Below are 144,179 nucleotides of genomic sequence, written 5' to 3'. Positions count from 1 at the left end.
TATAGGTAGCCATATGTCCAAGGTTAGTTTAGAGTGGATTTTTTTTTATGTAAGTAGCCATGTATCTAAAATTAGAACCTTTTTTGTAAGAGTGAAATTAACAAATTTCACTTTTTTTCAAGGTGGATAGACACTTGTTTGAAGAAGAAAGCTTCTATTTGAGAATAGGGAATACCCATTTCTTAATAATGTTTCTTAAAAAAATAGAATGCCATGTGTGTGAAAGATAAACTCTCTAATCTTAGGACTTCCCTTTAATTCATAGAATGGGACCTTGTACTAATTATAGAGCAATTACACTTATATATCATTTTGTGTTTGAGATTTATTATTTATATGGTACATTTAATTTGAGTTCTTATCTAAAAAAGTAAATGAGCTTTTAATTCGTAATTGATAATTCATTTCATCTAAAAGAATGGGACACACCAATGAAAATCTTTGTAATGAATCTTTTATTTGAATTAGAAAATTGAATCAAACACATTAGTATAGGTCCCACATCATTTTAGAGTAGGAGCAATCCGTTTCTAAGATGTTTCTTGAGAAAATAAAATGCCACTTGTGTGAAGGAAAAGTTCTCTAGTGTAAAGTACATAAAGATACCCCTACGTTGGGGGGTAGTCTCACTTTAGGGCTTGAACTTTCAAATGTGTCACTTTAGTATTCGAATTTTCAGAAATATACGTATAATTCCAACTCCATTAAACTAACATTACAATCATAGGTAAAATTACAAAAACACCCATGTCCTAACTCTCATTTTTTTACTGTTCATCTTTCCCCCACCTTTGCACTTCAGATGCAAACCGGCAACGGCAAAATAACTTCACCCTAATCTGTTCATAAGGGGTAGTCTCACATTTTTAGATGCTTACTTTGCCATTGTTAGTTTGTGTCTGAAGTGCCAAAGTTAGAAGAAAGATGAACTGTGGAAAAAGAGAGTCATAATATGGGCACTTTTTGTAATTTTACCCCTCAGTAACATTTGTTTAATGGCATTGTGCTTAAATGCATATTTATGTAAATTCAAATACGAAAGTGCTACATTTGAAGGTTCAAGCTCGAAAGTGAGACCACCTTCAAAGTATAGGGTGCCAATCTACAATTTACCCATTTATCATTTTGTATGTGTTTGAGATTTACTATTTATATGATATTTAATTTTAGTTTCTTAGTTAGACTTAAATAGAAAAAGTAAATAAATTATGTTTAATGTGTATCTGACTATGTTTTATCTGAAAGAATAGGACACACCATTGAAAGTTTTATATGAAACTTTTATTTGAATTAGGAAATTGAATCAAAACACATTATTAATATGGCCCCATGTCTTTTGAAGTGGGTATGTTGTTTTGATAGGTAGTCACGTATTTGAAAAAGTTAATACTACTCTCTTTTTTTTTTCTGAGAATGGGTATACATATGTTTTAAGTAAAAAACTTTAATTTAGAATTGAAATATTTTTGAGAAAAGTATTGATCCGATGAAATATTATTGAGAATCGAATGTATATACTTTGAACAATTTTTATTCAACCGTTCATCAATTTGACGCATTCAACTAGTTACTGTTTTTTTTTTAACACCGATTCAATTTTGTCAGCGTTTGGAAAGAGAGTGTAATTATGATCGACGTAAAACTCCACTTCGGTTTAATTTTGCGTATGTTTGGATGAAGTGGGGTTTACGTTGATAGTCAATGTAAAACCTAAACGTAAAGTTTTACATCTGATGGAGGGTGATTTGGCCCAACCTCGTAATAAGGGGACATGTGTACGTGACTCCACATGGGCGACAACTCAGCATAGCCAGCTCGCTTCAAGGTAGTATTTCACTACCCCGAGCTAGGGATCCTTCGAACTGAAATCATCCCGAGCTAAGAGCACTCATCCCAAGCTAAGGGCACCTCGGCACCAAGTCGCGGCATGAGTTTATAATTCAGTTCGGGGTATATGACTCTTAGCTCGAGAACATCAATTCGAGGTAGAGACCAGCTCATGTACACCGATCTACCCTCAACATAAACCCGATAATCACTCTAACGGTCCCTGAATTCTACGGGATCGTGTATCGTGACAACTAAGCACTATCTCCCTGTCCGATTCGGGCGGAAGTGATTAGCCTTATCAACTTAATAACGTTATTTCCAGATAACGCAGAAACGAACTCTATCATGGCAAAGATCACGGAACTACTCCGAAGAGCCCGTGAGGACTCCATTATATAAAGGCCTCCCTCTTGGGGCCGAAAGGTCCATGTAATCTTTGCCTTCTAGCTTTCACATTCTGAATTTCTATCAGCTCGCTAAGTACTGACTTAAGCATCGGAGCGACCTCGTCAGGTTAATACCCCTGGGTTCTTTGATTTTCCTTGCAGATCAACTGCCTCCACCGTCAACTAGAATCCACTTCATTGCCAGTTAGGAGCAGCCAAATTGCACAGGATCAATTGGCGTCGTCTGTGGGAAGCGCTACAAAAAGCCTCTTTCCACCAAGCATTCTTACCCAAGTTTCTATGACTTCCTCCAGCAACGCCAGACGCAACGCTGATATGAACACCTCCGGGGGCCAACCTCAAGTCCCAACGGTATGTATCGGTCAGTTCACCATACCTCTCTCTGTGGATGGGGTCCCTACTCTGAACGTGCCCCAGATCACGGCACCAGTGAACACACCACTCCCCTCCACAGTAAGTGCAACCTTTGCCGAGCCGTCTGTTCACCCGGTGGCCGGACATAACTAACTTGAAGATCTGGTACACTGCATGCGAGCTATGCAAGCTCAAATGCAGCAGGTCCAACAATTCCAATTGTATCAGCAACAAGTATTGCACCATGTTTATCAACAGCAGTACCAGCAGCAGTTTCCTCCACTGCCACAGAATCAACAGCCTGTTCCACCTCGACATCTGGCTATGCAGCAAACCAAGCCTCGCCGCCGCAATGAACGCCCTCCTCGCCGGGGAGAGACCTCCCAAATACAGAACCTTTAGGGGAGTCAAGCCTCATCTCACGGCAGGAGGGAGAGACAGATAACTCCTCCCACCTTGCAGCAAGTAAACAGTTTAGGAGGCACTCAGCCCGCTAGGCCCGTTTCACCTCGGCCTTCACAATTCGAAGTTCCACTCGTAGAAAATCGGTTTGGCACTCTGGTCGTGGACTCCAGACAAGACCCCTCAGTCCGCAGCAGCCGTCGTCAGTAGTCCGAGCAGCTGCCAGTGAGAATGATGCTTGATAATACTGAGACTAGCAGCACCAACACAGAGCCGGTAAGGAAGCAGCAAAGGCGACGCCATAGAGCTCGTCGAGCAGTAGTCTAGAACTCCATCGAACTGCCAAAGGGGAATGAAAAGGCGAGCTCGGGGACCGTGAAGACCACTCCGCTCCTTACTGTGTCGTCTCCTCTATCTCTCGAACTCCTGGCCACTCCAATGCCAAAGGATTTCAAGGTACCTCCCTTAGACAAATATGATGGGTCGTTCGATCCAAACAACCATGTAGACTCATTTCAGTCTCAAATGCACTTGGTCAGAGCAGATGAATCCTGCAAGTGTGTTGCTTTCTCCACAACTTTTAAGGGAGTAGCTCGCACATGGTATAGGAACCTTGCGCCCGAGACAATCAAGAGTTGGGCGCAGTTCATGCAAATCTTTACCTCACATTTCATTACTAGTAAGAGATGGCTGAGGTCCTAGGAAAGCCTCCTCGGCATAGTCCAAAGATAAAGAGAATCTATCCGCAGCTACATCAAGAGGTTCAATGATGCATGCCTGCAGATACTTGACCTAAAAATCGCAGTGAGGCTCACAACAGTTAAAAGAGGCATCACACACAAAGAATTCAAGTGGCACGTGGTTGCCAGCATGCCTAAAGATGTAACTGAATTCCTCAAGCTCGCGGACCAGTTCATCGGAACAGAGGAAGAGATGAACTAGAAGAGTGAGATTCCACCAGAGAAGAAGAAAAGAGAAGGTGAGACCTCAACTAATGGGGACAACAAGAGGAAAAAGGAAGAGCCAACTCAAGGAGGAAAGGTAGATCAGCTTTCCTGAGCTCCCCAAGCTGAAAGAAATTACACTCCCCTGAACGCGAAGCGAGCAGAAATCCTCTTGGCAATCAAAGATGCTTCTTACATGAAGTGGCCACCTCAGATGAGAGGAGGCCCGAAGACCAGAAATAGAAATGTATATTGCCATTTTCATTGAGATCACAGTCATAGCACCAAAAATTGTAAAAACCTCCGCGACGAGATAGAAGAGCTCACCCGTCGCGGATATTCAAAGAATTTTGTATTAAATGATAATAAAAATTAGACAAGTCGATAGGGGAGCAAAATAGAGACGCTCCCGAACCCAGCAACAGGCAAAACGAGCAGCCGCAGAGATAGCTACCTGAAGAGAGGCCAGTTCGTGGGATAATACATATGATCACTAGCGGATCAATTGTCGCGGGCTGCACTTCAGTCGCGGTTATAAGAACAGAATCCTCCAAAGCGGCTGAGGTTATAAGAACCCATTTTCTTCACTGAAGACAACATGCACGGAGTCCAGTACCCCCACGATGACGTGCTCACCATAAAGATGAGAATAAATGACTTCGAGGTGAAGCGCATCCTAGTCGACTCCGGCAGCTTGGCGGACATTCTATTCAAAGATGCATTCGACAAGTTGCAACTCCAGGAGAGCGACATCAAGCCCACGAACATTCCCTTGGTAGGCTTCAGTGAGAGGAAGTCCGACCCCTGGGAAGAGTTACAGTACCTGTGGGTACCTGGCCTAGCATAGTGAGACTTGATTACACTTTCTTAGTGGTCACAACTCTCTCCTCATACAATGCCATAATAGGTCGGCTTATCACCCACGCTCTATGCACAGTGGTGTCCACCTATTACTTGGCAATGTAGTTCCCACGGACTTTGGAGTTGGGGTAGCGCGAGGTGGCCAGCTCGAATCTCGCAAATGCTACGTCGCTGCCCTCATCGACCGTTTGGTGGACGCAACCTCAGGGCACGAGTTGCTGAGCTTCCTAGATGCTTATTCGGGCTACAACCAGATCAGAATGGACCCTGTCGATGAGAAAAAAATGGCCTTTATAACCGAGTTTGGCTTGTACTGTTACAAGGTCATGCCCTTCGGACTGAAAAAATGCTGGGGCAACTTTTCAGAGACTTGTAAACCGATTGTTTGAGCCGTTGATCGGCAAAAAAATAGAGTGCTATGTAGACAACATGGTCGTCAAATCTCAATTTTCAAATGATTTAATAAAAGATATGCATTCTATTTTTGAAAATTTGCGCAAGTTTAATATAAAATTAAACCCCAATAAGTGCGTCTTTGGTGTAACCTCGGGTAAGTTCTTGGGATACATCGTTAATCGACGTGGTATCGAGGCCAACCCCGATAAAATTAAGGCAATCCTAGAAGGCTTCATGTCTAAATCAGCATATCGTTGCCTGCCTTTCTTCAACGCAATTAAAAGAAGCAAAGGCTTCGAATGGACCGAAGAGTGCCAGCTCGCTTTTGATGAGCTCAAAAGGTACCTCACCAGTATCCCGGTTTTGACCCGACCCGAGGAGGGAGATATTTTGAAGTTGTAGATCGGGTTCAACGGCACATCTACTATGTTAGCAAAGTGTTGCAGGAGCCAGAAACATGGTATCCAGAGATTGAAAAGCTGGCGTACGCGCTAGTTGTTGCAGCTCGGAAACTTTGACCGTACTTTCATGCTCATACGATCGTCGTTCTCACCAATAAGCCTCTGAGGCAAGTCTTGCTCAAACCCGAGGTCTCTGGTAGATTGATAAAGTGGACCATCGAACTCAGTGAGTACGACATCCAATACAAACCGTGAACTACTATCAAGGCCCAAGCTTTAGCTGACTTTGTCACGGAATGCACTTTTAGCACCGAGTTAGTCGAGCCCGAGCATAGTGAGGAAGCTTCAACCAACGCGGCACCTCTCCCGATTAGACCAAAGCCGACCTAGGATGAGGAGCACTAGATCCTCTATGTGGAAGACTCGTCAAATCCGCAAGGTAGCGGAGCTGGAATCATTCTGTACGGGCCAAGCGGGGTGAAACTGGAGTATGCGCTTCGGTTTGAGTTCGTCGCATCCAACAATGAAGCAGAGTATGAAGCGTTTATAGCTGGGCTCACCTTAGCAAGCGAAGTATGAGTTAAGCACCTCATTATCTGTAGTGATTCCCAACTCGTGGTCAATCAGGTCACTACGAAGCCCGTGAACCGACCATGGTCGTTTACTTAGCCAAAGTCAGAGAAGCTCTGCGCGACTTCCAATCCTACTTCATCAAGAAAGTCCCGAGGTCCGAGAATGCTGAGGTCGATGCTTATCCCGATTGGTCAGCACAAGCGACAACGCCATGAGAACCGGGTATATAGAGAACTTGCCTCGGCCTAGCATTCTCGGGGGAGCAGAAGAGGTCGCTCATGTTGCGTAAGTAGAGCCGAGGCTGGATTGATCCACTCGCAAGCTATCTGCTCCACGGGACCCTCCCTGCAGATAGACAGACGGCTATATCGAAGATCCTACACGTTCCCTCATCTGCGCTACTCACAACCTTTCAAGGTCGAGCTTGTACTCCACAACAGTCATTAGGGTTTGTGCGGTGAACACCTGTGGGGCAGGGCTCTAACCCAAAAAGTGCTATGGCAGGGCTACTATTGGCCAACGATGAAGGCAGATGCGATTGAGTTCGTCAAAAATGCGACAAATGTCAAAGGCATGCCAACATCCACCACCAACCCGTTGCCGACCTAAAGTACCTCACCAGCCCATGGCTCTTCGCACAGTGGGGAATTGACATACTTGGGCCATTCCCGCCAGCGATAGGACAGAGGAGGTTCCTAGTGGTAACAGTGGACTACTTCATGAAGTGGGTAGAGGTCGAACCTCTTGCAACGATAAGGCCATCCTCCATGGACTGAAGGCACGATTAGCCCGAGATAAAGGAGTATGGGTTGACGAGCTACCTAGCATACTTTGGGCTTATCGGACCACTGTAAAGAATGCCATGGGTGAGACTCCCTTCAACCTCATTTACGGCACCGAGGCAGTGATCCTAGCCGAGATTGAGGTGCCTACGCTATGCCTGGAGGCACACGACGAAGAAGCGAATGAGAGCGAACTACACACCAACCTCGACCTACTTGAAGAGGTTTGAGACCTCACATACATTAGGACCGCGTCCTACCAACAGAGAGTCGCTCGGTACTATAACACCAGAGTCAAGAAGCAGAATCTCCGCGTTGGAGACCTGGTTCTTCGCAAAGTTATGGTGCCTGAGCTCGGCAATGGTAAGCTCGGACCAAATTGGGAAGGACCCTACCGGGTAAAGCAGCAGCTCGGGGAAGGTATGTACGAGCTTGAGACCTTAGAAGGGAAACAGGTACCTCAAGCATGAAATATCATCAACCTAAGGTAATACTATCTATATTTTTCGAACTCCAAAGGAGAGTGGACTATGAGTCGCTCCCCCAGCCTAGGGGCCAAAGCGCCGAGCTAACAAAAAGACCTCGGCAACATAAGACCCAGTTGCCTCCTTGGCATGGGCGAACTCCAAAGGAGAGTGGACTATGAGTCGCTCCCTCAGCCTAAGGGCTAAAAGCACCGAGATCATGAAAGACCTCGGCACCATATAAGACCTAGTTGCCTCATCGGCATAGGCAAGAAACTTTCAAGTAGCCCGTGTGCAGACAGGTCGGGCATATACCCTACTATGTCGTTCACCTTGGCGTACACCATAAAATTGCCTCGAGTATTGGGCAATAGTTCGGAGCAACGACAAAGTGAGGAACCCCCCATTTCGGTTATCTAGCTTGATAGCTCAATAGTTTGGGAAAAAATCACTACAGTCAGGAGATTAATTGCACAACACTTAGCAAAAAAGTGTATTTCATTACAAAGAGTTCGTTACAAAAGGAAGGAAAAAGGAATAGATGCCGAACTCGCAGGCTCATAGTACAAAGGATTACTTGGGGCACTCGTCACTCTTGCCCGAAGCCTCGGCGGAGGAGCCAGCCTTGTCATCGGCATTGGTCTCTGCAATGTCATCATCGTCGCTCTCCACTTCCGAGTTCAAGTCTTCAGTAGCTTCAAGGGCTACCTCCTTTGTGATTAGCGAGGTAGTGATAGCACTCACATTGAGCTGCGGGAACTCACGCTTGATCAGCCACCTACTAAGCTTGAAGCCTTTGCGGTAGCCCTTCGCCCCAGCCACGACCAACTCTCCCTCGAACTCCTCCGAGCTCTTATAATCCTGGACAGCCTTGACCTTTGCCTCCTCCATAGCCTTGAGAAAGATTTATGTCCGCTCCTTGACATCCGCCTCGAGGTTCTCCACCTTGCGCTCCAAATCCGCCTTCTCTGACATCAGTGATTCGATAAGCTCTTTCTGAGCTTGCGTAGTGTTTTCCAGCTGATTGATCTTGCCGCGAGCTAAATTCAGCTCCATATGAGCCTCGCAGGACGAACTCTCAGTAGCTAGAACTTGCTTTAAGTGCTGCTCAGACTGGTAGGCCAAGGCGTGCACAGCGGAGTTCACCTGCCAAGAATATAAGTTAGTATTGCCAAGGCTACAGATACAAAAAGTTGAAGTAGAACAAGACTTACCACCATGCAGTGGGTAGCCGCCCGAGCTCCGAGCTAAGCAGGCGTTAGTTCAGCCCAACTTGCGACCTCCTCAGAGTACAAAGCTTCTTTGCTCTTTTGAAGGCTGTATTGCGGAGTTAGGATACTCTGAACTGTCTCTTCACTCCCCGAGGAAGCAACAATTGTCGCAGGGATGGGCCCCGAGGGCGTCTCGGGCGCACAAGGTGGGACCTTCTTCGTCTCCAAGTCAACCACTGGAGGCACACGAGAAGACTATTCGGGCTCAGGGATGACAGGCTCTAGAGACTCAACATGAGCTCTTTTAGTAGCTCGCTTCTTCTTCTTTCCCTTCATCCGCCCAAGAAGCTTGTCCGCGCTGAGATGCATGGGAGCTTCAACAAAACCTGGCATTAGCAACGTCAACAAGAATAAAATACCAGCTGTCAAAAATAACTCTAAAACCAAAGACGACCTACCAGGACTCAAGCCGGCCTGCCCGAGCTTATCTTCGGCAATGTAGTCCTTACAGTGGAAGCCAAGCTCCACCCACGAATGGAGTGTTTCCCTTGTCTTCAGATCTAGTCTAACACCAGAATCCTGAATGGTAGCCCTTCAATGGGTAGGAAAAGGCCACCCTGTGGGATTGCAAACTACGAAATAACTCCATTTCTAGGCCAGGATCCTATTGGGTAGTTCATGTAAAAGTTTAAAGCTCGGGAGAGGTGACAGGTAATAGGTTCGCCTATGCTCGGGAAGGATGCAGGAAGAATTCTTCTTGATCGACAAAATAGAAGAAAAAATTTCAAGGTCGAGAGGTAGACAATACTCGTAAAAAAGAGAGATCATCCCTACTACATTTCGAATTGAGTTCGGGTGTAATTGGTCTATAGTGATGTTGAAGAACTTCAAGACCTCGATGATCAAGGGATGCAAAGGTAAGCGAAGACCAGCCACGAGCTGCTCTTCAAAGATTACGATCTCTTTATGATCGTGCTCCCAAGGGAAGTTAGCTATGGGGAGACTATAGGTGTACTCTTCCCGGAGGTGGTATCAACCTATCAAAGCCCTAAGTTTGTCCATAGTCAGTGTCGAGGGACCGAACCTGTCTGGCGCCTGACCTTGATGAGAAGTGGACGCCGGATTATCTGTGGCCTCTCGTGCCTCCTAGGATGACTCCACTTCAAGAGGACCAACCTGAGCTGAGGTACCTTCCTCGGGCTCATCCAAAAGACTATCAAAACTAAACTGTGGCATAACTACGAACTGAACTAAATTGAAAAAGAAAAGCTAGGGAAGACTCACCTAGAAAAACAACCAAGCTGAGAAAACAACAAACTGGGAAACCCGAGCTAAGGAGTCTAAAACGCAACCTCTGAGCAAAGGCTAGTGAACTTATGGCGAAGAAAAATGTCTCGGGTCCCCCCTATATATAGATGCTATGTCCGAGAATCAACGGTCAAGATCGAGGCAATCCAACGACTCTCAAGAAAACCGGTTGCATGACCCCCGAGGTTGAAATCAATTTAGCACATTTTTTGGCGTCTGCAGAGTCTATAGATTGCGTGACGTCCATGCGTAAACCATACGCGACCCGGGTTACCCTTGATCGAGCCAAGCAGCAAACTGGTCCGACCGATGAAATATCTAACTAGACGGCTTAGACTTCAAACCAAATCCACCTGTCATGTCATGAACTCCCCACACCAGGTTGAGATTCCTGACTTGGGAAGTGGGGGGCAATTGATGGAGGGTGATTTTCCCAACCTCGTAATAAGGGGACACGTCTACATGACTCCACATGGGCGACAACTTAGCATAGCCAGCTTGCTTCAAGGTAGTACTTCACTACCCTGAGCTAGGGATCCTTTGAGCTGAAATCATCTCGAGCTAAGAGCACCTCGGTACTCATCCCAAGCTAAGGGCACCTCGGCACCAGGTCGCGGCATGAGTTTATAATTTAGTTCGGGGTCTCTTAGCTCGAGAACATCAGTTCGAGGTAGACACCATCTCGTGTACACCGATCTACACTCAACATAATCCCGATAATCACTCTAACGGTCCCCGAATTCTACAAGATCACGTCTCGTGACAACTAAGCACTATCTCCTCGTCCAATTCAGGCAGAAGTGATTAGCCTTATCAACTTGATAACGTTATCTCCAGATAACACGGAAACGAACTCTATCATGGCAAAGATCACGGAACTACTCCATAGAGCCCACAAGGACTCCATTATATAAAGCCTCCCTTCCGGGGCCCAAAGGTACACGTAATCTCTGCCTTCAGGCTTTCACATTCTGAATTTCTATCAGCTCGCTAAGTACTAACTTAAGCATCGGAGCGACCTCATCGGGTAAATACCCTCGGGTTCTTTGATTTTCCTTGCAGATCAGCCGCCTCCACGGTCAACTAGAAGCCACTTCATTGCCAGCTAGGAGCAGCTAGATTGCGCAGGATCAACATCGATTATCAATGTAAATACTATATCAATTTTATCGATTTAAAACTTTACATTATTCACCCATCGCATTTTTCAAAAAGCAACGGTCACTTTCACATAAAACGTCATTGATGTACACCTTGAATTTGTTATTTTGTTTGTATTTATACTATATATATTTTCATTTGTACTTCTTCCAAACTTAGCCCAAAAAACAAATTGTTCAATGTTTGTTTCAAACATTGGTGTTTACAAGTTAGAATGGTCTAACCGGCCAGACGTAGTGTGCATTTTCTTCCTTTTATTTTTGGTTGAATGTGAGTGTGACAACATTGGTTATCAATTGTTGAACTTAGTAGTGAATTTGAGCTCAAAAAATCAATGTCTCCACAAAGGGAAATGTGCATGGCATATGAGCATGTCAACCACTAGGCGCATGTCTCATGTACAACAACGACTGTGTGGGTCCGACCTCATCAAACATTGACTAGCCCAAATATGGTTATCAACAAGTACTTTATGTGTAATGTCAGTTTCCTATTAATATTCTTTGCCGCAATAACAATAAGTATTGATGAGCTTTTTCACCCTAAAACAACATTTTTTTTATTTGGCATTTTAATCTTTTTAGCTTTTATTTTAAAAATCATTTTTAATCTTTTTTTTTCAACTCCATATAAAGAACATGTTTGCATTCGGTGTGGATAATCACAACCCCAAATGGTGGGCTTTTTCTTTTGGGAGGGGGGGTGGGGGGCAGGGAATTCTCGATTAATATCATATACTTTGGGCTTAGTATTACTTCGGTCCCTAAACTTTAAAATGCAACAATTTAGTATTTGAACTTTCAAAACATGTCAATCTGGTATTTATCGTTAACCAGTTGTTAAGTGGCATTTGAAAAAGACACAAATGCCCTTTGAGTGTCATCTAATTTTCTTTATCAACCATTCGAATATTGACAAAAAATTAACAATCTCAAATCCTTGCTTCTTCTATTCAAGAAATTGTGGTTATGTCTCAGTGGGCATTCTGGAACCCAACTTTCTTGAATAAAAGAGGCAAGGATTTAGGACTGCTAAATTTTTGTCAATGTTTGGATGATTGATAAAGAAAATTAGATGACATTCGAAGGGCATTTGTGTATTTTTTTCAAATGCCACTATATCACTGGTTAACAGTTGGTTAACGATAGGTACTGGATTGCCATGTTTTGAAAGTTCGAGTATTGAATTGTCACATTTTAAAGTTCGGGGACCAAAGTGGCACTAGGCCCAAAGTACAAGGTACTAATCAGGAATTTCTCCTTTTTTTTGTTGTTTTCCTTTTATTTACATTATATTCAACTAACAGTTAGTAGAAGAGACGAGTTATTTTCAAGGATTATGAAGCTAACTTAACTTCAACTTGAGGCCATTAATCTAACCAACCCCAGATATTTATTTTTGCACATATAAATCTATTATATTTATTCTAAAATGCAGTTATCCACGTCAGACTCATCATATTGCTTCCTAATCCTATTAGAATTTTGTGGTTTTTTTCAATAAAAAAGATAAATATAGGGTTATTTAAATTCACCCACAACCAATTCAGTTAAGAAGCTGAATATCACATGGGCATCCTTTTAATACCAGGCCATGCATCGTATGGGCCTCTTCTAGTATTATACAAAAGAAAAAATCTATGCTGCTAGGAAGACATAATATTAAAAGAACTTTGGCCAATCAAAACCCCCTATGAATTTGATAAATAACCTCTTGATTGGCTTCCACTTTACAATATAAACTCAAAAATTGACTGTAACATTGTATATCATGAATAAAATGAATTGAAAATAACTTGTGTGAAACTTAAACTAGTGACTCTTTAGGAAAACACAACATTCAAACAAATTTTACTAATATATATAAATTTTAAGTGAGTTCTACCATGATATGGAAAAGATATGATATCCAAAAAACAACTGACCAATAAACCAGAATCATAAATGTGGTAGGGAACATGTTGTTATTTATCAAAATTCATGGGTGGGTTTTGATTGGTCAAAACTCTTTCCGTACCTTACCTTTTCTGCATCATAGATTTTTTCATTTTAAGTATATATAAGCATACATATTTAAAACAAACCAGATTACCTTTTCTGCATCATAGATTTTTTCATTTTAAGTATATATAAGCATACATATTTAAAACAAACCAGATTAAATCATATCATAAGGGATAAAGGTGGATCTCTATTTAATTATTCAATTATAAAGGGATTGAATTCAGATATAAATTTGGATAAAAAGAATACTGTTAAAGCCGGTTAATTCTAATTGACTACTAGGTTAGTCTCAAGTAACAAGATTTAAAAAAATAATAATAACAAAAAAAGGTAAACAAATTAAGCCAACCTAGGACTTACCCAAGTAAATTAGTGTTTCTTAGGAAATACGTACCTAGAAAATACTTACTTGGTTAAGTGCATTTACCCATGTTCTTTCATTTCCTATATAAATAAGACAATGACCATTTTAGTCACTAAAAACCATTATTAATTAGAAGGGGCAATATCATCTACCATATGTTGGCAACTTTCCCCCTAAGTGGGCAAGTTATTTACCCACTTGGAAGATGGACACGACTTACCTAATACCTAGGGAAAATGATTTTTCCATGGGCCCTATGTGAATCTGAAAAAGAAACATAAATATTTTGGTAAATTAAAACCAAAATCCCATTAATCAACTTCCCTCCTTCAAAATCCAGAAAATGAATAGGGCCTCAATGATATGGTGGGGCGGGCCCCATTTCGGTATGAATGTTTTGTCTTTCTTCTTTCTGTAAAACACCATGCCAACAAAAAGAAGAAGATAAAGGTTTTATTTTTGTAAAGAACGAAGTTAATCACTATCGGAAAAGTCAAAATAAAGAGTATTAGAGTTTGGGTAATAAGAGTTAGCCAGCACACTAGACAACCACCTTGACATCAACTCAAACCAAACACCCAACTTCTCTGGCTAGCAAGAAAGTGAGCTTTTGTGTTTTGAAACTAATTAACATAATTCCAAACTACACTATCTAAACAACTCACTTCAAACTTAATCTTCTGAAAAGAAAACCAGATATCATTGTCAACACATCCCTGATCCTCTTTCAAGCTCTGAATGAGGGAAAGATCGAGTTACTGTTTATGTAAACTGAGGCAATCCCCTTGGCTCTAGTAGCCCAAAGACCCATCAACAACACTGTGAAAGCTTAAGAGAAAGCAGCTTATTAGAGATATGGCTCAAGATACGCCCAAGTTGGCAACCATGCATACTGAGGAAAGTGTTTCGTCCATATTTTTTACTGAACCAGGAAAACTGAGAAAACTAATCTCAATCAATTCACTATCTTTCCTCAGAAGTCCATTGCTAATTCTAGGTAATAGTTGTTTTCTCTTTTTGTATATTTATTGTACAAATATTTCTTTCTATTCTTGTTATGCAACTTACTACCTTGGTAATTTTTTTATTCTTTATATAAAGCTTACACACAGGGGTGATAAAAAAAAATCAAAAAACCAAACCAATCAAAACCAAACCAAAAATTCGGTTAACCGAATCGGTCAATTTGGTTTTAGTTCGGTGTTTTTAAAAAATCAAATGTATCGGTTCGGTTTTGGTTAACCAATATAAAAAACTGGCAGTTAACCGAACTGACCGGTATACATATATTTTTATATATATTTATGTATATTATATTATATTATATTATATTATATATATTATATTTTTATATTATAAATTAATAAATATGTATTATATATAGAAATATATATATAATATAACATATTATTTATTATTTAAAATATAATATTTTTATTATATATTTATATCTTTTTATAATATATATATATATATATATAAAAAATAAAAAACTGAAAAACTGACGGTTAACCAAACCAACCAACCGGTTAACTGACTGACTTCGATTCGGTTCCGATTACCGATTTTCCAAAAATTGATAGTATCAATTCGATTCCAAAAAATACCCCACGGTTAGATTAACCGAACCTTGAGCACCTTACACACCTAGACCAATTTGCCTAGATTGAATTCTTACCTTAATTCAATGTTTTATGGTACCAGAGCCAAAGCCAAAGGTAAGAGAATAACCTTTTTTTCAAAACTGTCGACCTCTTCCTCTTGGATGTTATTTACCATTATCTTCAAATAAGGAACTTGCTACCTTTTGATAATAGTAATACTATTTATGAGTCACCTTTACAACTTGTGTTTTAAGATATTTGGGGACCAACCCAGGTCAATGGGTTTTGTTGTTATATATTTTTTGTTGATGCATTCTCCAAATTTAAGTGGATCTACCCTGAAGTCGGAGGCACTCACTATTTTTGTCAAATTTAAAAATTATGCTGAAAATGCCTTTGATTGCAAGATTAAGACATTTCAATCTGATGGTGGGAAGAGTATACCACATGTTCAAAATTTCTTGAACAGCATGGTATTTATCATGGTTTTAAAAAATGACTTGAAAACGGAACCGTTATGGCCACCGGTTTGCAGGTCGATAGTTTGATCGTCTAGTTCAAACAGATAGCCCATTCTAACAATAAAAGCTAAAAAAAATAATAATTAAAAACAAAAAACATCCAAAACCGTTGAATGAGTCGACGAGTCGGCAGTGGACTAGATTTGGGGTAAAACGGAACCAGTTGCCTAGATGGTTCCTAGGCCGAACGGTCTAACCGTCTGAATCTACAGTAGTTCGAAAACCATGATATTCACCACACACTCTCCTATCCCCACACTAATGAGCAAAATAGTTTATTTGAATGGGGCCACAAGCAGATTGTTGAAACTGGTCTCAACTTTATTGGCAACCTACATACCGATGGGAAGCCTTTCACACAGTTGTGTTTCCTTCCAACAAACTTCCATCACCTTCTCTTGGTATCAGATCTCCATGGGAAATTCTCTACAAAACAATATAGCATGTTGATTTCTTTTTTTTTTTTGTGTGTGTGTGTGTGTCAGTTATTCATTACTGTGGCTAGTCAACCAGTGCATTTTTATTGGTTATCATGATAATCTCAAAGGCTATAGAAGTTTGGATTATGACTCATTGTTACGGTCTAACACAGGCTTAGCCTTGCCTACGCTTGGCAGGACGCCGCACAGGTTTCTTCCGCTATAGAACTACCCCCGTGACATCATGGCATAATTATATCTCCCGTCATGTTCAGTTCGATCAACATAATGATTTTCCTGTCTCAAATGCCTAGTACACCTTCCACCACTTCTTCAGACCCAACTGCTCTAAGACCACCTCTGGTGTCTTTCCTGTTAGTTTCTACTTTTACTTCATAACCCTCTCCACCATATTCACCTCTTCAAGCTGGCACCCCCTCTTCCCTATTACCTCTCCTTCCATCACTTCTTCATCCTCACAACCACATGCTACATCACCTCCAATGTTGCCACCTTCATCACCACCACCTGTATTATCAGTTATCACTAGAATGAGCATGGGTCAATTTGGTTTGGTTTTATGACAGAACCTGAAATTTACCCTGTAGGGGTTAGTTCTAGGTTTTTGAAACCGGAATCTGCCCTGTAAAGTTTGGGTTTGGCCTTCGTGGTTTCGGGGTTGGTTTCAGGGTCCACCCGTGGAACCTGTTCTTTCTTTGCTCTCATCCTTCAAGAAAAAAATAAACATGTCCTTCAAAAACTTAATTTTCAATAGTGATAATATATAGTTTAAAACTTATATTATCTTTATTGATTAAATTGAGTAATTTAGTATGTAGATTATCATAATATATTAATATATGGTTGAACTTTTGTCATTATAATTCAAATTTTGTAAATATTACCTTTTACATTATTTATTATACACATGCAAATATTAAAATGAAAACAAATGATCAAATCACTTTAAGTAAATCAATGGTTAAGTGAAACCATGGCTCTTGTAACCATGAGTGATTGGGATCACATCTTCACATCCTTAATAATATTTTGGGGTTTATTTTAAGGCAAGTTCGGTTCCAAGGCCAGTTCCAACAAGGCCAACCAAAGCCGGTTCATTGGGTCAGTTCGGATAGGGTAAACCCCTAAACCCTGGAACTGACCTAGGTGGGGATCGGTTCTAAGAATTTGAAACCAGACACTAAGAGTCAGTTCAAGGCTGATTCCAGGTAAAACCTACCCATTTGCTCACCCTTAATTATCACCACCACCTCCCCGCCACCAACCAATACCCATCCTTATTTTTGTTGAGATATCATCGGTTCTTGGATTTCAATCATTAATCAAGACCAAAGGATCATAAAGGAGCAAGTTTGGGTTTAAATGGCCATAATATCAAAAATGCTCTTAAGCGCTATTCAAAATAGGGACATCAGTCAACTGGGTTAATTGGTAAACCCATATTGATGACCCAACACTAGGTTAGGGTTTGTCGGTTTTAATTGGGTAACAAGTTGGATTGGGGGCAGCCTGTGTTGAACCTGACCTATTGACACTATAGAATTGAAACTCTTGTACATAAAACCTGAAATTAGGAGTACGCATGGGTTGGTTCAATTCGGTTTCATGGCAGGTTTTTGGAACCAGAACCTATCTTGTGAATGTTGGTTCTGGCATTAGCAATTTTGAGGTTGATTCTAGGGTTTACTTGTGGCACTTGTTCTTTCTTTACTCTCCCCCTTCAAAGAAATGAAACATGTTATTTAAAAACTTGATTTTCAATAAATATAATACATGGTTTAAAATTTATATTATCTTTACTGATTAAATTGAATAATTTAATATGTAGATTATCATGATATATTAATATATGGTTCAAAACTAACCATTATAATTTAAAATTTATAAGTATTACCTTTTACATTACTTATTATACACATTCAAATATTAAAGTGAAAATAAATGTTCAAATCACGTAACTCAATGGTCAAGTGAGACCATGGCTTTTATAACCATGAGTGCTTGGGTTCAAATCTTCACATCCCCCAATACTTTTGGGGTTTATTTCAAGGCAAGTGCTTGGGTTCAAACCTTTATAAGTTCATCGGTCCATTCCAAGAACTTGGAAGCAAACTCTACCCTATAACAGATTTGACAGGATTAGTTAGTTCAAGTCTGGTTCAAGGTCAATTCCATTCGGTTCTGGGTGTAACCTATCCATTTGCTCACCCTTACCTTGAATGAGCATAAACATACTTTGGGTAGGATGAATCAGATTTGGGTCAGATTTGAATTGAACAGAACCCGTCTCCTAAGAAACCCATGTCATTGAAATAATACAAAAAGAAAAAGAAAAAAAAATCATTTCTGATTTCAGTTTTGAAAAAAAAAAAAAACTGCATAACCAAGAACAAGTTTTATACATTTTTGTTTTTTAACAAAATAATGTTGGTCCATGTTTCAAGCAATTTGTAACAATGTTTTCAAAACCAGACCGGACAGGATGGTCGGACTGGAAAGGCTAGAAACAATTCACTTAACCGGTTCCATTTTACCCCAAAACCAGTATTTGGCCAAAAATCGATGATTTGGTCAACAAACCACTGACCCAGGTGATCGAACTGTTGAACCATTTGACCCAAGAATGGTTTTTGGCTGTTTTTTGGGTTTCTTTAATTTTATTTTATTTTTTTTGTCATAATGGGCTGTCCATTCCAACCAGATAGTTGAACCGTTCGACCTAGAAACCAGACTCAAAATGGTTCCTGTTCAATCCAGTTTTAAAAACCTTGATTTATAATATAAAATCATATTGGAAATTTTGGGAGGGATCATTTAACCCCATACCCAAATATCACTCTAAAGTACATGTTTCTAACTTTCCAAGCATGCATGGTTCAAAGGATTGAGTTCCTTTAACCATAGATTAATTTAACATTAGTTTAGATTTATTATTATTTAAAATTGAGAATGGTCTTTCGATAACAACATAAAAAAAAAACAACATGTACTATACTTCTATAAAGGCCTTGGCAAATGGAATTTGCTATAGTTAATCCAAGGTACGTCTAACTGTCTAATTAATGTATTTAGTCAAGGTGTAGGGCTTCTATAATTAATGGACTCAATGGTTAAAATAGTTCCCCTACCCAATAACAAGACAAGAATGGAGTGGTTGTCAAAAACAAAGGAGACAGCTGAGGTTGACAAAATAGGCCGTCCGCGTTACTGTGCACTGCAATCAAGAAGAGAGTTCAATTGAAAATTATTTCCGAGCAAATTTATTCTGGCTCTGAATTAAATATAGATTGGTTTAAATAATTGAAAATCTAGCTTTATTTTTTTTGCTTACAATGGTGATAATATATTCTAAGGATGCATTTGGATCTTAGGAGTGGAAAGGATATGTGCAAATGAAATTTCGAATTCTAATAGAATGTTATATTCAGGGGTTTTTTTTTCTAGGTTTCCTGAATTTCATGATATCAAGCATCCAAGAAATAGAATCTAGAAAATTTAATTTGTAGAATTGATCAATTCAATTTTTCCCAAGCCAAGTTGATTTATAAAAGTCCATGAACACAATTAACTTGACATGAACCCAAGCCAAGTTGGGCCAACCCCATGCAAAGGCCAGTCATTTGCTAGTTATATAACAACTAGCCACTTATGCTAACTTCTAAGGAATTTTATTTTTCTTTTTCCTTCTTTAATTAATGAACTTCTAGAACCTTTAGAGCTCAGTTTGGGTTTGATTCACGAGTTAACTAGGTCTATTACTTTTTGTATGTTTATCCCCTTACATTTCTTTTAGAAAAATTTGGGCACATGTATAATATTATATATTCATCATATTAAATATAAATAAGTATGATAGATAAGAAATATTTTTATTAATTATGTAAATGGAATACAAATTTATAGTGACCATTTTACTACTAGAGTGACTGATCAATGGGTCAATCCACGAGATCATATTTAAATAGTAAAATTTAAAAATAGAAAAATAGAAAGTATAAAAGAAAAATAGAAGAATTTGGCACATCTACAATATAATATATTAATTGTATTAAATGAAAAAAGTGGGATAAACAAGACTTATTTTTATTAATTATATGAATGAAATACAAATTTAAAACCAATGTGAAATTGAAAGTTTGAAATCACCTTCTTGTCTACATGTAGGGGTGCAACTCGGGCCGGTTGGGTTGGGTTGATGGTCAATAAGGGCCCAACCTTAGGTTTCCTTGGGCTTGAACCTAGCCTAACTTGAGGTCAAGCTCAAGTTTGCCAACACGGGCCACACCCGAGGTTAATACAACACAACTTAGGTTGGGCTTGACCTCAGGTTAGGTTAGAACATGCTTAGTTAGTCTTGGATGAGTTGACTGGGTTTGAAAGAATTTATTATGTACAATCATATTTTATTGGGCTTTATATAGGAATAGCAATAGGGTTGGTTTCGGGTGGGAACCATACTCCCAATTCCCACCCCTGATTTCTAAGCAGCTACCCATCCTTGTTAGGGGAAAAAAAATGAACCTCCATCCTCGACCCCTAATGGAGATAGGTTCTCTCAATAAGGGACTTGAATCCCCAATTCTTTTTTTTTAATTAAAATCTTGCTTTGGAAAAAAGGTTTACTTAAAAAAACAATCATTACTCTAAATTGGGTAGCACTTAACTAACATCTTTACCCACCCCTCTAGAGCAGTCTTCATTCCTTGACTTTATAGCTCAATTTAAAAGTATAATGGATTGAAAATATGTATAAATTTCATTAACAAATGTGTATACATACATATTTATACATACTAGTAATTAAGCACGTGCGTTGCACGTATGAATTTTTTTTTCATATTAATTACTTGAATTTTAGATATATCATGGTTAAAATAAAATTTGAAAATTAGTAAAAGTAGCAGTAAGGTTAAAATAAACCTAAATACTTATAGTAAATGTGCACCTGCAAAAATTTTCAATTACAATAACAATTATTATTATTATTGTTATTACTACTACTACTAAATTTTGTATTCCATTTCTTTCTTAAATAAAAATAATTTTTATTTAATATGATGATTATATAACATTAGAAAAGTTTCAAAATATCTTTGACAAAACTCTATACTTTTTTATCTTTTGTGTTCTATCTTTTCTTAAATATTTATTATTCAATTATGACATTGTGAATTTCTTTGAAAAGTTAAATCATTGACACACCATTTAAATAAGAAAATAGCTTTTCTTTTAGATCAATTTTAAATTATATATTTAATCTACATTATATACATAATTTTTACTTTTCAAACTTAATTTTTGTTTGACACAATTAATATATAATGTTTTATATATTCTTTTGATCACTTATACTTTTTTATTATTTTTAAATATTTATTATTTAACTATTATATCATCAATTAATCTATTTGACCCAAACCACTAACCCATGACCCAAAAAGAAAAATAGTTTGATTTTTAGGCTGACATTAACTTTTGTATTACATTTCCATTATTAATAATATTATATCTTATGTATAATATTTATTTTTGTTCAATATAATGAATGTATAATATTATATATGTGTCCAATATTTTATTTTTTATCAATATATAACATTATATCTTATGTATAATATTTATTTTTGTGATTCTTTGTATTTTCTATTTTTTTAAATTTTATTATTTGACTATGACATCATTTCAAAATTTGGCATTCCATTTTCATCATTTTCAAAAATACTTCTTACATTTCATACTTATTTTTGTTTAGTATAATGAATATACAATATTAATGGAATGCCCAGTTCTTTTTATTTTTTGTATTAAATATTTTATTTATTTTAATTTTTTATTATTTAATTATGGCGTTATTATTAACGAATTTGACCCCAAATGGTTGAAATGCTTACCCACTATCGAGAGCGAAGAAAATGATTTTGTTTTCAAATTATTTTTCAAAATATTTATTTTTATATTATTAAAATTAATGTTATGGATTTAATTACTACAATTTAATGTTGAGAAAAATATATCTTAAATATAGGATTTAATAAGAGAATATACCTTAGAATGAGATTTAATGAGAAATAATAGGAAAATGGTTTTACTTTCAATTGGTTTTAAATTTTACATTTCATTTTCATCATTAATAAAAATATTTCTTATTTATCATCAATGTTTTCAACTTGTTGTTGACCTGACCGATTGAACCGTTCGAACTGTCACTTGGCTTTGATTCTAAGTCTGGTTTTGTTGAAACTCCCCCTTTTGGTTAAAAACCATCTAACTTGGGTGGGTCAACCATTGACCCATTTGACCCAGTAACCAAGTCGCATGTTGTGCACTTAATTATGTGTAAACTTTTGGAAGCCATAACTTTGCATTCCAATGTCCAATTGAGGTTATCTTTTTTTTTTTGAGTAATTTTTCAAAATCTATACATCCCAAGGGCATTATGTGCCTTGACTTGCTATTTTTGCGAAAAAAAAAACTTTTTTGGCCCCAAATTGCAAAATTTAAGGTTTTTTTATAAATAAAAATTTTAAAATGGAATTCAAAACATAAATAAATGTAACATAATGCATATATTATATGTAATATATGTAAAGCATAATTATACTATTTATTGATAAAATATGTATTTTTACACATACACACACACACACACACACACACACACACACACACACACACACACGCATAGTGTTGACACAGAGTGGTTTGACCTTGACAGTCGAATTGGTGACCTGTGTTTTGAAGGCAAAAGCAGGTCGGCCTCTGGGTCAATTTTTGAAACATTGTTTATCATGCTTATTATTGTTTAATATGTCAAATATATAATGTTAAAAACATTCCTATTTTTTTAACTTCTATATTTTTTCATTTTATTGTTTAATTGTGGCAACATGGATTGTCCCATTGACCCAAATGGTTTAATTTTTACCACCACCTAGATGAAAACAGTATTTTTTTTTCAGGTAGATTTTAAAAGTATAATTTTTTATGTTATTGAAATTATTAACTTGTTATGTATGTATTTAATTATAGAATTTAATGATGAGAAGAAACAAAGAAGCCTTAAATATATGATTCAATGAAGGTGAATACAAATTAATAACTTAATTATTGGATTTAATGAGAGATAATTGAATGCATTGAATATCTTAAAACTAACTCTTTTCAACTCATTTAATATCAATAAATTTAAATATAGATGGGTAAATTTTGTCTTCACAAAATTCCAGAAATATTCTTGAGGCCATTTGTACTTTTTAAAATAGTATAGATATACATGTCTATATATAAGCACAAAATGCTTTTTTTTTTGTATATAAAATGCACATGTATGCATATATGTATGTATTTGTTTGAGTTAGCATAGGTAGGGTTCGGTTGAGCTTGGGCTAGTTAAGGCCTCAACCCAAATAGAGGCTAAGCCCTAGTTTTTTGGCTCAAACCCAATCTGAAGCTAGAAAACTAAGGCCCAACCCATCAAATGGGTCAATGCATGATGTCATAATTAAATAATAAATATTAAAAAGATGAAACAAAAAATATAAAAAAATACATAAATTTTATATAAAAATATAAACAAAAATAAGCATGAAAAATAAGATCTATTTTTACTAATGATGAAAACATAATACAAAATTTAAAATCAAGCCAAAAGCAAAATGTTTTTTTCCATCTAGGTGGTGGGTCAACAATTTAGTTATCAAGGTCAAATGGGTCAACCCATGATATCATAATTAAATAATAATAATTTAAAATAAATATAAATACAATGAGTTGTAAAAAACATAGGAATTTTGTAGAAAAATATGGACACATATACAATGTTATATATTTTTCATATAAAAATATATGTAATAAATAAAATTTAATTAATAATGGAAGTGGATTACAAAAATTAGTAAAAAAAGAAGAATTAATGTCGAACCCACTCCACTAACCAGCTTAAATGGTTTAATGGTTCATTTAGCTAGAACACAATATTGTTGACCTAAGTCAATGGTTTTATTACAAGTACGTAGTTTGGTGGTAATTGGACCCAAAAACCTGGTCGAGTGAAGGGTCAACCGGTCTAACCAATCGATTTTGCCATAGGATAAAAACCAACAATAAATAATAAAATAAATATATAAAAATATTATAAATTTTATTGACAATTCGGGCATATCTTTAATATTATATATTTATCATATTAAACAAATTTGTGAAAAAAGAGAGTTATTTTTAATTATGAAAATGACTAAAATATGAAAAAAAAAACAAAATTAATGCCTTACCCATTGCCCATTGACTTGGTCAAATAGGTTAGTAATTTAACTGATAATGTCATTTGGTTTATTGGCCAAATCAACATTTATTTTTGCTTTTATTTTTGCAAAACTACAAGAAGATTTGAAGTTAGGTCATGAGGTTGAAAGGTAATAAATCCACCAATACACTATCCTTTCATTACTTGTCTTTGTTATATGGGTTTTGATAAGAATAGTGAATTATTATTATCATTATTGTAAGTACTATTATTAAAAGTGTTGGGATTCAGATTTTTGGGTTTCTTCTTAAGTAAAACGCCCCTATTTATTAATGAGAGCAACATAATTGGGAATGCCACTTTTGAGTTCATCTTATTTCCTCTCATTAAGATCTTACTCGCATTCTCTCTCATTGAATTCTATATTTAAAGAATTTTTATTTTTCACTATTAAATTCCACCAATTTCTAGTAAAAGTTTACTAATTAAATCCATAATCCATAAATTAAATGGTACAAAAACCTATGTTTCAAAACCGACCTAAAGATGAAACAAATTTCCCATTTAGGTAGCAAGTTTTGGGTTAAACTATATGAGTCAAATAGGTCAATCCACGAAGTCATAATTAAATTAAAAAAATTAAAATAGATAGAAATATCAAAAATACAAGAAAATGTAGAAAAATTATAAAAAAAATTGGGTACACCTCTAATATTATATATTCAAAATATTGAGCAAACATCAGTATGATAAAAAAGAAGTATATTTATTAATGATAGAAATGCAATATAATATTTAAAAACTAGTTAGGAAATAAACATGTTTTTCAATTGAATTGTGAGTCAATGCATGTTTCAACTATATAGGTCAAATGGGTCAATCCATTAAGTAAGAATTAAATAACAAAAATTTCAAATAGCAAACAATAATATTTGTTTAATATAGAGCACATATCTAATATAAGATATCATCATAATAAACCAAAATAAGTTTGATAAATGACAATTATTTTATTAATGATAAAAATAGAATACAAAATTTAAAACTAACTGGAAATAAAATTATTTTTTGTTTTGTCTGGGTGGTGGACTACTGATTCAACTATTTAAGTTAAATAGGACAAGCCATTATTTCATAATTAAATAATAAAAATTCAAAAAAATAGAAATACAAAAAATATAAAATTTTTGAAAAAAAATCAGGCACATCTCTAAATCATATATTCATTATTTTAGACAAATTAAGGATAATTATATATATATATATATATATATATATATATATATATATATATATATATATATATATATATATATATATATATATATATATATATATATATATACTGGATTATCTTTGACCTAGTTAAGGCAAGAAAATCTTAGCCAAACCTGACCTTATTACTACCATAAAGCAGAGGTTGACTCAAGGCCCTTTGACCTCGAGCTGAACTCAACACATTTGTACTCATCCATTAAACCGGTATTCTCGATCAGGTATTTAGGTTGATTATACACATAGATTCGAGCCACGATTGACCTTAATTGGACCAAACCTGGCCCAAGTTGAAACTCTCTTTGTGAGCGGAAAAGGTGGAAGGCGAGAGGGAGACCGGAGACTGATCGTTTTAGGCTTTGGGCTCATCCTGGGCTTGAAAAACTTATGTTCTTGACCTTGTTGTGCTTGGGTTGAGGCCTCAAATAGATTCAGTCCAGTCCAGCCCAACTCAACCTAAAGTTGTCCAACCTTCTATTGTCTAGAATGGGAAACATTTGCTTGACTCGATCCTATAGGGTCAGAATTATTTATGTGTTGAATTGAATCAGGTTGGGATCCTGTTTGGGTGTAGGTTTGGGTCGGGTTTGGATTTCACTATTCCAACTTGTAATGTCATGATACCTCTTAGAGGGTGTTCTTGTAATTGGCATGACTTTTAATCCCATAATTCTAAATTTCTGGGATTTTTTTCCTATTTGTTTTGGTTTTCCTTTCCCTCTCAAGGAAGTGGCACCTTGTAACCCAACCAAACTACAACTTAGATTAATGGTTTATGTGTTTTCAAAATGTGTTAAAAAATAATAATTGGAATGTTATGGGTTGAACCGGGTTGGTATTGGGTTAAACTCTGTAGGGGCAGATTCAAAATTAAACTACATCACATTAAGTTAGGATAGGTTTAAGAAGTTTGGGTTGGCTCCCCACAGCCATCTCACGCATGCATTGGAAACATCTCCCTTATCCCTCCAATGTTACCACCTGAACCCAAATTTGCCTTGGCTATAGACAGGGTGTGCCCCATATGCATCCCACAGCCATCCCGCCATGCATTGACAACATCTCCCCATGACAAGCCCAGGAAATGATCCCAATATATAGGTGGAACATTGGAAGGTTGGGTTAGGGTGAAGGCAAACCTGTATTGAACCCAAACCATTGTCGTCATATTATCGTAGGATTCAAGCAAACTTATCTAAGCTAAGGTTGTTAGATAACATTTGGATCAGTGTTGTTAGAGATATTACCGTACCATTCACCACCAAGCGGCGCAGTGTCTTGGATAAGGATTGATTCCATCCAACATATCAGATCCTTACTCTCTTAGGTTTAGGATTGGCTCTTCTAACCACATTCTTCTGCCCTTCCTACTAACTCAATGTCCCATCTTCGTCTGACTTCTTATTACGTGCAACAATTTCCACGTGAGGATCCACTTTTATCGCCTTCCACCTTGAGACGAGAACACAATGGCGGTTATCAGAGCTCATTTCCCTCCAGAGTCCCTTCCTTCTCTCGTCCCCTCTATTGTTCTCTCTCTCCCTCTTCCCTCTCGTTCTTCTTTTTTCTTTCTCTTTAGCTATTGTTCATTGTCTTCTCAACGAGAACAGAGAACTCACAGCAATCGAATTCTCTCAGCATGCTTACTTATTTTTGGCATACATCTTGCCATTTTTTTATCCTTGTGCCTTTTCTCATAGTTGTTACTTTTTTCTTCATTATTTTCAAGTTCCCACAGTTATCCTCCAATGCTTTGCCACCCAATTTCTTCTACTGGTTGAGCAGCAGCACTGGGAATAGCTTTTCCCGACTAAAATCACACTCCACTCAACCTTGAACGACGAATATTATCATCCCATCAATCTCTCCATTGCAAGGTGGTATGTATCCCGCATTGGAATGAGCAGTTTGGACAATAGTGAAGTCCCCTCTATTGCAGCATCTAACATCGGGCAGAGCATAACTCAAGTAAATCCCGACCCAACTTGCGACTTTTTTTTTGGCTTCTTTTTCACATATCTTCTCTCGTTTCTTTACATCTCTTTTGTCATTATCCTCTGCATTTCTCTGGTATGGCATGCGGGTTGTGAAGAAAGAAGACTAAAAAGGGTCGACTTCATCATCTATACAGCAAGTTCTAAATATTCTCCTCTGCCTTCCCAAACCTCTGAACTTTCAATTTTAACGTTCTCAGATGTGTCACGAATCACAGTCTGGATCTCCTACGCCGAGAGAATACCATTGACGTGAGTTCTCTATTCTCGTAGATAAGATGATGAACTGTAGTTAAAGAGAAAGGAAAATGAAGAATGGGAGGGAAGAGGGAGAGAGAACGATAGAAGGGAGGGACTCTGGAGGGAGACATTCCCGATGCAAGGGTGAAAAAGGCCGTTAGAACGGTGTGGGCACTAGGGGTGCAAGTCGGGCGGGTTGGGCTGGGTTTATGGTCAACCCAAGCCCAGTCCTAAAATTTGGGCTTAAGGTCTGAGTCAGGCCCAATCTTGATTTTCCCAATCCAAGCCTAGCCCACCCTAAAATTTGTATATATAACTTTTGTATAGATATTTTGTATACATACGTATAAATGTATATAATTGGGTCAGGCTTGAGTCGGGTTTTGGCTACCTAAGGGCTAGGCCCAAGCTTGACCTGAAAAATAAAAAAAACCTCACTTCTTGGACCCGCCCAAGTTGCACCCCTAGTGGGCACAACTTTGCCCTGATAAAAGCGGATCTCATTTTAATGTGGCTATTGCATGATGTATACCTTCCTTAAGTTAAATAATAAGTTGCAACCATTTAGAAAAAAAAAAAATGTAAAGAGAGAGAGAGAGTAGTAATGGATAAACCTCAACAAGGGCAAAATCTATGATGCTAGAGAGATATGAATAGCAGAAGCATGGACAAGAAGAGTGGTGCAACACACCATATATAGGTATTCACGGTTTGGTTAAGCAAATCATGGCCCTTTTTTGTAAAACGACCAGTGGTACTGGTTTGTCCATTTCGTCAAACCGAAACCGAACTAGTACCACCAGTTAACCAGTCTGCCGGTTTTGGTTTTTGATCGGTTCAATTCTTCGGTTTTTGGTTTTTTATATTTATAATATATATTATATAAATATATGTATAATATTATATTATAAATAATAAATGATATATAATATATTATAAATATTTTAAAAATAAATAATATATATAATATATTTATAAATAGATCATTATAAATATAATATATTTATATATATGTAATGAATATATATTTATATATAATACATAGGAAATATGTGACATGTATTAAAAATATATATAAAATATACATATAAATATATATACCAGTCGGTTTGGTTAATAGTTAGTTTTTTTGTAAGTTAACTGAAAACCGAAACAGTCCTTCGGTTTTTCAAAAATTTTGAACCAAAACCGAATCGATCAGTTTAGTTAACTGCATTTTATAGTTTAGTTTTCTTGGTTCGGTTCAGTTTTTCGGTTTTTCATGGACACCCTTAACCATGATGACGCACTTGTAATAAAGCTAAGAATCAACGACTTCAAGGTCAGGCGCGTACTCGTCGACTCAGGCAGCTCAGCCAACATTCTCTTCAAAGCTGCGTTTGACCAGCTTAAGCTACAAAGAAGCGACCTGAGGCCTACAAACACTCCTTTGGTAGGCTTCAACGGAGAAGTCCGACCCCTTGGGAAAATAACAGTACCTGTGGAAGTCGGCACATGGCCTTGTGTGGTCAGATTCAAACATGACTTCCTGGTGGTCGCGACCCCCTCCCCCTACAATGCCATAATAGGTCGACCGATCACCCATGTCCTGCGACCAGCTTGAGTCCCGCAAGTGCTATGTTGTCGCCCTTAAGGGTAAAACCAATGTAATCGACGACCTCGAACTGGAGCAACCTACGGAGCAAGGCGAAGAATGAGCCGCACCCACAGAAGAAACTGTCGCAGTCCCGACCTCAGCGGTAAACCAAGCTCGGATGCTTCAAATCGGCGCTTCCGTCCAGGAACCTTTACGATCCGAACTGGTAAGCTTCTTACTTCAAAATTTAGATATTTTTGCATGGTCCGCGGCTAAGATTCCCGGTATAGACCCCGAACTCATTACTCACAGGCCCGTTAAACAAAAGAAATGCAACCTAGCCCCGGAGCGGTGGAAAGCGGTCGACGAGGAGGTCGAGAAGCTCCTCATAGTTGACTTCATAAGAGAAGTCTATTACCCGAGCTGGGTAGCCCACCCCATTCTGGTAAAGAAGGCTAACGGCAAGTGGCGCATGTGCGTTGACCACACCGACCTAAACCGAGCCTACCCGAAAGGCTGCTTTTCGCTCCCCAGAATTGACCGTTTGGTGGATGCGACCTCAGGGCATGAGTTGTTGAGTTTCTTAGATTCCTATTCGGGCTATAACCAAATCAAGATGGACCCGACGGATGAAGAAAAGACTGCCTTCATCACAGAGTTCGGTCTGTATTGTTACAAGGTTATGCCCTTCGGGTTGAAAAACGCATGGGCAACCTTTCAAAGACTTGTAAATAAGTTGTTTGCGCCATTAATTGGCAGAAAAGTAGAATGCTATGTAGACGACATGATCGTCAAAACTCAATTCTCACATGAATTAATACAAGATTTGCATTTTGTTTTTGAAATTTTGCGTAAGTTTAATATGAGACTAAACCCAAACAAGTGTGTGTTCGGTGTGACCTCAGGCAAGTTCCTAAGATACATTGTTAACCGGCACAGAATCAAGGCAAACGCGGATAAGATTAAGGTCATTTTAGATATGAGACCACCCCAGAAGTTGAAGGAGGTTCAGAGGTTGAATGGCCACGTAGCCGCCCTAAGCCGCTTCATGTCTAAATCGGCGGACCGTTGTCTGCCATTCTTTAAGGCAATTAAGAGCAAAGGGTTCGAATGGACCCAAGACTGCCAACTCGCATTCGACGAGCTCAAGAAATACCTCGCTAGTGTGCCAACCTTAACCCGGCCTGAGGAGGGTGATGTTTTAGAACTGTACCTCTCGGCGAGCGACGAAGTGGTCAGTTCGGTGCTAATAAATGAAGTAGATCGGGTCCAACGACCCATCTATTATGTTAGTAAAGTATTGCAAGGAGTAGAGACGAGATACCCGAAGATCGAAAAGCTAGCATGCGCACTAGTAATTGTAGCTCGGAAGCTCCGCCCATACATCCAAGCTCATACTGTTATCGTCCTTGAAGGGTTGAGGGATCCATCACATGGACGCCCAAAGATTGCGGAATAAGGGGCGAATTTCAAAAATTTTTCTCTCCCTTCAACTGGGAATCACATTCCCTATTTAGAAAATCACATTTTCAAGGATAAATCTTGAACCTTAAACTGAACCAGATCTGAACCAAAAGGAATGGGAGAGAATGATACCTGATACGGAGAAGCAATATCTCCCAACGAAGGTGTTCACGCCCAAGGAATGATCCAAAGACTGCTCCCACTGAAGATGGCGTAGTGCAGGATGGAGCAGAATCAGCAGTGTTCTTCCCCAAGAACTCTGTCCTTCGCAAGAAACAACAGGATGGAACGTGAGCACAGCTTCCTTTTCAATCCTTTCTCAAAGAATTGATGTCAAGATCCAACTTGACTTCTCCCACAGTTGGAGATCGAACTGGCAAACAGGGCGGCAAGAGCAGGGAGGCGGCAAGAGAGTATTCGCAGGGTGCAGAATTCTCTCTTCTTGATTTCAGCACTAAAGAGGATCTGATGTGCTTCTTGGTCTCTCTCAAGGCTGCCACCCCCTTCCTTCTTTTGTTAACTTGAAAAGATCAGCTCCTAATCCCATTAGGAGGTGCTTATGCAAATCATATTTTGGATCAGCCTTCTCTTCTAATGATAAGGATAAACCCTTATCTTATCTGCAGATTAGATTAGCTTTATCCTAATCTCATTAGGAGGTTTCTAGATCTGAATCACATTCAGATCTTGACTCTCTGAGTGGATAGGATTAAGACCCTATCCTAAATGCTAATCCATCTCAGAATTCGCCCCTTTAATTAACTAAATTAATAGCCCAGTTCGAAATGGGCTTTAGGCCCATTAAGCTTATGTGCTCACTTAACCTTCCTAACTGGTGCCCAGTTGGGCTTCCTTGTATGGCGTGGGACCCAAACATTGATCTACACATCAGCCACATGGGTTCGGCCCAGCCTTTGTTACAAGGCCTGGTCGAATACACTATTAAAGACAGTGCACCCCCTGAAACCCATCAAATGGGCTCTATGGGCCCAACACTTACCCTAAGTGGTCCCTGGGCCAAGCCACCTTGTAACACCCAGGGACTGTGGGCAGATGCAAGATTATCCCATCAGGTATTATCCTCAATGGTCTTACACTTAACCTCTCAGCCCATAATGATCATACACTGCCCGACAAGAGAGGACCTCTCCCTCGGCTGCAAGGACCAGTGTTGCACTCTCCACTTATATGGATCCCGGGAATTAAAACCTTTTGCAAACATTTTAGAAACCATAATGTATATACTTTTATATCTCATATAAAATATATTTCGCAAAAACAAATTTCAACGGTTGAAATCGGTTGCCGGCAGTCTTGGTTTCCAACAGTGAGCGTGCATCCTCGATCATTACCTTTGTCCGACAAAGGGGTTGATCATGTCACTATGATCACCCACTCAGATGAATTCTCGGATTGTCCCAACATACCCAGGTTTTGACCCCCCGCTAAGGATCTCACTGATTGGTACATCAAAGACAGCCCGATCTGGCACCTAGTGCAGTATCATAATCGAGTCTAGGGGTCGGGTGTAACTTTCCAGTTTTGCCCATCAATCTCCAAGGTCCAGGGCAATACTGAAAATCTGGTCCAGTTCAAAGATTCAACTAATCCCACACTATATGTGCCTAGGGTCTCACCCCAGTAGCTGAGACAAGCCACCCCAACCGACTTGGTGGCACCACAGTATCAGCCTTGTCAGGATAAGTCTCCCCAGACCGACCCACTGGCTGTGAACATTCAAAACTAACACGAGTCTCAATAAGTGTCCAGTTTAAGGGTAATACACAGAAACATACCAAGGGAACATGAATCAAATATGCACTTTTATTCATTTACAATAAACTCATAAAGTACATCAATTTTGATTGAAGCTAAGGGCATACAAAACTGTCTAACAGTCCTCACCGACAAACCTCTGAGGCAAGTATTACTTAAGCCCGAGGTCTCTGGTCGGTTGACAAAGTGGGCCGTTGAGCTCAGCGAGTATGACTTCCAATACAAGCTGCGAACTGCCATCAAGGCCCAAGCCTTGGCAGATTTCATAGCTGAGTGCACATTCAGCTCCGAAGTCTCCAAGCCGGTTGAGCACAAGGCTCCCAACTCGGGCGAGCCCGAAGTTCCCAGGCTGGTCGAGTCTGAACCCCGTAAGGTAGCAGCCAATGTGGCATCTCTCCTAGCTCGACCAACCGCGAGTTGGGATGAGGAGCCCTGAATCCTTCACGTAGATGGCTTTTCGAACCAACAGGGCAGCGGAGCCGGAATAGTTCTACACGGCCCAAGCGGCATAAAGCTGGAGTATGCACTATACTTCGAGTTTGCGGCGTCTAACCATGAAGCAGAGCACGAGGCATTGATAGTTGGACTAGCCCTAGCCAGAGAAGTAAAAGCAAAGCACATTGTTATTTGCAGCGACTCCCAGCTCGTGGTCAACTAGGTCACCGGCGAGTATAAAGCTCGCGAGCCAACCATGATTCCCTACTTGACCAAAGTTAGAGAGGCCCTGCTCAACTTCCAGTCACACTTCATCAGGCAAATACCAAAGTCAGAGAACGTTGAGGCCGACGCCCTATCCAGACTAGCCAGCGCTAGCAACATCACCATGAGGACTGTGTACATAGAGGACTTGCTTCGGTCTAGCATTCTCGGGGGGGCAGAGGAGGTCGCTCCCGTCGTTCAAGCAGAGCCGAGCTGGATTGACCCACTCATGAGCTTTCTACTACACGGGACCCTCCCTGTAGATCATAATGCAGCCAGAAGGGTGCAGCGCCAGGCAATCAAATAGGTCATGATAGACGAATGGTTGTGCAGGAGATCCTACACGCAATTCATGAGGGATTATGCGGCGGACACTTGGGGGGTAGGGCCCTCACCCAGAAGGCACTTCGACAGGGGTATTATTGGCCAACAATGAAAGTAGTCTCTATTGAGTTCGTCAGAAAATGTGATAAATGCCAGAGACATGCCAATATTCACCATCAACCTGCTGCCGACCTCAAGTATCTCAACAGCCCGTGGCCCTTTGCACAATGGGGCATCGATCTACTCAGGTCATTCCCACCAGGAACGGGTGGAAGGAAGTTCTTAGTAGTGGCAGTGGACTACTTTGCCAAGTGGGTAGAGGCCAAACCCCTTATAACGATCACAGCCCGAAATGTCCAAAACTTCTTTTGGAAGAACATCGTGTGCCGCTTTGGATTACCTCGGGTATTGATTCCTGACAATGGCAAGCAATTCGAAGATATCAAATTCCAAGACTGGTGCCAGGAGATGGGAATTTGACAGAAATTTTCTTCAGTTGCACACCCTCAAGCAAATGGCCAGACAAAAGTTACGAACAGAGCCATCCTCCGTTGACTAAAAGCATGACTGGACCGAGCTAAAAGATTATGGGCAGATGAACTACCTAGTATTCTATGGGCCTACCAGACCACGGAGAAGACCACCACGGGAGAAACACCCTTCAATCTCACCTACAACACTGAAGCAGTGATCCCCGCAGAGATCAAAGTACCTACGCTACGATTAGAAGCATACAGTGATCAGACAAACGAAGATGAGCTACGTACCAACCTCGATCTACCCAATGAAGTAAGGGACCTCGCGTACATCAGGACCGCAGCCTACCAGCAAAGAGTAGCCCGGTACTATAACGCTAGGGTCAAGAGGAAAAACTTCAATGTTGGCGACCTAGTCCTTCGTAAAGTTATGGTACCTGAGCCCGACGCTGGCAAGCTCGGGTCCAATTGGGAAGGTCCTTACCGAGTGAAGTGAGTGCTCGGGGAAGGAACTTACAAGCTCGAGACCCTCGAAGGGAAACAAGTACCGCGGGCATGGAATATTGTCAACCTAAGACAATACTATCTGTAAGAATTAAGTAGGCCACGAGCCACTCCTAAAGCTTAAGGGCCAGAATACCAAACTAATATGACCTGAACACAACAGGACCCAGTCGCCTCTATGGCATGGGCAGACTCTGAGAGCTGGCCACGAGCCACTCCTCCAGCCTAAGGGCTGAAACGTCGAGCTAATGAAGGGACATCGGCAGCATACCTCGGGTGCAGACAGGTCGGGCATGAGCCCTACTATGCCCCTCACCCGGGCATACACAAGGCTACCCCTACTAAACAGTTCGGAGCCGCGATGGCCGTTAAGGAACTCCCACCTTGGAAGTTCAATTCGATAAATTAACAGTTTGGGGTGAATGACCACTCCGACGAGATAGGATGCACAAATTCTTGGAAAAAAGAAAGAAAAAATATCTTCATTACGGGAAGTTTGGTACACAAATTTCATTAAGAACGTCTTGATTACAAGGGAGATTAAGTTTACAAATACAAGGTGCAAACTACTTCGGAAGCTCGTTGCCTCTGTTAGGGACCTCCTCGGGGGCAGTAACTAGGCCAACATCCTCTACTTCATCTTCAGCACCCTCGTCTTCAGAATCTGGATCATCTTTTGACTGACGCACGATGTCATCTGTGATCTGTGAAGTGGTGATGGTGCTTGTATCCAGGTCGGGGTAGAGGTGCCTGATCAGCCACCGACTAAGCTTAAAGCCCTTACGGTAGGCCTCCATCATCACGTCGTTGAACCTTGAAGAGTTGACGTAGTCAATGGCGGCTTGAGTCTTGGCCTCCTCAAGAGCACACTCGAAGATTGTAGTCTTCTCTCTTATGTCTTCCTGGAGATACCCCACTTCATGCTCTAGCTTCCCCTTTGCCTCCTTGAGGCGTTGCACCTCGAGCTTCAAGGCATCCCGCTGAGCCTTGAGGTTTTTCACCTCGAGCCCTAAGGCCTCTTGGCCGACCTTGAGGTTGTTCACCTCGGCCCTCAGCTTATCTTTGTCTCGAGCCAGCTCCCCCTTCTCTGCCATTAACACCTCGATGAAGCTCTTTTGAGCCGAGGCGTCACTCTCCAGGCGATGGACCTGATAGCGAGCTGCCCTCAACTCAATATGTGCTGCGCGAGATGACTTCTCAGCCTCCAAAGCCCGCCTCAGGTGCCGATCTGATTGAAGGGTCAAGGAGCGAATGGCAGTGTTCACCTGCAAAAGGGAAACCGGTCAAGAGGGAAATCAAAAAAAAAAAAAAAAGAAGAAGAAGAAGAGAAAATGGAAGAAAGACTCACCACCATAGTATGTGTGGCAACTCGGGCGCCGAGCTGACCAGAAGTGAGTTTGGCCCAATCGCTGACCTCCCCTAGGTATGCAGCCAACTTGCTCTTCTTTAGGCTGCACTAGGGGTTCAGGATGACTTGTCTCCCCTGACCCTCCGAGCTGGAGGCCGTCATCTCCACATCACGAGTGGAACTCTCAGAGGCCTCGACGATAGCTTTAGCAGGATGAGCCCCGGCAGCAGCAGCAGCAGCATCGGCCTCGGCAATGCTCCCACCAGTAGGTCTGGTGGGCTTGGCAGCAGGCTCGGTGAGCCTAACAGCAGGTTCCACCATCACCTTGGGCCCCTTAGGCATGGCCCCTTCTTCCAAGTCGACGACAGGCGCGGCTACCACCTCCAGCCCCGAGGCAGAAGTCTGTGGAGGTTGGGGCTCGGTTAAAGCTCGCAGGGACTCAACGTGCGCCTTCTTGGCTACACGTTTCTTTCTCTTCATCTGGTGGAAGAGCTTTTGGTTGTCTATTCTCTCCGCCTCCATGGGACCTGCAGTGAAACATGACATTAGCAACCCAAAGTAAACATATGAACAGAAAGTCGAAGTGGAGGAAAACCTACCCGAGTTCAAGCTCGCCTTGACAAGCTTCTCCTCAGAAGTGAAGTCTTTATAATTCAACCCATGTTGAGCCAGTGATTGGAGCACCTTCTTGGTCTTCCCATCTAGGATGACACCAGGGTCTTGAATGGCTATCCTCCGATCGGTGGGGAAGGGCCACTTCATACTGCTCCGGACTACGAAGTAGTCCCGCTTCCAAGCTGGGACTTTGCTCGGGAGCTTATGCATGAGTTTGAAACCCGGGCGGGGGACAAGTAGTAGGATCACCTGTGCCCGGGGAGAGCGCCCGAAGCGCTCTTCTTTATAGCCAAAATTGTACTAAGAACATCTAAATCTATGGAGAGGAAACGATCAAAGCAAAGAGAGATGGATCCCACCACATTTCGTATGGAGTTTGGGTGGAGTTGGTCCAGGGTGATGTTAAAGTGCACCAACACCTCAATGATCAGAGGGTGAAGAGGAAGTCGGAGCCCGGCTATTAGTTGCTCCCTGAAGATCATGATCTCGTCAGAACCGTGCTCCCATGGGAAGTTGCCGGTGGGAAGGCTATACGAATATTCCTTAGGGAGGCGGAACCTCTGTATGAGGTCCTGAAGCCTCTCCGAAGTCATTATGGAGAGCCCGAACTAATCTGGATCCCAACCTCGGTGGGAGGTAGATGCCAGATGACCCAAAGCCACCTATACTTCGGATGGCTGGGTAGTAGAGACCTTGGGCTCGTCGATAAGGTTGTCTACACTAGACGACATAGCAAACTAAAAGGAAGAAGCAAATTGAAAAGGGGAAGGAAGCTCGGGGAGACTCATCAAAAGAAACACGACTGGACTGGGAGAACAAGACGAACCGGAAGACCCGAGCTAAGAGACCTCTAACGCGAGCTCAAACGATAATGACGGGAGCTTTGTGGTGAAGAAAATGGCCAAGGGTCCCCCTATTTATAGCCAAAGTTGCGGGTTCCTCGAGGCAAAAATGGATGAGCGCGTTTTTGACGTTCGTGAAGTCCAAATCACGTGAGATCCGCGCATAATCCAGACTCGACTTGAGTCTTTTTGGTTAAACCGGACGCTAGACCAGTCCAGTTGGATGGACTGCGCGACAAAGCGGCATGAATACCAATATCAAATCCACCCGGCACGTCATGACCTCCCCGCGCTAGGTCATCGCCGCCAGTGTAGGGAGTAGGGGCAATTGATGGAGGGTGATTTGGCCCGACCTCGCAGCACAGGTACCCGTGGGCATGACCTTGCTCAAACAGTGACTCAACATGACAGCGCAACGAGTGTGAGCACAACTCAAAGGGAAAGTCCCACCGAGTTCAGCTCGGCAACTCGGTAGGTAAACTACTCGCTGGAAGCCGCCTTACCCGCACCTCCTCCCCGGGGTTAAGGCACTTCGGGGCGCCCTGACCTCTCTTAAGGCCCGAGCTCCTCCCAATGGACCTCGGGCCACTCCCAGGCAAGAGCGCACCGATCCATCTTTGGACACCCCGAGGCATAGACACCTCGGGTCAGCTAGCTCGGCATAATTGGCTACAGGCAGCCCGTCACTCAAAGGACTGCCCGGCTCAGGGTAATTCGCGGGAGGATTGTTCGGTATACCACAGGAGGGCTTCCTGCTCGATCGTCGTACCCGACAAATCTGTGGATAGCAGACATGTCCCTCGTCAAAAAGCACCACATCTGCCACCTTTAGAAAGGTGTCCCGCACCTGACAGGCACGTACTCTACGATAATGTCCCCGTGCGTGCCACCTCAGCCTTGCCTGTAACGGCTATGGCAGACTGACAATGGCGGTTATACCTGCCTGTCAGAAGTCAAAGGGCCTAAAGCAACGGAATTCAGTTATAAGGGGCTTATTCTCAAGGAACAAGGTATCTTCGAATCACCTACGCAACCTACACTCTTAGCCTTCATTTTCCTTTTGCTTCTTGCACACAATACTAACTTAAGCATCGGAGCGTTCCCGCCGGGAAGCCCGTAGGAGTTCTTCCTCTTTCCTCTCGCCTCAGGTACCTCTTAGGAGCCATGCAAGTGCTAGGTAGGAGTGATCGGATCGCGTTACATCAATTGTAAACCAAACGGACCCTTAAAATAAATAGTCTGGAGGAATGTAGTAATTATGAACTAATTTATACATGTATATGGATGTTTAGGATGCTCCTCCCAATTTGTGGGAAAATACTTGGTTGTCCATCTTTTGACAACCTGTGTTGTTCATTGGGCTTTCCTTGCATTCCATGACAAGTCAATCCCTATGAACTCCATGTAATAGTTAGGGTTGTTCATAAGAAGGCCCAACCCGACCAAACCGACCAACTCGAACCGACCTAACCCGAGTCGACCGGGTTATTTTTAGCATCGGTTGGTTTCGAGTTGTAAAAATCATAAACCGATGGTTTGGTTCGGTTTTAGTTTTCTTGTGTGAAAACCAAAACCGACCCGAATTGAACCGACTTAGTAGTTAATAGTTAGTTCCTATTTCCTAGTTAGTAGTTGCAACCTACTTAGTTCCTACTTAACTAAGTTGTTTCTATCCTAATTACAACCTAACTTAATTTCTAGTCTTCTAGTTAGGAATAACATTAATGACAAGTATTGTAAGACAAATAGACAAGGAATTTTTTTGGAAAAGTTTAAAGAAAAGAATCAAAAGATCCTAGTTTCTATGGTCTTTTACACCAAATAGGCAACCAATTACATATAGAATTAGGTGTCATTTTTTACTTAGATTAGACGGTTTTTGAAATATACAAATTCCAATCTTCTTTCTCTAATTCAGTTTGACTTTCTATTTTCTTGATAACTTATATTCTAAGTTTTTAACTTGGTCCGCCCCCATTATTGCAGTTGAGTTTCTGTTAAGCATGGTTGAACTTAAAGTCGGAAATGACCCAAAACGACCAGGTCGGTTTTACTTAACACTGAATCAGTTTCGGTTTCTAGTTCAAGTAACCTAACTAGATCGGGTCAGTTGGAAAAACCTCAGAAAACTGACCCAACCCGACCCGTAAAGAGCCCTACTAATATTATAGCATTGAAGTCCTGTCTTTATGAACTATCCTGTAGCCAGCAGAAGCTGTCAAATGTGGACGCCCATTTGAGAGGGCTGAAGCACAGTGGATTCTGTCTTTCCAAAATGGGCTCCACCCCACATGGACAGCCTGTAGCCCATATTTGGTGAATAATCCAGATAGACCAAATCCGCTGTCGATCAAAATCAATGATTTCAAAGAGCCGTCCGCTTCAAAACCCCTTTGAAAACATATCCAGAGATCACTTCAATGCAGTTGAACCAGTTTAGCTGGATCTTCAACTCAGTCCTCACAAACGGGCCCTCAGTCCCGCCCGCTGTATACGCCTCGGACTTTAACCTTGGATTGGGCCAAACCTAGCCTAAATCTGGCAAAATTTTCAGTTTATACCGACAAGCCTAATGGGTCCAAAATTAAAAGCCCATTCACTTATACCATCACTATTAACAACTGCTGGGTGTTAGCATTGCATTGGTGCGTGCATACGTGTCTACTGGCTGCTGCGTCTTATCTTTTTCTTGATTTTATTTTTTATTTAAAAATAAACAAATTAGGAGAATAAAGATAAAAGAATAAGGGTATTTTAGTAAACACGCTAGACAGGTACGACATAGTCGACTATAAATGCGAGTGAGCGATGGCGTGACAACGTTACTTTTGGTCAACGTAATGCTTTCGACACATTCCGCGTTAGAAACCGCGTAGCGTAAGAGCGAGAGAGAGAGAAGAGAGAAAACTGAAAAGGTCGTCAGAGGACGACAAAGAAAAGGATAATTCCTAACCACTAAAATCCGAGAAAAGATCTCGAGACCACCGCTTCCCAAGATGCGATCATCCGGAGTGAGTGGGATTCTCATCATGTTCCGCCACGTTTCATCTGTGGCCAACTTTAGATCAGCATCAACAGTCGGTTCTTTGACCGTTTGATGTGGATGTTTGTTTCATCTCCTCTTTCTGGGCCCACTTTGCCACATTCTGGCATTCGACACGTGGAACTTCGGCAGTGGTTGTTGCAGGCCCCCGCGTCTGAACCGTGTTTGTTCCGTGTATACGGATGGATCCGACTTTACTTTAATGAGGAATACAGTATGATTATGATGTTTTCCCGACGTCAGATACAAATATACCCCACCTTCTATGGATCTAACGGTACATATTCACGGATTACTGTAGGCCGATATTTGGCACAGGGGAAAAGAAAAAGGCATTTCCACGAGGGAACGAAGCATCTCAATCAGTTTTAATTTTTAAAGCGGCGAATATTTTAGGCTACAAGTCCCCACTATCTCTTTTTCATTCTCTCTCTCTTTTGCCACTTTATTTATTTACTTTTAATTTACACATTTGCCCTTCTCACTTTAATGTATTTTTGTAATTCTCTTTTTTTTTTTCTCATTATTTTAATACCCCCCGCATGCATCAAATAACCAAATTTACCCCTCTCCAGATTCTTTGCGGAGAGTTTGCTACTTTTCACTCGCTTGTACTGTGATTTATATGGTGGGCCCCACACATGAGATACTAAGTCTCCTTCATGGCTTCATCGAATTCCATTTAGGAGGATATTTTTTGGTAAAAATTTAAGAGGATATTTGATGCATTAGGATATGTTTGGTTTGAAATAAGAAAGATTAAAAAAAAAATCGAGAGATCTTTTTTAACAAATTTTGTGAAATTTTCAAAAAATAATTCCCCCCCCCCTCCCTCGTTTTTCTCATATTTTATATAAACTAGAAAGAAATGTGGGGTGGGTGGATTGGATAGAGATGTGGATGTGGAGTTTATGATGCTGAAGGCAGCATCAAAACTTTTGTCAAATATTTTTCAGGGAATCTAGGTATGATATCAATGATGTAACAATTTTATACAAATAAAAAATTGACTTGAAAGTGTGGGTCATTATCTATGATTTTGTTTTCCCCAACAAAAATCAATTTCTATATCAGCAAAAACAATATCTCAAATTTTCTTATAGAAAATGTAGTTTTGTCTTACAACCATTTGATATTTGTGATCTGAATGCGAAGTATTACAGAGAGAGAGAGAGAATTTGATTATCATTGTGGTTGGAAAAGAAAATCCAATGTTAAACTAAACATGATGTGTTACATAATGAAATAAAGGATAATCTAGATATAAAATAAAATAGATTAATCATTATTAAAGTTTTTTCAAATTTCTTAAAGCTAGAGTAAATCAGTAGAAAATATAGATATTGATAAGGCCCCATTCGTTTTTCAGGAAGTTATTTACCCCGGTAACTATACTTATTGAGGGTGAGTATTTTTTAGGAAATAAACCTGGGTAAGTGCAGTTACCCATATTTTTTTATTTTTCAGGTAAATAAGAAAATGTCTATTTTGTCCATAAAAATCTATTATTAAAAGAAAAAATTTTGTCCCATCTAAGTGTTGGCAACTTTCCCCTCCAGGTGGAAAGTACAATTGCATCACAAAATTCCCAATTCGTACCATGTACTTTGGGCCTAATGCCACTTTGGTCTCTTAACTTTAAATGTGACAATTCAATATCCAAACATTCGAAACGTGTCAATGTAAATGTATAAATGTATTTATAGATATATAAATGTGTGTGTATTTATATAAATTTGATGCACTCGGTGAAATTATAGATATATATGTGTGTGTATAAATGTATTTATAGATATATATACGTGTCAATTCAATATCGCCCTGAAATTTGATGCACTCGGATTGGTCAATAAACCCACTCTAAAATTATAGATGTATAAATGTATTTATATAAATATATATACATATGTATGTGTGTATATATATGAGTATAAATGTAAATGTATTTATACACATACACACATATATATATATGTATTTATACAAATATATATAGATATATTTATGCATGTATGTATGTGAGTATAAATGTATTTAACTGGACCGAACTCGGGTCAGGTTTGATCTACCTAACTAGGCCCGAGCCTGACCCGAAAAATAAAAAACCCCTCAAACCCAACCCAAAGACAAAAAATCGAAACCCAAACTGTATAAAATTCCGGATTGGGCCCGGGCTCAGGCTAAGCTCGCCCAAGTTGCACCCCTACTCTTAAATGGCCTTTCTTTTGTGATTTGAACTTCAAATTGGTGGTAGCATTTGGTGCCAATTGTTGCGTATTTGACCAATATGTCAGAAATCTTAATATTATTGGAATATGTCAAATCATCAGAACTATACTAAGTCAGCATATATAAGAAACAAAAGTAGGAAATTGTCTCTTGTAAATCCTTGATCATATGCATATCTTCATCTCAACAAGGATGCATATACAACCCAAACTAAACTTTATGGATTGGAATAGGGAAAAATTGAATTGACCAATTCTACAAATTAAATTTTCTAGATTCTATTTCTTGGATGCTTGATATCATGAAATTCAGGAAACCTAGGAAAAAAACCCATGAATATAACATTCTATTAGAATTCAAAATTTCATTTGCACATATCCTTTCCACTCCCGAGATCCAAATGCATCCTTAGAATATATTATCACCATTGTAAGCACAAAAAATAAAGCTAGATTTTCAATTATTTATAATCAATTTATATTTAATTCAGGGTCAGAATAAATTTGCTCGGAAATAATTTTCAATTGAACTCTCTTCTTGATTGCAGCGCACAGTAACGTGGACGGCCTATTTTGTCAACCTCAGCTGTCATTGTTTTTGTTTTTGACAACCACTCATTTCTTGTCTTCTTATCGGGTAGGCGAACTATTTTAACCATTGAGTCCATTAATTATAGAAGCGATACATTAATTAGACAGTTAGACGTGCCTTGAATCAACTATAGCAAATTCCATTTGCCAAGGCCTTTACCATGTTTATACTTAACAGTGGATCACTCGTACTTTGAAACAAGGTTCGAAGTATAGTACATATTGTTTTTTTTATTTTTTTGTTATCGAAAGGCCATTCTCAATTTTAAATAATAATAAATCTAAACTAATGTTAAATTAATCCATGGTTAAAGCAACTCAATCCTTTCAACCATGCATGCTTAGAAAGCTAGAAACATGTACTTTAGAATGATATTTGGGTATGAGGTTAAATGAATCCTCCCAAAATTTCCAATATGATTTATATTATACCAATGTTTGTGTCTTTTTCAAATGTCACTTAACGGCTGGTTAACGATATATACCAAATTGATATGTTTTGAAAGTTTAAATATTAAATTATTGTATTTTAAAGTTCGAGGACCAAAGTGGCACTAAGCCCAAAATATAGGGTATTAATCGGGAATTCCCCGCGCCCCCCCTCCAAAAATAAAAAACCCTACCATTTGGGGTTGTGATTATCCACACCGAATGCAAACATGTTCTTTCTATGGAGTTGAAAAAAAAAAGATTAAAAATGATTTTTAAAATAAAAGCTAAAAAGATTAAAATGCCAAATAAAAAAAAATGGTTGTTTTAGGGTGAAAAAGCTCATCAATACTTATTGTAATTGCGACAAAGAATATTACTAGAAAACTGACATTACACAAAGTACTTATTGATAATCAAATTTGGGCTAGTCAATGTTTGATGAGGTCGGACCCACACAGTCGTTGTTGTACATGAGACATGCGCCTAGTGGTTGAGATGCTCATATGGCATGCACATTTCCCTTTGTGGAGACATTGATTTTTTTAGCTCAACTTCACTACTAAGTTCAAGAATTGATAACCAATGTTGTCACACTCTCACTCACACTCAACCAAACATAAAAGAAAGAAAAAAAAAAAAAAGAAAGAAAATGCACACTAGGTCTGACCGGTTAGACCATTCTAACTTGTAAAAACCAATGTTTGAAACAAACGTTGAAAATTTTGTTTTTTGGGCTAAGTTTGGAAAAAGTACAAATGAAAATATATATAGTATAAATACAAACAAAATAACAAATTCAAGGTGTAAAAGTACAACGATGATGTTTTATGTGAAAGTGACCGTTGCTTTTTGAAAAATGCGATGGGTGAATAATGTAAAGTTTTATATCGATAAAATTGATATAGTATTTACATTGATAATCGATGTAAAACTTCACGTTTGATAGGTTTTACATCGACTATCGACGTAAAACTCCACTTCATCCAAACATACGCAAAATTGAACCGAATTGGAGTTTTACGTCGATAATGATTACATTTTCTTTCCAAATGCTGACAAAATTGAACCGGTGTAAAACTTTACACCATTCTTGATTTACACCGATTCCAAACACAGCCTTAGGGATTAATAGGTCAGCGGTTCAACCATGGAAGTTGATGAATCAACCTATGGCATTGTCTTAAAAAAAAAAGCGTCAAATTGATGAACGGTTGAATAAAAATTGTTCAAAGTATATACATTCGATTCTCAATAATGTTTCATCGGATCAATACTTTTCTCAAAACTATTTCAATTCTAAATTGAAGTTGTTTACTTAAAACATATGTATACCCATTCTCAGAAAAAAAAAAAAAAAGAGAGTAGTGTTAACTTTTTCAAATACGTGACTACCTATCAAAACAACATACCCACTTCAAAAGACATGGGGCCATATTAATAAGGTGTTTTGATTCAATTTCCTAATTCAAATAAAAGTTTCATATAAAACTTTCAATGGTGTGTCCTATTCTTTTAGATGAAATAGATAGTCAGATACACATTAAACATAATTTATTTACTTTTTCTATTTAAGTCTAACTAAGAAACTAAAATTAAATATCATATAAATAGTAAATCTCAAACACATACAAAATGATAAATGGGTAAATTGTAGATTGGCACCCTATACTTTGAAGGTGGTCTCACTTTCGAGCTTGAACCTTCAAATGTAGCACTTTCGTATTTGAATTTACATAAATATGCATTTAAGCACAATGCCATTAAACAAATGTTACTGAGGGGTAAAATTACAAAAAGTGCCCATATTATGACTCTCTTTTTCCACAGTTCATCTTTCTTCTAACTTTGGCACTTCAGACACAAACTAACAATGGCAAAGTAAGCATCTAAAAATGTGAGACTACCCCTTATGAACAGATTAGGGTGAAGTTATTTTGCCGTTGCCGGTTTGCATCTGAAGTGCAAAGGTGGGGGAAAGATGAACAGTAAAAAAATGAGAGTTAGGACATGGGTGTTTTTGTAATTTTACCTATGATTGTAATGTTAGTTTAATGGAGTTGGAATTATACGTATATTTCTGAAAATTGGAATACTAAAGTGACACATTTGAAAGTTCAAGCCCTAAAGTGAGACTACCCCCCAACGTAGGGGTATCTTTATGTACTTTACACTAGAGAACTTTTCCTTCACACAAGTGGCATTTTATTTTCTCAAGAAACATCTTAGAAACGGATTGCTCCTACTCTAAAATGATGTGGGACCTATACTAATGTGTTTGATTCAATTTTCTAATTCAAATAAAAGATTCATTACAAAGATTTTCATTGGTGTGTCCCATTCTTTTAGATGAAATGAATTATCAATTACGAATTAAAAGCTCATTTACTTTTTTAGATAAGAACTCAAATTAAATGTACCATATAAATAATAAATCTCAAACACAAAATGATATATAAGTGTAATTGCTCTATAATTAGTACAAGGTCCCATTCTATGAATTAAAGGGAAGTCCTAAGATTAGAGAGTTTATCTTTCACACACATGGCATTCTATTTTTTTAAGAAACATTATTAAGAAATGGGTATTCTCTATTCTCAAATAGAAGCTTTCTTCTTCAAACAAGTGTCTATCCACCTTGAAAAAAAGTGAAATTTGTTAATTTCACTCTTACAAAAAAGGTTCTAATTTTAGATACATGGCTACTTACATAAAAAAAAATCCACTCTAAACTAACCTTGGGCATATGGCTACCTATAAAAAGTGCAAAACCCATATCAATCTTTGCAATTTAATTTCCTAATTAAAATAAAAGACATTTAAATTACAAATTAAACCTGATTTAACTACTTTAATTTAATAATAAATTCAAATTAGATATAATTACCAAATAAATAGTGAATTTCAAACAAAATAATATTATTACAAAAAATAAAAACATAAACAAGCAAAATGATATATATGTGTAGTTGCACCATATTTATAATTTGAACCTTGAATTCAACAATCTAGGTTAATGAATCATTGGTTAAGACAAGTCGATGAGCTTTTGTAGGTGGCATTTAGCAAGTCTTTTCATGTGATCTTTTGAGATTTGATAGGTTTGGAAGACTAAAAATTGATTTTTTTTTCTTTTAATAACCAAAAGCTAGTAAGACCAGAAGACATGTGCACAAAAAAATGCAAAAAACCAAAAACATTGAATTTTTGAAAGTTTTAAATGTAAGTTTTCTAGCATTTCCTGGTGATAAACATCCTCTAAACATGTTTTTAAAAGCTTAGTAGATCGAGCCACTTTCCAAACAGTATTAGCCTTTAAAATTGAGACTCCAAATAGCTCAATACATCTTTTAGCCATATTGACTATTAGAAGAACTTTTTAAAAAGACTTGCCAAACAACACTTTAATATACAAGGTGTTTGGTTCTATGGGTGCTTATTCAATAAACACTACCACATAGGTGCCACTTCAGCAGTTCCCCTCTCTTTTCTCTTTTGTACGCATCGTTAATGGCAAAAGTGGACTTCGGTTTTTGTGCATGCTTACCGTTTGGGGAAGTTATCTTTTAAAGTTTTCACAAACGGTTAGGCATTTTTTCACTATTACGCTAATGTGGTCCCTAATGGTGTCTAATTGTCATAAACAGTTGTAATTATTACCTTTCTTAATTTTGCAAGCAAATAAAGTATAAACGTTGAATGAAAAAACATAAACAAAACCAAACACATACATAATGAGTTCGAGGTTGACCCAAATGTCATCGGTCTGGCCAGCCTAGCCCACTAACCTTGCAAGAAGCCAAGAAGAAGAGCTTCATGGAATCATGCTACAGCTGAAGTGGCTGAAAGCCATTCAATTCAGCCACTTCAGCTGTTATGAAACGGTCCCGGAGTGTTGGGCGCTGCACCCTTCATCTGCTTCCGGATTGCTCTCCCTTCCGCTCCTTTTTTTCAAACCTAAAAATTGGGTCCCTCTGAACTAAACAAAGCCTAAAATTAGAATATGGTTATCAAAATAGAGCTAAGATTAGTAGCTGATAATTATAGAACCACTCATGGATCAAAGGCCGAGGCCATAAGGACATTATTGTCATTGTAACAAATTCAGTTATTCCAAAAATTGGGGAAAATATTATATATTAAAAGCGCCAGTTTCATAAAAGGAAAGGGTAAATTAGTAACTTCACAATTTTATATTTGAGAAAGTGAATTCCCCGGATAGGTCGAGCTTTCGATGCCCATGATGCCTGCGCCCATATAAAACCCTAATTGTCCGGAGAGGAGACAGGCTGAGCCAGCGATTTGGTCTTCTCTCGCTCTGGTTTTTTTGTAGATCTCTCTCCCCGACTCCCCCCCCTCTCTCTTTCCCCCTGTTTGATCTCCTCTTCTCTTCAATCTCGAAACCGAAACCGAAACCATGGCGGATCAGCTCACAGACGATCAGATCTCCGAGTTCAAGGAGGCTTTCAGCTTGTTCGACAAGGATGGAGACGGTCAGATTCCTTCTATCTCCGCTGTTTCTTTTTTTTTTTTTTTGTTTTATTTTCCCTTCTCTTGATTCCTGCGGATGTTCTTTTACCGGTTTCGTGTTTTGCTCGGATGATTTGGACTGCTGGTTGGTTTTATCAGATCTGGGTGTCGGATTCGCAACCCCTGAATGTCCATAGGGTTCCTTTGCTCTTCATGGGTTTTGGGATTAACTGGGTTTTTTTCGTTCTTTTCTTGTTGTGCTGTGTTTTGAATTACTTTTGCTGATCCTGAAATGTTTCTGGAAGGAATTATTCGGATCAATTTGTTTGTATTCGTTTTTCCTGATCATGCTGACTGATTCCACTATGCTTTTGAATCGTGTCGGAGTCTGGATCGCGATCAGATGCATCCCTTGATTTTGGTGGTGGTTCTATTTCTTCCCTGCTGTTATTATATGGTTGCACTTAGTTCAGCCTTATTTGATTATTTTGAATTAAGTATCTTGCTGGATTGCCCTTTTTCTTTCTTTGATTCCATGAGGATTTCGATGCTTTGATTTGTTTTGTCAAAGCATGATTAAGTAATTCAGCTCTAACCTATATTGTTTTCTGAAGTGAGACTCGTTGATGGGTTATCTTCACATGCCAGCGTATCTGAAAAAAGAAAATAACCTCGTGGTTGAGGTTGGCTTTTGGTGCCCACCTGTGCATTTGCTTCCCTGGAAAGTGGAAAGCACGCTAACAGGGTGACCTGCATTAAGCAGAACTGTTACCATGTTCTGCATGAATTGGAAGCCTACTACCTGGAAAAGGATGCTCGTTAGACTGTTTATTTTCATAATGGGTTAGGATCCAATTTTATGCTCCTGCCAGCTGTTTGTTATTCAGCCTTAAAGATCCAGTACCATCTTGTCATGTCTGAATTGGTTTGTTTGTTGTGGTAATGGTGCTCCTTTAGATTCGTCTTATGAGATCATTATGTTTAGCTATGGGGGTTAATCTGGATGTTCGGTCTAGCAAGTCAGAAGGCTTGCTATTATCTTATCTTGTTTCCGTTTCTTGTGTCATTCCTGTCACAAGCTTCAAAATTGGCATGGCAGCTTGGTTCATGCTTTGTAATATTTGCAGTTGCATCTCATTCTGTTTCTAATTGTGCTGGGATTTTGTGCACATGCACCCATATTGTGCAAGGGCAGAGGATGATTTGAAAATTTTAATTTATATATACCCACATTGCTGGAGTAGCAGAGATCGATTCTTGGGAGCTGATTCCAAATGGTTTGGGCGTTGGGTACGCATATTGTTTGTTGAGGGGTTCTGGTGGAGTATGGTAGTTGCCCAGATTAAACCCTTCTGCCATGCAGAGGAATGGGGTAGAAAATTCTAACCATTCACAAGCTATACCATCATTTAGCTTTGATAATGTGTTTAATCCCTTGTTCATCTTTAATGGTAACTGGATTATATACCCAGTAGCAGCGAGTTCTCATTTATAATTTTTCCCCTAGATAAATCCCCCAAATGGAGATTCTGTTTGCATTTAATTATATCTGCTATGTTACTTGCTTCAAATGTGCATATGGTGGTTGTGCACTCTTATGTTGAAGGGATGGGTTATCTTGCCAATTGAATGTCTAATAAAATCGTATGTTGCAGGTTGCATTACCACCAAGGAATTGGGGACAGTGATGCGATCACTTGGGCAGAACCCAACAGAGGCAGAGCTCCAGGACATGATCAACGAGGTTGATGCTGATGGAAATGGAACCATCGACTTCCCTGAGTTCCTCAACCTCATGGCCCGGAAGATGAAGGACACCGACTCTGAGGAGGAGCTCAAGGAGGCTTTCAGGGTGTTCGACAAGGACCAGAATGGTTTCATTTCTGCAGCTGAGCTCCGCCATGTCATGACCAACCTTGGTGAAAAGCTCACAGACGAGGAGGTTGACGAGATGATTCGCGAGGCCGATGTCGACGGTGATGGACAGATCAACTACGAGGAGTTTGTGAAGGTCATGATGGCCAAGTGAGGACCTTCGCCACCATAACCATAAGAAAGAAAATTGAAAAAAAAAAAAACAAAAAAAGGGGAACCGAGAAGATAAGTATAATGCGATAACTATTTTCCTTTTAGAAATAGCTCTAGAAAGGAAAAAATACCAGAGGACGATGGGTGCTAGCTTCTGCGGTTCAGTGTTGGTTTTCTCTCACTCCCTCTGCTTATGTCAGTTGTGTAATTGTGCTTTTTTTTTTCTTCTCATCTCGGCTTGTTTTCTTTCTCACTCCTGTTCCTAGTAGTTTGAAATCTTAGTTTTTCATCTTGTTTGAACTGCGAACCTGGAAACATTGGGTTTGTCCGATATTCTCTCTCATTTTGGTTGACTGAAATTTTATTACAAACCTATTTTTTTACTATCGTCTTAATTGTCTGTGTAATCGTAGAGCTCAGGGCCCTCGTTGTTTCTTTGCTTCTCTCTATAAACAAACAAAAACTCTAATTAGCGATTCTATTCCGTCTTGCCTTTGCTTGGTTCGAAGGGTACGATTTGATTGTACGAAGGCCGTACGCAAAATAAACTTAGCGCCTAACCGATAAACTAAACTTTTTAAGTAGTTAGATTACCGAACGTACGACTCCTCGTGTTCCCCTTACTCCCCCTTACATCATGACATTGTGGGAAGGTGTGCCGGCTTGTTTGGGCCACTGGTATTAATTTTGCTGAGCGGAACTAGTCTGATGCATATCCAATGCATGTGCTAGTTTTCATGGTAAAAAAAAAAACAAACGGTAAATAGCAACGCGATGTATCTCGGAGTAGTGAGGGAGTTGAGTTATAGAGATGTGCTCTCACTGTCGTCTTATTTTGGACTAGTGTGATACAAGAACAAATAAAAGGTGCTTTTTTTTTTTGTTTTTTCTAATATGAAATGGGAAATGATAGATACGAGGGAGGGAATGGTTTCTGTATATCTTGTCGAATCTATCTGAGTTTTGGCTTTCAATCTGCCTTGTATCCACGCTGGCTGGGACGGGGTGGGTTAAAACTTGAAACTTTAAAAGGTACTGAACAAGGAAAAGATGCCTATTTGATTTGGGTGGGCGTGGGCCTTTTAAATATAAAGGGATCTGATACTGAAACGTGATAATGGAAAGAGGTAAAGAGACCCAATGTTGTGATTCCAACTCCTTTTTTGCCACATTGGACACCAACCACTGCACTGACTAATCCAGAGGTATCTGATGCGTGGTTTGGGGGGTTTTTAGCTAATGACCTTTTCTATGCAGACGAAGGAAACGAAGGATCGAGAAGAGAGGATCTGGATCGTCGCCAAAGAAGCTCCGGAAGAGGGACAAAGTCCAGTCAGTCTGTGTGCTGCTTTAATTAAAGTATGGCTTTAATCTTTTTTGACTGTAATGTGCGTGCACCCACCTTCCAAGTATGTTTAGATGGGAAATAAAAAATAATGGTAGTAGTAGAAGGTTAATGATAATTATAAATAAGGGTAGCATTTGGTTGTTAACTGGAATTTAACACTGCTAAGTGCTAAGGACGTCCAAGTTTGTAACTGTAACCTATGTATGGCCTCTGAATTATTCGGGTAACCCGAGAATAAGAAGAGTTTGGATTGCTTGCTTTTGTCACATTCTTTTAAATGAAAAAGGTATTATTATGTGCAAGAACTTTTTGACGTGATGAAGTGCGACCTCCGCAAATCAATCTTAGTATTATTCATTGGACCTCGTTTCTTTCTAATTTAAATTATAAGCTAGCTCAATATGAAATGATTCTATTGCACCTGGCGTCAAAACAAAACTAATAATGATAAATGAACCGGACTCCGGAAGACCCAACAAGAGAACCATCAATCCTGCGAACCTAATTCTGAGTTATTTGTTTTGATGGCTGATCTGCACCTTGGATGCAAACAACACTGCAAGGGGCTGGGACTGGGTTTAAAAGAAAATGAGCAACTCCTAACTGCAACATGAACTGCTTTTGCTTTAACGACAGCCATATCTTACACATCAGTGCCATCCAAAATGAAGGAAAAGAAAATGTCTCTCTCTCTCTCTCTCTATATATATATATAGCACATAGAACAAGGTTAATGTTATAACATAATCTAATCATCCATCATCATTTTCCCATTTTGAGAACAATCAGTGCAGTGCACATACACATCCCTACCCAACCCTCTCCCCCCTTCTGGTTCCAACTTTGTTTTTCCATGTTATTTCTGTTACCGTCCATATCCCTCCCCCCTCCTCGAAGGATATAAAATGTCAGCAGCCACAACGAAGTTCTGTAGAGATGTTTACTCTTTTCTTTTCTTTTTCCCTTGCATTCCTCCTATAATCTCTTCAAGCTTTTCTTTCTTGCATCCATCTTCTTCTTGTCCGCCTGGACTTTTACCACTCCAGATTCCTTCTTCTGTACTCCTGCTGTTGATCCACCTACAGCAGTAGTTCCATTTGTCTCTGAAGCACCAACTGTTTGCTGATCCTGTACGTTTGTTGTTACCCCTTTGATGGCTGCCGTAGAAGAAGGCAACGAGGGAGACAGTGACACTGTAGTAGTGCTGGATACTGCGCTCTTTTGGTCAATGTTCATTGTTGTGTTTGTTTGGTCAACATTCAAGGCTGTTGTGGACTCAGAGATGGCTCCTGTCTTGGATTTGAGTTTTGGTTTGATTGCGTGAATTCCAGTGTAGAGCCTGGTAACAGAGACAACTTTTTCATCAGTACCTATTTTTTGTACAGATCTGAATGAAATAAATTCATAATTGAAGAAGAATGGTTTCCGGTTCCCCGTGGGACCAGGAACTACCACTCTCATGAAGCTTCAGGAAAACTATATGGTTGTTTTCATTGGAAAGTCCAAAGGGGGCCAGTTGGATAATCTATGCCTTAGTGCAATATAAGCCAATTGGGTGAATAATTGACTCTACATATCTATTTGACATTTAGCAGTCCTAAAAAGGTGCTGACTAACTGATGGGTCCTAGTATGCACATGGCTGTTTTCATTGGACTTAACCCAATTAGAAAATCACAGACCAAACCAGTAAATACAGTTTGGTTTATAATACGGTTTGAGCCATTCCATTGGACTTAAACCCAATTAGAAAGCCCAAATAGCATACATACCTGCATAATTAATATATAATTCAATTTATGGTTTGGTCTGGTTTCTGAAATTCAGAAAACCGAACCAAAATTGTAAGCTGAAATATAATTTTCCCAAACCAAAACCAGACCATTCTTAAGTCCAGAACAGACCAAACCACCAAATTCAGTTTGGTTTGGTCCGGTTTGGCAGTCTGGACCATATATCCTACTCTTCAAGGTAGGGTCTGCCCTGGGAACCAGAAAAATGTACCACATGCAATATATTCCCCATGTGAATTATATAGATCAGTTACCTGGCATGCCGGGCATACTCCTCATAATTTTCAAGTAGCATCTTGCCAGCCTGTTCATTCAGGGCTGATTCTGGAAATGGTTCTATCAGTAGACACCTGACCACCTGTTTATCGTTAACAATGACATCAAACTCAGACAAAATGAGTCAACGGTTGTTCATGAAACCGATCAGCATTGGAACTCAATCGTTTAGGAACTTGAAAAGATGTGGTACATTGCATGTGGGGGATGGCTTATTTTGAAACTCTGACCCAGATGTGCACAGAGCACAGGAAGAACTGGTACTACAAGGGAGAAACATATAAAAAATGTAGCTTACAAGGAGAACATGTCGCAATCCAAGACTTGGATTCCAATCCTTTTTCAGTGTGTTGACACAAATCTCACCATTGGTCGCAATATTTGGATGGAATATTTTTGTCAGAAAATAACCTGCAGAATAACAATTTGGAAATCTGAACTCATATCTTGTGCATAATGTACTGAACCAAAACAAGCATGATGCAGGGAATTGAAGCCACCATTTCTTCCTTGTGGAAGTTCAACCTATATTGTAGTTAAACAAACAAATTCGAGTGAAAACAGCAGAGACCATACCCATGGATCATGCTGATCAAAGACATTACTGGAAACAAGATGAAGAGACACTGGATTATCCTTTCATATTTGAATAAGGAAAAAGAATATATATACCTTTGGGAGGGGAGTGTGGGAAATCATGAGATAAAATCAGCTTCATGCGGAAAATGCCATTTTCGTATGGAGTCCCGGCTACAAAGGTCAAGGCACACCTCAGTAAAACTACATAGTATTTTAAACTATATGGCTTGAAACGAAAAAAACAATGACAGCCCTACATACCTGGACCTTCAATATCAGCAAATATGGTTGAAAAGTCATCATCGTTTACACCTACCTTGATGCCCTCAGGTGGGGTTTCATCAAGATTCTTCAATTCCTTTGCAAGTTGCTTTATTACGTTAGGAGGAAGATTTTCATTAGTTGCCTGCCACAATAAAAAACGAATGGAAGAAAAAAGACACGTTTTGATATCAGCAATAAAATATATCCCCAGGGAGAAAGGCCACACTTATAACCAGACATGGTTCATATTCTTAGGCTCTATTGAGTGTTTACAAATGTGTAAAATCAAACAGAGATAGAATATACCATAATGAAAAAATTAGGGGGGGTTGAAAGATCTCTCTATTCCCTGTATGGATGAGCAATTGGAACTACCACAAGTACAACAGAATCTTCTTTTAACTTTCCTGAGAATTTGGTTGGAAACACTGGAAACAAACTGCTTTAATACCAGAATGGCCTGCAAAATGTTCAAATAAGCATTCATTTAAACATTTCATGGATGATTGCAGCTGTTAATGAATCTATTCAGTCATACATGATGCAGGAGCAGGTAAAAGATTGCATTTACTTATTGTTGAGAAGGTCAAACTGGATTATGCTGAAAACCAAACATGGCATTTTCTTTTTTTAGGCTAACATATGAAAATTGCATCTAGGACTGATAGAGATGGTTAGGTGCATCTAATGCATGAGCTGGACATACATACCCAAGGGGTAGGGAGAAGAGATTCTCTATCACATACAAACATGCAGTTGACATTTGCTGTTTTACAAGTTCCTAGAAGCACGAGTTCAGTTGTTAAAAAGACAAATAGTGTTTCCTTGGATCAAAAAAAGAAAAACAGCAGCAAATTCTTGAGTAGCAAAAGGCTTCCAAACATGGTTTTGAAAGACTTAATGCATATATGCCTTGAGGCGAGGTGCTCAGGTTTAGGCTTAAGCCTCATAATTTTGAATGAGGCTTAGGCCCTGTCAGAAGAGGCATATGCATCTAGCCTCAAGGTGTGAGGTGTGAGGCACATCTTGAGTTATAGAAAGGCAATAAGCCTCAAGAACCAATGCCTATTGAGTATATGAGAGGGCCACTTTAGTAATCATGGGCCAAATAAAAAAGGATAAAATTAAAAACCTATAAGGAAAATCAAGTTCTTAATTTCTATTAATGTTTTAAGGAAGTTCAATGCAAGAAGGGCCAAGAAGAACTTTTGGTAACCCATAAATCTAGCACCCCAAGTTTGTTATTTTTCTCATTTCTCTTCCTAGTGGGTTTCTTTTCTTTTTTTTTTTTTTTTTTTTTTGTATGGATCAAATATATGGATGACCAGAAATCATCAATTTATATGGATAAATCATCATATGATCCAATTAGTGAAAACAATTTTGAAGATTATTAGCTCATCTAAAAACATTATGACTGGTCACTTGAATAATTTGAGGACTTTGAATTTTGAAATTTGAAATATAAAAAATCTTATATTATTAGCTAATTAGTTTTTATTTTGTTGAACACTAAAAGCCTAGAATTTATTGCTTACAAACTCATATTTTATGGATATTTGTACTTTCTATCATTTATATAAACTCAATAAATCAACTTTTATTTTTAAACTTTATTTTTTTTCTTAATTTTTTAGTCTTACACCTCACCTTTTAGGATGCCATTATGCCCCAATTACGCTTGTAGCCTTTTAAAACCTTGCTTCCAAAAACTTAGATAAAAAAATAATCTAAACTGCATGCTTAATTCATACAGTTCAGATGATGGAAAAACTGAGCAAACTAAATTCTTCTTCCAAAGGTCCAAATTTCCAAGGAATGATGGACAAAATTTAGGAATTCAAGAGCATTCCCTAAAGATCCTAAAAATATTGTGAGGTTTTGGAAGAATGGTCATCATATCAGAAAATGGATGCCACAATCCCAGAATACTAGAAAAAGGCTTCAGTGAATATGAAAGTCAAACACAATGCGCAGTTAAATACACACAAAGACCTACTAGACTAAGCATACTGATCCAACATGTTGTCAACCGCATATCAGTTTGTTCTAGATGCAAACTTGAATATTAAAGAGCACAACAATAACAAACAACTGGATTAACATTAAGAAAACATAAGAAAGCACATAAATAAAAATGTTGCTCCAGAGCATTCTAGGACATCCAGACAAATTAACTGTCATAAAGAATAGTTCAAAACACTCAATCATCAAAATGATTCAAGAAAGTCATATCAGAAGTCTTCAATGAGGACGACAATTCCAAATCCGAGATGGGTATCACTATATTTTATCTTCCAAGATAAAATTTTCAATCCAAAAGTACAAAGGCAACAATAAAAGATGAGGGGCATAGAGTAAAGTCAAGTAACAGAATCAGAAACCAACGTCGATCCATTATTACGGGTAGGTAATCAGTACAAATTCATTTTAATGAGCTAAAAATATCAATACTTATTATTTTGTCAAGACATAATCCAATCAAATCAGCAACATTGACTACACAAGTAAGAATAGATATCAAATCAACGAAAACAGATCAAACTGTTTTTTTTTTTTTGTTCACTTAATCGTTCTTCAAAACAAGCACAACATTAAACAAGACCAGATCTTTCCAAACCAAACAAGAGCACGACACCACTTTTATTTCTAATCCAGAAACTATCAACCAAGTCCGAAAAATCTTACATCAAGGAATGCAAAAAAAAAAAAAAAAATTGCATGCTAAGTTTGATCTTTTTCATCACAAAAACATTAAAATAGAAGAAAATAAAAATAAAATATTCTAAAAAATTAAACCCTAAATCCCCCTTCCGAAACAAAGAATCTACAACTCAAGAAGATAAAAGAGAAGAATCAAAACCCAAGAAAAGCATCATCAATGGAGTGAGGGAGAAGATGAACAAATACCAAACAAATCAACAGAGAAATAGATCGCACATCAAAGACCGTTGTACCCGTTAAACCCAGAAAGGTTCTGCATTTGATGATCTCGAGAGCGAGCGAGCGAGAGAGAGAGAGAGAGAAAGTAGCAAGCGCCAACCTGAACAGGACAGACGAGTTCGAGATTGAGATTCGTTGTGCTTCTTCTTCGTCGTTGTGATCCAGAAAGAGATCTCGCCTGATTGGCGTTAGATATATATTAAATAAATATCGAATCAAATCAAAATTAAATTTATTTAACCAAGAAAATATATAGAAATTTAGAAACTACTCCTAATTTTGACGTGTATTATATATAATGTTTCGATAATTATTGTCATTCACGGAAAATATTAAATATCTTTTCTTTTACCTGGAATGACGAAAATAGCCCTGTTTATTCAACCAAATCACGGAAGTGGACCTTCCTAACCGTATGTAAATCCTGGTCCAGATATGATTCTCATTCAGTTCTCATGGATTCAATTTGGACCCGGTTTAGATAGGGGTCATCTCATTCCGATGAATGTTGGACCAGACCATATCCTTTACACTCATTTGGGTGGACCCTATCTGTGAAATCAATAAAGTGGTGTTTGGTTTTGTTGTCGTTTTTTTTTTACAATTCAATGGTTTGGAATGGACTGTTTTTTAAATCAGGTCAATGCGTTTTTTTTTCTACTTTTGAAAATGTCTGATGTGATTCCAAACACCTCCTAAATTAGTAAACCGGACCAACTTAACCCATAAAGTAACATGCGCCAACTAATTATGCTGTTTAAACCAGATTGACCCGGACCAGTTCTCTCTTAGTCCATAATAATTCTGACGTTCAGCCAGAAATGTAATAAAAGGGCAATTTCTGTAATTTTAGGGACAGAAGCAAGGATAGTTTGGTCTTAAGGAAGGGTAGAGGAGAGAGATGGGAGCAAAGGCAATCTATGAAATAGAATTTAATTAGGTAGGGCTGAGGTCCGGAGTTTTGTCGGGTTGTTGGGTCAGAGACGGAGTGGGGTCCATTTTAACTCAACCAAAGTTTAGAGAGAGAGGTGGGTGGGGGAGTTTTGCCGACGCTGCTTCCTGCTGGTGACCGTTGGAGGCTCGTCAAACTGGCTGTCCCCAGGTAGCCGTTAGCACTGCCAGCTGGCAAGTTAAACGGACGGCCCCGATGTGATCAAGGCCCATTTAGATGAAGATTCCAAATTTTAAAACAGAAAAGGAATAAAAGAAAAAAGTGAACGTTTGAATTTTGAAATCCCACTTTCATACTGTATGGTAGGGAAGATTATTCACACTAACCTCTCTTTCTCTCTCTCTTATATAATTAGGATTATAAAATGCCTATTAAATATTATAAGTGGATTTTTCTTTTATGACCTAACTTTTCTCTCATGGAATTGGAGCTGTTCTCCACCGACCTCACGGTTACACCCCACACCGATCTCACGATTACATCCCACCGTGTATTGTGAATATCACTCCATATGGAAGATGTTTTGTTGCTAATAGCTTAGGGATTACTTGTTTGTTGATTCTAAGGGAGCATGAGGTTTGTTTTATTAGCTTTCCATTAGGGGTGCAATTTGGATGGGTTTTTTTGAGAATATGATAAAATTTGAACAGGCACAACCAGATACAATGCTATATAAATTCTTCAAATTGGGTATCTGACAATTTTGCATGCCCCACACCGATCTCATAGCACGTTTTGCCCATGCATCTGAACATTTCCGTGCTCGTTAATTTTTATTCATGGAAAAATGTTCAAAATACACGGTTGAAAAGCAATCGATCCCCACATAAGGAACCTCTTCTCATGAATAAGAAAGGAGATGTTCCTAATGTGTGACAAATTGGGATCTGTTCCTGACAGCCACATCCCACCGGTGTACTGGGAATATCTCCAATGAATAAGAAAATACAAGTACAAGAAATGTTTGCAATGTATAACAAATACATGTTATGAGGTCGGTGTGAGGAGCCTAGAACAGATCCTGTCTCATGTGTCACTGGTTGCCATGTTAAAACCTAAAAGCAAGTTGACACGCTTTTGCTGGCATTAAATCCAGGCTTCCGCACCCCTATTTTCATGGAAACCTTATGACTAGCAAAAATTTTGTGTCACAACTCATTATAAATGGAATTAAAGAAGAAGAAAAAAAAAGGAAGTTATCGCTGACCAAAATCAATGGTTTTGACGGAAAAAGCAGTTTTGAAGGAAAATGGAATCGGTCAGGTGATCGGTTCCTAGTTTTTCCGGTCCAACCATCTGATCCGATCCGGTTTTGAAAACATTGCTTTTTTGTTATCTAGTGTTGGTAGATTTATGAGCATCTTTTTTATGGAATGTCTTAATTAATGAATTAATGGATAAAGTGGTCCTTATGTTACATTCTAATGATCTCTTCTTTTTCTTTCTTTTTCTCTTTTGTCCGTTTGTTTGATTCTTTTATATAAAAAAGGCCATTACTCAATGTTAGTCGTAGTTATTTGGTGTTCAAAAAGAATGAATTGTATGATTCAGACATTTTTTTTTGGAAAATGACGATTCAGCTCAGGGTCTGAATTTTTAGATCTAAACTACAATTGAGGTAGGTGTCACTTCGGAATTGATGCCAAATCGCAGGCAGGCATTGGTGTATAAAATAGAGGTATTTGACATTTTAAATATTTATAGATCTACAGTGAAATTCAGAAATTTATATTGAGCCTATCCATACTTTTTCAATTTTTTTTTTGCACAAAGTGATCATTCTTAAATAAACTCGTATTCTCACGCTTAAGAGCTCAGAATTTTACCATTACACCGAGTAATGGCCGCTTGATTAATATTAAATCTTGTTCATGAATCAAAAGCTTAAAAAAAAAAGAAAAAGAAGAACTAAGAAAATAAAACCACGTACATGACTTTCATGCTATGATAGCATCCACTTGACTAAAGGGGAGATTAGAGACAAGGGAAAATTTGAAGATTTAATTTTGATTGAATGGATTTGACCATTTGTCATTTCGACATTTCCATGAACGGTTGGAAGCAGCAAGGGAAGATCAATTGATATTATATACAGAACAATAATAAAATTTTCACAGCGATTAGCAAGAAAAAAACCCTAAGAAATTGAACCGAAAATTCCAGTTAACCGAATTGATCGGATCGATTTCTATCTCTAGTCTTTTTATCATATAATATAATATTTTATATAATATTATGAAAATAAAAAAACTAAAAAACCAATAAATCAAACCGACCGTTAACCATTGATTGATTAATCGATTGGCTTCAATTCGATTTTGATTATCGGTTTTCTAAAAATTGATACCATCGATTCGATTTAAACAAAAGACCCACAATTCAGTTAATCGAACCGTGAGCACCCCAACTTACAAATCACAAAAGGCCTGCCGTTTGTGTGAATACCATGGTTTTTATGGTTAACACCATGGTTGGAAAGCCATGTTCTCGACTTGATGTTATGGGCCCGCGCGTAGGATCTCGTCACGGGTCTATCCACAGTGAAAAAACCCTGCTTCCCCTTGCGCCTTCCCTTGTGTGCAGACCCTATTGTAGAAAACGAATGGGTGATTTGTCCAAGAGACCACCCAAACTCTCTCCACTCTTTTCTTGACTGTAAAACTGAATACTTTATTTCAATTCGTAGCTCCTTAAATAGGAGATTACATAAGGGAATTCCTTATTGGATTCGGCTAGGCTAGGGTAATCCAACTCAAACTAAAACTCACAACTCTTACTTAAGAAAATAAAGTAAGATAAGGATAAGATAAAATAAGGAATAAGGGATAAGGTAAGTTGGCAGTGAGTTGGCGAGCAGAGCTGATGTGGTAAGATAAGTGTGGGACCAGCCTAATGAGCTATCATGTGGGCCCCGCCCTACTGTTGCTGCCGGGCGGTGCGCGTATCTCGCGGTGCTGCTACCGTGTGATGCGTGCTGCCAGGCGATGCATGCTGCATGCTGCCAGGCGGTGCGTGTTGCACACTGTTGGCGATGCATACTACTGTGTGGCGCTGCCAGGCGGTGCTTGCTGCTGTGCAGCCAGCTATGCATGATGCTGCTTATGATTATGCCGTAGTACGCTGCCGGTTGGTGTGACCATAACACTTGATCTCATATAAGAAATTGATTCACTTGAATGACAATGGCAAGCCAACCCACAAGCACTACAGCCACGGATGAGCATTTCAATTGTCATGGAGAGATGCTTCCAATGTGTCTTGTGGGTAGTGTCTTTATAGGTAGCAGATCTGAAATCTTAATTACATATGAGTTCATTTTTGAATTATTGTTGGGCTCCATCAAGATGTAAGTTCATTTAATTCAAGGTGGGGCCATATCTATAAATCAAACTCTTTGATTTTATTGTTTCAGCCCACTTCTGTGGCAGTGTCGTAGCAAATGTGGTTGTTACCTTAGATATAGGCTGGTTCCCCATACCATTCCCCCAACTTCCGCAAAAACAGGAATCAATCTCAAGTCTCTGTTATAACCAGCCAAAGACCTTACCAAATCAATTGGCGCTTTTGTGAGCCAACTGAATTTGCTGATTGGAATTTGCTTTCGTTGTAGTATACTTAATACCTGGACACGTGGAAGCGACTTGCTAATTGGATGATGATTCGATGTTTTCTACCATTCAGCGAGTCAGGTTAGTTTGGGTACCTCAGGCACTTTGGCCAAGACCCAGGTCTGAGCAGCTCGTGATGACTCGACTTGTTGAGGTGACACGTAACCACTTCTAGAAGTTAGCCACCTGTCTCTGACCCCTTCGAAATCACACCACATGTCCGCAAGCCTTATTCTTATTTCGACTAGTTCAAATGGACTCGATAAGCCTTATCAACTCACACGAAACCCATCTCTAAGTACAGAACGGATTCCTAGTAGCATGGGCTGGGGATCTTGGAGGTGTTTCATAAGACCTACGGCAGCTCACCTATATAAGGGCGCCAACCCCAAGATCACAAGGTATACGCAATTATTTGCTCACTAATCTTCTAGCATAAAAGTTTTTAACTCGCATGTCAATTACTAACTTAAGCATCGGAGCACCCACACCAAATAAACCACTCCGGGTCCTCTAAGCGTTCTTCTCTCATAGTTCAACCGGCCAACTAAACAAACCGACATCCGAACTGCCCTCTAACTAGGAGCATTCAAATCATGCACCATCAAGAGGTGTGATATAATCACTTCCACTCTAAATGTAGATGCCCCATTCAACGAATTCATTGCTGCAAGAGGACTTTTCCTGTTGTTTTTAAGTTTAGATGACAGATTCTCCTTATATGACAATGTCTTTGATCTAGTTCATGCGATGAATGGATTCGGTGATGGCGGTTGTTTTTGATGTGTCGCTGCAGTTCCATTAGCATTTGTAGCAACATACTCATCATATTCAGCTTCCAGGATAATGACGTTCAACTGCAGTCATTGCCAGTAGTGGAGGGTCATACAAATCCAAAGGAGCAGTCCAGCCACTACTGAGATCAATTGTCATTTCTAAGGGCTGAGATCGTTGGGACGTGATGAAAGAGCACAATCTGTATATGTAATGGATTTCCACGCTTTCCTTTCTTTTAAACCGACTCCTTGGGTGCCTTATTTTTTTTTCTTCTCCATATTTTTCAGTCTCTTCTTCAATCAACTCGACAATCTTAATGGCTTACGTTTTCTCTCTCCATGAACCAGACAAAGAGGTGAAGAGTTCTCCTCGTGTCATCTCCCAAATTTCAGAAGAAGGGCTTCGAAGAACTTGAGGTCATCAACGCTTAGGAGTTGATGAAATATTTCGAAGAGGAAATACCCATTTCAGTATATAAGTGAAGAAAAGCCCCAAACCACAAGGCTTTCTACGAGAAGTTGCAGAGATAGATATCAAGATTCCTTCGAAATTCTTCAATGAGATAAGCTCTATAAAGAAGCAGTAGAAATTCGCAGGGAAGGAGAACAAGCACCGATGGCAACGTAGCAAGGTTAGAGCGGATCCAATGGAGGTATGTCGTCGTTCATTGCGCCAATGGTGATGCAATTCCTATGCGACCAGGGGCTTTGATGATAGGGAGAAGTACGAAAAGGCCTAATGTAGAATTCTGAACTCTGCTGCAAATCTATAGACATTCAAAAGTTCAAAAACCTACACCTTATGTGCTTATATTCATATGTGAATTGGCTTCAATTCCGAACTGGTCAGGGCTTTGATGATAGGGAGAAGTACACACAGGCATAATGCAGAATTCTGAATTCTGCTATAAATTTATAAACATTCAAAAGTTCAAAAACCCATACCCTATGCACCTATACCCACCCATGAATTGGCACAATCCCAACACCTACTCCAACTGTACTTTGGGCCTTTGGATTCTAGCCCTGGGCTGAATGGTCATTCTCCCTTGATGATATCTGGGTTGGCTCCATACAACTTGACTTTCCAATCGAGGTGGAATGAATCCAATGGATGAGACTGAATTAGCCCCCCACAACGTCCCACAGTACATCCCCGATGATGATATTATAATTCCTGAAATTATCACGGGAGATATTCCCAATATACAGTGGGAATGTGCTGTGGGATATGGGGGGCTGATTTGAACTCCCCATGGAGGTATGCCGTTGTCGTTCGTTGCGTCAATCGTGATGCGATTCCGGTGTGGGTAGGGCTTTGATGATAGCTGGGTTGGCGTCGCACAACCTGACTTTTCCGATTGAGGTGGACTGCAACAGTTTTGCTGTCGCTGCAGGTGGTGGAAGGTTGTTTCAGCGTAGAGGTTCCAACTTCCAACTTGATTATTCGTTCAAGTCGGTGCATCGAACCGAAGCCTTTCAAACCCATTCTAGAATGATGACATGATGCTCGTCGTTCCTGAGCTGTTGGAAGATTATCTGATGGTCTCTGGAAATGTCATTGCCATTGGAAGATCTTGGAATCTCATCTCAACTCATTGCTATTAGAAGATCGGGTTCAGTTTGGTCAGCCATAGTTTAAATTCACAACAGCCTTTTTTTTAAGGTATAAAGAAAAGAATAATATTGGGTTTTAAAAAAATTTATAGGTGGCGTGGTGTTACATATGCACGGATTATGGTGGACCATTAACGGATGTTAACACTAGCAATAGCGCTAGTCAATTGTTAAACAATATATAAACAATAAGAGTAAAGGTAGTTAATTAGCTAAACTATAAATATAGTTTAAGAAATTTGTCCGTAAAAATTTTGAACCCGGGTTGTAGCCCCAACTGGGTAATGTTTTTTTGTCTACTAATAATAATTGGAAGTTTACCTCATCTGTCCAAAGGGGAAACTATTGTTATTCCTCCAGTCAAAGAACAAACATCTATACTGACAACGGAGAAGGTGAAAGTAGTTAACAATTAGAAGTAATAAAAGGTATTTTATTATAATCAGAGTAGGAATGGCAACGGAGTGGGGGTGAGGGCAGGTCCGAGACCAGGTTTTGCATGCCCCGTTATTAACCCCGAATTCAGATACCCTATACCGTCTCTGCCCCGAACCCATTAGGGTTAGAAATCCCACCCCATCCCCGTTACCATAGGAAAGGAGGATCCACAAATTTGTCAAGCCCCACACCAGTTATTCTTGCTTGCAATTTTATTTTTTAGTTCTTTGAAACCTACCTAAAACTATATAATATAATATAATATAATAATTAAGAACTTAGGATAGGTTCAGGGCTGAGGCTGGGGCAGGATGGATAAATACCATCCCTGCCCCATCCCTGGTCCCCAACCCACCTTAAGCCCTGATCAGTGATCAAGAAACATGCCCCCAACCGGGGTGGGGACGGGGAATAACTCCAAGTGGACAGATCAAATTGGCATCTCTAAATCAAATGGTCTCTAATTTCAAAATACTCTATCTAAACTCTTTGAAAGAGTACTCCTTTAAATTAGCGAACTTCCAACCATCAGTCAAAAAAGTTATCTTTTAAGGTCATGTTTGGTTTGAAAGAAAAGGTGGGAAAAATTATACAAATTTTATAAAAATTTTCTTATCAATCTTTCCTTTTTCCTATTTTTTCCTTCAAACCAAACACAGTCTAAAGTCCTCATTTTGGATAATAACTTATGCTGATTTTTAATCCCATCGATCTTCAAAGTGGGGTGGGGCCTACTGAATGGTAAGTCTTGAACATTGTTGATCTAAAGACAGGTACCAGAACCCCAGATCAACTATTGATCCTTAGGCCTAATTAATCTTCAAGCTGGGACCTATTAATGAATAGTCTCGATCATGTTAATCTAAGGTTGAGTTCTTTAGGTTGTATTTGGTGCAATGCAATTTTATTTATATTAATACAAATGCATGGGGGTGCAAATGAAAAAATGTAAACTCTTGTTTATTTTTGTTCTGTTTTTTATTTTATTCTGTTTCATGTTTTAATATCTTTTATTTGTACTGAAATCAAACAAAATAAGTTAAAATTTGAAATAGAAACAAGTGGAATTTTCACTCAAATCATTTGCACTGTCATGATTTTGTATTAGTACAAATTTATTTGTATTATAACCAACTACAGCCCTAGGAACTGAAAATGAAGTTGGGTAGATCATTACATACTTGAAAATTCTTATTATTTAATTATATTAATAACTAAGAAACAAAATAATAACTCTCTTGGTTCAGTAGATTCAGTTATTATCAAACACCCCTATGATACAATAGGCAGATGGCAAGGGTTCTTTTTTTTAGGCTGCGTTTGGAAACGATGCAAATGGAGTGTAACTCCCAGTTCAGGGTAAATTTGCACTCTAATTCATTTCTGCCTATATTTATGCATTGGCAAATGACAGACCAATGCATATTTACATTAATAGCAAGATGTAAAAGTACATCAATAAAAAAAGTAAATTTGCATTCAAGTGGGCTTATGATAAAAAGAAAACATATACATTATCGGAATTCATGCTCGCATCCATTACAGCTAAAAATATGTTTGATAAGAAGATAAATTTATCAGTGCAAAATTAATCAAACTTTACAATTTTATATGAACCATTTTACACTCTACAAATTTACATTAACACTAATTTACATCGTTTCCAAACGCAGCCTTAATATTTAGTATTTGATGATATATGAACCACTCATAACCTTCTCTCCAAAGTCAATGGTTGTAGTAATCGAATCCATGTCTATGCTAGAGTGAACCAGCTAACATGCCAACTGAGCCACCCTTCATTTGGAAGACAGGTGGCAAGTTATAGAACCCCAGATCAATTATGTGTCCTTAAGCTTTGGCCTATGGAAAAATGCTGATTTCAGTGTCAACCTCCCACACGTGTTCTTACTAAGTTGAAACGATATTGCACGTGCCAGACCAACTACCCAAGGCGGGTAGTTGGAGAGGAAGAGCTTGGAGGTAGGTGAATTAATGCTGCCTTTATAAAAAAAATCACTGTTTTTGACATTTGCTCAACCCAAAACAAACAAAGCTTCTCTTGGATTCAGGTTGTAGAGTTAGTGAAGGATGGAAGGTGGACAAGAGAAGAGAATGAAGATACTCTGCCTCCATGGATTCCGGACCAGCGGGAAATTTTTGCAGAAGCAAATCAGCAAATGGGATCCTTCTATCTTCTCTCAATTTGACATGGTAAATCATACATCTCCCCCCCTTCGTAGGTTTATTTCATCGATATCCTTGTCAAAGCAAATTCCCAAGATTTGTAATTCCATCCTCGGCGTCTGATGAATAATTTATTTAGTATATAGGTGGCGCTGCGTTTTCCAATGCGAATGGTTTTTTAGTTGTCAGCTCCAAAAATAAATCAAAACCAACTTGTTTGAAAACAGATTATTTCTCAAAACAACGACATAGAAACATGTTTTTAGTTATATATGTCTCTTTTTTTTTAAACCGAAACATGTCCTTTAAATCATATAGAATTTGTACATAAGTTCTAAATTATAATCTAATGGATATTATTTTTCCCTTTCTGTTTTTCTTCTTAAATGGGCTTATGCCTAGTCTAGCCCATGTTGATAGGGTATATTATTGGGCTACAGACTCACCCAACCCCATGTTGATAGTCTAGCCCATGTTGAAGAGTGAAAATCTGTTTTTGTTGTAGAAAACATAGTTTTCGTTTTTTCAAAAACATAATTTGTTTTTAAAAGCAAAACCATCTAATTTTCACTTCTCATAACAATAACAAAGTTAGATAACATGTTTTTGTTTTTGTTTTTGTTTTTGTTTTTGTTTTTGTCCTTTACCCTAACAATTTTGAAAACAAATGAAAAAAAAAAAAACTCTCCATCCAATTTAGCATTTATTTATCAAGTTTACTTCTTATTGTGTGGTGAATAAAAAGAATAACCTTTTCCAACCATGATAGGTCTTCCTTGATGGCATATTTCCAGCAGGAGGTAAATCAGAAATTGAGGGCATCTTCCCACCACCTTATTGCGAGTGGTTCCAGTTCAACCCGGTAAAGGCTTCTCTTTATTTCCATGGTTTAAAGTATCGATATTCCCGATATGCGTGTATAGGCGTATCGAGCGTATCAGGTGTTTCGGTGTTTAATAATAGTTTTTTTTTTTCAAAAATATTTCAGGGGGTCGGTTTCAGGCTTGCCTACCCCCTGAAGGTGCTAAAATTCCAAAACACCCCTTATTTAAGGTTTCGGAAAACTAACGATACAATACGATACGCCCCATCGAAATTTTGAACCGTGGGTATTTTTTTCTATTCATGTTTATTTATTCCAATTATTAAGTTTGATTCAATTGTTCAGGATTTTACTGAGTACACCAATCTGGATGAGTGCATCTCCTACCTTTGTGATTACATAATGAAAAATGGTCCCTTTGATGGACTGCTTGGCTTCTCTCAGGTATGCCTCTTCTACTATTATAAATTTATAATCTGTGTGAACCCATCAAGTTATAATTGATGAAATCACCATCATATGATCGGACAGTATGGTCCACCCATTATATGATCGGACATTATCATCGTTGGATCATGATAAATAGGTCCAATCAAATTTTTGCAAAAGCTCAACTGACCTGGCTATGTATAAGGCTGTAATAGTATCTAGTTGTCTGAATTCGAATTCAGTTCATTTATAATTAGATCAAATATGGATTCACCTCTATATGATCATGATATGATATAATTCGATTCGATTCAATTTAAATATATATGTTCATGCATACTTAAGAATGTTGTGTTTTGATTAAATTGATGTAAATTCAAGTATCATTCAAGTAATTTCCAATTCATTTTGTTCATGAAATATAATGTCGAAGTCATTTTTATTTCATTTTGTTAGTAATATATAATATTTTGACCATTTGAATTTATTTATAATATTCAATACCCAATTACAATCGGAATTCGATTTAAATCTGATGGATATGATCTAATTTGAATTTGAATATAAACGAATCAAATTCAGATTTACCAGTATCCAATTCGATTTGATCCGTCTGCAACGCTTGTTTGTTATATGAAAAACTTGCTTCTTGCATGTTTTAGTCATTATAGAAAACAATGGACCCTTGATTGAATTTGCTCAGTTTGGTGACTTGACTGACTGGTTCATTCTCAGGGTGCAACACTGTCAGCGCTTCTTTTGGGCTACCAAGCTCAGGTGAGATATCATCATCAATCTATGATTGAGTTTTGCTTTCAAGGGCCTCAGAATGGAATGGTGAAAAGTCTACATGCTTGAGAATCAAGATCATCTAATTGACGAGCCAGGGGCCACTTTTTGAGTTGGCCATGCTTAAGTCTCAAATGTTGGCCTGTAAGATGATCCTCATTCATTGTCAAATATGCATTGACAGTGGTCTGACTGAGAAGAGAGGTGTCATTTGTAGGTAGACCTGTTCATAAGCCGGGCTTTGGGTCAAATCCATTCAAATTTTGACAAAAGTCAAGTCGGAGCCAAGGGGCCCATTTGATAATAGCTGAAATGGTTAAACTGAATGACTTATCGATTTGTCTTTTTGTCTTTTTGTCTTTGGTGGGTAATCGATCCCCCTCCCTTAGCCCCCCAACCCTGGTGGCAGTGGGGTTTGACCCCAGGTCTCTAATACAAGGAGTGAGAGAACCTACTAAATGAGCCACCATCAGTTGGTGAAGCTGAAGCTGGTTGATTACTATATCTTTGTTTATTTCATTATTCAATTATTTTGTCTATGAAAAGACAAAACAAATCATTTAATTCAGCCACTTCAACTATTATCAAATGGTGGTTAAGTCACCTTTGTAAAGAATAGAAGTTTTATTCAGAACTAAACCTGTGAAGAATGATTGTAACAGGGAAAGCTGTTGAAGGAGCATCCCCCCATGAAATTATTTGTATCAATTTCTGGGAGCAAGTTCAGGGATCCAAGCATATGTGATGTCGCTTATAAAGACCCAATCAGGGTGAGATCAGTTCACTTCATAGGAGCCAAGGACTGGTTGAGAGTGCCCTCTGAAGAACTTGCAACTGCCTTTGATAAACCCCTGATCATAAGGCATCCCCAAGGTCACACAGTCCCCAGATTAGGTGGGTAACATGTCCTTCACCTTCCAAAGTTTTCAATGCTTAAATAACTTAGTATATGTTTGGCATCGATGCCGCAGAAACTCTCAGAAAATGGTGCTTCTAACTCATACATCAGTAGTATGGTTTTCTGTTTTTTTTTTTTTTTTTTTTTTTTTTTTTTTTTTTTTTCTGTTTGGAAACGTTGCTGCCAGGTAGGACATTTCCTGGAGCAGCAGCAACACTTTTTGTTTAGTACCACAGTACCAGTGCTCCATATCTGTTTTCAGCACTGACACCCATTATAAAAAGTCCATGTCACTGTTACATCATGTCCTCATTGGCAGCAACGAACTGCAATCTGAGAAAATATCAAATTTGGTGTTGCTCTAAACCACGCCTTCTTGATTTCTAAGGTGTGGCTTGGAGCACCATTTTTTATGGAAAAACGATTCCAAACATATTAACATTTCCTGGAGCACCGTTTTTTTTTTTTTCGACGTGACACTGATGTATCACCATTTTCTGGAGCAATGACATCGATGTCAAACAAACGCATAATCCACTGCATCAATTAGCATCACAACCATGTGACAGCAGGGGTTCAGCCCCTGTGACTTGACAATTGAAGCAAGTGAAATATTCCCAATTTGGAGTCCTTAAACAATAGAAGTTTAAGCTCATTAGTATGACATGAGTCCTTATGACACTGTGGAAACCCTAGTGCTAGGCAATTTATGCTTGAGATAGCACTCACAGAACTCTTTATCATTACATCAATCATGTAGAGAACCCTAGCTCATAATTTACCCTTTGACTGCACCTTAATCACAACTTCACAAGGGTGAATTATGCCCTTGTTCATAATGACCACATTGCCCAAACATGTCCTAAGATTTAATGTGATATGCTACTAGTGTAGTACTGTTTCCCTGAGAGCATATCTTGCTAGTTTTTTCCCTCTCTAAATGCTTAATTTAGTGATTGAGTTAGTGCATCAAAGTCAGGTCCTTCATCAACACTATAGCACTACTGAAATTCTATTGACAAATGATCGACTGACAGATGAAGCGGCCACTGAGCAGTTAAGAGGGTGGACCAGTGAAATCATCCAAGGTATTGATGTTTCAGACAACATACATGGGCTACAACTACAAAATGGGGAAGCAAAGGCTACAGAGAATGGCATGCCAGAAGCAGTTCAAGAAACTGATAAAACTGAGAAAAATCCATCAGACCCCAAAATTGAGAATAAGAAATCTGAGCTAGAAGATGCCCTTGAGAACAAGAAGACTGAGAACGACCTTGTGGAACTGAAGACCAATGAAGAAATCAAGGTAGAAGCATAAGGTGGCTTTGCCATTCCAGAAGGCTATTAGAAAAAAAAAAAAAAAAAAAACAAGGCGGTGTTTATGACTCTACTGTTTGGGTATAATTATAAATCACCTATATGAAGTAATTAGTTAATAATCCTCTAGTGAGAAAGGGGCATTTGTATCCAACTATCTATTTTGTTTAGGATCCACCATCCATTGATGAGTCTTCAAGTTATTTAAGTTGGGTTTTTTGTTTGATTTAGGGGATTGGATAGGCTTTGGTTTGTAATTAAATAACACATTATTATTATTATTATTATTATCTTTTAATGAAAGACAAATTCTATTATCATTTTCTTTTATCTTTTACCACTGTGAGCAATACTGTTTTTCAAACTGTTGAAAACCATTGGGGTTTTAGTAGCCCAGCTCGTTGCCTGCATCATTGCTTTATCATACATGTTGTAAGCAAGGCTGATTCTCATGTGGGCATATGGGCTGATTCACATATATGCTGTTTATGGGCTTTAGTTATTGGGCCCAATAGTGTTTTATGTCTTTAGTTACCGCCCCATTCTGTTTATTCTCTTCTCTTCTTCTCCAAACCTTTCTCATTCTTTCTAGGTCTGAAAACAACTGATATTGCTGTTACTAGATTTTGCAATGGGGTAAATAAGGAATTAGTAGAGTTAGAGTATGGTTGAGGGTCCCACCCACAAGCACAAAAGATGTTGGAGGCCCTGGGTGTGGTCCCATGAGCAAGCACTCTAACGGTTAAGTTAGCCAACGTAATTGGGAAGCTGAGGTGATAAACTAGTGCAAGAGCAAAGGATACCAGCTGTTTCCTGGCCTACTTATATGCAGAGAGCTATTGAATAACAGATTGATGAGGCGATGTTAGTAGTCCAGCCCCAATAGTAGAGAGAGGTGGGTTCTAAAGCAGTCGAACTTATTGCACTGAAGGGGCTAAGCCGTCTAAGTTGGAGGGCATCCTTAGGCTTGTAAACGTGGAGAGGATATGCCAATAGTATAATATCTTCGATAGTACATGATTAGGCTCCCTGAGCATCAGCCAGGCCAGGTTGAGACTACCCTTCCACCCCTTAATCTCCAAGGTCATGAACCATTATGGGATCACCATCAGCCAATTGTCCCTAAACGCCATTAGAGACAGGAAGCTCGGGACCTTTAGAGAAACAGCATAGAGGCCCTACAAGAAGCAGGCAGAATGACCTAGGGAGGAGAGGATGGTCTAATCGGGCAAAACTACCGCCTAGGTAGGTAGGAAGATCATTTACGTCCACTCCAAAGTATACTCCCTAAGGACCCTAACCCATTTCTTCACCCTTGGATTTCGTCAATGTCCCCTTTCAACCCGAGGCCGCCTCTTATCTAGTTTGGTAGCAAAAGTCACCTCCTAGCCATTTGATATATTGCCCCGAGAAGTTGATCAAGATCACTGATACCATCAACAATCAAAAGATCACTCGGGAGCTAACTCATCAAGGTTGCATCCTTCCCGGTGATAGGAAATCCTCGACCGAGGGGCGAGGAGCAATGAGCAGATCGAAGTTTGATGAACATGACTTGGGAAAGAGATGCCGAAGTATGGGTTGTCTACACTTTAAATCTTGTTTTTTGAAGTTAGGCAATGCTAACCATGGTGTTGTGTAGGCTCTTTTGGCAATCATCGGTCTCTACAATCGGGTCACAACCTCAGGACAAGCCCTCAAAGAGTTAAAACACGTAGAGGGATCAACTCATTAAAGAGAGGGACCAGGCCAAGGCTGAAACTCACAGCTTGGAGGCCCTCAAGGTGGAGCACCGGGAAGAGAACACTTAGCTTCAAGAGTGGTTGAAGAAGGTAGGTGAGGAGATGCACAGCAAAGTTAAGAGGTGTTGGATTTTAATCTCATAAGAAATTAAATCCAATGGGTTTGATTGGTCAATTACATGAGAAATTGCACATGTATACTTGTTTGAAAAAATCAGTTTTTCTCTTACAAAAAACCCATTTTTGAATTTGTCCCACATTGGAAAATTATAAGTTTTGTTTTCAATATTTCAATAGGAGATGATTTACACTCTTTAGAATTAGTAGAGGAGAGTATGGGGATTTGATACCACGCAACTTGCGCGCACGCGTGTGTGTGGCGCAATGAGGTGCTTTAGAGGCACACTTTGCTCGCACCCGTGCGGCTTGCGATGGGCGGCTCTGGTTTTGGTACGTTGATGACCATTGATTACCATTGATGAGATCAACGGTCACGATTCGATCGGATGTGATCAAGAGGCACAGTTCAAAGTTAATAGTCACCAGCTAACAACTTTTTAAACAGTCACAATGGTTGAAATTGTGACTATTCAAAGTGCCTTCTCTAAACCAGCACTTACCTTTTCCTCATACCTCTTCACAAGTTATTTAAGGAGTATGAATCAAACTCCAAAAACACAATTTCGAAATTCACTCTCTCTCTCTCTGTCCGGTCTGCTACAGTCTCACAGAAGATTTCTTTGGAGACTCTTCAACCTTGCTGGTTGCAGATTCTCGCCCAAGGCTCTGTTGTATCCTAGGAACGAATTTTCCTGTAACCCAACAGCAAACTTAGGAAAACTGAGTGGGGGCAAATAACGTTCTAAAGACAGTGTCTTCAGACGCGCCTCAGAGCTTCTCCTCCTAAGTTACAGTGACCCCATCTTCCCCAACAATTTTTAGAACGTTAATCTGCAATGGAGGCGGAAGCAAGCATGACTTCGATCAAAATGATGAACCAAAATCTTGTTCAACTAGACCAGTTCGATGGAGCACATTTCAGTCGATGGCAAGACAAGATGATTTTCTTTCTGACCACACTAAAACTATACTATCTGTTGGATCCGAATCTGCAATCACTTCCTGTACCCACTGACAAAGACTCTGAGAAACTAAAGAAGGAAAGAGCAAAACGGGAAGATGACTCACTTCTGTGCCGAGGACACATACTGAATGCCTTATCAGACCGGCTCTACAACTTCTACAAGGAACTTGCATCTCCAAAAGAAATCTGGAAGGCCCTGAAATTCAAATACAAGGTGCAAGAAGCAGGTACGAATAAGTATCTTATTGCAGAATACTTTGACTTCACCATGAACGACCATAAACCTGTACTGGAACAAGTTCATGAACTACAGGTGATAGTCAATAAAATTCGATCCCTTGACATCATCATTCCTTAATCTTTCCAAGTGAGAGCAATCATTGCCAAACTTCCACCCTCTTGGAAGGATTACAGGAAGAAGCTTCTACACAAGGCTGAAGAACTTACCTTGGAGCAAATTCAGCAACACCTTCATATTGAAGAAGAGTCTCAGTTTAGAGACAATAAGGATAAAACCCTGGTTGAAAGGAAAAATAGAACACTTTTAGAAATGATAAACTGCATGTTGTTAAAAGCTAATGCACCCTTAAACCTATGGGGGGAAGCACTCCTAACAGCCTGCCATTTACATAACAGAATTGTTTCTAGAGTTAATAACAAATGCCCATATGAATTATGGACAGGAAGAAAACCTAATTTAGCATATTTAAAAGTGTGGGGGTGCTTAGCATATTATAGAGTTCCAGATCCTAAAAGAACCAAATTAGGACTCAGAGCTAAGAAAAGTATGTTTGTTGGATATGCAGAACATAGCAAGGCCTATAGGCTTCTAGACTTAGAGTCCAACATAATAATTGAAACTATAGATGTTTAATTCTTTAAAAATAAACTGTGTTCTGAACCTGTAGAAAATGAATCCACAGGAAATGACAGAGAAACTCAAATCTCAATACTTGTTGATAATAATGAGACTGAATGAAGAAATGACACAACTATAACACCTACAATAGGACTTGGAAGAAGTCAAAGACAAAAAACAGAGAAACACTTAGGTTCAGATTTTATCTCTACTCAGTCAATTGTATTTTTGGTTGAGGCTGATAGAGAGAAGATTTTAAATAAAATACCCATTGTCCTAAACATTGAAAATGATCCAAAAACCTATAGTGAGGCCATGACCTCTAGAGATGCTGCCTTTTGGAAGGAAGCTATAAATGATGAAATTGATTCAATAATGTCAAATAACACATGGGTACTAGTAGATCTGCCTCCATGATCAAAACCAATAAAATGTAAATGGGTGTTTAGAAGAAAATACAACACTGATGAAACCGTGCAAACTTTTAAGGCTAGATTGGTAGCCAAAGGATTTAGTCAAAAAGAAGGGATTGATTACTTTGACACCTATGCACTAGTGGCTAGAACAACTTCTATTAGAACACTTATAGCATTAGCATCCATTTATTACTTATCTGTTCACCAAATGGATGTTAAAACTGCTTTTTTAAATGGTGATTTAAATGAAGAGGTTTACATGGAACAACCAGAAGGATTTGTTCTTCCTGAAACGAGAAGAAAGTCTGTAAACTGGTTAAATCACTATATGGATTAAAACAAGCACCTAAACAGTGGCATGAGAAATTTGATTCTTGCATTCTAGCTTTTGGTTTTAAACATAATAGTGCTGATAGATGCATCTACTCAAAATTCATTGAAAATTATAGAGTAATTGTGTGTCTTTATGTGGATGATATGCTTATTGTGGGTACAAATATGGTTGGCATAAATGAAACTAAAAACTACTTATCCTCTGTTTTCAAGATGAAAGATTTAGGAGAAGTAGATACCATCTTGGGAATAAAAGTTAAAAAGCATAGTAGGGGCTATGCATTAAGTCAATCACATTATATTGAGAAAGTACTTGAGAAATTTAAGCATTTAGGGTTTAAAGAATATAGCACGCCATATGATTCTAGTATAAAACTAGTAGAAAATACTAGTAGAGCAATTGCACAACTTGAGTATGCTAGTGCAGTAGGGAGCTTGATGTATGTTATGCTTTGTACCAGACCTGATATTGCATTTACAATAAGTAAACTCAGTCGGTTTACAAGTAATCCCGGTGCAGAGCACTAGAAGGCAATTGGGAGAGTTCTTGGGTATCTCAAAAGAACCCTGGAACTTGGCTTGTTTTATTGTGATTATCCAGCTGTACTAGAATGGTACACTGATGCAAGTTGGATTACCGGTAATGGAGATAACAAGTCCACATCTGGATGGATTTTTGTCCTTGGTGGGAGTGCGATCTCTTGGGCATCCAAGAGATAAACTTGTATATCTCACTCAACCATGGAATCCGAATTCATAGCTTTAGCGGCTGCTAGAAAAGAGGCTGAATGGATTAGGAATTTATTATTGAATATAAAACTTTGGCCTAGTCCTATGCCTCCAATTTCCATTTACTATGATAGTGAGGCAACTATGTCAAGGGCCTACAGTGATACCTACAATGGTAAGTCCAGACATATAAGTCTGAGACATGAATTTGTTAAGCAACTGATTTAAGATGGAGTCATCACTATAACATATGTGAGGTCAAGTAAAAACTTGGTTGATCCTCTTACCAAGGGTTTAACTAGAGAATTGGTAAGAATGGCAACAAAAGAGATGGGATTAAAACTCTTAGTCACCTGTAATGGTAACCCAACCTGAACTGAAAATCCATCAGTATTGGGCTTAATGGGTAACAACAAGTTACATCAATGTGATTGTTAGCACTGACATTGAGAAATTTCCCATCACAACATAAACAGTACTATCCGTTATGATGAGAGGTTGAGATAAACTCTTAATGAAGTTCTGAAATGTGTCAAATAACGGAGCACATAGTGGAACTTCACCTATGTGAACATAAAAGTGGTGCCGCTTCTCATGAGGGTTTGGGTTTGCTCTCGGGATTGTTCATGAAACCAGGAAAGAAGCACATGGCCATAACAGTGCTGAGCAAAATTTGAAACTCTTGCAGAGACTGAACATTTTTATGTGTATAGGTGTCTCCGGTCTGTCTTGAGAGTAGTTGGTTTAATGTTTTACCACCAATAATTTTGACAAGGCTCTGAGATAACTATACTAACAAGAGGTTTAAGTTGATAAACACATTTTGTATGTATAACTGTGTCATAGTAGTTTGGATTGAGAGAGAACTATGTAATTGATCAATCAATGTGGGGGATTGTTGGATTTTAATCTCATAAGAGATTAAATCCAATGGGTTTGATTGGTCAATTACATGAGAAATTGCACCTGTACACTTGTTTGAAAAAATTTGTATTTCTCTTACAAAAAACTCAGTTTTGAACTTGTCCCACATTGAAAAATTATAAATTTTGTTTTCAATATTTCAATAGGAGTTGATTTACACTCCTTATAATTAGTAGAGGAGAGTATGGGGATTCGATACCACGCAACGCGCGTGCACGCGTGTGTGTGGCACAATGAGGCGCTTTAGAGGTGCACTTTGCTCGCACTTCGCGCGCACCCGCGTGGCTTGCAATGGGTGGCTTTGGTTTTGGTACGTTGATGACCGTTGATCACCATTGATGAGATCAACGGTCACGATTCGATCGGGTGTGATCAAGAGGCACAATTCAAAGTTAACAGTTACCAATTGTTAACAGCTTTTTAAACAGTCACAATGGTTGAAATTGTGACTGTTCAAGGTGCCTTCTCCTCATACCTCTTCACAAGTTATTTAAGGAGCATGAATCAGACTCCAAAAACACAATTTCAAAATTCACTACTTCTCTCTCTCTCAGTCCGGTCTATTACAGTCTCACTGAAGGTTTCTTTGGAGAATCTTCAACTTTGCTGGTTGCAGATTATCGCCCAAGGTTCTGTTGTATCTTGGGAACGAATTTGCCTATAACCCAACAACAAACTCAGTGGGGGCAAATAACGTTCTAAAGACAGTGTCTTTAGACGCGCCTCAGAGCTTCTCCTCCTAAGTTACAGTAACCCCATCTTCCCCAACAAGAGGAAAGCATCACCATGATTGAGATGAAGCTCGCTAATGTCAAGGCTAGGATGGAGACTATTGAGGGGTACGCCGACTAGGTAAAGGAAGAGATAGCTGAGGCCAAGGCCATTGGGGTGGTTGGGTACATGGCCTTTGAGCATTACAAGCAAGACATGTTTGACTATGACAGTATATCATACCTCAATGGGTTCTATGTTTGCCAGGAGTAGGTGCTGTCTAGCGATCCTTCCTAATTGGACAACAAGAAGCTTGACCCCTTTCTCGATGCTGAGGACAAGGTTATAGGTAAGAACAGGACCGGGGGCAGCAGTGAAGGGATAGCCAAGGCCCAAAGTTGTATAGGCAACGCCAGCTCTGGTGGGGGCGTGGTCAAGGAGAGGTCTGGCACAACTGTTCATCTATTTTGTTTCAATACGTTTATTTACCATCCAAAAATAAAATTTTTTAATGGATCACTCAACTCTTGTTGATGGATGATGGTAAAAAATAGGGTTTCTCAAGAGTGATATATTGCAACTTGCAAAATCTGGTTTCTCATCTTTGATTGTTACCTTTGCTTCACCTCTCTCTCTCTCTCTCTCTCTCTCTCTCTGCTTGCTAAAGAATCAATATGAACATTTAGAACTTGATCAAATTCTAGTTGCAATCCATTTTCAGCCTCTGAACGATTTATATACTGTCTGAATTTTCCACGCATTACTATTATATGTTTTGTAGTACATAATCATAATCTAATAACTGTCAGGAAATCCTTTTACAAAGAACTTTTCTTTATTCATGTTCCATGAAATTCACACATTCAAGCTTCTTGACAAATACAAGCAGAACTTCTGGAGGAACTAATCTATGTTTTCCAGCAATAATAATACGGAAAACAAAGGTAAAGCCATGCCCACACCGATTTCTAAGGGGAAAATACAAAAAAAAAAAGAAGAAATAATATACTAAAAGATTAAAAAATTGTAGCAGGCATGAGTACAATATCTAACAAGGTATCTTGCCGAAGAGATGATCATCACGGCTTCTCTAACATTAACCTCCATTCACATCTTGCATATCATCTTCAGTTTTCCAAACCACATCCTTTAGGCAGGTTGAAAGATTTTTATAGAACTGCAAGGAGGCATAGGTTAAAATATTTTTAGGAGAACCAGAAGCAATTTTTAGCAGGGATATTATGCAATGACAAATATACCTCTTTCGGTCTTTCCTACTGAATATAAGGGCATGGATGAATGATTTCATATGCTTGTTGGTCTTTTATCCTTATGGTAAACCAAGGATATATTTAGAATAATCTAAGCTCAGAAATATTAACTACATGACTGAGCCAGATAGGGGTCACTCAGGAGCCAAGGTATATATAACACACATCATTCCCTTTCCAAATTACCACTAATAGTCACAGTAGACGTGCATAAAATATTAATGATGGGTCATGAAACACAAGAATCAATGAATTGCCCATCTCATCAATTGCTGACCCAATTCCTCATTTTCATCCAATGAATCAAGCAAATGGATATTGTTGTCGGGTGTCCATTTTGAACTTTTTTTATTTAGATTCCTTTTTACTGAATAAGGACAATTGCTTGGTGCAGTGGTAAAAATCTCAGGTTGACAAACATAAAGACATTGGTTCAAGTCTGAGATTGGATACTTTGTGCAGAAAGAAGAAAAAGAAAGAGAAAATGTCAAAGGTTAGGTCCATATCCAGTCTACCCCTCCCAAGACCCCAGATAGCTAGGAGCCTAGGACCAACATTGGGAAATTACCTTTTTCTCTAATGAAAGAGTTTTCTAAGATAAAGTATTCTAGGATACCAATTTTAGGATGATTCTTGGGACCACCATTTTATTAATTCAAAGAGAACTGCTGTAAAACCGACTTGTGTTGCTCATGACCCAGAAAGGGTTCAAATAGATTACAACCAAAGCACCAAAACTAAAACTAAATAAGCAGACAACTATGCCAGATCTATGTATGATTGTAATTCCAATTCAACGAGTTGGGATCTCCTACCAACAAAACATGTTCCAAGCCCCTACCAACTCCATCTAACACCGCATATCTCACCATTAGTCTGGGACCCACCATAAAAGTGGGATCTGACATGAATGAGATGTGTGGTATCAGATCATGTTGGTAGGGAGTTCAGAGTTGGAACGTGTTTTGTTGATAGGAGATTTGGACTCCAATTCAACATACCTCAAGGTATCTTTCCAAAGTTGGAAAATGCCATTCTACTAAGTCTTACAAAAAATACAGAACACCCAATACCCATATTTCTCAACATATTTTAAGCTGCTATGTAGAATTTTAAGATGTCCGAGTTTCACCATGAGATGGGTACACCAAAGATTCCAATCCAATATTGAGGCAATCTTTGGATGGCTTAGATCCTAGGGACAATCACCAAATTAATGACCTTCAGGATTGTCCTAATATTTACCTACAAAGAATAAGGAAACTCTGGATGTCAAGCGTTAAATGGCATAACTATTCAAGGTTAGGAAAGTGAAAGAATTAGAATTTGAGATCACCTTGTCCATCCGGTTCCTCAACATTGTTTCACAACTTGGTATCAATGGGAAGATCTGATTAGAATTTGCAGTGGATGATTGCCTCTTGCTATCTACCCACTAGACATGAAGCTTTGTTCCTGGGGTGTTTATTTTAGGTGGTTCTAAAGGTGTTGAAAAGGTGATTTCAGAAACCAGATGAACACAGACACAAGAATCAGAATCTGACACGTCCAGGAGTCTGTCTTGGCAAGATGAAAAAAAGGACTTGTTGACATGTCTATAAACAATTATAAACTGCAAAAATATTCCATATTTTGTTGAATTTTAACATTAATGCTAACCGTTCATTTATGACAAATAAGCAATAAGAGAAAGGAAAATGTCACATAGAAATGTACAACAATCCATGAAGTGTCTTCAAGTCCAACATGTGTCTAGCAGACACTTCATGTACTTAAGAGAGTCCATGCAACACTGGCTATAACTAGACAATGTTTAACAGATTTTAAGAGAATCAATTATTTCTTTTGAGTGCTTTTCCCTTGATGTTTTAGAGGTATTTGAGATGGATTAATAATCCACGAAGGATTTCCAAGAAAGAAAAAAGAATCTATAATTTTTTTTGGGTAGAATTATTTTTACAAAAACAAAGTAGTAGTCTCCATGAAATCAGAAACATGAAGGTATACCACTTGTGACAAATGACAATGAAGGACTTAAGCTTATTAGTAACAATAGGTTATGACACACTGCACATCAAGAATTCTTCTCAAACTAAAATGGTATGACAGCAAACTCATACTATATCTCTAATGGAAGGAACTACTTAAATATCCAAAAATTACCATATACAATATGAAAACACAACTTACAACTGTATGCCATGTGATTAACTTCTCTATGTATCATGTATTTTTCTCCAAAACCAGAGGAAGAGGGTACCTTGTGGAACTCCAAAGTGTCTCCTTTCGCTTTTCGTACCTCAACCATATGAAGAGAAGGTGCCACCTGGAATACCTGAGCAAATGGAGGATATTGTAAGTATGTTTTTGTAATTGAAACAAATTTTGTAACTTCATTTTTATCCAGTATCTCTGTTTCAAATAAATACCTCTGTAGCGACATTCAAGTTTCCCTTTCGACCTGCTTTTATATTTTCCAGCCTCATCTGAAACAAAGCATATACTTTTTAACGACACAGATTGGGTCTATGAATATTATCTTACAGGAAGTTCCAACTGGGCATGTAATATATGGTATACACTTTCCTTACCTTGTAGTTTTTCTTGTGAACATCAAATCCAAGAGGTTTTGCAGCTTCTTCAATCTTATTGATAATTTCATCTGCAGGAGATTTTGATGTAAATCTTGTTTCCCTCTTGAATTCCTGTCCAGATGAAATAAAAATGAAATACTGTTAACAACTTTCTGGAAAAAATAGAATCTTAAAAGTTTGTTTTTGAACATGGTTAAAATTCAATCAATGAGCAGAGATCATGTAAAGATGTCAAATATCATGGGTACAGCTTCATATATAAGAACACAAATGATTCATCTGATAAGCTAACTAAAAAATAATCAATATATTTGATGGTCTCCAACTAAAGACATTTGGACTTTCTTTTTCACTGTTCATAAGCCGTTGCATTAAACAAAAGTCACCCCAACGAAATTAAAATGAAGATAATGATAGATATAAATCCCCCATTCCTTCAGATTCATCTGAAAATTTACATAAAATCCCCTATAGGCAGGACCAGTTTTCAAAGCTCCACATTGCTGAAAAAATTGACACGGGAAAATGGGGATATCTCAAGGATATATCATACTTGAAATAATGGAAAATATGAATAAATAGGGAAAACATTAATAGGAAATTGACAAACTAGTAGATGTGCATAACTAGTGACGTAAAGATAAGATCCATCAAAACCCAAAATATAGCTATCTAGATTTTTTGTTTTTCATTTTTATAAGGTATAAAGTGTATTAAACAGAAAGGGCCAATTACATTACTAGAAACCATGGGCTGCTTATTTTCTTCTCTCTTTTACAATTTTCTTGGATTAGCAACAGAAAAACATTTTATTGTTAGATAAATCTAAATTCTAAAAGAACGTAAGTAAATACCCTAAGATTTGCAATAGAAAGATGATCATAGGCATTGTATTTGTGTCATTTTTAAGAATGCCTCACTAAGGGAAAACATAGAAATATAGAGAAAAACTACATATTAAAATTTTACATCATGACTAATGTTGCTTTACAAACCAAATTTTACAAAGGCCAGAAGAAACCCTAATTTATCTGCAGATATCTTCCTCTCCTTCCCATTGTGGGATCTCTAATAGCCACTCTCCCTCTACCTCACTAGTTTAGAAGAATGTGTGCAATTATGGGATTGTCTTAATTTTATGTACTTATTTGTATTTTAGAATAGTGGAGTTGCCTTAGTTATTTCACATGTGAGCATTTGTAATGGTCTTAGGGATGTTTTGGTCATTTTGCAGGTTCCTTGTAGGATCATGTACACGAGTGATTCTTCTAGTCATATGTTGAGACCCAAACACTCCCTCCGAACCCAACTATAGGAGTGGAGCAGGCCACCACCGAGCAGCATTTCACTAGAAGACAAAGAGGCTAGCATGACACGCGGCAGAGCCTCTCGGAGTTAGTTACACTGCCACCAGAAGATATTCTCTCCATGATTGCATACATGTAGGCCAACTATATAAGGCCCTGATCATGTAATAAGTGGCGTGAATGAGTATCCCTTTCCTCTCTCTCTTTGAGTCATTTTCTTCCTACCTTTCCCCTTTCCCTCCCATCTTCTGTTTCAGGAGGTTAAGCCACCCTTGAAGGGGCTTCTGAGGTGAACGGTAACTCATCAGATTAGTATCAGAGCCAGGCTATCCAAATCCCAGGCTTCACGATGCCACAAACACATTCCACTACCGTGGATGAAAGGGTCGACCAACTTGAGGTTGGATTTCACCAGGTGCTGAACGAACTCAAGGAACTCAAAGTGTTCGTCTCCAGCTTCGTCTCTCGACAATAGTTCGGCGAGACCAGTCACCTAGCAAGAGCGGAAGCCTCTGCTTCCAGTAGCCAAAGAACAGGGGATTACCCCACTGGAAAAGTCACTAAGATCAACTTTCCCAACTATTCCGGTGGAGATCCCATTCCTTGGATCGTCCGAGCAGAAAGATATTTCGAATACCACGAAACTCCCGCACACTAGCATGTCTCCATCACCTCCATTCATCTAGAAGGAGACGCGATTCTATGGCTCCAGTGGTATCGCTGGAATCATCCCCAAGTAACTTGGGCGGAGTTCACCGAAGCTTTGTGCATCCGCTTTGGGCCAACAGTGTTCGTGGACTACAACGAGCTGATCACCCGGTTGAAGCAGACTGGAACGGTAGCAGAGTACCAGCTCGAGTTTGAGCGGATGGCAACCAGGGTACACAGTTGGCCGAAGAAAGCCTTAGTAGGATGTTTTGTGGGAGGTCTCAGAGAGGATATCCGTCTGGAGGTGAGGGCTCTCCGTCCGGCGACTGTCATGGCTGCGGTGGGATTGGCTTGTCTGCAAGAAGAAAGAATCGACAACCTTCGTAAAGCTAGCAAACCGACCTGCCTGAATTTGAAGACTCCTCCACGGGTCGATCAGCAGTCCATGAAACCGGCTGGGGATCATCAGAAGCCCATATTGCCCCGGCCCACTATGCCCTTCAAACGTCTCTCATGGGCTGAGATGCAAGCCCAACGTGAGAAAGGCCTTTGTTATAACTGTGATGATAAGTTTGGACCGGGCCATAAATGCCGGGTCCAGCAGGTGTTTCTCCTACACACAGAGGAAGAGCCGAAAGAGACAAACCCAAAGCACTTAAATGATTGTGATTGACAGTGGCTCTACCGTGATGGTTTTGATTGATAGTGGCTCTACCCTGAATTTCATCACTTGCCGTTTGGCTAAGCAGCTAGGTATGACCATACAACCCATTCCTCTCTTTTCAATCCATGTGGCTAATGGGAGTCAGATGTCGTGAAATGGTGTATGTAAGAAGGAAAAAATCCTCATACAGGGCCATAATTTTGTGGTGGATCTCCACCCATTGGATTTCTCGGGGGCTAATATTATTTTGGGGGTTCATTGGTTGCGTGGCCTGGGACCTGCTCTATGTGATTGGGCCAAAATGACAATGGATTTTCACCAGGACGACCAATCTTGTCATTTACAAGGGGTGCGGCCCCCTAGTCCACAAAGTGACACTTTAGCCTCCACGGTACGGGCCTCCAAGGGTGTTGGCCAACCCATATTTAGGCACTTAGGCATTCGGCCCATAGTCCCAATTTTGGACAACCAACGCTGTGTTCACCCCATAGAAGCCCAACACATGGCCTTATGATTGATACTCGATCCGTTTGGCAATGTATTCAAGGAGCCGAACCAATTACCTCCACCCCGGGCTCGTGATCATCAGATACCTCTCTTACCCGATTCTAATCCGACCAATGTGAGGCCATATAGATACCCTTACTTTCAGAAGCTAGAAATTGAGAAGGCAGTGAGAGAACTATTGGAAAAAGGGCATATATAGACCAGCACCAGCCCTTTTTCATCTCCTGTACTCTTAGTAAAGAAGAAGGATGGTAGTTGGCACTTTTGCATAGATTACTGGGCCTTTAATCAGATTACTGTGAAGGACAAGTTTCCTATACCCCTCATTGATGAACTAGTGGATGAGTTAGGAGAGGCACGAGTGTTCTCCAAATTAGACCTACGGTCCAGGTATCATCAGATTCGAGTCCACCAGGCTAACATCCACAAGACGACCTTTAGGACCCACGATGGCCATTATGAGTTTTTGGTTATGCCTTTTGGACTCACAAACGCCCCCTTCACCTTTCACGCCCTCATGAATGACATCTTTAGGCCATTTCTAAGGCGATTTATTCTGGTGTTTTTCAATGATATTCTGCTATACAACAGGGATTGGGACACACATATGGAACATCTGAAACTCACCCTCACAACTCTAAAGGGGCTAATGTTACATGCCAAAATGACAAAGTGTTCCTTTGGACAAGGACAAATTCAGTACTTAGACCATGTGGTTGCAGCAAGTCGGTTCATGGCAGACACAGAAAAGGTAGACGACATCCAGAAGTGGCCCAAGCCCACTACTGTAAATGCTTTGCGGGGCTTTCTTGGGCTTACCGGATATTATAGGCGCTTCATTAAGGGGTATGGGCTTATGGCTGCCCCTCTAACGCGTCTATTAAAGAATGATTCCTTCAGTTGGACTGATAAAGCCCGACGGGCTTTTGAAGACTTGAAGACAACAGTTTCCAACCCTCCAGTCCTCACTCTTCCAGACTTCTCTCAGCCCTTTGAAATAGAATGTGATGCGTCGGGTGTAGGAGTAGGGGCTGTCTTGATGCAAAAAGGGCAGCCCATTGCTTATTTCAGCAAGGCTCTCTCAGCAGCTCACCAAAGTCAGTCCACTTATGTCAAAGAAATGATGGTTGTGGTCATGGCAGTGCAAAAGTGGTGTGCATACCTATTGGGACGCCAATTTGATATTAGGACAGACCAACGAAGTTTGAAGTACATAGCAGAGCAAAGGGTGCACATCCCGGAGTAGCAAAATGGCTTAGTAAACTGATGGGCTTTGACTACCTTATAGAATATAAGCCGGGGCCCACAAACAGAGTAGTTGATGCCTTGTCACGAGTAGAAGAGTTAGCCCATCTGACCTGCTCTTAGCCCAACTTCCCTTTGTTTGAAGCTATACGGCAAGAAGCTAGGTCTGATCCGCAGTTGCAAGTCATTAGAGATAAGCGGATGTGAGACCCTTCACAAGTTGCTGATTACCAAGTTGTGGGGCCTGATCTTTTCTTTAGGGGTCGGTTTGTTGTTGCCCAGAATTCGGCCCACAAAGCTAAACTGCTAAAAGTTTGTTTCATGACTCCGCCTTGGAAGGGCACTCAAGGGTGCTACGGACCCTAAAGAGGCTCAACAACCACTATCATTGGGTAGGAATGCGTAAGGATGTATTACAATATGTATCCGAATGCCAAACCTGCCAACAACAGAAATACTCGTCACAGTCTCCCGCTGGCCTTCTACAACCTCTCAAGATTCCAGATCAAGTGTGGGAAGACCTTTCCATGGACTTCATCATGGGTCTTCCTCGTTCTGCAGGAAAGGAGGTTATCATGGTAGTGGTTGACCGTCTCACCAAGTGTAACCATTTCTCTGCATTACCTCACCCTTACACTGCAGCAATGGTGACTGACATCTTCATCCGGGACGTCGCCAAGCTGCATGGAACTCCAAGATCCATTGTCTCAGATCGGGACCCTGCTTTCCTGAGATCATTCTAGAAGGAATATTTTCAGTTGCAAGGAACCCAACTGCATCCCTCCACGAGTTATCATCCGTAGACTGATGGGCAAACTAAAGTTCTTAATCATTGCTTGGAAGCCTACCTTAGATGTTTCATAGGGGAAAAGCCTCGACAGTGAGCTCACTGGCTTCTGTGGGCAGAATACTGGTACAATTCGACTTATCATCCGGTTGCTGGAATGACACCCTTCAAAGCTATTCATGGCAGAGAACCTCCTCCCATATTACCTTACGAATATGGGTCATCCAAGGTGGCAAAAGTAGAGACCTGTCTAATTGCGAGAGACGAGATTCTTAGATTGCTTAAGTCCAACTTGACAAAAGCCCAACAACAAATGAAGGCCCACTATGACACACACCACCGCTCGTTAGAATTTCAGGTGGGTGACTTCGTTTACCTTAAGATCCAATCTTACTGCCAGATCTCAGTAGTAAGACGGGCTTGGCACAAGCTAGCACTCAGGTATTATGGGCCTTATAAGGTACTAGAGACAATGGGCCTTGTTGCTTATCGGTTGGACCTCCCTGCAACCTCAAAGCTTCATCCAGTGTTTCACATCTCACTTCTTAAGAAGGCGGTGGGAAATCATACACATGTCTCACCCAACTTACCCCAATTCACTGAAGAAGGGGACATTGACACGGAGCCTATCAGAATTGTGGATTTCCGTTGGGTTCGATGAGGTGGTCAGGTTGTGCCAGAAGCCAAGGTAGAATGGGCTGGGCTTCCTCTAGATGATGCCACTTGGGAACCTTATCTTAGGCTGAATGAGAGGTTTCCAAACCTAGACCTTGAGGGCAAGGTCAATGCTAAGGGGGGAGAAATTGTTGGGACCTAAACACACCCTCCAAACCCAACCATAGGAGTGGAGCAGGCCACCACCGAGCAGCATTTCACTAGAAGACAGAGAGGCTAGCGTCACATGCGGCAGAGCCTCCCAAGGTTAGTTACATTGCCACCAAAAGATATTCTCTCCATGATTGCATACATGTAGGCCAGCTATACAAGGCCCTGATCATGTAATAAGTGGCATGAATGAATATCCCTTTCATCTCTCTCTGAGTCATTTTCTTCCTACCTTTCCCCTTTCCCTCCCATCTTTTGTTTCAGGAGGTTAAGCCACCCTCGAAGGGGCTTCCAAGGTGAGCGGTAACTCATCATCATATCAGTTATGTTTAACTTTAAAAAGGGAATTTTGCTGATCCTATATGTGTGTGTATGTTTTGAATTAAAAACATGGATAATGATATTCTATGTGAAAGTTTCTTTATTGTTGCAATGGTAAGTGATTCCTATAAACCTTTGAGTGATTCTAGGTGCTTGTTGAAACACTTTGGGTTTCAATTATTCTTTCATTCTCTTACTTCCTCTACAAGTTTACTATTCTAGCATCAATCGGCCATCAAAGACCTGGTGAAAAGACTTACCAAGCATTCATCAACATCTCAACATTCATAAATTGATAAAAAATTAATTCAACATTCATAAAGGTTTAATATTGATCCCAAATACATTTTTTCATCAATTTTATCAATGTGTAAAATTTCCCATCTCATTGGTTTCATCTTTGTAACAAACCACCTACTGGTCCTACCAAACTTCATCCCAAAACTCTACCTAGAACCCTAGTTTCTGTAATCCTTCAGATTTTCTTTACAAAGAAATATTTTATAATTATGTACAAAATCTACTCAGGACTTCCAAAACTAGTTGCCCTTGCAAAATTTCATTGAAAAAAGTTTAACCATAAACCTATTTTTCTCAACTTGAGCTTTTCATAGTTTTGGGGCAAACTTGCAATTGGTGATTAAACCTTAAGACCCTTCCTATGTATCCCAACTATTCTAATGACTGCACTAATGGAATGAACCTAGTGTAAGAAGAAGTCTCTAACAAAGTATGTGGAGAACCAAAGAAACATGAGTTTAATTGGTAAAAAATGAAGGAAACATGGCTCTTGATAGAGTAAAATGGCATAACTGCATTCATAAGCTGACCCCAAATAGTTTGGATCAGTACATTTAAAACCAACCTGGAAACAAAGCCTCTTTTCCGTCCAGGTGGCAGGTCAATGGTTCAACCTCTGACATCATAAATTAAATAAAAAAAATATAAAAACGGATAAAAATGCAGAAAACATAGAAAATTACAGAAAAATGGGCATGCCTCTAATATTATATATTCATCATATTAAACAAAAATAAGTGTGATAAATGAGAATAATTGTCATTAATGATGGAAATGGATAAAAATAGAATAAATATCTAACCCATGAGATCATGACTCACTCAGTGGGTCAAAGGTTCAATGGTTCAACCATCCATGTTACTGGGTCATTAACTGAGTCAACAACTTTTTTTTGCAAGTGAAGGGTTCAGGGGTGAAACAGACCCAAAAATCTGGCCGGTGAACAGTCAACCAGTCGAAAACTTGATGGTTCGACTGCAGGTTGTAAACATCGGTTGGTATTAGGGCTGAGTCAGTTGTGTTCAGCTTAATTAAAGTGAATAATTGCACGGTCTTCAAACAACAACCACATTACTAACATAGACTCAAGAATTTACTTGTATATTAGGAAGGGGACTTTTTTTGGATCAACACAAACAGCACCCTATTCCATGTAAGAAAAATAACACTTTTGTATGTATACAGCTTTTTAGAACGTGATCAGCTAACCATATAGAAATACTTGAAGCATGCAAACCTGTTCTATCTCAAACAAATTTCCGAGATTAAGCCCCTTTGACATAGAAATAAGTTCAAATGCATTCATAGCAGTTGGCTTTTCTTCTTCCTTCTTCTCTGTCACATGATGTTCCTGGTAGAGTGCAAGAAAAGTAAATGTTACAAAGAATATCTACTTCAAAGTACCTAAGATAATTTATTTTTCATAACACCATTGTAACTTCTAATAGAAATTTGTCAAGGCACATATTAGACTCACTTCTGAGTCCTTGAAAACAGCTTCTACATCATCCAAGTTTGTATCATCTTTCTCCTCAAACACTGGGGGCTTAAAATCTTTCTTAAACCATTCATCCTCCAATATTTCTGGTACAGTAATGCGCTGTAAATGGTAAACTTAATTAATATTTCTAGTCTAGAAAGGTAAAACAACTAAAAAAATATTTCCCACACATAAAATGACAGACAGGGTGTCTTGCATGATATAAAGGAAAATTGTGTGACACTCCTAGATATACACACAAAGCTTGGGGATATCTCTATATTATGAAAGTTAAATTTAATACATTACCCAAGATGTTGATTACTTGCAAGACATTCGAATGAATTTTTAATTAACAAACATCAAAAGGTAAAGTATAATGATTAATTTTCTTTTCTTTTATAGCAAAGTAAACTTTGGTAAAAAAGAAAACAAAATCTACCAAAAAAAAGGTGTTTAGAGACGAAAACATAGAAATTCCAAAAGTGTCTCACTATGAAACTACACAAAAATCATGTATATGGCTGTACATAATCAACTATGATATCCAAATAATTACAAAAGTTCTGACCAAAAGAGCATCTCACTCTAATCTCCCTCAATTCTATTACTCCTTCATTGATTTCATAATTTTTTTATCAATTTGGTTGATTCCATAGTCGATACCTTAGAACCTCTTGTTTCATTTTATTCATGATTGCTTTGTTTGTCTACTATTTGGAGTAATGTCCTGTTATTAAATTTTAGGGACTGTGTTCCCTATTTTTTCTCCTCTAGACACACAAAACTTGTGGTTACAGACGACTACTACACTTAAAAGTGTGTACATATGAATCATCACATATGCATAAATAGATGGACTGAGAAAACTCAAATTGACGCCTCTGAAGGAGGAATTCTGTCTAGAAACCTATTCAGTACTTAGGTAGGGCAAAAATCTGCATAAATTGCATGCAAAATCTTGAAAGATTAATGCAGGTAAAGTGGCATTGCTACTTGAATATAAAATCTTATGTGATAAATATGGCAAAAGTAGTAATGCCTTTGATAGAGCATGATTTAAGTTTTTTTTTTTTTTTTCTAAAAAAGCCATGATTAAGTTATTTCAAGGTCACAATCACGTAGATATGCAAGCACAGTGATGGGAAAATGCTTCATGGCAGTGAGAAGACTGATCTTCAACTGAACATTACATGGAGCAGATGGTAATTTTGACCAAAAAAGTGGATACTACAAAATTTTTACACAAGCTCACTAGCCTAAAAGAATTATTCTCTTATACAGCTAGAATTGTTAATTTTGATTTTTGCATGTATTTTGAAATTCGTGCACCTAACTTGACATGAGGTTGGAAGAAAACTCTTTTTTTTTTTTTTGATAGATAAAAAATTCAATTGATTTCATTAGAAGCAAATGATAAATAGTCCATTACAAGCATCCCAAGGTTGGAAGAAAACTTTTGTTAAATATATTATATAATAAAATTAATTTTTAATACAAAACATAGAGAACAGAGATGGATTTATATAATCGTTATGAAGAACAAGTGAAGGGGTAAACTGGAATTTCTTCTTATTAGCCCATGCCATCAGGTTCTAGCCCAACATCAGAGATGCCAAAATAAAACTTTTAGGTGGAGTGTATTTTTACAATGCTCAAGTGGTTGCATGCACAAAAATACCAACTATGAGAAATCAACAGGTTCACATATAATATCTGAACATAGAATTAATCAAAGTTGGTATCTATAAATGGGAGTGGAAGATAGAGTGATCCAAAGAAATAGCAAAAGATCCCAATGTAGCACATTTAAGAGATAAACGTGCATATAACACCAGTAGGCTAGCTACATTCTCAACATTATAATTAAAAAAAATAATTAAGTGGAACTCCTTACAGTCATAGGGTTGGGGTCCAAGATTCGAGATATTAATTTCATTGCACTTAAAGAGAGCCAAGGTGGACAAGTAAATTCAGCAGCTGAAATCTGCATGGACAGAAAATACATCCAATAAACAGGAGTGGAAGCAGAACAAGAGATGGACCATAAAATTCGTAAAATGCTCACTTTTTTATATAGGGTCATAAGATTAGAATCATCAAAAGGCAAGTAACCTGCAAGCAATACAAATAGGATGACCCCACATGACCACAAATCTGCAGTTGCACCATCATAGCCTCTATCATTAAGGACCTAATCAGTGGATGAGGGAAAATTATTCTAATGGCTTTTAAATTAAAGAAAAGCAAACGACTTCATAGTAGCATAAGATTATATAGAAAAAAGTTTGGTAAAACCTCTGGGGCAACATAGTTTGGCGTTCCACAGGTGGTGTGAAGCAGGCCATCATCCTGTCAAAAACAAGCTTGTCAAATAGGATAAATATTGCCCAGTAAGGCACATGTAAAAGAGAACTAAAATAAAAAAACTTACAAGAATTAGTGAACAAGAATTCAATTTAGAAAATTATTGGCATGCATGAGGAATTCTAGTGAGTTGAGATTATCAAGAAGAGAGAAGGATCAAAAATAAATTATCAAGAAAAAATGGTTAATAGTTATTTACATTAAGAGATGTAGTAGTAGTAGTAGTAGTAGTAGTAGTAGTAGTAGTAATAAGCTATCTATCAAAATAAATTATTAGCCACTATGACTGGAAACAATTCTTCTATTTATTATCATACTTTGACACATTATACCTTATATGATGACCTAGTGTTTTATAGCAGAGGAGGTCAAACACACAGACCAACATAGGAACAAAAGTGGAATTGAATTCATCTATAAAAAAATAATGGAAACACAGAAAGAATCATATAACCTATAATTACCCTGACTTGTTGGGATAATGCACTTAATCCAAAATCAGAAACTTTAAGATTCCCATATGCATCAAGTAATAAATTTTCTGGCTGCAAGAAATATGAAAAGGTAAAAGAAAATGAATATCTGTTTCTGCCAAGATAATTGGACCATCAAATAAGTAAATTTCTAAAGATGCTTTGAAGTATGCAGAAAGTAAAGCAACTTACCTTCAAGTCTCTATGATAAACACCTCTACTATGGCAATAATCAACAGCATTAATGAGCTGCTGGAAATACCTTCTTGCTTCGTCCTCCCTCATCCGTCCATGATTGACCTTGACAAATGCAAAAAAGGATCCACATGTTAGTTATATATTATATATAGTACAAGAATTGATTGACATAAGCAAAAAATAAAAATAAAAATGCATTTCTTGCATAAGAATAGCTTAAATATCACGGGTTATACATGGAATTGGAATGAGCAAGTGATAAAATAGATTATGAGGTACCTCTTTAGCTTGGTTAGGACAGTCTCCTCAGGGACCCAAGACATAGAACCCCAAAAAAGTAGCCACAATGATAAAAGCACAAATAAAAATAAATAGAAAAGAAGTTCAAAACTTACAATCTTGTCAAAGAGCTCTCCCCCAGTAACAAATTCTAGAACAATAAAAATCTTTGTCTTGCTTCCCATTACCTGAGAAAATGCCATTTATTAGAGAAAGCACCAAAAGGCATAAAAATTAACACATTGTCCTGTTTCATATTGTTTACATTATTCCCTTAGGCTCAGTTTGGAAAGAGTACAAATGCGAATATGTACAATGCAAATACATATAAAATAATACAAAATATAAGGTTCTGCACTCTGTTGAGCAAGAGCAAGTGAAGAGAGGAGAGGAGAAGAGAGAAGAGAGGTGAGTCGAGTGACTGAAAGCCCACCAGAACTTAGGGGGCGAAAGAATGATTTTATTATTTATACTAGTACAGTCGAACAATATAAACAGAGGAGAAATTACAACATTACCCTTATGGTACTAAACCTGAATACATACACAACTGTCAACACTCCACCTCAAGTTAGAGCATAGATATCAATCATGCCCAACTTGTCACAAAGATCATGATGTCTGGAAAGGTTTAAACCCTTTGTAAAGATGTCTGCAAGCTGGTTCTCAGAAGTGACATAGGGGGTACACACTTCGCCTGTGATAACTTTCTCTCTGATAAAATGCTTGTCAACTTCGATGTGCTTTGTTCTATCATGTAGCACCGGATTGGCAGCAATGCTTATAGTTGTTTTGTTATCACAAAATAGAGTTATAGGTTTGGTCACTGGGAAACCCAACTCCCCCAACAAATTCTTTATCCACATGCCTTCAGCAACCCCGTGGGCCATAGCACGATATTCAGCTTCAGCACTGGATCTAGCCACCACATTTTGCTTTTTACTCCTCCATGTAACAAGGTTCCCTCCTATAAAGGTGCAGTAGCCACTAGTAGACTTTCTGTCACTTTGGGATCCAGCCCAATCTGCATCTGTATAAACTTCAACTTTCAAATGTCCATGCTTTTGAAATAACAAACCAGTACCTGGATACTTCTTTAGATATCGGAGGATTCTCTCTGCTGCTTCAAGATGAGAAGACCTAGGAGCAAGCATGAACCGACTGAGAACACCAACAGCATATGCAATGTCTGTGCGAGTCATAGAAAGGTATAACAATCTCCCTACAAACCTCTGAAACTATTTCACATCCTTGAGCGATTCACCACAGTTTGTCACCTAATTTATGGTTGGGGTCAATGGGAGAGTCAACTGGCTTCACCCCCATCTTTCCAGTGTCCTGAAGTAAATCTAGGACATATTTCCTTTTGGAAATGAAGATACCCTTCTTAGATCGGGCAACTTCAATTCCAATGAAGTATCTGGCAGGTCCTAGATCCTTCACTTCAAACTGAGTGGCAAGAAAATGTTTCAATTTCTGAATTTCATCCTCCCAATCACCAGTAACAATTATGTCATCCACATATACAATTAGAGCAGCAATTTTACTTTCTCCTTTTTTCACAAACAGTGTGTGATCTGATTGACATTGCCTGTATCCTTTCTGTTGAACTGCCACATGGAATCTGCTGAACCAAGCTCTTGGTGATTGTTTAAGCCCGTATAAGGACTTCTTCAACTTGCACACTTCTGTTCATTGCCTTGGGCTAGAAAACCAGGAGGTTGAATCATGTACACTTCCTCTTCAAGGTCACCATTCAAGAATGCATTCTTGATGTCCAGTTGGTGTAAAACCAAATCCAGATTAGCCGTAAGAGAGAAAAAGACTAATGAAATTCATCTTAGTAACGGGGGAAAAAGTTTCTGCATAATCAACTCCATACACTTGAGTAAATCCCTTTGCCACTAAGCGAGTTTTATACCTTTCCACTGTTCCATCAGCCTTATGCTTGACTGTGAACACCCATTTACATTCAACTGGAACCTTTCCCTTAGGAAGATCAACAAGTTCCCATGTGCCATTTTTGTGAAGGGCATTAATTTCTTCCCTCATGGCATTTGTCCATTCAGGAACTAAAAGAGTTTCAGCCACATTCTTAGGGATAGGGACACTGTCAATAGAGGTAAGGAAGGCACGGAATGATGATGAAATGTTCTCATAGGAGACAAAGTTGGAAATGGGATGTTTAGTGGTGCACAATCTAACACCCTTCCTGTGAGCAATAGGACGGTCAAGATCATTAGCAGTAGAGGAATCATTTTCAATAGATTCAAGGACATCATTGGGAGCCAAAATACCTGAATGAGTATGATCCTTCCCCCAGGAGTCTAGTGGCACTGGAGGTACAGCTTTCGGATTCTTTACAGCTCTCGAATTTGGTTGGCCTTTGCGACGACGAGAAAAAACACGAAAAGGTGGAGGGTCAAGGAGAGAGGGAAGCTGAACCAGTTTCTCCTCATGCCTACACTCCCCCTAAGGAGAAATAGGATAGAAATGCTCATCTTCAAAGAAAGAAACATCCATGGAGAATTAGAATTTACGAGAAACAAGATCAAAACAACGGTATCCCTTTTGAGTGAATGAGTAACCAAGAAATATGCAAGGGATAGCACGAGAATCTAATTTCCCACGGGTGGGAGACAGATTTTGGACAAAACACCGGCAACCAAAGACACGAGGAGGAATAGAAAGAAGGGGAGCCTTAGGAAAGAGAAGTTGATGTGGGGCTTTGTACTCTAACCAACGAGAGGGTATACGGTTTATAAGGTAAGTGGAACAAAGAACTGCTTCAAGACAAAACCGTTTGGGAACATTCATATGAAGTAGTAAACCTCGAGCCACTTCAAGGAGATGTCGGTTCTTCCGTTCGGCCACACCATTTTGTTGTGGTGTGCGAGCACAAGAGCTACGGTGAAGGGAACCATGCGAAGCAAAAAATTCCGTGAGGTCACTATGAAAAAATTCTTTTGCATTGTATGATTGGAAATTTTGGATTCCAGTTTGAAATTGAGTGAAGACCATCTGTTGGAAATCTTGAATGATTTTTTGTACTTCTTCCCTAGTTCCCATCGGGTATACCCAAGTATATCTAGAATAATCATCAATGAGGGTAATGAAATGCTTGTAACCACTCTCAGATGGTAAAATAACAGGGCCCCACACATCAGAATGAACAATGTGAAACGGAGATTCAGATTTACTATTTCTTTGAAGAAAATGAGTTCTAAAATGCTTACTCAACTGACACGTTTGACAAGAAAAATCAGAAACAGACATTGACTTAAACAATTCGGGGAATACAACTTTCAAAGACTCAAAAGACAAATGACCAAGACGACAATGCCATAAATAGACTTTTTTCTTACAGGACTGACTCATAGACTGACTCATAGACTCTGTAACATGAAGACCAGCCTTATTCTCTAGCATGTAAAGTCCATCAGCCATACGACCCCTACCAATTGTCCTCCCCGAGGCCAGATCCTGAATCACATAATGAGAAGGGAAAAAAGTCACTGAGCAATTCAAGGAATTAGTAATACTACTAACAGAGAACAAATTAATGGGAAAATTTGGAACATGAAGAACATCAGAAAGGGTAAGGCCAAGAAAGAGAGAGAGTTCATTGACCAGATATGGAAGAGTATGATCCATCGGCTAGTCTCACCTTGTCTCTTCCAGAAAGAGGGTGATAGGTTTGAAAGTAAGAGGGCGTACCAGTCATATGTTTTGATGCTCCAGAATCAATGATCCATGGAGAGTCAGGGGTGTGAGAAGCAACATGGAAAGCAGTGGCAGGGTTACCTAACGTAGATGCAAATGAGGTTGAGGGAGGAGCATCCATCTGACGAATTGCTCTACCATAGAGCTCTAAATGGTCACGGAAGGAATTCATAATGTCCTCCCTCGGGTCAAGTCCAGTGAGATGTGTCTGAGTCACAATAGAAATGGGGGGCTGATTCTCCTGAGTGGCCATGTTGGCCATGTGATGTTTCTTTGTACTTTGCTATCCGTACTTCTTATTCACCTCTGAACCTTGCTTCTTAGTCAGATCTTGAGCCCATTTTGGTTTCCCATGAAGATCCCAACAGGTATCTTTGGTGTGTCGGGGTTTCTGGAAATGAGTGCACCACAATTTTTCCTTATCTTCTGTTTTTTTCTGGAGATCTCCTTTCCGGGAAGAAGATCCCACACCAGTAGATACACCCCCTTTTGCAACTAACACAACAGCATCCCCACCAGGGTTGTTCATCAAATTTCTCCTGCTTTCTTCAGACTGTACAAGAGCATAGGCTTCCTGAACAGAAGGGAGATCCTTAGAGCTGAGAATCTGAACCCTGATAGATTCATACATAGGATTCAGACCATGTAAGAATGCAAACACCCTTTGCTGGGAGACAAGCTATTTGTACTTCTTAGCATCCTCATCACACTTCCAATCCACACTTTGGTAGTGATCCAACTCCTTCCAAACAGATGTTAAGTCAGAGTAATAGACCGATAAACACCTCTCCCCCTGTCTACAAGTAGAAGATGCTGCCTGCAGTTGATAAATTTTGGCATAGTGTCGCAATTCTAAATATGTAGACTTTGCTTGTTCCCAGATTTCATTCGTAGTTTCAGCCCACATGAAACTCTTCTTGATTTGAGGTTACATGGAAACCAAGAGCCAGGACATAACAATACTGTTCTCCTGATTCCATCTATCATATTTAACACTCCCGGAGGATGATGCTTTTATCCTCCCATTAATATAGCCTATCTTCCCCCTTGCAGTGATGTATAATTTGATCCCTCTTGACCATTCCAAGTAGTTTAAACCATCAAGAGGGACAACAGCCATAGGAAAGGATAGGTCACCCCCACCCATTCCATTCAGCATTGAGGAAACTCCAGATGTGGCTGAATCTTCACTGCCCATGATATCTGAATAAAAAGTTGAAACAACAACCAAAAAAGTACAGTCGTACAAGACTATTTCAGAGATAGGTCCTTCTGACCACTGGTTTCGCTGAGAACAAAAGAAAGAGCACTGTTGTTGCAGTACAGAAACAGGTCCTTCTGACCTACAGTTTCATTGAGAACAAATAACAAACTGAACACTGCTGTTGCAGTACAAGAACAGGTCCTTCTAACCTACAGTTTCACTGAGAACAAACAACAAACTGAACACTGCTGTTGCAGTACTGAAACAGGTCCTTCTGACCTACGGTTTCACTGAAACAAGTCTGCACACTGTTGTTGCAGTAAAAGAACAGGTCTGAATGACCTACTTAGTAGGGCTGATAGCTAACCAGACAAGGAGATCAATGGGGTAGCCGAACAGTCAATTAATAAGATTAATATTGAGCAGACAATTAATCGGCTAAAACAAACCATCAACAGTCCACAATACCAACAAAAAAAAGGTTTGAATACAGTTACTGTGTTAAGGAATACAGTCACTTAACAGTAGGGCAGCCGAACAGTTCATCAGTCGAACAGACAACAGTAGGGTAGCCGAACAGTCATCAAACAGTTCAGTAAACAATAGGCATCCGAACAGACAAGGATGATAGTACCTCTTTTAGTTTCAGATGATAGTCTCCCTTATGGTAAACCAGAACTCCTTGACTGTAAACCAGAGCTCCTTCTACGAATCCTCAAACAATAGGCAGCCGAACAGAAGATGAGCAATACTTCGTTTAGTTTCAGATGATAGCCTTTCTGAAGACAAAACACCCTCTACGAACTGCAAGCAATAGTCTCTCTACAATCGAGCAGATGGATGCAACAGTAGTTCGATTGGAGACAAAAAACTCTGATGCAACAGTAGTTTATGGGCTGGAATACGAAAAGACTCTATAACTTCTGGGTCGAACTGATTTCACCAGATTAGGAGTTCGATTGGAGACAACACTGGATGCAACAGTACCCTTCAGGCCTGAAAGACTTGCTCTGATACCATGTTGAGCAAGAGCAAGTGAAGAGAGGAGAGGAGAAGAGAGAAGAGAGGTGAGTCGAGTGACTGAAAGCCCTCCAAAACTTAGGGGGCGAAAGAATGATTTTATTATTTATACTAGTACAGTCGAACAATATAAACAGAGGAGAAATTACAACAGTACCCTTATGGTACTAAACCTGAATACATACACAACTGTCAACACACTCTACATATTTGCATTTGTACTCCTTCCAAACTAAGCCTTATTTGTGACCCATGATGATAAAAGAAATCATGCTTATTTTTACAAGTATCCTCAAATCTAACTTAACTTTAATCATTCATTAAAATGCCATTGCAACTATGAAAGAACATAGAATGCATCTAGTATCAATAGGGTTACTTCAAACATGGACATGTATACAAGCTGTTAGTTCCATCTCAAACAAATCCGAACTGACTTTGCTCAACCAGGTCTCTACATAGGCTAATCCAAGAAACTTTTTCCCTTCTTTTATCATTAAAAAGACATTATTAAGCATAAGAGGAAAAGGGAATATAAAAGCACCTAACATCCAATAATAAAAGGGAGTCCTGAATCTATGCCTCAAAGAAGAAAACTGTAAAATACAGTAAGGCAATATATATATATATATACTAGTAAACATGTACGTGCATTTGCATGTGACAGTATCTCCAAGACAAAACTATTTACAATTCATGGGCAGTTTTTGAACAGTTATAAGTGGACAGTTTCTTAACTATTATAAGTGGGCAGTTTTTGGAGTGAGAGTAAAGGACATATACACCCTCTTTATCCTCTTTATGCCTGTTGTATGCTGCTTAGATAAGGGGTAGAAAATGTCCAATGAAAATTCCAGAAAAAAGGGGCATTCACACTTTTATAAGTAATATATATATATTATTCATAGGTGACACACTACAATTCAAAATCCCAATTCCAAACCCCAGTCCAACTAGACTATCCACCAAGGAGTTGGCTGATCTAGGTATTCATCTGGATGAGATGATCAATCTGGAAGGCCCAACTAAAAGGTATGATCAAACTAACCATAACCTGAGAGTTGCCGGCCACCTAGCAGTCCCAATCCCCAAAGGATGCATCAGTTTTAGCCCCTGTAATATGCATCATCTCTGCCCTAATAGTCTTTGAGGTGGGCGACAAGATGGTACTAGAATCAATCTTAGGAGTATTTTGGATTTCTTTGAGTAACTTTCTGTTCTAGACAAGCTTGATCGAATCATTAATCATACGGAGGACCTGCGAGTGACCATTCAGAAAATTCAAGGGAGATAACTTAGGTTTACCATACTTAACAATAGGGTATCTTTTCTCTTCTCTTTTAGGTCCAATCAGACTTCCATTGTTATTCTGAGATGAGTGGCCTCTTCTATAGCTTCTCTCAAGGGGTAAGTTATTTATGTAACCCCCCCCCCTCTTAACTTTGGGGTAAAAAAAAACATGTTTTAAGGAGAGAATGAATTGAAAATAGTTTTCTGAATTGGTGCAAGTCTTCCTTATCCTTTTATTCTCAACATGTACCATTATTCTCACTTTTGTCTCTTTCTTCCCTTCTATGTTCTCTCTTGAATTCTAATTCTTTCTATTGCTAGCTTAATTAAGATTTTCTGGTTAGCATTTCTTTCAGATATCAATAAGGCTTCAAATCACTCCTTGGGACCCTCCACACAACCTAAGCCTCTGCCTTCATTTTTTCAATTTCCGTACTCTTAACTTTTGTAGATCCTTTTATCCTTGGAAATTGTTGTCCCTCGGTTAAGATCAGTTCAAATCCCTCTCAAATTTAGTCATTCTTCATTATTCTCCATGGCTATTCACCCTACCAAGCTTCAATACAAAGTTTCAACTAAAACCCTAAGTTTCAGAAGTTTTAGATTTTTTTCTTGCAAAGTAGGATTTTCAACCCTTTGTTCCCAAACTACTTAGAACCTCTTCATATTAAGTCACCCCATACATCCCAATGTTCCAAGTCTGCATACAAAATTTTCATATAAAAATTGTATTCCTAGACGTATTTTATTGGTTCTTACAAATTTCATCATCCCAGGGAAAGATCAATGAATTATTGAATCTGACCCAGAAACTTTTTTAGGTCAACTTGCATCAGTTCATCCAACTTAGCTCATTCTATCACCTATCTTCTAAAAACAGAAACATTTTGAAAGTAATATCTAATTTTTTATACAATAGCAGGCACACTTGACACTCCTGATTATGGTCTTTTTTTTTTTTTTTTTGAGTGCATACTATATTTCAAAACCTTCGAGGTTCTGTGCAACTTGCCACTGCTTCCACCCTATTCACTACAAAATAATTGCAGGCATGTTGCCTGAACCGCTTAAACTGTTATTAAACTGTCATGCTAATAGAGCTTACATAAATCTACAGCTGCATAGATGCTAGGTTAGCTCAATGTTTTTCAAGCCCAGCTGGTTCTCAGAAAAGCATGAACTATACATGCCACTGCCAATCCATGAGTCAACTAAGTCTTGTCCACACCTTTGGCTACAAAGTGGAGCATGAGACTAACATTAGAAATATTTGAGCTTAAGATCAACCCATAACATCATTAAGCTTAAAAATAAAACGATTTTAGTTTTTCAGGCCTAACATAAAGCTTATTTTTCCTCTCATTTCAATATTTGAGAACTTCAGTTAGAATCTAATAATTTCTTCATCTAGAATTTTCACTTAGAGAAAAATAAATTTTATTCTGAGAAAATGGTTCACAAAAAGACCATTAAAATCCACCATTTTCTGACTTCTTTTATCTGCAAACAGTGGAATAACATCCTGCCATAATCATCAACCAAAAAGGATACTATATTGTGTATGTGAAGGAGATAATTATGTTTCTTGATTTTATCCACATCAATATAATCCCTTAACATGAAGGAAAACATTTTGGATTTTGTTTTAAAAGTGAAAGGTCAAAGTAGAAGTACCTCATACAAGCGCACAACATTTGGATGTTTTATTAACTTCATTGTCGCTATTTCACGCTTTATCTGTATGTATATAAACAAATCATATCAGAAATGTAATATTATCATGAAACAATTTCCTTTGAAGCTAGCATAAGATATTAATCCTCCAAGATTCAGTGAAACCATTAAGGCAAGTCAATAAAGAGGTATCGGAACATAATGCAAGTAAACCATTAAACCTAAGGTTCATTACCCAATGTTCGTCCTCACTATCTGGGGTCTCAGATGGGGCTAACTGGATCAGACCTAGCCTTCAGCATTTTCCTGCATGAAGTGACCTCTCTCAAACTTGAACTGGCATTCTCAACTTGTCAGCATAAGATTTTACTACTGCACCAAGAAATGGTCCCTAGGTGATTTGGCCTAGGAGTTGCAATATCTTTGCAACTAACTCAAATGTCCAACAACAATCATTCACCAGGAGGTCCAGGACTACTAGGGACAATTTTTTTTGGGGACTTGTTATTTAAAGGCGGCTTTTTGGCTATGTAATTTCTGTACCTGTTGTGGCTAGCTGAGGCTATCCACAATTTGAACTTGATGTACACCTCTGTTTCCCATTAATAAAATTTTTCTCTGTTTATTGCTGATCAAAAAAAAAAAAAAAACCATTCACCAGATGGATGTGAAGTAAACAGATATACTGGCTTAAGGTTTAGGGTTCAATCCCTACTTCCTATAAAGCTAATAAATGTGAAATGTCAATGAAAAATAGTATCCAGAAAGAAAGGAAGAAAGATAGAAATGAACCACCTGTAATTCGCTGTAGATAAATGTAAATAACTTAAGGGAGGGATTGTTAGATGGCATCAGGTAGCTAGATCGGAGTTTGAAAGTACACACGCAGATTTGCACATGCATTTTAAGAAGATTTTGAAAGAATGAATGGAGGTCATATCATCTTTTGCATTGTTTTTCTAGCATTACATAGATATGATGTAGGGGAAAGGTGTTGAACAGTCCAGAAGCGTGTCAAAAAAATGAATATGGCAGAAATATGAATTAAGATGGATGAATATGAAAACTATAAATGATAGGATCATAATTGAACTTATTTGAAGGAACCTAAGAATAGCTCCAATATGTGATAAAATGAAGAAAGTAGACTAAAATAGTTTGCCCACTCGCAAAGACCATCTACAACACCAGTAAGAAGTGATCTGTTACAAATTGAAGAGCTAGAAGAGCTAGAGCAAAACCAAAAAGGACTTGGGTTGAAATAGTTAGAAATGATTTAAGGGCCCATCATTAACAATCAATATGACACTGAACAGAATGAAATAACAGAATAGGAGTCATGCACTCAACCCCATATAGTTGGGAAAAGGGTTAGATGATTATGACCATAATGATATAGGATATCATCCATCAAAGATACATTTCTTCAACAATAAAGCTACCAATTAAATTGTTTGGAATTGTCACTTCATGCATAGTCCAAACAATTGTAAGGAAGTGGCTCTCAACCTCTTTAGCAAACTAGAAAATAGTTCTCCATTTATCAGTTGAGGATTCTCAAGTATGGATAGGGATGACCCATGAACTTTCTGTATTGTCCTTTTTTCAGGGAATAGAGCCATGTTCCTTTCAACCTCTATTGGAATCACCAATGCCAACAAAAACAGAATCTTTCACGTGGAGGGTCTACAATGACATAATAACGAGGCATGGATCATCTGATTTCTTGAAAATAAACATCGCTAATATTTGTTTCCTGCTGGTGAGAGAGGTCAATTGGTGGCACAACAAAGCATGGGCTTTTCATAAGATTTTTCAGCAGGAGTTTGTCTCTTCCTAAAAGTACAAAACAGTTCATAACAGATTGGTAGTCATAGTCATAGGCCTCTGGAACCAAAGGCAACAGTTTGTGGAATCCAATTCTAATGGTTTTGATAAGTTACTAGATAAGATAGTATAAGTTGAAATTTTCATGTACAGTTATTCCTTTTAATCTGGTTTGCCCTGTATGTATCAATGGCATGAAATACCTTACTAAAAAAATAGAAAATAGTTTTGGATAAAGGCAGCTTTAAATAAGTGGTTTCCACAAATCATTTTGGGGGTCCATAAGGAGATTGTATACCCTTAGAAATTTCAACCACTCAAACCGAGCCAATCAGTGAGAAGTACCATCACAGGCACATAATATAACACCATAAATATATTTATGTTCAAAACAAAATGAACTACATTAAAAACTGAATAATAATAATAATAATAATAATAATAATAATTCAATACACAGAAGTTGAAATTAAATAGAGAGAAAAGAATAATTCAATAATTATATAGTGATCCAAGACGGACCTGTTCCGCCATCTTGTGTTTAAGAACCTTCTCCTTGTCAAGGATCTTGATAGCCACGGGCTCCCCAGTCTCAGAATTTCTTGCAAACTTCACCTTTGCAAATGTTCCCTCACCAATGGTCCTTCCCACCTCATATTTACCAACTCGACGCTTTACTTTAGGTTGACTCATCTTCCCTTTAAAAACAAATTGCACAAGATTCTTGGAATTAATTGGCAATTGATTGTGCACTGACAAAATCTCCCTTGAAATGCAAATGACACCTTTTTACAAATGCCTCCTAAGAATGAAATTAAGAATGTGAAATTCACCAGTATTAAAGCATTTATAATTGTGACCTTGCTTCAAACTTATAAAACTGAAAACCAACATGACTATCTGAAATCATGTGGCAAAAGCCATGAAAAGATATGATTAGCATAAAACCATCAAACTCATTCAGAAGTTTCCAACACTAAAGGGATTAATTTAAAATTGTACGTATTACAATTACAGCCACTCCAACCATTAAATTTTACACCTCCTACCCAATCTCAGAGACAGCAACTAAAAAATCTGACAGTTCAATCTCAGAATTCTTTCTACCTTAAAATTTTAACAATTCTTCTTATAACAAAACCATGGAAATCCTATAGTTCAAAGGTGAAACAGGAGAATCATGCTGAATCATGCTACAGGCCCTATTTCCAATAAACAACAGATAATGAACCTGAGGCAACATATTAAAACAGAAAGCCTAAAAGCACATTCTGTAGAGTAAGAGTGAAGATCATCTGAGAATAACTGGCCTTCTTCCCAATGAACAATGAATAGAGTTTTGTTCAAAACTAAAATACAATAAGCACTATATTCAGAAACAAAAATAGATCCAGAATTTAAAAAAAAAAAAAAGTAAAAATTAAATCAAAGAGGAGTCAAGATCAACAATCAAAATGCCTTCAATCATTGAAAATAACAATTAGTCATTCACTTTTTCAGGAGTAAGCACGAGCATCGTGCATTAGATTCAAATTACTTTGAATGCCAGATTTAGAATACAACAGCAAACCAATCAACACCGACAATTCAAAAACAAATTCAGAAGATGTGAACCAAGCTCTCTGTACCCTCCCCTACACGAAAAAAATCATCAATTTACATTGAAAATAAAAAGATACCAACATTTTATAATTCAAACCATCACAAAAGAGTAAACACAGTAAAGTTCAACATCCCGGTTTCAAAATCAGACACAACAACTCGGAAGCCACTAACCCCACTAAAAATCTCCTAACAGAAAAAACATAACTTCACTAAATTCCAGTTCCTCACGCCTACCAAAAAAAATCTCCAGTGCCTTGCCTTATAATTTGATAACGAAAAAGACCCAAAAGAACTAAAAATAAGTTCATCACCAGCCTAAACCCAGCTACAGGATGATCTTCCAATAAAACCCATACAAAAAATTCTGATATTTTTATCTAATTAAAATAAAAAAGAACCAATTAAAAACAGACGGAAAAGGAGGAAAGTAAGAAACAAACCGGAGATAATTCCTTGCAGATCAGCTTCAACGGGCAACAAAGCTCAAATCCAACCAAATCCCAGCACAGAAAGCTTTTATCTCACAAAGCCCCTTGAAAGTTACTATCTTTTCTTGCAGAAACCAATTAAAGAATACAGAACCAAGAGCACAGAAGCTTCAAGTCAAGAAAAAACAATCAATCCATGTACGAGAAAACTGAATTAAATGGTGAGAAAAAAGAGAAGATGATATCCTTTAAGCTCTACAGAAATTATGACAATTGTACCCCCAATAAAAAAGAAATGATGATAAGAAGCAGAGCTGGTAATTATCAATTATGTTGGCTTAAGGAGTTGGGTTGGGTCAAGAATCGAGATGACAGGAGTATTTACTCGAGTCTTGAGACTACAAAGGACAAGCATGACTCTGTTTCTACTGAACAGAGAAATTAATGACTGGAATTGCCTACTTCGAGTGCATATGGTCCATGTGTTGTTGTTTTTCTCTCTCCTCGCCCCTCTCTCTCTCTTTCTCTCTGTACGGTTGTTGTTGTAGTTATGATACTGCCACCCTTCATGGAAAGCGACAACAGACCTTTCCCCTCGTAATCCACAAGTATCCCATATATCTAAACTACATGGAACATGATGTACATCCGGTTCCGATGCCATACGCATGGCCCACCTCTTCCACCAATCGAATGGTCAAGCGTAAAGCATCGTAGAGATGAGTGAAATCGCAAGCCACCGAGAAGGAACAAGGCGGAAATGAGGAGGAAATTTCTCAACGATATCTCCTCTTTGCGGCAATGATATTTGATATCTGCCTTCGGTAGTGCCAAGGAGACCAACCTATTTCCACGTAACTCTCATGAATGCATCCTGCGCCAATGATCAGGAATACTGTGTGGGGCCGCCTATTATAGATGTGCGGTCCCTGATGCATGCAATATATTAATAGATACTACTATAGCCGGATATATTGTTTCAATGATTGAGAGTGATAGAAAGGTAGGACCGGCCGACTAAGAAAGTGAGTAGAACCTTTAATTTGACTAACGATGGATTCACCAGCGGGTGAGTCATTTCTGTCTGTATGTGACCACGTGGCAAATTAAAATCACTCTTATTAAAGTAGACTACGTTTGGTTTGAAGAAAAAGGTAGGAAAAGGAAGGGAAAGAGAAATCATCTTTCCCTACTTTTTCCTTCAAACCAAACACACCCTTAAAGCTGGTTTTGTATAGAGAAATTGGACCCACTGTGAGGTTGACCTGTCACTCAAGCTAGTGGGTATCTCCTGTAAATTGAAGGGAGGGATATTTGGGACCTGATCTTGCAGGAATTCATTTGGTTATGTTGGACCACAGGTGACTTTGTCACTCATGAATTTGCAATTCATGTGGTTATGATGGAAGAGAGACGACTATGTGGCTCTTTCTGTGATTTTTTATATATATTTTGAATTTGCATGTGAGAGAATAGGCGTGTCTTCTTTATCCTTTTTGTCATAAAGATAGAATATCAGAAAAACTTATAACCAATTAACTAGTATCATAAAAGATGTGATCAATGAGATAGTATTTATCACAATTTACCAGGGGTGCTTTGATTGGTCAATTTACTTCAAGGCCGTTCGCTATTCGATAAGTTACTTACTCAGGTACATTTAGCCATGTTCTTTTATTTCCCATATAAATAAGGCAAAGACTATTTAGTCATAAAAATCCATTATTATAAGGGGCATTTTTGTCCCATTCAAGTGTCGGCAACTTTCCCTCAACAGGAAAATAAACTTTCCCTATTCTCCACATAAATCTGAAAAAAGAACATGTGATTCTTGGTCAATGGGAATCAAAATCCCATTGACCAACTTTCCCCCCTCTCCAAATCTAGAAAAAAAAAATGCCCCCCACCCCCTCAGTATCATGTCTTTCTGGTATCATAGATTTTTCCCTCTTTTTTATATTTTAGTGTTTTTTTCTCTTTTATCTTGTTTTCTATTAAAAGATACAGGTGCGATGCATGAGGTGGTGTTAACAGATGCCCATGTTTTATAGGGAGTTGTTTGGTTTGAAGGAAAAAGTAGGGGAAATAAAGAAAAGGTAGGAAAACCTTTACAATTTCCCTTCCTTTCCTTACCTTTTCCTGCAAATCAAACATAACCTTAGGGAATTCTGACTTCACAATTACTCTCATAGAAGTTCTAGGATTGGGTTCTGGATATAGTTTCTTCTCAGGACTTGGACTCTTCTATTCGTAAGGAAATTTTGAATTTGTTTCTTACTACTATAACAACGTTGTTCATGGTGCTAACACTGTTCATGCCTCATCTGTAATTTGGAATGCACACAGATTATGCTAGGAGAGGAGGTGAAGAACTTGGTGTCATCTCCCCAAAGAGTCAGTAGGCTGGCTCCATTGACAACATATGTCCCAATCAGAGATCATGTGCTCCAAGATCCTTTAGCCAAGATATTTGTAGATGGTGTTTTTAAACGCAATGAAAGGTCCAACTATGGAGCAGTTTTTGTTGACATTCAAGCAAAGTTCTATAGCGATTTGACATTAAAACATGTCTAATGGTGTTGCATCAGACATTCCAAATTCTTGTTTGTGACATTCAAGCAAAGTTTTATAATGATTTGAGGATTCAATGGTTTCAAATTCCCTGGAACTGGAATCGAGTGGCCCATTTTTTGGAAAGTAGTTATTGCATACATTCTAGTCTATGCGCCAATTCTAGTGCCTTACTTGCTGAGCTTTTATCTTCTTTATCTATGGTGTGTAATTCGAACATGTTTGATGGTTTTCTATTAATTTAAAGTTTCGCTTACCAAAAAATAATTCTGCTCTCTCTCTCTCTCTCTCTCTCTTGTCTCTTCCTCCTCTTCTGACTTGAACATTAGAGAATTTTCCCCAAGGAATAACTTTAGGCTATGTTTGGTTTGAAGGAAAAAGTAGGGAAAGGAAAGGAAAAGTAAGGAAAGTTTTACATATCATGTATAGGTTTTCCTACCTTTCCCTTCTTTCCCTTCAAACCAAACATAGCCTTAGGGCCTCTGATAATTTCAGGATTTGTAGGTTCTCATGGGCCTAGATTTTCCATTCTTTTCCTTTGTTGCATATTTGAATAAACACAAGTGATGTCATCTGTGGAAACAACCAATCTAGGGCTTATGGTGTAGAAAACGTAGAACACCCAACCTCAATGATAGAAGGAGAAGTCAATGTTCAAAATTTTGACACATATTGATCTGTATCAATATGTATCGTACTGTGGGCTTCCCGATATGCCCCTTGTGAACGTCCGTAAAATACCGATCATTCACTTCCTGGAAAAATGTTTAGAATCACCGCCCACCAAAATCACAAAGTAGGGAGTGATGGGTCTCCCAAATTATTGCAAATAAACCACAAAAAAATTACTCTCGGCCTTGTCACCATAGAGAAAGAGAGAGAGGGGGGGAAGGGTTAGGCACTCCTTTGCACAAGTACTACTTCCATTCCCTAAAATCACACAAGAAGAAGGTGGTAAAAGAAGAAATGTGTCTTCCACCTACAATGGAAGGGCACTTCTGTAACCGAGCATCTCTTCCTTCCCATTTAATCCCCTTTTAGGAGAAGGGGCCTAGCAAAGGGTGAGACTACATCCCACCCCTTTTCTATTAGAACCCCTACAATCTTATTCAGTTGATCAACTGGAAATGGGAGAGAGCCCTCGAATTGCTTCCTCCGATTGCAAGAAGACACTCTTATCTTCAAGAAATCCCAAGAAAAGCAATAAAAATAAAAGACAAAAACTGCAAAGGAGATGAGGTATGAACCTTACCTCTTGTAGCCTTCAAAGAAATAAATTGATGCAACTATTCCCCTCCATTGTGTCTCCCTCTCTTTCTACTCACTCAACCTTTCTCCCCTCTTGTGTCTCCCTTGCTTCTCTCGGCTCAGATCTACCCAGTCTTCCCTCAAATGTTCCACACTTCCCCTTGACCTCTCTTCTCTTCCAAACTCTATTCTCTCATCCAATCCCCTCTTTAAAATCCTCTCCTCTGATCTCCCTTTCTGCCACAACATGCTCTCTCTCTCTTGCAAGAGAACGAAAGACTCTCAAAGACCCTTCTCATCAGTTCAATTCGGGCCCTTCCTCCCTTTCTCCACTGACATGCTCTCTTTCTTTCAAGAGAATGAATGACTCTTAAAGACCCTCCTCACTGGCTTTCTCCACTGACCTCTTTTCTTGGGAATGGAGCCTCCTATTTATAATAGAAGGGAAGGGGAGGTTTTGCCAACTCTCAAGATGGGACAGGGTTTTAGCAAGTTAGGGTTTAAAGGGATAGAAGGGTTCAATTACTTAGGGTCTAAAGCGTAATTTCATAATTTTGGGGGATAATTTGGTAACTTTGAGGCAATTTTGGTGATTTGGGGTTTGAACAGACAAGTTTAGAGAGGTATTTGGGTAATTTGAGGAATGAAGGGCATTTTGGTAATTTTAGGTTTGAAGGGTATTTTGGTCATTTTACATGAAGGGTATTTTTGGAAGTTTAAAAGGAGGGGTGTTTTGGTAATTTGGTCAAGGGGTATTATGGTAATTTGGGTAAAGGGGTACTTTGGGAATTTGGAAATGGGTATTTTGGGAATTTGGAAGAAGGGGGCATTTTTAGGCTTTAAGTATCAAGTGAGATCAACAATGGATTTTGTCATTTTGTGGATTTGGGTTCTTGGAATTATCTAGGTTTCGGTAAGGTCAGAATGGTTTGATCGGTATTTGAGGGTGGGTTAGGGGTTTAGACAAAAGACCAAGCAAAAATTGGGTGTTGATACCCCTACATGGGGTGTTTCGAGGTCTAACATGGTTCAAGGGGTAGACAAGCCTTAAACCAACCCCTCTGAACTAGGTTGGAAAAATACTAAATAAAAGGGATGCGAGGGGTGCATCAGGCTATATTGATATTTTGAACCTTGAGAGAAGTAAAGATCTCAAAACGCTTCTACTCCTTGAAGTAAGGGTGAGAAAAAAGAACTAAAATACCAAACCAACCAAGAAAACCGACCGAAACCAAACCAAAAAACAGTTAACTGAACCAGTCGATTTGGTTTCGGTTTGATATTATTAAAAAACGGATAGTTTCGATTCGGTTTCGGTTAACCTTTTAAAAAAATGGTGTTAACCGAACCAACTGGTATATACTAATAATATATATTATCTATAATATATTATATAATGTATAATTTATATATTATATTTTTAAGATTAAATAAAGGATTCAATTTTAACCTAATCAGCCTTTTCCCTTTCCCTCTTTGAGCTCTCTCAGTTCTCTTCTCTCATCTCTCTTCTTCCCCAACGGACCGACGGCCTCCGCCCTTTGACCGAGTCACTGATGTCCAACGACCTCTGGGCTCCGAGCCTCCAACCGACACGCCAACTGTCTCAGTGTCTCTCACTCTCAATTCTCTCTCTCAGTCTCTCATATCTTCTTCTTCTTCCCCAATGGGCTAGACCGACCGACGGGTAGATCCATGGAAGGAAGAGGAAATACTTGCACTCTACTAAGTTTTTCCCCTTCAAAATGAAGAGCAAGAAGAAGAGAGGGAGATGATTCGAAGTATGGAGCTCCCAGGACTCAAATCCACTTTCGAACTGGTATATCCATGGAGGGAAGAGGAAATACTTGCGCTCTTGAGAGCCATATCTAGCATGGAAACTAGATTTCCTGACTTCATTTGGGAACATGTTTCCAGGTACGTATCTTATTATTCTCATGATTCCTTCTTGTTTAAATTGTTATGACTTCATTTAGGGTTCTTTTTTTCTGTTTTTCTTTTCTCTTCATAGTTGAATGATGAAAAATTTAGGAAATGCTTGAAAAACCAAGGTTTTTAGGAAATGCTTAACATTTGGGAATTGTTAACAAAAATGCTTAATGAAAAATTTAGGAATTGCTTCAAGGTTTTTCCTTTTTTTTTTTAATTTTGAGTGCATAAAAAACAAAAAAAAAAAAAAACCGAACCATGGTTAGTCGGTTGCATTGATTCAGTTTTGGTTTGGATACTTAAAAAACCAAACAGATCGGTTCGATTCAAAAAATGTGCTCACCCCTACCTTGAAGGCCACCCCAGGATCAAGTAGTGACAATGGAGTAGTTCAACCAATTCATGCAATAGGTCTAAGCCCCCATCGCCTAGATCCAAGGCTTAGTGCCATCCACCAACAATTGACCTAGGAGCAAAAGAAACGTCCATGAGGCTGACCCACAGGCTCAATTCAACAATGTCCAAAGCCAATCAAAGAGTCTAAAAACCAAACAATCTAACAAGCCAATGGAGTTTTAGCACTCCAAGGCCAAACCTAGTTTGGTTCAGGATCAAGTACGAAAGAGATCGGTCATGATAGGAAGATTGAGGTGGATGTGAAGCTTAAAGCCGTGTTGAGGAAAATGAAGAAAAAGCCAGACATCTTGAATGGCATTGATCTTGCCTAGGAAACCCCATTCATTCAGGACATAATGCTAAAACCCCTTCCACTGTAGTTCAAAATGTTGCGATTCGAGATATTTGATAGAATGTGGGACCCATTCGATCACTTGGAGAGTTTCAAAGTTTTGATGTTTCTATATGACACCTTGGGAGCTATCATGTGCCAAGAATTCTTGCCTTCCCTATGAAGTTCAACATAGCTATGGTATTTAGGGCTCTAACCTCAACCCATTTAGTTCTTGGGATTATTTCTTAGGCCACTTCATCAATAGCAAAACACACAAGACCTTGACAAACTTAATGATGGTGAAACAAAAGAAGGATGAATCCCATAAGGACTATGTATATCACTTCAACACTAAGGCCTTGGAAGTTGGTGGTGGTAGCAACAATTATGAATGTTCTAAAGACCTCTAGGTACAACTTCTCCCTATCCAAGAGGAAATTGAAGAATATATTTGAGTTGTAGCTTACTTAAGTAGAAAATAGATTAATGTTGAGGAAGCACATGCAAGTAGGAAGGATGATAAAGATGAACAATATGAGAAAAAATGAAAGGATACGGATGAAAAAAGGCCTTGAGAGAACAAAAAAATAAGCCAACCAAGTCCAAAGATTCATCAAGGGGTCCTCCTTATGGGTTTAAGAAATATACCCCACTTAACACCTTAAGGATCCAAATCCTAATGTAAATCTAGGACAAGGAGTTTGTTTGTTAACTTTAGCAAGAGGAACTGGGACAAGTACTACAAGTTTCATCATGACCACAACCATGATACCGAGGATTGTCACCACTTAAATAATGAGATAGAAATTGTAATCAAGCAAGGCTACCTTTGAGGTTATGTTTTAGGCAACCAAACAAGTGATGACCAGACAAATGAGCCAACGAGGATTTGGATATATGGAGGAGAGAATACGATAGTCCAAATTCTGTCTCCACCTTGAAGCTTATGAGGGATCAGATCATAATTGTATGCATATAATGAAATATATCTTTTCTTTCGTCTTTAATTGTATACATATAATGAAGTTTATGTTTCAATGTTTTGCAATAAGATGTTCCCAATCTCTACATACCTAATTTATTTTGGCATTAGGTGGGTTTTGGATCGGAGTCTAGAATTCCAAGTCTCAAATCTGGGTGTGAACCTCATAAGAGCTGTAAATCATACATTTGATAAGGTCCAGGACTCCAGATCAAGTTATACGTGGAGCTATCAATTTCCAATGCATAGTTAATATGGTTAAGTGTGTGATTAGTTGGAGGCATCAAGGTATTTGTTTGATTTGTAATGAAAGAAATTATTATTTTAATACATCTATTGAATGAAAATTGTTGCTAACACTCTAATGCTTGACTCGTAGGAAATGGTGAAGGAATTCAAGAAACATTCCAAAGTTGAACATTCAAAAAGAAGACAACTATCATTACCAGTGGCTTGTATGGTTAATATGTCAATTAGATATCATTGGAAATTTTTGAAGTTTTTGAGGTTCTCATAGTGTTAATATGTCAATTGGATGTTGTATTTGAATAATTTGTTTTTGGATTTTTTAATGTAATTAATCTTTAAATTACAAGATGTTTTAAATTACATTTTTTATTTATCAAAGTTTTCATGTATCGATTATAGGATTTCGTAGGTATATTAAGATGCTAAATCATTAGAAAAAGGCAGGTATTAAAAATGCTGAAATTAAGTAGGCATATAATTTTTCTTTAAAAAAAAGGTCTATGCCGGTGTGCATATCCGCCAGTTTAGCTATGAACAAGATGGGAATTGGTGTCACACAGGACCTAAGGCGGCGGTCAATGTCTGCCGGCTTACCCATTAATAAAACCAAAGGCGGCAGTCCAGACCGCCAGCTTAATCAGGCGAAGCTAGAAGTCCGAAAAAACTGCCTTAGAGAACTTTGAACCGCATCGGACCAAGGGGAAAAGGCGAAGGTTTTTCCTACCTAAGCCGGCGATCCTAATCTAAGGCAGCACCCACTTAGACGGCGGACGAATGATCGCCGGCATAAGCCTAAGCCGGCGGTCTTTAAGTCTAAGGCGGTGGTTTTGCGACCCCCTTTTCTGACACTTGCTTCAATTTTGCACAACCAACAAGTTTAGCATTAGCATGGAATTATAGGTGAATTTCTTGGATGGATGGTGCCTAAAGAAGAAGAAGAAGAAGATGATGATGATGATGATGGAGAGGAAGAGGAGCCTGCACTACCCCTTAGGGGGTAGTTATTTTTTAGTTTTTAAGTCATGAAAACCTATGTACTTATTGAACTTATTGAACTAATGGACCATTTGATTTCATTAATAAGATTGATTTTTACATTCAGAACATAATTTCAACACTTAAATACTTTAGAAATACAATATGAGGATGAAAACAATTGCAGGAAAACACAAAACTTAGAAAAGAGACTAAGAAGCACAATCTAGCAATGGGGGGTTCTACGCAATAGGGCTGTTCACAGGTCGGTTTACTGAGGTTTTTCTAACCGACCTGGTCGGGTTGGGTCGGTTTCGGTTCTAAGTTCATCCATGCCCCCCATGGCCACCTAGTTTTCTGGAAATATATTTAAAACTGAAATATGTATTTTAGAAACAAAAATATACATACAAATATATTGGAATCTATATTTTCTGGAAATATATATCTGACATATTTCATAATATATATTTTTTAGATATAGATATTGGAATATATATTTTTCAGATATTTCAGTTTTTCGTTAAGTAGGAACTAAGTCAATTCGGTTTGGGTCGGTTTCGGTTTTCACACAAGAAAACTGAAACCGACCCAAACCATCGGTTTATGAATTTGTACAACCCGAAACCGACCAATGCTATGAAAACACAGCCGACTCGGGTTGGGTCGGTCCGGGTTGGTCGGTTTGGTCGGGTTGGGCCTTCTTATTAACAACCCTACTGCGCAGCACACTAGATTTCTATTCGGCTATTTTCAAAAACCAATCACTATGAAAATGGAAAATTTTTCTTAATAAAAAAAAAAATTCAAGGTGTTTCTCGTGTAAAACCCTAGAAAAAAAATCAAATAACACATGGAAATGAGCTCTAAGCCTCTTTGTACCTCCATGGCTCAAACTTTTGTGGAAATCATGAGTGTCTGAAACAACACTTTCTAAATAGTTTGGGAAGCACTTCTAGTATCGGTCTCAACATTTGTCGATATTAATGGTGCATAGAGTTGGAGATGAGCATCCTCAATGCTTTAGTTTGATTTTAGCAAGCTCCCATTCATGTTTATTATTTTGGTATGGAAGAGTTGTGCCCTATGATAGACGAGTTTTGTTATTTGTTGAATTTTGATCCTCCAATGCAACTGTTTAATCCTTCCTAGAACAAGGCGGGCTACGTCCTTTCCTATAGTTTTATTTTTTGATAATGGTTAATAAAATTTAAAGGTGGCACCCCTCCACTTAGAGTAAATCTTGGAGTAAAAAAAAAAAAACCCAGAAACCTTATAGTAGATATTTCAAATAAACTTATATATATATATATATATATTGCAAATATTTCAATGTTGCAATGTCACCTATATTGGGTTAAGAATGGGTTCAACTCAACCCAATTGTGACCCAAAACTCAATTAAGGCTTCAACTCAATGTGGGTTTAATTATCCGTCATCTAGAAGACCGACCTTATGTGGGTAGAGCACCTTTGTAAGAAAAGCCTGTGATCAACAAATGAAAATCAAGCAAGGACCCTAGAAGAAACCAAAGATCAATGAATCCTCATCAATAATGACAACTTAGATGATATCCTTTTTTATGAGGCCATTTAAGTAGATGACAATCAGCTCGAATCACATTCAGCCCATGGATGTCCCACTAGTTAGCTTCTCTAGAGAAATGGTGCAACTTAAGTATAATATCTCCTAACAACTAGGGAAGAACCTCACCAAATCATATTAATGATTTAATTCCTATTATTAAAGGTTAGCCTTCCTTATTATATCATCATTGAGCGACTTAGCTTGAATGTAATGATGGCCATTATGTTCACTTACCACCTATCGATGAAATTCCCCACTAACCATGACATTGGTGAAGCACGAAAAAACCAGGTCATGGCATGCTAGTGCCATGTTACTATTATGAAAGGCAAGATGAAGCCCTATAAAACACTAGCCATGCACATCTTAGATCTAAGAGATGAAGTATATACAAAATGAGGAGAGCCAATTGAATGATTAGTTTATGTGCCATTATTAAAAGAATATTTTGAAAAGACTATACACATTGGATCACTTACAAGTGATGAGCTCTCAACCAACACTATAAGCTTCTTCTAAGCTAATGTTAACATATTTGTATGATCTATAGGGGATATGTTTGGGATTAACCCCTCAATCATAACTCACGATCTTAATGTGAACCCAACTTATTGACCAATATGGTAGAAGAGAAAAAAATTTACCTTAGAGAAGTGGTAGTATTGTTCCTATATGTTTTGATTATAACAAACTCATTAAGAGTACTAATGAATGTGTTAAAGCATACAATTATTTCCATTGAACTAAAAATGATCAGGATGAATATGTTAGAATCGTAATTGAATTGAGACTCCTAAGAAGGAATTCTAGTTGCACTAGAACTTTAGTATTTGACACTCACAACACTCTAGGATGAATATAAGAATAGTTCTTGTAGTACTAGGATTATTGGAAAAGTTTCTAGGGCTTGTCTTGTAGTGTCCTAATTAAACAATAAATCCCTAATATACCTGATAATTAATTGCAAACTACCTTAAAATAGTTTTAAAGCAAGAAACTAAGTTTCAAGGAGTTTCCTAATTAGAGTATAACACTTAGTTAAATAGCATTTATGGTAGTTGGTTGAGAAAGTGATTCTTTATGTGATTTCCTAACCAAATACAAAAAATTGTTGTGTAAAAGGATTGGACTGTCATTTTACTTTGCATTTAAGGGCCAACTTGATAGTGTTCAAGACATAAATACTTAACTACAAATGTGTAGCTAAACTTCTTTACAGTTTTAGGAAGCATTTCTAATCCTAATCACAAATTAGAGAGAATGGGTGGATATTCCAATCCAAGAGCAAATAGATACAATATCTCTTGGGAAACCCTAATCCTTAGGGATGGAAACCCTAATAGGATCTTACACCTCCCTTAGAACTTTGTTTCTCATCATATATAAGATATTTTGAGAGCTTAGAGTAGATTCAATCAGCCATAAAAAGGAGTTTGATATGCTCTAATATGGTGCCCAATTTATTCAAAACTGAACGTTGAAAAGCTATAGAAAAAAGGTAGTGTGACTTCTTACATTAGAGGATTCAAATTGGCCAATTGGATTGACATTGTGTGCTGATTTTTTTATTAAAGAATTAGATTTAGGAGTTGTGCTTTGAGCAATTTACCGGTATGAAATAATTAAAAAATAAAAATTAGTTAGATACACCACGATGATCTTGGTTTTATAATGAATTAAATCAACTTTCTTTTTTACAATTTCACTCTTAAAGTTTGTACTCCTTGGAGATATGGTATTACCTATAAAGCCTAGAGAGGTTATCTTGAGAGAGGGCAAGACCCATTTCTTGCTAACCAAAATTGGCTCCTAATTTTTAGCCCCAAAGACTGAAGTCTTAAACTTTGACCTGAGCTACTATGCTTAGAATCTAACCAAAAATAAGGCATCTTTTCTAAAAAAAATGTATAAAATGAAGAAAGGAGAAGGCTAGATGAATTGGTGAAAAAAGTAGAACTCAAAAATCTAGAGACGACCTAGTGGGTTGAACTTAGCATGTAGAAACTTAAGAGAGTATGCTGAGTCTTTCGCCTTCTCCCTTTTCTAAGGTAACTAATGGCCTATATCAAATGAAGATGGATGTTTCTAATAATGGCTTTTTACATTCATTGCCCTAACATTATCACGTAGTTCATTTTTATAAATCTTTCTAACACCACCTCAAAATATGAAACAACATGGCCTTTGGAATTCAAATTCCCTAGTTTAGGTATCCTTATCAATAAGGGTATAAGTGATCATCCCTCCTAGAATGCAACCTAAGTTACCATAATTAGAAAAAGATACTAAATTCCAATATTAATGAATATTACTTTTATCATCTTGAACAACCCTCTTCCTAGAAGACTCTCTGCTTCCTACGACATGAGTACAAAATTCTTGTTGATGGTTGTCACCACCTTGGCCAACACTTTTAGAAAATGTATTTTTATCACTAGGATTATAAGTCCTATTAATAGTCATTGTCATCACAGGAAAAACCCTATTGAATACATATTTATTTTTAGAGGTACAAAAGTAGCAAGAAACTAATTCTAGAAGAGGTACATATCTTTATTCTTTACCAATCCAAACTCCAGATTACCCTCTCCGTGAAGGTATTATTAATAAGAGTATGAATAAGAGGGAAGGAATGTTCATTAAGATAAGTATTTTTACGAGTCTAGGAAATCCTCTTGGCAAAAGTATCTTTATCACCAAGAGTACAAGTGAACAACTAAATCCCTTAAAGAGATAAAGCTCAAAAGGTTAAGAGCAGGGATGAGGCTCCCTTGAGCACAAAACACAAGAACAAGTCAACTGAGAACAAGGGATATCGCTCAATTGAATTGGACTATATGGCTTGGTAGTTCACAAAATTGTGAGATCAAACCATCTACAACTAAAATAAAAAAGGGTTTCAAGTTTCAACCCTAAGAACACACTTGTGCATTCTAGGAGTTGAAAAATGCAAAGAGAAGTCTTCTAAGCTTCTAAAGATAAAGAAAAATCCAAGTCACTTTGTGTTTTTGACTTCTATATTCAATCTAAAGATCTAATTTTCTCTTCTTAGGATGATTTTCTCTTCACTTTTAAGATAAGTGTGAGTTCTGAGAAGCTTATGGTAGGTTTAAACAAAAGGAATTGCCACCCATTTTTCTTAGGAAATGGGCCCTTGTTTTCATTTTTCAAAAATCAATTTATCTTTGAAATAGTGGCTCCATTCTCCATGGGGAAAGGCACTTAAACAAGAGATTCTAAATTCCAAAGATTAGGAGAAAGAAGGTGTTAGGCACCACTCTCACCAAGCTGTTGTAATAACCCAATGTGGGAATTCTTCAAGCCAAATTACCAACAAAAATTGAAAAAAAAAAACAATTGCTAAGAATTCTAGAAATATGGTGAAAATGTTCTCAACTTCTTTCAAATTGATTTGAAGTGACGTTATTAGGTCTTAAGTATTAATTTCCCTAAGACTTCTTTACCTCTTTTTCTTAGTTTGGAGGAAGTTGAGAATGCAAGTTCTCCTTGGTTCCCGGACTTCAAGCAACCCAAACTACACTAAAAAAAGAATACAAATTTAAGTTAGATAGTAAAATGAGAGGTTTACCTCTCTTGTGCGACCTTGATAAGGGTGTTCCAACAACTGAAACAAGTTGGAATGAAACTTGAATGAGCTACTAAGCTAGAAAGTTCTTCTAATTGCAAATCTTTAGTCTGAAAACAAAGGTGTGAATTTAAAGTTTAGGGATCAACTGCTTGCGGATTTATGGTAGAATGGGGTCTTTACAAAGGCTAAAGATGCTTCTTAAGTCTCTCATTTGTCTCTTCCCCCTAAAGATCTCCCTTTAGAGCTTAAGTTAGGTTTCTATTTATAGAAAAAAGAATGGGAATAGGTCTGAAGTTCGCCCAATTAGAGAACGTGGGCTTTGAGAAAGCTTTATTCATGAAAAAAGGATTTCAAAGAAAAATGTGCTCAATCAAGCTTTCCTTTTTTTTTTTTTTCTTGTGAAATTGTTCTCCTTAATTTGGGGTTGATTTTCACGTGTTTTGTGCTTCTAATGGAGTTTTGGAGCACTATAGGATGTTCTCCATTCCCAACTTTCTCTAACACTACTATTTTGTATAAGGATAATAATTGACATTCACCAACACATTAGCTAAGGGACAAGTGAGCATATCTCACTTGTTTGTAATCATGGATGGCATATGATTCTATTACCCAAGAGGGGATAAATTGGGTTCTTTAAAAGTTTTTCCAAGAGTATCTCTTTCTATTGGGTGTGTGAGTGTGTTTATAAAAGTGTCATGTTGAAAATTATCAACTAGAAAATAAACCATCTAATAGAAGTAAGTATAAGCAATAAGAATAACAAGGGATACAACAGATTTACAAAAGTTTGGCTCTCAAACCTGCATCCTCCCCTTAGGCATACCACCTGAGGATTTCCACTATCCAATTGAGCTTATAAGTGTTAGCAAGACCTACTACAATCATAGTTGGACGTTTAGATATAAATAAGACCTTTTACAACCTCAGTACTTGAAGGTTCCAACAAGACCCTTTCTAAAATAGCTTATGGGTGATATTCAAGCATTTTCTCATGTTAATCCATGGACACTATAACACAACTAAGGATTAAAGTATCGGTATCGGGCATCGTATTAGACAACTTGGATACGGATATAGATACGCTTGGGAAACGCATGGATACGAACGAAAAAAAATGGAAACGCTTGGATATGCTAAGAAAATGCACACAAACTCCATAAATATATTAATAGCATTAAGTTTAATGTCAAAACAACTATAAATAATATATAAATACATAAGAATTGTATATTTAAATGATATATATATATATATATATATATACATATGAAGAAATATATTATAATTAATATAGCAGGACATGTAGATATTATACAATTTTATAAATAATGCATCAATCAAGAGTCTAAGAAAAATATTATATAAATTTATACAAATTAATATATACAAAAATCCAATATTATTTTATTATCTATAAAGTGTAAAACATAAATCATATGAAACTATTATATTTGAATAATTATATCATTTTTTTATTTTTATTTTTTAACATTAACAAAAAATTAAACTAAAAATTTAATTCTTAAATGTTTGATAAATAATATTTATATTTTTGTAAACAATAAATATGTTATTATAAAATTTAAATTAAAATATCAATTAATAACTTATAAAAATATAAAATCTTAACTTAAAATATATTGAATCTATTAAAATTTTGAAAATGCATATCATATGAAAATTCATAAATTTTAATTACTAAAATAATTATTCTATTATTAATATTTTATTTTTGTAAAATTTCGAAGTTAACATTTTTTTATATAAAATGTAGATTAATGAATTTTATAGATTCAATTTATATTATATTTTCAAATACTTTGTAAACAATACTTTTATTTTTGTAAATAATAAATACATAGTCATTCAATGCAAATTAAAATATTAATTAATAATTTTTCTATTATGAATATTTTATTTGTATAAATTTTTAAAATTAAAATCCATTTTTGATATTATATATATATATATATATATATATATATATATATATATATATTGTGTGTGTGTGTGTGTGTGTGTGTGTGTGTGTGTGTGTGTGGATTTTATAAATTATTTATTCCATTTATTTAAAATACTAATTTTAAATATTGTTCTTTTTAATTTATAGTTGAAGTTTTTGAAAATAAATGTAAGTTGTTTTTGTTTGCATGTAAACATTGAGTTTAATAAAAGTTATTTTATTACACTTACTAGCATGAAATAACAAATGAATTGGTGGTTAAAGCGCGCATTAACCGATGTGGTTCGATTCACGCCACTCCCATTTATTTTATTGTGAGACGTCGCGCCATTAATCGAAATGATGGTCGATACGCTTTGACATCGGTGCATAATGACCGATACTATGCGATACGCACCGATACGGTGGCATATCAATCCCTCATGCTTGAATGAACATCACTTCTAAAGGTTGTTTCGATTAGAACTCCCAAATTTATTTAGGTCTTTTTAGAGTAGAACTCCACCCCCACACACCATTTGGAGTTCTATGTGTTTGAGTGGTGGTGGGGCCTATGTGTAGGCATGCTTTTTTTATCGGTTGGTGTGTTTATTGTGGACCTTTCTCATTTTAGTTGTTTGACTGACTCTTTAGGGATTGGGTAGCTTAGGCTAGCTCAACAATGGATCCTTAATTGCTGATCGCCTATACATTCTTTTTTCAATACCAATAAAGATTCAATGATTAACAATCAAAAAGAAAAAGAATGTTGTAGTCTATTACATACTACATTTAAATTGTAGGTGGGGAGCAGCCAAGGGCCCTGCCCTAATTTTTCATGGTTTTTTTTCCATGGGTGTTGGTTGTTCTTTGAACTTTGTACTTTCTGTTCCTTTTTTTCCCTATAACAAAGCTTTACTGTTACTAATTAAAAAGAACATAGCAACAAGTCCGTCAAAGTGCACCTAACAATGAGCCTTGATTGTGAACCCATGTGCACCTTCTAAAATACTGTGTGTACCCTCAATTTTTTTTAGAATTGATCCATTTATGATATCAGTTCAGGTGCATTAGTTATAAGATCTTGAACTGCCATTTGTTTGGGTTAGTTCAATTTTAATAGAATTGGTATAAGTGGCCCTAGTCTTGGAAACATGAACAACAACCTAGAATAAAAGATAAAGGCATTGCTATAATCAAATCTTGAAAGTTAATTAAAATTTTAAAATATCAGTACCACCCCAAAATAATGCCAAATTTTATGAGTTTCTAAAACAGGTAAGTCCAAGTAAACATGCATAGATATTTGGACTTACGGTAAAAATAATAAAAGAAAAGCCCACCTACTAGCTCAATTATAAGGTGGTGGTGCCTCACATGTACTTGTTGAATTCTGCTATTCATGGGGCAACTTTCAACCAGGAAGCTTTTGCCAGTTTCCAAATGTCCAAAATAAGCTTTTTGTTGTAGGCATTTCTTAGAATTGAAAAATGAGAACCCTGGAAAGGTAATGTTACTTTGGGAAGCTCCAATTTCCAAAGGGCAAGTGAATGCTTGACAAATCCACCGGTCTCCTTTCTATGGGCTCTCTGGAATGTTCATGTCATCCTTGTATACCTTAAATAGGTCATACCAATTAAAATATGATAGGTTGTAATGTCCAAAATATATGTCTAAAATTTTGATTTGACTACCTTTTCCTTCTGTATTAATAACACTGCTATTTGTTTCCATCTTACTGCTTTCTTCAAGCAAGAGAAGATTCATTTCAATATGTGATGAGTAGAATGGATGACAGAAGTGAGCTTTCTACTGATGAACATCAATTCAAGGATGGAGGTATGTAGTATCAACCAACCATCACAATGAACCCAATAAAACCCCAGCGACAGGTGAACCGTCAAATTCTTCTAATCACAAATTCTAAATATCTTTAGGACAATGGGTTCAGGGTGATCATGTTTTTTAGTTTTGCAGAAATTGCAATGGGCAAGGAGGGAACTTCAAATTGTAGAGCTCATCCACCAAAACAAAGAGTCTGAAAAGCAAATGCAAGCAGCAATAATTGAACAATCCAAACAGCTCAACACTACAGTCAAGGGAAGGTACATTATATCGAGGAGAGAATACAAAAGTCCAAATTCTGTCTCCACCTTGAAGCTTATGAGGGATCAGATCATAATTGTATGCATATAATGAAATATATCTTTTCTTTCGTCTTTAATTGTATGCATATAATGAAGTTTATGTTTCAATGTTTTGCAATAAGATGTTCCCAATCTCTACATACCTAATTTATTTTGGCATTAGGTGGGTTTTGGATCGGAGTCTAGAATTCCAAGTCTCAAATCTGGGTGTGAACCTCATAAGAGCTGTAAATCATACATTTGATAAGGTCCAGGACTCCAGGTCAAGTTATACGTGGAGCTATCAATTTCCAATGCATAGTTAATATGGTTAAGTGTGTGATTAGTTGGAGGCATCAAGGTATTTGTTTGATTTGTAATGAAAGAAATTATTATTTTAATACATCTATTGAATGAAAATTGTTGCTAACACTCTAATGCTTGACTCGTAGGAAATGGTGAAGGAATTCAAGAAACATTCCAAAGTTGAACATTCAAAAAGAAGACAACTATCATTACCAGTGGCTTGTATGGTTAATATGTCAATTAGATATCATTGGAAATTTTTGAAGTTTTTGAGGTTCTCGTAGTGTTAATATGTCAATTGGATGTTGTATTTGAATAATTTGTTTTTGGATTTTTTAATGTAATTAATCTTTAAATTACAAGATGTTTTAAATTACATTTTTTATTTATCAAAGTTTTCATGTATCGATTATAGGATTTCGTAGGTATATTAAGATGCTAAATCATTGGGAAAAAGCAGGTATTAAAAATGCTGAAATTAAGTAGGCATATAATTTTTCTTTAAAAAAAAGGTCTATGCCGGTGTGCATATCCGCCAGTTTAGCTATGAACAAGATGGGAATTGGTGTCACACAGGACCTAAGGCAGCGGTCAATGTCTGCCGGCTTACCCATTAATAAAACCAAAGGCGGCAGTCCAGACCGTCAGCTTAATCAGGCGAAGCTAGAAGTCCGAAAAAACTGCCTTAGAGAACTTTGAACCGCATCGGACCAAGGGGAAAAGGCGAAGGTTTTTCCTACCTAAGCCGGCGATCCTAATCTAAGGCAGCACCCACTTAGACGGCGGACGAATGATCGCCGGCATAGGCCTAAGCCGGCGGTCTTTAAGTCTAAGGCGGTGGTTTTGCGACCCCCTTTTCTGACACTTGCTTCAATTTTGCACAACCAACAAGTTTAGCATTAGCATGGAATTATAGGTGAATTTCTTGGATGGATGGTGCCTAAAGAAGAAGAAGAAGAAGATGATGATGATGATGATGGAGAGGAAGAGGAGCCTGCACTACCCCTTAGGGGGTAGTTATTTTTTAGTTTTTAAGTCATGAAAACCTATGTACTTATTGAACTTATTGAACTAATGGACCATTTGATTTCATTAATAAGATTGATTTTTACATTCAGAACATAATTTCAACACTTAAATACTTTAGAAATACAATATGAGGATGAAAACAATTGCAGGAAAACACAAAACTTAGAAAAGAGACTAAGAAGCACAATCTAGCAATGGGGGGTTCTACGCAATAGGGCTGTTCACGGGTCGGTTTACTGAGGTTTTTCTAACCGACCTGGTCGGGTTGGGTCGGTTTCGGTTCTAAGTTCATCCATGCCCCCCATGGCCACCTAGTTTTCTGGAAATATATTTAAAACTGAAATATGTATTTTAGAAACAAAAATATACATACAAATATATTGGAATCTATATTTTCTGGAAATATATATCTGACATATTTCATAATATATATTTTTTAGATATAGATATTGGAATATATATTTTCAGATATTTCAGTTTTTCGTTAAGTAGGAACTAAGTCAAGAAAACCGAAACCGACCCAAACCATCAGTTTATGAATTTGTACAACCCGAAACCGACCAGTGCTGATGAAAACACGGCCGACTCGGGTTGGGTCGGTCCGGGTTGGTCGGTTTGGTCGGGTTGGGCCTTCTTATTAACAGCCCTACTGCACAGCACACTAGATTTCTATTCGGTTATTTTCAAAAACCAATCACTATGAAAATGGAAAATTTTTCTTAACAAAAAAAAAAAATTCAAGGTGTTTCTCGTGTAAAACCCTAGAAAAAAAATCAAATAACATATGGAAATGAGCTCTAAGCCTCTTTGTACCTCCATGGCTCAAACTTTTGTGGAAATCATGAGTGTTTGAAGCAACACTTTCTAAATAGTTTGGGAAGCACTTCTAGTATCGGTCTCAACATTTGTCGATATTAATGGTGCATAGAGTTGGAGATGAGCATCCTCAATGCTTTAGTTTGATTTTAGCAAGCTCCCATTCATGTTTATTATTTTGGTATGGAAGAGTTGTGCCCTATGATAGACGAGTTTTGCTATTTGTTGAATCTTGATCCTCCAATGCAACTGTTTAATCCTTCCTAGAACAAGGCGGGCTACGTCCTTTCCTATATTTTTATTTTTTGATAATGGTTAATAAAATTTAAAGGTGGCACCCCTCCACTTAGAGTAAATCTTGGAGTAAAAAAAAAAAGAACCCAGAAACCTTATAGTAGATATTTCAAATAAACTTATATATATATATATATATATATATATATATATATATATGCAAATATTTCAATGTTGCAATGTCACCTATATTGGGTTAAGAATGGGTTCAACTCAACCCAATTGTGACCCAAAACTCAATTAAGGCTTCGACTCAATGTGGGTTTAATTAGCCGTCATCTTGACCTACTAGCATAAATTCAAATACTTTTACTACATTATATAATTTTTAATTTATTTTTTAACAAAAGGGAGTAAGAAAAGTGCTTACTACAAATTCAATACTCTAATTAGGATCAACTTTTGAGGGTCCATTTGATTTATACTTGGAATCGGAATCAAAATGGTCTAATCCTATAGTTTGTTTGGTTCAGACAGGAATCAGAATATGAATTGGAATAAGATGGAATGGGATTTTATTCCCAAAGGAGGGAGGGAATGACCGTTTTTTCAAATGGGGAAATGCCATTTCACCAAGAATGAGAATAGGATTCCTATTCTGCCCCCAAACAATTGGAATTGGAATGACTCATTCCAATTCTGATTGTAGGCCCCTATTTCTGCAAATCAGACAGGTGCTGAAATTGGTGAAAAATGTCTTTTAAATTAAAAGGGATATAACACCAGCAGGGGGGTTGTCGTGTTAAAGTGTCAAACAACGTAAACACTAGTTCAATATTATAAAATATAAACCCTTTCTATTAAGAATGTAATGATTTGAGTAGAAATAGTGGAATTTATTGGGGATCCTTTGCGAATGTAGGCCCAATACGCCAAACCATGTAAATTCTCCGTTGTTCTCTTTCTAAATCTTGTTTTCTATGCTATTCTGGGAGTGCTTAAAAATAAGTGCTTATTTGGGCTAGGACCACAACATTAAGCACTTATTGGTGTTTGGGAAATAAGCCCGAAATAAGTGCTTATTATAAAAGTAAGGGCTTATTTTTTAAGCCCAAGTTTCTAGCTTTTTTTAAGTACTTATACGATAAGCACTTATTCAATTTTTTCTTATAAAATTATCTCTAGTAGAATTTTAAAATACCATTTATAAAATTATCCCTAGTTCAATTTTATAGAAGTACTTCCATAAAAGTGCTTTAATAAAAGTATTTTTATAAAAATGTTTTTATTAAATTGCTTTCGTAAAAGTACTTTCATAAAAACGCTTTTGTAAAAGTACTTTTATTAAAGTGCTTTCGTAAAATTTGAAAGAAAATGGAGGACAAAATAGTCAAAAATGCTTATTAAGTACTTATTGGAGAAAAAGACTAACAGATGCCCAATATCAAATAAGTGCAGTTGGGTGCCAAATGCAAATAAGTGCTTATTTTTAACATAAGCACTCTCAAACATGGCCTTTGTTCTCTTTGCAATAGAAATCATAGGCATGTAAATACTTGTTTTAATGTTATATAAAAGAGCGTTGTTATGCATTTAGTCCCATTAAAAAGTCTGTTCCCTATGAAAAGTTATGCTTAAAATTAACACAGGTGAATTGAGACAAATGAGAACAATTTAGATTTTTACAAAATTTATTTCATCAACACATACTTTCAGAAACTCTTGTTTAATGTGCTTAGATCTTGGTGACAAGAAGAACAACATTATTAATTAGCTTGCCTAGGCATAGCAGAAATAGAGCAAGTAGAAAGGCACTGTAATAGACTCCTGCAATCAACTATATAAGAGAATGAAGCTGCCACAGTGGATACTTACTTCCCACCAACATAAGATTAGTATTAGTACTTGTTCATTGCCTTCAACAACCATCAGAGAGACTAAATTCCCTAGGCAAAACATAGGCCTTCATAGAAAGCCAAAGTTTGAGCGACTGAAGATACACATAGTGTAGTGGAGATGAAGCAATTTAAGCATTTAGGTTGAACGGTTCTTTGAGATAGTACCAGCCTGTTTGACCAAGTAGTCAATTATTCAATCCTTGCTTCCCTCCTTATAATTAAATACATTTAAGTACAAGGCATTATAATTAAATACATTTAAGTACAAGGTATGAATGGGCTTGTGTTTGTCCATGCTTCAAGTCCAATGGGATTTCCATGAGGGGCATGTTATAGAATAAAAATCTAATAAATAAATTTAAGTATAAGCTTTTAAGTTGAAGGGTTCCTTGAAAAGTCTCAATAACAAGACCCACTCCAGCACTCCAACAAAGGAAGATCCCACAAGTTGGTTGGACAACACCCAACCACCCTCATAGAAGATTCATGCACCACATTGACTTCTGAACTAAAGATAAGAAATTGAATGGATGCATGCACCTTATAAATGATTTGTGGAGGGTTAAAATGAGCTTCATTGAAAATACTGTCATTTCTTAGTTTCCCAAATATGTTGTATTTCAGCAAAAAATTGCCCATTCCCTAAGGTTGTGTTTGGTTTGAAGGAAAATGTAGGCTAAGGAAGGGAAAGAAATTTCCTCTGTCCATCTTTCACCAATAAGCTTAATAGGTTAGTGATGAGGGGTAATTTAGTCCTCCAATGACATCACAACATGTGGCATCATAGAACAGTTGGGTGACACCTTGGCACCACATAAGCAAACCACTTCAGACATTTCACAACTACATCAGGGACCTCGGCACCACCCCGATAGACTGAAGTGCAAACATCTAGGCAGGACCTCAGCTCGGTGTAAGAGGTGATCTGCTTCCACCGAACTGCCTTGGCCGCAGCAAGATATCGGCTCGACATGAGAGGCGACTCGCTTCTACCAGCTTGACCTGAGTTCAGCTAGCGACCTCCTCCTTAAGCAGGTTATCATCTCAGACTTCCTCGAGATCACGACGCCACATCGAAAGAGCCAATTATCACCCCACCCATTTCGGGCATGGTTGGATAAGCCCTACCCACTTACGCAGGGTCCACCTCCAGGCGTGAAACCACTTCTAGACCAAACCGGTCGGAGATCCCGGACTTGTTTTGTGAGGCTCACAGCAACCCGCCTATATAAGGGTCTCACCTCCAACCTCAAAAGGCATACATGATTTAGCTCTCAAGTATCACATTTCTAGTTCACTAACTTAAGCATTGGAGTACCCACCCCGGGTAAAGTAACCCGGACACTCCGGTCTCTCTCTCTCTTGCAACTCGACTAGATGAAATACTCAGCCCGATGTCTAAAGTATCCACCAGTAGACAGCACCAAATTGTGCAACATCAATCAAGAACAAGTAGGACAATGAAGACAAGAGTCAAATCAAACAACCTTAGAGCTAGGCAGCACCAAAGAATATGCATAATAGATACCCCCTCCCCAAGCCCCCGTGACAAATTGGGTAAACATTTTCTATAGAAAAGAGGATGTTTAACAATAGCTTCTCTTGTGGGTAGAATGTTCTGCACACACTCCACGTAAAAAGATTTTGAAAGCTGGTGGTGGAAGTAATAACTTTAATGCTTTATACCCCAAATTGTTTCCAAAGTGGTCAGTGGTCACATCCCCTGCACTAATGTTGAATCCAAAAAAAAATATTGTACATCTGAACAGGGAACCCATGACACACACGGTTCAGTTTTGCAAGTGTTTGATAAGAATGCATTGTATATTGAAAATGACAACAATCACAAATTCTAAAATGTAAAAAAAAAGGTGGATCTCAGTCTTAAGATTTATGCTTGTACTTATGGCGCTCTTTCCAAATGGAGCCTTGAGCACAACTATATTATATATTCATTTATTAAATAAATTAAGTTAAATAATTAATTTTATTATGTCCACAATGTACTTATGACAATCAAGAAAAAAAAGATGGTTTTTGCTCATTTGAACCTAAAAGAATAAATAAGACCATTTGTAGACAAAAATAGATGACATTTGAAATGACGTCAAGGGAGCCTAGTATATTAGTACAGGATAAATAGATTGTAGTCGCCCCCTTTTAGTCTATCAGTATCCTATAAACCGCATTCTGTCCGTGAATTTAGTATCAATTCACGGTTAGGAATCATCCCACCTGTATACGGTGGGGTTAAGATTTCTGAGGTGGACTGAATTATAAAAACCCCGACTATAAATTATTTTAAGGTTTAGTTAAATGACCCTAAAAGTATTTAATTAAGTAAATTAAAAAAAAATGGCCCAAAACCCATTTACCAAATTAAAAGATTTAGTGGTTCAACCGTCTCATACAATAGTTTGGTGACCAATTCAATGTTTTTTTTTTTGAAAAACTCTGGGCCCAAGTATAAAATGGAATTGGACAATTGACCGATTCTTAGGTTGAATGGTTTGACTACTTGAGTATAACATGGAACTAGACAATTGACCAATTCCTAGGTCAAACGATTTGATTACCCAAAATTTTTATCTTGGTCAATAAACCACTAACCTAGATGGTTCACCCATGCACAAAATGTGTTTTGGGGTACAGGCCTAAAACCTATCCTTGCTCTACTTCTCAAAGGAAAAAAAAAAGAAATAAAAGAAAATAAAAGAATGCATGAGGTTCAAAGTATCAATACACCCCTTTCCATTTAGGGATAACCCATAAATAGACTATATGCCCCTCAGAAATCTGAAATTACAGTCACCTCCTAGTCTACTAGTAACCACCCCTATAAACCGCATCCTGCCCATGGATTTGATATCAATCCACGGTCAGGATTCATTCCAACCCTAGAGTGGAGCTAAAATTTCTAAGGATAGATTGAACGGTTAAAACCCCTTCCATTTATTGAGATGTTTCGATACTTTAACCCTTACTACCCTCCAAGATGGAGGACACATATCTCTTATTTTATTTACTAATATATTTCCTTTAATATTTCTTGCTTCCTCCCAAATCTTCCATACATAGCATGCAGGCCATGTAGTGAAAATGAACAAACTCCCTAAATTCAAATTTCTATGAATGTTTTCCAAGTTGAACAAGTTGGACCTCAAATAGCATTTGAGGTAATTAAGACATTTGAGTCTCAATCATGACACTCATCCCTTGGTTCATGCCCATAATATCTCTCCTTTTCCCTTAAAATTCTTGCAGTTTATTTATCTTATTTTCTTTTATGCTAATTCCTCTCTCTCTCTCCTTTTTTTGGTATATAACACGTGCTACTTTAGGGTCAGAATCAACTAGTCTTCTATCTCCAACCTCTTAAAAGTTTTTTCAACTGATTCACATGAAGAAATAAGGTCGGTTCAGCCTTACTGTCTGTCCTTCATATTGGCACGTTGGTGATGGCAACAGGTTAGATAGGTACTGAGGTCCAGGACCTTCTCTTATTCAACCTCATCCTTCGCCAGCACTAGTGTTGGGTCTTAGAGTCCCTCTTCAAATGTGCAATTTATTTAGGGCCTGTTTGGTTCACGGGAATAGAGGTTTAGAATCGAAATCTGACTCTCATTCTCATTCTTGGTGGGATGGCCATTCCTTCACCCTCTCTTGAATGAAATCATAGGAATAGATCATTCTAATTCCTATTCTGACTGCAAATCAAATAGATCCTTAGATTCAACTTTGAGTGGGGAGATGTGATCATTGACCACTCACTGTTCATTACTTATGCTGGATGAAGGTATGATACTTCAGCTCAAGAAAGTGATGCTTTTCATCTAGAAGTGTAAAATGGGTCATATTGGGCCAGCATGGCACGGTCTACGTGCAGCCCATGCAAAGTGTGGGCTGTGCTGTGTCGGCCCACAGGCCGTGCCTCCCTCCTGGGACATTTTGGGAGGTATTTAGGTATGCCGGGTTCATTTCTTTTAGTAAGGGGAGTTTGTTCTTCTAGTCAACTTTGGTAGTGGGTACTGATTTGAATGATGGTTGATTGGTTTGCCACGGCTTGGTTAGTTTTGGATAATGTGAGGTTGTCTCTATCTAGGTTTGGCTAGACATAGTTTCACAGGATTTGGAATAATGGTTTTGATTAACCTTTGTGGTATTCGATCTCTCCCTGATGGTTTTATCTATGTTGAGTTGGATCCATTTGCATCAGGATTGGTTGGTTAGAAAGTGAAAAATCTAAAATTGTTTACATCTTGTTTCGGTTGGGTTGACTTTACCCCAGCACAATCCACAGCCCGAGCCCGTGCAGGCCTGTGTCACAGGCCATGCTGGTTCATGGGCTGAGTCTTAGGTCAGGCTAGGTTGTGGACCGAGCCAAAGTTATTTATTTAAAAAAATGAATAAAAATCTTAAAAATTTTATTTTATATGAATTTTGATGTATACAAATGTTTATATATACAATAGTTAAATAAAATAGTATAATAAATTTGAAAACAATTGTTTGTTTTATTAATATATTATATATTATTATATAATTATAAGTTATATATATGGGTCGGGTCAGGCCGGGCCACGGGCTGGGCCATATCAGCATGCAGGCCGTGAATGGCATGACCCGCCTGATCATGCTGTGCCAGCCCAGCTCACGGACCTGAAACCCCAAATCCAGTACAGCCCATACAATCATACCATGCCCAACACAGCCCATGAATCATCATGCCAAGCCAGGTTAGGCCGACTCAAAATCATGTCAGGCCAGGTGGCATGACCCGATTTGCACCTCTATTTCCAGCTTATGGGGACACTGTCATGTGATTTGCAACTACTCCATGAATGCTCACAGTTCATTGTAGCTTATAGAAGTTGATTAAATCAAAAGACCTCTTCACCTAATTGATTTCATCTTTGAATGACTCAAAAAGCACAAACAAAAAGTTGGTGAGCTTTTCCCATGTCTGGTCCAATGAATGATTGGATATACAAGGGTATCCGATGAGAGCAAAATCCATATACTGATCTAAAAAGGATTTGCCAGTTATGAAGTCTTGTACACTTTTCCATGTCTGTATCTATCTTCAACATTTGCTACGGCATCAAGCCTGTAATCTGGTTTTCTGGTAACTGGTAAGGTGTTTCTAGCCAAACCAGATTTCCGGCCAACTACTCTCTACTCACACTTTACCTGTCTTGAATTGTTGTGGGTAGGGAGCAGATAGATAAAGTGGGTAGGAAATTTGGATTCTTTTGTAACAGGGCGGAACCTGTATCTAAGTTCGCTCCCTAAATATTGGATGAAAAGATACATTACAATAGCACTCATAAAGTTTTTTTTTGATAATTCAAAAAAAGAGGCTACGCAAAATGGGGATAGTATGTCCCTAGACATCGAGTCCAGATTTTCTACCCACATTAGCCACAATGGGGAACATTTCATCCTCTTACATGTTACTATGCACATGAGATGTTCCCAATGCATGTAGGTAGGCTTACTTTTATTAAAGCCTATATTTAAAATATATTTTTCTCATTATTGAATTCTACTAATTAAATCCATAACATTAATTTTAACAGTATAAAAATATATATGTTGAAAAGTAATTTGAAAACAAAATCATTTTTTTCCCTCCGGTGGTGAATAAGCAATTCAATCATTTGGGTGCAAATGGGTTAATAAAAAATTAAAATAAATAAAATATATAATACAAAAAAATAAAAAGAATTGGGCATATCTCTAATATTGTATACTCATTATACTAACAAAAATAAGTATGAAATGTAAAAAGTATTTTTATTAATAATGAAAATGGAATGTCAAATTTTAAATCAACCTAGAAACAAAATGATGTCATAGTCAAATAATAAAATTTTTAAAAATAGAAAATACAAAGAATCACAAAAATAAAAAAAATATAGAAAATTTTGGGCACATATCTTATATTATATATTTATAAAAAATAAAATATTGGGTATATATCTAATATTATACATTCATTATATTGAACAAAAATAAATACTATACATAAGAAATAATCTTATCAATGATGAAAATGTAATACAAAATTTAATGTCAACCTAGAAATCCAACTATTTTTCTTTTTGGATGGTCGGTTAGTGATTTAGGTCAAATGGATTAATCGATGATATGATAGTTAAGTAATAAATATTTAAAAATAAAAAATATAAGTAATCAAAAGAATATATAAAAAAATATATTAATTATGTCAAACAAAAATTAAGTGTGATAAGTAAAAATTATTTACATAATGTAGATCCAACAATCCAAATTTTGTAAAAATTTAAAGCTTGCAAGCGTAAATTAAAGGAATAGTAAAAAAAATGAGTGGATTTAAAATCAGAACTCACAGCTTTAATTACAAATTCAACAAATGAAGCAGAAAGAGTCCGGCCTATTATCCACTTTGAATTCACTTAAAAATTAATGTGATAAGTGGTTGCTGGATGAAGAAAAGATATGGAGATTAAAATCAAGAGAATTTTGGTTGCATGAAGAAGATAAGAATACATGAAATTTTCATCAAATAGTAAAGGCCAAGAAATGAGCACATGGAATTGACTAGCTGAAAACTAAAAAGGGGGAATGGCTATCAGATAGTATAAAAAAAGAAGGAATTTCAAGATTTTGTACAAGAATATGGGCAACAAGAGGGATCTTTGATCCTAGCCTCATTTCAGATTTACAGTCAGCCGAACAGCGATGGCGTTCAGCTAATCTGGATCCCATGTAATAGGCTTGGATGTCATCAAATGGTTCTCTCTTTTTTTTTTTTAACCATGGTTTTTAAAACTGGATCGGGTCAGATCGGATGGTTGGACCGAAAAAATTGGGAATCGGACACCCATTTTCCCCAAAATTTAGATTTCCCCCTAAAACCATTGATTTTTGTCAGCAAACCACTGAACTGAACAGTTAATCATTCGAACGGTTTTGATTGTTTTTATTTTCTTGAATTTTTTTATTTTTCTGTCAGAACAGGCCAAACATTCGATTTGAATGGTCAGATCATTTGACCCGGTAACCGGACCCCTGACCAGTTCGGTCACCGGCTCAGTTTTAAAAACCATGTTTTTCACACAGGAATTTTTCGTCTAGAAATGAATAACACAAAATTTCACTTTTATTCCCAAAAGAAGAGCACCGAAATCTCCTATCGGCTATAGGCCTATAAGTTTATATGATGTGCTCTACAAATATCATTTTAAAATGGATGGTGGATAGAATGCAACCTCTACTGCAAAATGGGTTGGAATTTTTTTTGGCTATTCTAGACAAAATGATTTTTACTACTCAATAGTCAAGCTCAATAGAGGTATCAAACAAAGATAAAGAGATCCTCTATCTCTTTGCCTTTTTTATCATTGGCATCTAAGCTTTATCTCATCTTCTTAATTAAGAAGTTGTGTTAAATATATCAGTTTTCGAACCCACTAACAAACCAAATAAGTGGGTAAGGATTAGTTGAACACGATACTCTGCCGAACCAATAATAACTCTCCACACTAGTAATAAAATACATAAGACCCACAATCATTTAATTTCTCACTGTGGGCCCCATATAATTTATTACTAAAGATGTAAAACGGGTAGTGCCACTCAGTCGTGTCGTGTCGGCCTGGCCTGTGGACCTAAAACCCCAGGCCCAGCATGGCCCACACAATCATGCCAGGCCTGCCACAACCCACGTGCCATCATGCCAGGCCGGTCCAAAGTTGGGCCGGGCCATGCCGGGCCACGTGCAGCACAGCCCGATTTACACCTCTATTTATCACTAGTGTGGGAATTAGCATTGGTTACGCAGCCTATTGAGTGGCTATCTCATTCAGCTAATCCAAATTCCAAATAAGGAGACTAGGACATGTGGTCACTTTTTAAGGTTAACATACTCTTCCCAGTAGGACTATCAATGGAACCGATATTGGTCCAACCTGACCCGGTCCAATATAAATTCATTACAGATAGATCAGGTTCAATCCAATCCGACAAATACATTGGACCATAAAGTCTTAACTGGTCCGATTCAATATGTCTTATTAGACCAACCAACCTATTCAAATTGGTTTTAATTTAGATTGAATCCAATCAAGCTTGATTCATTGACAACCCTACTCTGAAGTCTGATCTTCTGTCAATAGACCAGATATCGGTTCAACCTGACCCGATCCAATATAAATTCATTATATATGCATCAGGTCCAATCCAATCCAATAAATACTTTTGGACTATTAAATCTACACTGATCCAATTCAATATCTTACTGAACCGTCCAACCAGTTCGAATTGATTTTGATTCAGTAGTACCCAACCCAAATCCAGTCCATTGATACCCCTACTTCCCAAAGATACCCTGATTAAATTCTTGAAACTTAAAACATTTATAATCTTAATGTATCGCCTCTTTGAATCATGAAGTAAATCTCAAATCCTATAAGTCAGAGGTGCAACTGAACTGTATTATAAATATGTGGTAGGAAATAGTTTGGTTTCAATCAATTTTGATTTGTTTGAAATTGGAAAGAAAGAAAAAGAAATGGGAAAAAAAAGAAAAAGGAATGTTTGTTACTTATCAACTCAAAAGTCTTTATCAGTGAGCAACCTACCTACCGAAGATTCATATTTGGCCTGATAAAATAATATCATAAAGATATTTTTATAGTATATGTATATTGTATACTACTACCAAATTAATTAAAAAAAATCTAAATAGCACAATTTGTTGAAAGGGCCGTTTGATAATGATTGAAGCAAATGGCTTGTCTTGATTTTAAAAATTGCTTTAAAAAAGTATCCACACAATAATTTTTTTATTAAATACATGTAATAAAATATTTAATTGTTGGTGATAGAACCAACAGTGGCTATTCAGCCATTAAAGAGCTCACAACTTATTTATTGGTCTATTCAGTAAATGACAGAAGAATATGCCATTGATTTCAGCAAGGGTGCTAGTCTGGTTGGCTGGGCTTGTTTAAGCTCAATACAGGCCCAATCATAAGAATTGGGTCTAAGGGTGAGTCCGGCCTAATCCTAATGTCAAAATTTGATCTCATTAATTTAATGCATATATATGTATGTATGTAAATGTGTTTATATTTATATCTATACTATCTATAAAAGAGCGAATGCCACTTTTTTCTGAAATTTTCATTGGACATTTTCTATCCTATTATCTAAGCATACAGCAAACATAAAAAGGGTTATATATATATATATATATATATATATATATATATATATATATATATATATATATATATATATATATATATATCCTTTACTCATTTTAAAAACTGTCTACTTACCGTTCATGAAATGCCCATTTATTTAAAAACTGTCCATAAATTATAAATAGTTTTATCTTAAAGATATTGTCACATACAAATGTATATACAATATAATTGGGCTGGACATGGTTAAGACAAATTAATTTAAACTAAGGTTAAGTTGAAAAAGAAAAGAAAAACAAAAAAACAAAACATTTGGGCCAAACCCAACCTCAGAACTCAAAACTAACTTATATAATTGTTGGTTGGGTCAATGTGGGCTTGGATTAGATCCACCCAAGTTGCACCTATATCAGTCATATATCATATATTGTATTTATGGTGTATGTGAAATTGTGGGCTCTAGAGTTCAGTACACCTTTTGTCGTATACTGCGGTGTGTTCCAAAATATTGGGTTTTGATGTATGGGTTTGTAGGTAAAATTAACCTAAAATCAATATTATATAAACGTAAGTTTTAGAACATAAGAAATAATCATGTTTGAAAATTTAAAATGTCGTGTGTTTTAGAACCATAAATTAACACACTAAGCACTAAGCTCTAGAAGAATGTGTGTCATTGTGGCACACTTTAATTGGATCTCATTGTGGACGAAATAAAGTGAGGCATTTGAAATGAAACCACACCACACTTTCGTAACACCTTGTCAACAATGATGTGGATAGGTGTGGATACATCATCAACAAAGCTTTTAACAAAAAAGAAATTGGTTATTTATTATAAAGCTTTATAAAAAAATTCATTTCTACCAAAAAATTAAAAGAAAATTATTAAATATAGTATGATGTGGACTGAGCCATGAGATTTTATAGACAAAAAAACTGTAACTGTGAATCAATTTGCGTTGTATAGTACAATGTTTTAAAAATCAAACTTAGAATTGAAACCGTTTTAGCCACCAGTTTATGGGTATGCAGTTTGATCATTCATCGGATCAAATGAGTTGATGATTTGATCACCCGGATCAGTAGGTTGCTGATCAAGTCAACACTTTTTTATATAAGACCGGATTTGGGGTGAAACAGACTCGATATTCTAGATGATTAATTTCCAGGCTGAACAGCCTGACCGTCCGAGTCAATGATGGTTGAAAAACTGCCACAATATAGTGTCAATGAATGAACAAGGACGTAACATGGATAGAAACAAACCAGCCACCCAGTTTCATCTAATTCACTGTCAAACACCCCTGAAATTAGTCTCGTATTGAACACCTTGTTTAAAAGCTCATAAAATTGGTAGGGCTTGCATGCAGAGGCTTCTGATGTAGTGATGCTACATGAGCTGATAAACCCAAAATGTCATAAAGGCTGTGTTTGGTTTTGTGGGCTTTTATTGAAAAAAACGTTGTCACGTTAACACCACATAAGGCGTTGGTATTTATTTCAGATGAAGCAAAATGAAACAATTATTTGGTTCCACCGTTTATCAAATAAATGGTAGAATACTGAAACACTTTAATTTTTGTGCATTGAATATTTGAAGAAACATCAAATTCTTGTTTTTCCCAATTTTCTAACGTTCCTTGAAACTAAATACTGATGTGGCACATTTTAATGGGTATTATTTTAAGATAAAAATAAAAAACATTTAAAGTAAAGTCCAACCAAACAAAAGAAATATTTAAAGTGAAAAAATATAAATAAACGTTTAATTAAAAAGCCCCCTCCCAAACAGGCATTCAATTGGTTGACTTGCTCCCTAACACCATAGGCTGGCTAGAGGCTTACAGCTACATAACAAGCAATGTCGATTTGGGGCTCAGTTTGGAATTTCAATATGGGCACTTGGGCAGTGATGTCTCAATTCGAGAAAGAATTCGAGAGAGGGACAGTGAAACCAAACCGAAAGCTCTCTTGTTTTTTGGTTGGAACCGAATGTTGTTTAAAACGACAGAAATCACAGCTAGAAATCTACTATCCTTCGTGGGATTCCTTTGGCTCTTTCAAATGATGCAAGTAACATTAATTCCTCCGTTAAGTAATTAACTTTACTGTTATTAACTTAGTAAGTTATAAATTAATAACTTAACCAATTTATTTTTTTTAGTTGAAATAGTAACTACTTAATTAATTAAACTGAATAACTTACATAATTTAATTTACCTTATATAGTTAATTTTTGGGTAGGCATTAACTTAATTAAGTTTATTAATTTAAGTAAATAATGGAACTAACCTAATCAACTTAGTTTACATTAAATAATTATTCAATCTTAGTTAAGTTAATTAAGTTAACTAGTAATTGTTAGTATTAATGAAATTTGATGTTAACAAGGATAAATTGGGCACTCTTGGAACTGAATGCAGCATTAATGGGGCTTTGTAATGGATCCTCACGTCGGTTCACAATGACTACCCGCTCCGTTAAAAATAGACACCACTTGTTAGTTATTACAGTCAAAGGGGCTCACCATTAAACCAGAAAATAATCAAACAATTATTTTCTGAGGCCCGTAAAAAGTTGAGGCCACCATGTGCCACGTGTTGATTAGTCCTATTAATTTGGAAGTATCAATATTATAATTTAAAATATATTTAAATTCCATTTTAATTTTACAAAAAATAATACAAGTTAATAATAAAATTAAATATTAGTTTTATAATTTTCATTAATTTAAAATCCATATAGATTCCTTTTAAAGTAACTAAAATTGATTAGAGTTAATAAACTAATTAAAATTAATTTAAAACTAATTTAAATTTCATTTAAAATAATAAAAAGTTACAAAAATTGCCCACTCTCACTAGGATCCAACTTGGATTACAATAAGATCGGCAAGACACATAAACCCAAAAAGTAATTAAGAATGTCATAAGGCTCATATTTCAATTTTGCTTACAAAGCTCATGCATGGATCCCAAATAGATACATATGTACTTACGTATATACATACATACATATAAAGAGAAAAAATAAAAAATAAAAAATGACAGAGAAATCATATCTCACATGTGAACTAAATTCCAACTAATTATGATACTTGAAAGACATGATACCTAAAACATTTATAAATTATAATCAATCACCTAGCATCATCTAAGTGGTAACCAAGGTTTAAAATGGACGTATCATATCCTTATCCATGCATGAATGATATGCCATGGTTGGGTACATATCCCACAAGCAGTATCGTATTGATACGCATATACACCTCCATATCAGATATCATCATGTTGTAACGGTGGATATGGTCCAACATATACCGATATAGAAGTATATTAGTGCCTACTTTGATGAAACTGCATATTGACTAGTGACCGCTTGTGGATTGTTTTTGAACTTTAATAAAAATTTAAAATTAAATTATAAAAACTGAAATAAATAATTGAAGGTGCAATTTTCCCCCAAAAATTTAATAAGAACTAGAAGTTATAAAATTAATTATATGTAAAATAAAACAATTATACATTAAAAAATGAAAATATATTTACTATTTGAAATAGAGTTATTATTTATATATAAATACTAAATATTTTTTTTTCAAAAAATTGTTAATAAAAATTGAAAATTATAAGTGATAATTATTGTACATGTGTACATGTTTTAGAGTCCAGATAGTGTTGATTGCAATACTTCTCTTCATATAACCTATTAAACTATGAATTTCCCATGTGTTTATACATTATTTCAGGTTTAGATGTAGTGTCATTAATGTATTTATGTGATTTATATGCATTTCCCTAACATATCCAAGCATTTCAATATCTTTTGTCTGTATTTATGCATTTCCAAAGCATATTTATATCTAAGGTATCTGATACGATATCCAACACCAACATTTTGATCATCGGTGGTAACCAATCAGTAAGCATTCATCAAAAATTCAGAATTTTATATTCTGCAATATAAAATATATATTTTTTGGCAAAAATAGTGTGCCAAGGAGGCTTAAAACATATAGCTCACAAAAAAATTACTAAAAATAAAAAAAAAAAAATTTACCCAATCAACAATTGACAACAAAGTTATGGCATCTCAAAATTTTTAGTAATTTGTATTTTGTAACCTATACCTGTTCATGGGTCAGGTAGCCCCGATGGCCCGGCCCAACCCAGCCCGGCTGCGATCAGGCTTGAACATATTATTAGGCCCGTGGGCCCAAGCTCGGGATTTCACAAAAAGGCCTGGCCTGAGCCCGGCTCGGCCCGAAATATATAAAACTAAAAATATAGTATTTTTAAACTAACCCAAATGTTCATTCAAACTCATCCCTGTTTTGTTTGAATTTCGAAGACCTAATCCCCTTCATAGCGGCGGTCGACAGTAGTGCTTCTACAATCTACACTCGAGCAGCGACCCGATGACCGGCGAGGCGACAACATCTCTCTGAGCTCTGTCCTCGACTATTTCTCAACAGCGTGACGGCATCCCCATTTCTCTGAGCTATGCTCCAGTAGCGGCAAGCCAACAACGAGTCCCCATTTCTTCAAGCTCTGCTTGCTCCAAACACTCATGTTTGATAGCATCTACAGTGCAACGGTGAACTCAGATCCGAAGCGTTGGTAGTTCAGAAAATCATCATCCTGCGGTGAACTCAGATCAACAGCATCTACTCTCTCTCTCTCCTAAGTTCACCAACCCTGCGGTGAACTCAAATCTGAGGCGTTGGCAGTTCGGAAAATCGTCGTCCAGCTCTCTCTCTCTCCCCAGTTCGCCAACCCTGCGGTGAACTCAGACCTGCAACTGCAATGTCGGGCTTCGGCCTCGGGTTTCGGGCTTTTACAAGGGCCGGGCTCAAGCGAAAGCCCAACCCGGCCCATGAACAGGTCCATTATAACCCATAATCTGCTAACCATATCAAGCAGTGCAACAGTTAAACTTCCCAGATTGAATAGGTTTTGACCAGATCAATAGTTTTTAGACAATTTATGAGTTTTAGGTTAACCCAGTTCAGAATCAGGACCGGGTTGTGGGTTGAATGGTCCAACTGGGTCAATGATAGTTTGAAATCATTGCTTCTACTAGCACCATTAGTTCCTTCATTTTTCACCAGTTCTACCCCTTCTTAATATGAATATTATCAAGGATAGCCTTCTTATCAAACAAAAGAGGTTATCACCATTGTATAACCTTAAGCTGTTAGTACCATCATCTGGCTGTCCCATTCTTTTCTCATCGACATGTCGATTACAAACTTGGTTTCTACACTCTGTTCGTCATCCCAAGCTGGTTGTCCCAAGCTGATTACAAACTTGGTTTTCTCCCTTCTAGACTATGATAATTCGTTTTGCCCTTTCTCTAAGTTAGGGGTGTCAATTGGATTGAATTTGGTCCAATCCGATCTAGTTTAATGTGGGTCTATTACAAATGGACCAAATCCCATCCAATGCAATGAATATTTTGGACTATTTTGGACCAGTCCAATTCAATGTTTAGGTTGTCCAACCTGTTTAAATTTATTTTAATTTAGATCGGTTTTAATCCAAACCTAGTCCATTGACACCTATATTCTTATCTTGTATCAATGGACCAGATATTGGCTCAATCCAATCCATATAAATTCATTACAGATGGACCGGGTCCAATCCAATCCAACAAATACTTTCAACAATGAAGTCTAGACTAGTCCAATTCAATGTCTTGTTGGTCCATCCAATCCACCCAAATTGATTTTGGTTTAAATGGGATCCAATCCAAAACCAATCCATTAACACCCCCTACTGTAAGCAATGCTTTGACATTTTCGTTCTAGAAAGGGCATTTCTGTTGCCTTCATTTTATAAAATTTTAAATGAACCACTCATTGGCTTAAAACATTTAGCACAAAATGTGCAACATGGTGTAACAATAAGAGCTTTTTAGGAAGATTGTCATGACAGCCCAAATGCCCAAAAGATGTACTGAGTTACTGAGTTTCTAGGGTCTTGTTTTTAACTGCATTTCATCCCCCCTTACGATCGAGCTAAGAATTCTGAGCTGGGCTGATCAGTCATTCTCCCAAGATTTTATGCACTGACACTAGCTCTCTAGGGTATGAGTTTTTCCGGCTTCCTGTTTTTCATTGCCAGACAAAAAAAAATACAAAACTCTCCCTCACCATCTCAGGCCCACCCAAAAAAGAAAAAACAAAGCAAATTAAAATTGACCTAATGAAAAACCTAATCAATTCTAAGAACAGGCACACCCAAATTCATGAACAGGACAAGCTAAACTTTAAAAATTCGGGAATACCATCAACCTCCTTAAGCAAGCATCTTTCATCAACTCCTTTGTTAGCTAGGAGATCAATGCAGGATTTCCATCTCATAAGATACGGTCAGCCTTATATTCATTCTTTTTACTATGTTCTTAATCTTGCACAAGATGTAAACAGAATTTCATGTGTAAACCCATGTCTATGGCTTTGGAATTGTGTACAAAACTATGATCATCATGATTATATAACCATCATCATCCATGTCTTATCCCAACTATATGGGGTCAACAACAACAACAATAACAATAATAATAATAATAATAATAATAAACTAAGTTTATAAATTAAATAAATAATTATATATTAAAGGACTATTACTTTAACGTGTATTCCCTACAATTTTTCAAACCCATAAAAATCACCATTATCCACTGAGTTTTGTATTTTGAGACC

The 144,179-nt window shown here is 37.7% G+C and overlaps 4 protein-coding genes and 1 long non-coding RNA gene across 13 annotated transcripts; 2 read left to right on the top strand and 3 right to left on the bottom strand.

Annotated features, from left to right (window-relative positions):
* Positions 1-47,979: 47,979 nt before the first annotated feature.
* On the top strand, positions 47,980-51,804 carry LOC148845643 (calmodulin-7). 2 transcript variants are annotated; one of them, XM_088955768.1, is made up of 3 exons: positions 47,980-48,185; positions 49,818-50,187; positions 51,448-51,804. In XM_088955768.1, exons 1-3 carry the CDS (start codon positions 48,110-48,112, stop codon positions 51,542-51,544), a joined length of 543 nt encoding a protein of 180 aa, XP_088811894.1. In that variant the 5' UTR covers positions 47,980-48,109; the 3' UTR covers positions 51,545-51,804. The 2 variants fall into 2 exon arrangements, with proteins under 2 accessions (XP_088811894.1, XP_088811895.1); XM_088955769.1 differs by lacking the exon at positions 51,448-51,804 and having other exon boundaries at positions 49,818-50,585.
* A 334-nt stretch (positions 51,805-52,138) lies between these two features.
* On the bottom strand, positions 52,139-57,700 carry UBC22 (ubiquitin-conjugating enzyme 22). 5 transcript variants are annotated; one of them, XM_088955767.1, is made up of 8 exons: positions 57,493-57,552; positions 55,160-55,230; positions 54,756-54,909; positions 54,447-54,591; positions 54,279-54,356; positions 53,905-54,017; positions 53,585-53,688; positions 52,139-52,877 (listed from the first exon to the last, which is right to left on the bottom strand). In XM_088955767.1, exons 3-8 carry the CDS (start codon positions 54,756-54,758, stop codon positions 52,514-52,516), a joined length of 807 nt encoding a protein of 268 aa, XP_088811893.1. In that variant the 5' UTR covers positions 54,759-54,909; positions 55,160-55,230; positions 57,493-57,552; the 3' UTR covers positions 52,139-52,513. The 5 variants fall into 5 exon arrangements, with proteins under 5 accessions (XP_088811893.1, XP_088811890.1, XP_088811889.1 ...); XM_088955764.1 differs by lacking the exon at positions 55,160-55,230 and having other exon boundaries at positions 57,390-57,700; XM_088955763.1 differs by lacking the exon at positions 55,160-55,230 and having other exon boundaries at positions 57,407-57,700.
* Positions 57,701-66,817: 9,117 nt separating this feature from the next.
* Positions 66,818-71,549, top strand: LOC148845641 (uncharacterized). Its single transcript, XM_088955761.1, has 6 exons — positions 66,818-66,997; positions 67,740-67,832; positions 68,139-68,237; positions 68,958-68,999; positions 69,674-69,905; positions 70,947-71,549. Exons 1-6 carry the CDS (start codon positions 66,875-66,877, stop codon positions 71,228-71,230), a joined length of 873 nt encoding a protein of 290 aa, XP_088811887.1. The 5' UTR covers positions 66,818-66,874; the 3' UTR covers positions 71,231-71,549.
* Positions 71,550-73,930: 2,381 nt separating this feature from the next.
* On the bottom strand, positions 73,931-74,572 carry LOC148845640 (uncharacterized). The gene is made up of 2 exons (XR_016102484.1): positions 74,503-74,572; positions 73,931-74,251 (listed from the first exon to the last, which is right to left on the bottom strand). It is a non-coding gene; the product is annotated as an uncharacterized LOC148845640 (long non-coding RNA).
* A 4,271-nt stretch (positions 74,573-78,843) lies between these two features.
* Positions 78,844-110,357, bottom strand: CIPK3 (CBL-interacting protein kinase 3). 4 transcript variants are annotated; one of them, XM_088955757.1, is made up of 16 exons: positions 109,888-110,357; positions 106,077-106,232; positions 104,554-104,729; positions 102,205-102,267; positions 93,410-93,481; positions 93,009-93,116; positions 92,808-92,888; positions 92,275-92,328; positions 92,045-92,170; positions 91,874-91,963; positions 89,974-90,096; positions 89,734-89,847; positions 81,890-82,003; positions 81,728-81,784; positions 81,559-81,633; positions 78,844-79,204 (listed from the first exon to the last, which is right to left on the bottom strand). In XM_088955757.1, exons 3-16 carry the CDS (start codon positions 104,722-104,724, stop codon positions 79,124-79,126), a joined length of 1,329 nt encoding a protein of 442 aa, XP_088811883.1. In that variant the 5' UTR covers positions 104,725-104,729; positions 106,077-106,232; positions 109,888-110,357; the 3' UTR covers positions 78,844-79,123. The 4 variants fall into 4 exon arrangements, with proteins under 4 accessions (XP_088811883.1, XP_088811885.1, XP_088811884.1 ...); XM_088955759.1 differs by lacking the exon at positions 109,888-110,357 and adding an exon at positions 106,450-106,571; XM_088955758.1 differs by lacking the exon at positions 109,888-110,357 and adding an exon at positions 106,344-106,529.
* Positions 110,358-144,179: the final 33,822 nt, after the last annotated feature.

This window comes from Nelumbo lutea, chromosome 7, assembly GCF_056320005.1.
Source record: "Nelumbo lutea isolate HS-2025 chromosome 7, American lotus-T2T, whole genome shotgun sequence".
Lineage (NCBI taxonomy): Eukaryota > Viridiplantae > Streptophyta > Magnoliopsida > Proteales > Nelumbonaceae > Nelumbo > Nelumbo lutea.
This window is presented reverse-complemented; position numbering and strand designations above follow the sequence as displayed.

Excerpts from the sequence above, each read along its gene's own strand:
- LOC148845643 (XM_088955768.1), top strand. The coding sequence starts at position 48,110 with ATGGCGGATCAGCTCACAGACGATCAGATCTCCGAGTTCAAGGAGGCT. Across the intron at positions 48,186-49,817 it reads GTTCGACAAGGATGGAGACG|GTTGCATTACCACCAAGGAA; the intron begins GTCAGATTCCTT and ends CGTATGTTGCAG. Across the intron at positions 50,188-51,447 it reads GTGAAGGTCATGATGGCCAA|ACGAAGGAAACGAAGGATCG; the intron begins GTGAGGACCTTC and ends TTTTCTATGCAG.
- UBC22 (XM_088955764.1), bottom strand. Across the intron at positions 54,357-54,446 it reads TGCTGATATTGAAGGTCCAG|CCGGGACTCCATACGAAAAT; the intron begins GTATGTAGGGCT and ends TGACCTTTGTAG. Across the intron at positions 52,878-53,584 it reads GAGTATGCCCGGCATGCCAG|GCTCTACACTGGAATTCACG; the intron begins GTAACTGATCTA and ends CTCTGTTACCAG.
- LOC148845641 (XM_088955761.1), top strand. The coding sequence starts at position 66,875 with ATGGAAGGTGGACAAGAGAAGAGAATGAAGATACTCTGCCTCCATGGA. Across the intron at positions 69,000-69,673 it reads TTTTGGGCTACCAAGCTCAG|GGAAAGCTGTTGAAGGAGCA; the intron begins GTGAGATATCAT and ends TGATTGTAACAG. Across the intron at positions 69,906-70,946 it reads TCACACAGTCCCCAGATTAG|ATGAAGCGGCCACTGAGCAG; the intron begins GTGGGTAACATG and ends ATCGACTGACAG.
- CIPK3 (XM_088955757.1), bottom strand. The coding sequence starts at position 104,724 with ATGAGTCAACCTAAAGTAAAGCGTCGAGTTGGTAAATATGAGGTGGGA. Across the intron at positions 93,117-93,409 it reads GAGAGCTCTTTGACAAGATT|GTCAATCATGGACGGATGAG; the intron begins GTAAGTTTTGAA and ends GCATTTGTCAAG. Across the intron at positions 92,171-92,274 it reads CAAACTATGTTGCCCCAGAG|GTCCTTAATGATAGAGGCTA; the intron begins GTTTTACCAAAC and ends TCCACTGATTAG.